The sequence below is a fragment of the Bos indicus x Bos taurus genome, chromosome 17 (assembly GCF_003369695.1).
Source record: "Bos indicus x Bos taurus breed Angus x Brahman F1 hybrid chromosome 17, Bos_hybrid_MaternalHap_v2.0, whole genome shotgun sequence".
Taxonomy (NCBI): Eukaryota; Metazoa; Chordata; class Mammalia; order Artiodactyla; family Bovidae; genus Bos; species Bos indicus x Bos taurus.
Genome location: NC_040092.1, coordinates 61,980,134 through 62,124,312, shown reverse-complemented (window position 1 = coordinate 62,124,312; position 144,179 = coordinate 61,980,134). Strand labels below are relative to the sequence as shown.

Sequence of the window (144,179 nt, the reverse complement as noted above, 5' to 3'; positions counted from 1 at the left end):
AGATGAGTATATCTTTTAATGGACAGCCCTCTGTCTCAAAAACTTATATAATTGCTTTGACCTCTGATGGACAGAGGCTGTTCCCAGGTTATAACCCTCAAACTGGTTCAAATAAAATCTTCCATCTCCTTCTTTGATCACCTGATTAATTTTTGTTGACAAGTGGAATAATGTCTCTTATGATTCTCTGATACCTCTTCTCCAGCTGTCCACTGTTGCTATTTACTCTTATTGAAGTATAGTTGATTTTCAGAGTTGTGTTAGTTACAGGTATACACCAAAAGGATTCAGATATACACAGTACCTTTATTTTTTTTGGCATGTAGCATAGAGTTCCCTGACCAGGGACAGAAGCTGTACCCACTGCATTGGAAGTGTGGAGTCCTAACCAATGGATCACAAGGGAAGTCCCTATAGTATCTTTCCTGACTATTTGGGCCTCTTGATTATTCTTTATTCTGTATCTTTCATTTAGTAGTTAGAATATGCTGTCATAAAGACTTGGTTATATTCTGTGTTTGTATTCTAAACACTCAATCAAATTTTAAAAGGCTAGGACTGTGTTTTATACACTGACTTTTTCTGTTATGCCTGGTACAGTGCCTTATAATAGTATGCTCAATAGATATTAGTTGTTGTTGAAATTCTGGAAGGAAAAGAAACAATAAACTTCCAAACCATTGTTTCACTTTACTTTGACCTTTCTTTCTAGTTGAAGGTTCTTAAGTCTGAAACAGTGTCAATAGCAGTTTGCATGATTTTATCAAGTGTGGGTGTTTGTTTTGATTTGTTGCTGTTGTTTAGTCGCTAAGTCACGTTCAACTCTTTTGGTGACCCAGTGGATGGTAGCCTGTCAGGCTCCTCTGCCCATGGGATTTCCCAGGCAAAAATACTGGAGTGGGTTGCCATTTCCTTCTCCAGTGGATCTTCCCAATCCGGGGATTGAACCCACATCTCCTGCATTGCAGGCAAATTCTTTATCACTTGCTAAACCAAATGTACTTGAGAGTGAACACAGACTCCTGCTACGTGTAAGAAATTAGATGGAGCTTTGATCATATTTACTGCAGTGGATGATCAAGGGCCAGTATTGAACAGGGAGGAGAGCTCTGCACCAGGAGTCAGGATGGGCTCTTCTCCAGATGTGTAGACTTGGTCATCATTTTGTGTATTTTCTAAGGTCTAGTCATTTAGGACATGCCAAGGCATCCCTCTTAAGGTGAAGGGCAAGTTGTTGCATCTACTCTGTATCTGTTTTCTGTTGCTAGGTAACACATTACCAGAAACTTAGTGGCTTACAACAATCCAAACCGATTATCTCATGATTGACGTCAAAGCTCGGCCACTGTGCACCAACACTGAATTGAATCCGGGAGCCAGAGTTTTGGGTGAAGTAGAAAAGCGCGGGTGTACTGCTTTGCCAGACAAAGGGGAGCACAGTGGGCTAACACCCTCAAATAAATACATGTGTCCCACCATGGAGGCAGGTGGGGGGGCTTGGTGAGGAGTTTTATAAATATGGTTGAAGGGGAGGGGAGGTTGCTGATAAGGATAAGGGTGTGTGCAGGGCCAGCACTCCTTCAATCTGGCCTCAGATGGTCTGATGAGCTTCTGTGATTCTCAAGGTTATCAAACTGTGACCTTGTGTCTGGAAGGAAGAATGCATCATCATGTTAATGTTTCCCATTTGTTGAGGGTTTTAGTTCTTAGGCTTCCCTGGTGGCTCAGAGGTTAAAGCGTCTGCCTCTAATGCGGGTGACCTGGGTTCGATTCCTGGGTTAGGAAGATCCCCTGGAGAAGGAAATGGTAACCCACTCCAGTATTCTTGCCTGGACAATCCTGTCAATGGAGGAGCCTGGTGGGCTACAGTCCATGGGGTCGCAAAGAGTCAGACATGACTGAGCGACTTCACTTTCACTTTTCAGAGGGCTTCCCTGGTGGCTCAGAGGTTAAAGCGTCTGCCTGCAATGCAGGAGACCTGGGTTCAATCCCTGGGTCGGGAAGATTCCCTGGAGAAGGAAATGGAAACCCACTCCAGTATTCTTGCCTGTAGAATCCTGTGGATTGAGGAGCCTGGTGGGCTGCAGTCCATGGGGTCGCAAAGAGTCAGACACGACTTCACTTTCACTTAGTTCTCAGAAGAGCTCAAAGATACTGTTCTGTGTATCCCTTGCCAGGGAACCAGGACCCTGCCCCAAGGCTGCTCTTATTGTCTCTTGGCTGCTCCTCCCTTGTCTCTGCATCTCCTCCCTTCCCTGATCAGCAACTGTTTGAACTTGCCCTTTGGAACTCAGGGAAGGTCATGGAGGCTAAAGCCTATTTATTTCCTACACGCAAGCAATGGCCAGGGGTGGGAGAGGGATGGTGGAGACATAGAAAGGCTTCAGTGCACAGGAGCCCCACAGGGTCCTGCTGGGTTTCATGACTTCAGTAGGTCAGGTGGCAGTTTCTGTGCTGAGCATTCACTGGGCTGAAATCAAGGTCTGGCTCAGACTTCACTTGTCATCTGGACCTCTTTATTTGCTGCTCGCCTCTTTTCGGAGGTCCTCCTTTGTTAGTGGCCACATAAGGGAGGGTGTGCTCCTAGGGACAATTTTAGATTTTTTTTTTTTTAAGTAAATCAAATAAACTGGATGTGGGAGGCAGAGAGAGTGGAGGACTGGGTGGCCAAGTGTCAGGAGAGTGTGTAATTTCCTTGGTTCTGTCTCTTGGCAGCAAAGATTTGAAATGGCAGAGCAGTGTTACAGTTCAGTTACAGCCCAGAATTTTATTTGGCAAACAAAGGATAGTACACCCTGGAGGCATGAGGGCGGATTGACCCCAAAGGAGAGGCTTCCATCTGTCTTGGCTTCCTCTTTTCATACATTTTGTCTCCTCCCCACTGATCCTGCAAATTGGGCTAGCCAAGAAGGGGGCATGTTTGTTTCATCTGAGGTTCTCACACTAGTCTGTGGATTTTCTTTTGTTCCACTTTTGCAGGCTTTTCCCTTTCTTTGTCTTTTAACCACCGCCATTTTGGACTCCTTTTTACTATTTCTAACTACGAACACAAGGAAGGTAAAATAATTTTTAACACTGTGTGGGCTGTTGGTGCAGACAGAACGCATTTTAATAAACAGCTAATAAAATTCAGTTCAGTTCAGTTCAGTCAGTCGTGTCCGACTCTTTGCGACCCCGTGGACTGCAGCACGCCAGGCTTCCCTGTCCTTCACCAACTCCCAGAGCTTGCTCAAACTCGTGTCCATCCAACCATCTCATCCTCTGTTGTCCCCTTGTCACATTATAAGGGTTACAGGTATCTCAAAATATCATTCATACTCATTGTTGCTTTAAGAATAGTTATTAAATCTACTGCTACATGTCACTTAATGCATTAATAAATGAGCACATATGTTGCAAATTAGTTTTTTAAAAAATATTTTGAAAACTTTATTTTTAAAAGGTTGACTCCCTTGTAATATATTTTAAAAGATTTTTTTGTAATGGTTTCTAGAAACTTCACCAGACGTCCAAAGGGACCTATCGCATAAAAGTTGTAAAGATGCCCTAAGAGTGCCTCATGGGTGGCACAGCTTCGGCTTGAGGCACAGGTGACTCCTGCCTGATTTTACTTCTTTGTTCTTTTACGGAAACTAAGGGACACTTAGCAGGCTCAGAAGAGTATAATTGCATGCAGGAGCAAGAGAAAGTCAAAGGACGTCTAAACCTTGATGGAAAAATTGCTGGGTGTAGAGTCGAAGGACTTCGGATCCAGTCCAAACTTACCTTTACCATCCCTGCAACAAGCGCATTTTCCACTGTCAACAATGATTTACGGGCTGACCACGCACCAGAGTCAGCATGGGCTTTGGAGAAGGGTCCAGCCCCTCTGTCACTCATCAGCTGAGTGACTTTGAGTAAGTTATTTCATATCCCTACACCTCAGTTTTCTAATCTGTAAAATGGGCACACTGATCCTTAATTTTTAGGGTTGTTGACATGATTAGATAAGAGAATGAGTATAAAGTACCATAAATACAAAAAAGATGACAGATACTGAGTCACCATTTTGTTTATCAGGTCCTGCCTCACTGGTGTTGCCAGATGTGAAAGAGAAGCGAGGAAAAGTGTCTTCTCTTTTAGGGAAAAAATATCAAAAAATACATGTTCTTTTTAAGAATGGAGATGAACTTAATTAACTAAATTTTTGTTAGCTGAAATTTCAAGGCTGGAGAAAAAGTCATGACAAATGCATCTTTTTTTCCTTCTAAACGTGCTTATTGTATCCAAGGCACAAAGGGGAAAAGAATCCTCAAAAGGCTGATAAACTATTTAATTTACTTTCCTTTATCACTCACTGAAGATATTTAGCCTCTTAAATGCTTTTGAAGTGTTGGTCATATAATTTCAAAAATGATGAGGATTATTGAGAACATAAAAGCGTGTTAAATTTTGGGTCACTCATCTACAACCTTATGAACTACTTAAAAGGTATATTATATTAAAAAAATAAAAAGCTCTACTCATAATTATGATATAAAAGAGACATTCCACTGTTCTTTTTCTTGGTAGTTTATTTTCTAAAAGCCTAGATATAAGATATTTTTAAATTTCTGTTCCTAATTTTGGCCATTCACAGGCGTAAACTATGGTAATATCGACAATCACCACCAGGGTGCGCTGTAGTTCCACAATGGAAGCAGTCTGTGGTCTGAGGATTTCTCGAGTTCTTCTTTAAACCGTATTATTTCTGTTTTTTGAAGCAAAGAAGGATAGAGATAAATACTTAAAATGAAAAAGAAAAGATTTTGCTGAATATAAAGAATTCCAAATTCACTCTGATTGAAAACTGTGATATTCAACAACAACAACACCAAAAGAAAGTTCTGAAGACATTGTTATAACCCTTTTTAGAAAAGATTGAATTCAACTCAGTTTTATTAGTTAAAACAATTTTCCTGATGGCAAACAAAGCAAAGCAAAACAAAACAAAACTCTGTCAAAAGTTTTGTTTTCTATTTTCTCTAGTTGGTGATGGATAAGACTATTTTTTAACATACCAAGATAAGGTATACCTAATTTAAAATCATAGTGATATCTTGGATATAAATCAGGCTTTGGAAAATATATGAACATTCCAACTTGAAACAACTTAAAAAAAAAAAAAAGCACCTCCTCCTCCTTTTTTTCTTTTCTGCTCTTGTTTTTCCCAAATGTCAATATTTATGAGTCAGGGGTTATGGGAACGCTACCTAGAGCTGCAAGGGGCCAGGGCTTGCCCTCTCGTTTCCCCGGGGAGTTGAGTATGAGAGCCAGAGGGCAACGTTTGGCTGGAAGGACCCAATCTTTTCTTTCTTTGCGCCCTGTGGTATGTCCTTTGAAGTGACGGAAAATTCTGTACTCAGCTGTGCTTCGTAAGATGTCAACTCAAGCTGAGCAATGCATACAGGTTTCTGTATAGCCTTTTGGTATAAAACAGATGCAGACTTACTGAAAACAAAAAAGCCAGAATTATGCAAGCAATTTTGAGATTTTTGCGAACTCCTCAGATAACATATTTACAAGTCTAAATTTCTGAATATTGCTTGTCAAATTTATTCAGTTAAAAACATTTTTTTTTTCTGGATAAGACTTTTTTTGTTCTGTCACTGTCAAAACATCAGTCACTTTAGGTTTAACTCCTTTTAGGATTTGGGTGGCGTTAGTTTTAGACAGGAGGCAATGACAATGAAATCCTCACAGAAATAATAATCTCAGAAAACATTAGGAAACTGGAACTTATGTTTATTTTAAAGTTGAGTTGCCATCCATCAAGATGATGAAAACAATTCGTTATTTAGTCCAATGCCTACTTTTAGTTTGCTTCCTTTCAAATCGTCAGTCGTTAGGGGCTGAACAAGAAAATAAAGCTGAAAGTGAACAAGCTTTACTAGGCAGGATAAACTGGGGAATAAGCTGGAAAATTGGGGTCATTAACAAATGAAAAAAAAAATCAGAAACATTTTAAAAACAAAAAAGTCACCAGTAAAATATGTCTCTAAGGTCAGTTGAAATGCCCTGACACTGATTCCCAACTTCCTCTTTGTTTTATTTGAAGGGTCATCTCTTTATTTATTTTTTTTCTAATTTAAATCTTTAACCTGTTACTTCCATAGGTGGTTAAGTCTCTTAATATCTTTTAACTAGGGTTCATTTTTTCCCCCCTTTAATCTATTTATTTCAACAGTTCTTTATTTAGCTTGCTTTATTTTTCTATGTCCCACCCAAACACTTAACTGGTTCAAGCACTTAACTGGTATCCAAAGACTCCTGTATAAATAACAAGATAAAAACTCATAGTACGTTTTATTTTCCCAGATTGGGAGATAACTGCACTTTCATTTTGGGGAAAATTATGGCCAAAAGAATATTGAGATTAATGAAAAAAATCATTAGGGGATATGCTAACATCAGTTTTTTTCGGGGAAAAAAATGGCTCTCTGTGGGAAGATAATTGCATTTCATTTTCCAAAAGTCTTTGACTTTTTTCTCAGTGATTAGGTAATTCTGAATGCATTGCCCCCACCTGCCAGTGGTGTGCCAGTTGTTTAAATTTCCCATATCTCAGTTTCTTCATCCATAAATGGGGATGAGCTGTTTAGCTCAGAGATGTTGAGAGAATTAAATCAGTACCGTGTTCAGTTTTTCGTGCACAGTGGGAGCCAAGTGTGTGATGACTTCCCTTTGCCTTTCATCATCAACAGGAACACAAAGAGCAGAACACGTTTATCCACATATTGAACATCTCTAAGGGGGTCAAATACAAAACTTATTTAAACTAATTTGCACGGTACCTGACATTCCAGGATGTACCGTTCTGCAATCTAGTCATAGACATGTTTAAAATTAGCTTTGGAAATAGGACTTTGAAACCAAAAGTATAAATTCTAGTAGGTAGATTTAGTATTTTAACATTTTTGTTAATATTTATATGTACATAAGCCTGGTGGGCTGCCGTCTATGGGGTCGCACAGAGTCAGACACGACTGAAGCGACTTAGCAGCAGCATAGCATATGGTTATCTGTTGGCATAGTATTCATGTTACTGAACTTAGGTTTGGCTGCTCACTGGTCAAAAGCCAGTAGTAGAGGGATAAGTGCTGGTAGGAATGGAAAGTTTGCTTTGTTCAGAAGGCTGGCAACCTTAGTGTGAGGAGAAAGGCAGGTCCTAACTGGAGTCCCAAAGCTACTTCAAGCAATAGCAAAGTCCTTGGAATATTGCTACCTATTTGAGGGGAAAGCATTTATTTGTATGGATAAATTCAGGAGTGTTTGTTAAAATCCAGTGGCCTTGTCTGTAGTCAAGTCTTTTGAATGTAAATATATATGGATTCAAATAGGGATCATTTTGGGTTAATGGACCTTGCATAGACAAATGCTATTATTTAAAAAGGAAGCATCGTGGATTTTTAACCGGAGTCTGTGTTCAGCTGTAGACTTCAGAGGCTTCTGAATAGGGGAGTAATATAAAGGCTTTTGTGCCCAGTCCAGCGTATGGTCTTCCTTTTACCCTCATGTGGATTTGTTTATCGAGTTGCTGAAGCTCTGTGTATATGATTAAATCTAAGCTGGTCACCAGGGAATAAAATGATGAAGATGTGTGGTCCATATTTTGAAACAGAAGCCGAAAAACAACTTGAACTCATTTTAGAATGACTCTAGACTTTAGTCTTAGCAAAAATATTAATAGTAACAGGATAGAAAGACTAAAAAATATTTACAGTGTCTTTGTGTTTGTTTATTAATACAAATGCGAGATTGGTTAAAAAAAAAAGAGCTGAAAAGGAAAAGTGAAGCTTCAGCATAAGTACTTAGGAACGTCAGATCATATAAGCCTGGAGAGCCTACAGCACATAAAATATGTACCTCAGGCTGAAGCACTTGAGGGGGACTGCCAGTGTTTGGAAGTTTTCATATTTTTAAAAATATTTATTTATGATAAAATTTTGCCAGCACCTTGCAGCCCTATCAGGGATTGAACCTGGGCCCCTAGGAGTGGAGGCTCGGAGTTCTAACCACTGGACAGTCGGGGAATTCTCAGGTTTAGACATTTTGAACCGACTTCCCTAGTGGCCTGGTGGTTAGGACCGAGCCTCCACTGCAGGGGGCGTGGGTTCAAGCCTTGGTCGCACGCTGCCCTATATGGCCAAAACAGAGAAAAGCACCAGCGGACACAGATGTTTGGAAGCGGTCCCTTGTGCCCCTCTGGCTGTCATTTTCAGACCCTTTAGACTGAAGCCTGCCGAGTTGCTCCTTTCCCACAAGCAGGCTCACAGCCTGGACTGGCTGTCTGTGCAGGACAGTCACCCACATGGTAGAAACCAGCATCTCGGCAAACCTGGGGCCCTTCCACAGCTCCGTAGTCGTGCTGTGTGCTCTGGGGGTGGAGAAAGCCCATAAACGGTACACCTTGCTGCCAGACACATGCTTGCTTTTATTTTCCTCAAGACCTGCAGTGCCGGGAGACAACATTTTTGTGCCCCTCAGGGATGAATGACCTTCTGAGCCCATGGTCCTGCCAGGTCCCTTTCAGACAAGGAATAGGCTGAGGGGGTGGGCTTGGGGTTGGGGAGTGGGCCCCCTGAAGTGTCTTCGCATTTGCCACCCTGTCCCGATGCCTCCGACCCCCATGGAAAGAAAGAATGAATAACATGAAGCAGAATGTCTAGGACACAGGCATCAAAGACGAGTTTCCTAAATCTTAGTAAAAAAACTAAATAGGGAGTTAACGTGATTTTAAAGATACGTCAAAGTGTTAACCTCACAAAAGATATTCTCCTTTCCCTTTTTTTTTTAACCTTCCCTTAGCGAAGGAGGGAAGCCAGACACAAAAGACCACGTAGTGTATTCGTCCATTTATACGAACTATCAGAAAAGGCAACTCCACAGACAGAAAGCAGTTTGGAGGTTGCCAGGGACTGGGGGAGGGGGCAGGGGGAGGGGGCTGACTGCTCAAGGGGTACGGGGTTTCCTTTCCAGGCGTTGAAAAAGTTCTGGCACTAGATAATGGTAATGGTTGTGCAACATTGTGGAGGCACCGAGTGTGAATCCCACTGAACTCCACGCTTTAAAAATGGTTAAAATGGCAAATTTTGTGCTCTATGTATCTTATCACAATACAATTTTTTTCTTCCTTAATTAAAGGTCAGGTCAAAGGCACTAGTGAGGATGATTGCTAAGTCATTTGCACTCACCAATGTCTTTGTAGTAATTTTTAAAGCAATCAAAGCAGTGTCTTAGATTCTGATTATCGGACAAAATCAGAAAATTCTGATCAACAGCTGAGCTGAGCTGAGGGTTAAACATGTGAGCAAAAAACAGGAAGCGGGTCAAGGGAGATTCCACCTGGTGTAACGGTCAGTTTGATGTGTCAGAGTGACCAGACTGTGAGGTACCCAGATATTTGGTTAAATATTATTTTGGGGCGTGTCTGTGAGGATGTTTCTGAAGCAGATTAACATTTGAATCAGTAGGCTGAGTAAAGCAGATTGCTCTCCCCCGCCCACCCCCCTGTGAATGGCCTCATCAACCCACTGAAGGCCTGAATAGAATAAGAAGGCTGAGTAAAATAGAATTCTCTCTGCCTGACTGTCTTTAGCTGGGACATGGGTCTTCTCCTGCCTTTGAACTTGGACTCCAGTGGCTTTCCTGGGCCTACAGCTTGCTGACTATAGATCTTGAGACTTAGCCTCCATAACTGTGAGTCAATGCCTTATTATATGTATATATACATATATACACATAGTGGGTATGTGTATACCCTATTATATATATCCTATTCTATTTCTCTGGAGAACTCAGACCAAGTGAGATTTTGGTACCAGTACTGAGAAGTGGGGTGCTCTTGTAAGAAAAACCTAAAAATGTGGAACTGGGTGATGGGCAGAGGCTGTAAGGCTGGAGTGCACGCTGGAAATATGGACATTAAGGGCAATTCTCGTGATATCTCAGATGGAAATGAGGAACATATTATTAGAAACTGGAGGGAAGGTGATCTTGGTTATAAAGTGACAAAGAACTTGACCGGTGTTCTGGTGTTTTGTGGAAGGTAGAATTTGTGACTGATGAAACTGGATGTTTAGCTGAGGAGATGTCTAAGCAAAGTGTTGAAGGAGTGTCTTGATTCCTTCTGACTGAGGTAGAGAGAAGAGAGAGAGGAACTGAGGAAGAAATTGTTGAGTAAAAAGGGACCTGAACTTGAAGACCTGGAAAATTCTCATCCTGCCCATATTGAAAAAAGGGAGAAAGCTTGTCCTGAAGAGAACGCCAAGGGTGTGGTTGCCCTACCACTCAATAGAGGAAAGTCTGTGGGATCACAGGAGCAGGGACACTGCCAGTTGAGCTGAAGGGGACAGGGATGGGACAAAATGAGGGAAGGCTGTTGGGCTTCTTGGATTCCACAGGACAGGACCATGGACCTACACGGCTGTGAGCTTGTGCTGTTCCTAAAGGAAAGGGAAAAATGATACCAAATGGGATTCTGAGTTCTTGAGGACTGTGCTCCCACTCCTGGGGGCAAGGCTGTTTCTTCCTCAGTTACCAAGGGTAGGACCATTTCTCCTGTTTCTGCGGGTCAGGAAGGTCTCACCCAGTGCCTTAGGAGTAGAGTTGCCTGGTGGAAGCTTAGGGGCCAAGTTTCCTAGAGCCGTGAGGGGGTAACTCCTGTCTGTCAAAGCATTGGAGCTGGAACCCCAGCAGGTCTCAAAGGCAGAGCATTAAACCACAGAGGATGTTTCTCAAGCTCTAATATCTGGCGGAGTCTGCCTTGCTGGGTTTTGGACTTGCTTAGGACCTGCTGCCTTTTCCTTTTCTCCTGTCTCTCTCTTGCAGAGGGCTTCCCTCATAGCTCAGTCGGTAAAGAGTCTGACTGCCATGCAGGAGACCTGGGTTTGATCCCTGGGTCGGGAAGATCCCCTGGAGAAGGAAATGACAAACCACTCCAGTATTCTTGCCTGGAGTATCCCATAGACAGGAGCATAGCAGGCTATAGTCTGTGGGGTTGCAAGAATCGGATACGACTGAGCAACTAAGCACACACTCCCAGAATGGGATTTCTGTCTTCTGTTTGTCCTACCATCGTATCTTGGTGGCACATGATTTTTCTGTTTTTGTAGGTTCATAGCTGAAGAGGAATTTGCCTCAGGACAAATCATCTCTCAAGCTTCACTTGTATCTGATTTAGATGATGTTTAAATGAGCCTTTGACTTTTAGAGTTAATACTGGAATGAGTTAGGATGGACAGGATTTTTTGGATAGAATGAAGGCATTTTGCATGTGAAAAGGACATGAATTAGTGGGAAGTGGCCAGGGGCAGAATGTTATAGTCTAAATGTTTGTCCCTCCCATTCATATGTTAAAGCCTTAACCTCCAGTGTGATGGTATCTGGAGATGGTTGGGAGGCAGTTAAGATTAGATAAAGTCATGAGGGTGGGGTCTTCATGATGTGATTAGTGCCCTTTTAAAGAGAAAGGGAGAGGACAGGGAGAGAACAACAGACAGTGAATCTCTCTCTGTGCAAGCACAGAGGAAAGGCCATATGAAGATGCAGCAGAGGCAGCTGTCTGCAACCCACAGAGAGAGAACTATCCCCAGACAGTGACCCTGCCGGCACCTTGATCCTGGCTTTCCAGCCTCCAGAACTGTGAGAAAGTTAAGCCATCCAGTCTTATTTGGTTACGGCAGCCTGGCCTGCCTAAGACACTCGGTGAGCCTCAGTGGAAAAGAAAAAGGCCAAAAATAAGGTGGGAACATACTGAAGGCAGACCTGCTCTATTGTGTTTGTTCCAGGCTGGTTGCACCTTGGAGCAGGAGATCTTAGATTCAGGCACCTGGGTGAGCTTTTCAAAACAGCAGTCCTTACCAGCCTTGTTCTCATCATAAGTTCGCCAGGCTTGGGGAGGCATGCCCCAGAAAAGAGCCCAGTGCAGGCTGTTAAACAAGGTATCTGAAGTACTACCTGTCCATATGTCCCTCAGGAGACCAAAATCAAAGTGAACATGTACTTGAAATTCTTTGATGGAGAATGGTCATGTTCTTTGACCCAAATTCCCAAGTCATGAACACTCCATAAAATATTTGGAGTTACTGCAACTATGCATGTTTACTTCGACTGATGATTGCTCAACGACTTCTTGATGCTGGAGGGAGGGTGGGCGTAGGGAGGGAAAGATCATCACCCGCATATGTTTGCATGGAGAAAAACAAAGCTCTCAACTACACATCATTTTTCATAGTTGTACTTTTCAGCAAACATGAGGGTCCAATGACTTCTTGGTATTGTGTATGGGGAAACGTTTTTAGTTTGAATAAGTACCCGAAAGGGGAAGCTTCCAAAGTCACATGTCCATGTTTTGTTGGATTATAAAGAAGCTGATCTGAGGGAGGTCTCCTTTTGTGAGCTCCCTGGCAGTGCAGAGGCAGTTTGGCCCTTGCAGTCTGGTTCTCACTTATCTTTGAAGACTTACCTTCTCATAAGGCTCAGTGGTAAACAATCTGCCTACCAATGCAGGAGACGTGGGTTTGATCCCTGGGTCAGGAAGATTGTCTGGAGAAGGAAATGGCAACCCATTCTAGTATTCTTGCCTGGGAAATCCCATGGTCAGAGGAGCCTGGCGGGCTACAGTCCATGGGGTAGTAAAGAATCAGACATGGTTGAGCGACTAAATGATAACAACAAATCTCCCTTTCTTTCTCCCCTACCCCATACTGCTCCTTGCTGCAGCCACAATGAACTGCTTACTTGCATGTCCAGAGCACTGGGAACCTCAAAGAGTCCATGCTTTGCATATGCATATCCTTGGCCTAGATGTTCCTCTTGCCTTCTTTGTTCAGTGCAAATCCTCCAACCTCCAAAAACCCCATGATATTTTATGAGCTATGAGAAACCTTAGATATCACATCACACTGGCCTGCAATTAAATGTTAGAAACAACTCTTGGGAGAATCCAATCTGGCTTTCCTCTTGTGTCTTTTCTTTTAGATATAAAAGATACCATCTGAATTCTTAACTGAACTCGGTAGAAAAATCTACATGAAAGCATTTTGTAAGAGGAGATTCCCTGAGGGTGGTTGACCTTGAGGACTCTTGGTCTGTTGTGTGAAATGCAGGAGAAGAATCGAGAACTCCTGAGTCTTTGCCATATGGGGCCTGAGTCAGCTACAAAGAGATCCACAGGGTGAGCTTTCTCCTGACCCAGCTGGGAAAGAGAAATGGTGGAGAAGAAAAAAATTAATTACGGGTGCTATTATTCATCTACCTCTGGGTTAAACTGAACAGTGAGATCAAAATGGTTTGTTTGTTCAATTTGTTTTTTAGTGAAGTACTTGTTTGTTTTGTTTTGGGGTAGTTTCTTTGGGGGGATTTAGGGCAAAGCAGAGTGGAAATGACTTGTTTCTTCCATGTAATCCTGTAATAACTACAAGTTTGTTATAGTCTTTTGGTTCCCACAAAGAGGTCTGTATTCTGTGTGTGGGTGTGTGTGTATGTTGGGAGTAGGGAGACAGGAAGTGAAAACAGGGGAACTGAGCCTTGAGAAAGTGCAAAAAGGAAAACAAGGCATGCTGTGGTGGAAATTGAAATAGAGAGAAATAAATATAGCAGAACCTGGGAAAGGGACGAGGAACTCACAAAGGACAATGGGAAGAAAGCATAAAGATATGTAACACAGTCAATCAGAAGGAGTTAGAGCTGAGCTCAATCTTCAAAAATATCGAATCCATCCCCTTTATATCAAAGATGAGGGAACAATTAATAAATTGTTAAGGTCAGAGCTAAAACTAGTACCTTGCTCTCCTGTCCTATGAAGTACATGGCAATGTGCAATGAGTGGAGGTCAGGGGGTGGGGGAGAGTTCTGAGCTAAGACAGGACAGTGATATGATTTTCCTGTTCACTATTGTTAGAGAGTAGTATTTTTAAGTGGCAAAATCATGCCTCTGATACAAATATAAGATGAATATGCATCGCTGATTTTAACTCATTAATTGTTGAGGGAACCAGCATGTTATAGGTTGCAAGAATTCAAAGTAACACACATATACATATGTATAACATACATACACAGACAAGGAATCCTGAAATGAATTAAACAAATGCAACATGACATAGATTTTATTGAACTCATTAATTATTAAGGGAACTTGATAAGAAGTTACAACTGGTTGAAAGGAGAATTCAAAGAACCATACACTTACATAGGGACATAAGGAATGCTGAAATGAATTTTAACATTAAAAACACATGCAATATGAATCTATCCACAGGCAACAATCAATTGCTTCTATCTGACACAACTAATTTGCATTTGTATGGACAAGAATCGTTTGCATTGTTTTCAGCTGTCTACAAATTATAGCATTGTGAAAGAGCTCAGAAACAGTAAAGGGCAGATACGATCAGGAAGGGTATGCTGAAGACGATACACAATAATCTTATTTATTTTCTAGTCCAAAAAGTCTTGCATAATTTCTCCCAATGGAAGTGCATAATTGGAGCTGAAAAAGACACTCCTTCATCTCTTTTGGCTCACGAAAGGGATGAAACGCAGCTGATGAAATGGGAGGAGTTGGTGGCACAGTGAAGGGCCTCCTGCAGGCACCTGTGGCCAGGGTGCTGCTTGCTGCCACCTCCTCTGACAGACACGTGTCCCCAGCATTGCTCTAGGTCCCATATTGGGCTACCCTCTCCCTATTCAAAGTCTAGGGCAGGGGCATCAAGTTGGCCCAAGTCCCATACTCTCAGTCCAGCTGTCTTGGGCTAGGAAAAAGGACTATCTGGTCATTTGGTTTTACTTTGGCAAGCCAAGACTCACACTTTGGGGCTCCAAATAGGAAGGATATGTGGTATGTTGAGTAGTAAAAAAAAAAAAGGCAAATATTTACTGCAGTTACTTTACTAGGGATACACAAAACAATTGAAGAGGCGCTAAGCTTTTTCCGGAGAAAGATAACACAACGAAGTGGTAAGAGTAAGGGCATTATACCCAGACGCACCTTCTCTATGCTGAGCTCCACCATTTACTAGCTAAGTTATTGTGAAAAAGCTACAAACCACTCTGAATTCCAGCTGTTTCATTTACATTACTGTTACTATCTATCTCACACATATTCAAGACTCTGCAGGATCTGGTCCGTTGTTTCCATGACCTTATCTGCTCCTGCTCTTCCCTTGTTTACTCTGCTCCAGCCCTCCTGGCGTCCTTGTTCTTTGAGTACACAAACACTGTCCTGCCTCGGGTCCTTTGCACATGCTGACTTAAGACGTCTTATTAAAGACACTTATTTCCTGTTAAAGACCCTCATCATTTCTTTCCTCACCTCTTCATTCAGCACTATTCTCAAATGTCACCTTGGCTTTGGTCATGTCTTCTCTGATGACACTATTGAAAATTATAATTCCTTCCACCTAGTACTACCTCTCCCTTCTTCCTGCTTCCTTTTTCTCCATAACATTTGTTACTTGTCTGTCTCCCTTCTCTAAACTGTAAGATCTGCAAGAGCAGGAAGACAAGTCTGTGTTTACACAGCCCTATCCCCAGCACCTGGAGCAACGTCTGGCATGTAAAAAAGGGCTCAGTGTACTTCCCTGGAGGTCCAGTGGTTAAGAGTCCACCTGCCAATGCAGGGGACACGGGTTCAATCCCTGCTGGATGATTCCACATGCTGCAGAGCAAGTAAACCTGCCAGCCAAAACTACTGAGCCCATGCACCTAGTGCCTGTGGTCTACCACAAAAGAAGCCACCACAATGAGAAGCCCGAGCACTAAAATGAACGGGAGCTCCCACCTTGCCTCAACTAGAGAAAGCCCATGCAACAAAGAAGACCCAGAGCAGCCAAAAATTAAGAAGTTAAAAAACATTAAAAAGTTATTTTAAAAGTGCTCAGTAATATCTGTTATTTTAAAAGTGCTCAGTAATATCTGTTGTATGTATGAATGATTGCAAAGCATGTGACATACAGTAGGCACCAAATAAATGCTAGTTATCGCTAGTTTTTAGTCAGGCTTTTCTTTTCTCTTTCCCTGGCCAGCTCCCCGCAAGCTGACCTGCTTTTCCAGAGGACTTTTGATCTAATAATAGCATTTTTACCAGTCCAGAAACTTCACCTCCAAATTTCCCAGCTAATAACAGAAGATAGCCAAAATATTATAGTACTCATGTTAGGAGTAACATTTGGAAGTTCATATTTATTCTGCTTCTTTGTCCATTAATGTACCTCGACTATGGTGTGGGGGTACCAGATGGTTTCTATGGAAGCTGGGCAAAAGCTTGCAGAATTACCTAGAAAGCATGTTTTGAGGCACCAGAGAAACATAACATCTGTATATTAGGAAAGCTCCCTTTTTAGGATTTCCCAGAGAAACAGATTATTTATGTGTTTATTATAAGGAGTTGGTTCACATGTTTATTGAGGCTGATAAATCCCCAGATCTGCAGGGTGAGTTGACAATGGGGAGGCCCAGGAGAGCCAATGGTGTAGTTTTCCAGTCTGAGGGCTGGCAGGCTGGAGACCCAGACAGGCTGATGTTTAAGTTGAAGTCTACAGGCAGGAAAAAAGGCAATGTCCCTGCTAAAAGGCTCCAGACAGGGATTCTTTTCTTCCTTGGGGTATGGTCGGCCTTTTTGGTCTATTCAGGACTTCAACTGATTGGGTAAGGCCCACCCACATTAGGGACACCCACACGAGGGAGGACCATGTATTCTATCTGGCCTACTGGTCTAAATGTTCATCTCATCCACAGCCCTTCCACAGAAACCCCCAGAATAATGTTTGACCAAATATCAGGGCACCCTAGAGCCCAATCACGTTGACATAAGATTAGCCATCAAAGTCATTCTTTTATATCCACCATTAATTCTTTTCTGTTGTAAAGAAAATAGTGGGCAACAAAATCTTGAGTAAAAACAGATGTAGGTCAGCTACTTTAGAAAAAAGAAAAATAGTCACTCAGTCATGTCCAACTCTCTGCAGCCCCAAGGACTGTAACCTACCAGGCTCCCCTGTCCATGGAATTCTCCAGGCAAGAATACTGGAGTGGGTAGCCATTCCCTTCTCCAAGGGATCTTTCCAACCTAGGGATCAAACCCAAGTCTCCTGCATTTTAGGCAGATTCTTTACCATCTGAGCCACCAGGGAAGCCCATTTTATATAGGTAAATCCTATTTAGTGTATGTGTGAAGGCTCAGCACTGAAATTAGCAAGAGAGACTATAAGCAAAATAAAATCAAGACTGTGAAACTGCATTCTAGTTACTAATTAGAGATTTGGTCTTTAGCAATTTATCTTTTGAGAATTTTCTGTTTTCTTTTGAAAGCTAGATGATTTTTATTTTTTTACTCCCCATTTTATCAATTTATTTTTTATTTAAAATTATTTTGTTTAAAAATTTTTTTTATTGAAGTATAGTTGATTTACAATATTGTGTAAATTTCAGGTACGATTCAGTTATATATATATATATATATATATGTATATATATTCATTGGAGAAGGCAGTGGCACCCCACTCCAGTACTCTTGCCTGGAAAATCCCATGGACGGAGGAGCCTGGTGGGCTGCAATCCGTGGGGTTGCGAAGAGTCGGACACGACTGAGTGACTTCACTTTCTCTTTTCACTTTCATGCATTGGAGAAGGAAATGGCAACCCACTCCAATGTTCTTGCCTGAAAAATCCCAGGGACAGGGGAGCCTGGTGGGCTGCCATCTATGGGGTCGCACAGAGTCGGACATGACTGAAGTGACTTAGCAGCATATATATTGATATATATTCTTTTTCCTTTAGAGATTATTACATAATATTGAGTAGAGGTCCTTGTGCTATACAGTAGGTCCTTGTTGGCTATCCATGCATAGTAGTGAGTATGTGTTAATCCCATCCTCCTAATTTATCCCTCCCTTCAAGCCCATGGGCTTCCGTGGTGGTACAGTGGTGAAGAATCCACCTGCCAATGCAGGAGATGCAGGAAATGTAGGCTGGATCCCTGGGTTGGGAAGATCCCTTGGAGAAGGAAATGGTGACCTTCTCTAGTCCTCTTGCCTGGGAAATCCCATAGACAGAGAAGCCTGGCGGGCTACAGTCCATGATGTTACAAAAGAGTCGGACACGACTTAGAGACTAAACCACAATAACCCAAGCCCCTCGATAATTTTAAAAAATCACTGGCCGCCCCAGGATCTTGGGTTCTTGATGAATGAACTGCAAGGGAAGTCCTGTGTGCCAGCCGACAATGTCACATACACACCCTCAAAGCTGTGTGTGTGGTATTGCCCATGTTTGCAACCCAATGACAAAAATAGTTCCTCCTGACCTTTATTTGCTCCCAGTGGAAAGTAAACAGAGTTTATTCTAGGAAATATCACGTCTTCGTCATGAATGTCCTCACGCCAACTCTCTTCCTGCCCAGGTTAATCTGCCCGCATCTGAAATGGCTTCACACCTCACCTGGTTAGCTTTGATTAAAGCGAATTATGTCACAGTATTACCTCAGCCAGACTATGGGAATTTAATCTTGTCATTTCCTTTTTTGAAGACTCAGCCCTGGTCTTTAAAAGAAATGTCAGTATTAGCAAACTGGTGAGAAAATGTGGAACACTGGAGTCTCCAGAATTCACATTTTATTGGAATCAGTGGATCAAGAAGACCCGAATACCGGTTTTACGTTGCAGAATGAGAATAAGGAAGGTCAGCAGGAAAGGGGCATAGCTTTCCCCCTGCTTTCCGCAGCCCCACCGTGAGGCTGGGATCGGGTGGGTGAGGAGCCAGGTCCAGTCTGCTGGTGGGAACGCCAGAGCACCACCTGCAGGCCCCGGGGAGCCACGCCCCGTGGAGGGGGGAGCCACGCCCCGGAGAGGGGGAGAGCCAAGCCCTGGGTTGGGGGAGCCAAGCCCCGGGTGGGGGGGAGCCAAGCCCCGGGTTGGGGGGGAGCCAAGCCCCGGGTTGGGGGGAGCCACGCCCCTGGTGGGGGGACCCACGGGGCAAGTGAACCTCCTCTTTTAACCGACTCTATCCTCCCCTACCTCTCCCCAAGGTCCTCAGCTATGCTTTGTGTTTTCTGATAGAACAACATTCCTTTAGTTTGAATTTTAGATGCGAAATTAACTTAAAAAAATAGATCCATGGCTCTCCTATATTATTAAACCACTGCCGCACGGTTGGGTCATTGGAATGAATTCCCTTTATTAGGAAAGATGTTTATGCCCATATATAGAAAGTCAGTGCTGCTAAATCTGCTAAAGGAAGCCTGATTGCCAAAAGGAGTCAGAGTTCAGAAAAGAATATTGAATTTATTGAAAAGTTTAAAAATGGACCAAAAAGTTTACACAGTGTATTAGTAATGGTTGTCTTTGGTATTTTAATTTTCATCTACGTTTATCTGCCCCCCCCTCAATAATGAGTAAGTGTTATTTTTGTAAACAGGAAAAAACAATACTAAAACATTTACAAAACAAGCCATTTTATTTTAAGCAAATGCACATCAGTGAACACCAGCACAGTGAAAGCTTCTGGGAAACAAAATCAAAGCAAGTTTCAGCTGAGAAGATATTGAGTGTCTGTTTTCACAGAACTTCAGCCCAAGAATTGCAGAAAATTCTGCCTCCTTAGGTAAAGCTTACATCTCACTTCATTGTTAAATAAGAGATTTCCTTATCACAGTTAGAATGTTATTAATTTTATTACTTTGTTTTGCTTTCCATAACTTCTTAGAAGCTAAATATTGTATTAAGTGAGACTTGGTTTGCAAATTATTTTCCTTATTAGAAAAGACCCAATTTCCTTGAATAATAAAGTGATTATCAGGAAAAAGCAGCATATATTATTTCCCTCATTACTGTGACATAATCTCCCTTGCCTTGGCCCATCTATTGTAGAATTGTCTAGATGCCCAGGATTTCTGGTGAGCTCAGTTTTACTGTATACCAAATTTATGAAGATGATAATGATAATACTAACAACAGTGACATGTGATTACAACAGCAGTAGCATGTGCTTAGCGTTTTACAGTTTACAGAGCACTTGTGTACATATTCTCAAATGATCCACAAGAGCTTTATGTCCAGATAAGGCAACTGATTCTGAGTGATCAAGAGGTCAGCCCAGAGTCAGCAAAACACGATGGACTCAAAAAAGATCCTACACATTAGAATTAGACAGACTTGGATTCAAAACCAAGGCCAAGTATGTACTAACTGGCAAACAACCATTTCTGCACTTAGAGACCCGTTTTCTTCCCCGTTCCTAAGGATGTCTTGAGATAACGAATGTTAAGTGCCTGCAGTAGATTGCCAGGTACAGAGTGGGTTCTCAATAAACCTTAGTTCTCCTCCTTCTCTCCTTCTACCACCTGTATCCTGGTTTCCAAGCATCGTTTGGGAAATGGAGCTCTTGGTCATGGCCTGTGTGGCCTCTCTGTGCTTTCTTGCTAATCATACTGATGAACTCTTGGGTACCGTCACAGTCTGGTAGATCAGGACCCCAGAAGAACCAGGGTGCTCACTGTTGGCACCTTGCACAGTGCCTAGCCCATGGGTCCTCGATACACATTTGGTATGTGAATTATTGAGCCAATGCACATTTGGTTCCTGGACACAGCACTTGGAACATCCTAGGGTGCCTGACCCATGTAGGAGTTTGCTCTGGTTGGTTAGTTGCACAATGGCCCGTGAAGCACCCCTACTCGCTTTCTGCCTGCTTTCTGCTTTTCTAGTAGAGATCAGATTTCCCTTTCTATTAATTGAATGTCTGATGCTGGTGACAACAGCCCTCTTTCCCATACCCCAGGAGTGGTAGCCCCTTGACATGGTGGCAGAGGTGGGGATAGATACGAACGTCCTCCATCTGAACAGCCATGAGCAGGATCTGAAAGATGAGGGGTTTCTGAGGGTATGTTTCTTCATCCAGGCTTGTTGCCCCTTGTGAGCCCTGAGGAAACTAGAATGCTTTTTTATTTTTTTTTTCCAGTTCATTCATTTAAAAATTTTTTAAAAATTCATTTGCCAGTAGTTGCTTCCCATTTTCCACTCCTGGACCATTTTCATCAGTTTTGAGACCTTTAATTGAATTGAGTCTGCTTTCAGCACAGGGCAAAAAGAATTAGCACAAATACTGATGAAGTATTTGTGCTAATTTGTCAGTATAAATACTGACATCAGTGTATAAGGACAGCCTAAGAGACCGACCACTAAAGAAGACAGGCTTTATATCATTTGTTGCAAGATCCTTCTGTCGATGTCTTGAATCCTGCTTCTCTATTTTAAAAAATTCACTGGCTCTTTAAAAAAAAATATTTATTTTATTGATTTACTTGACTGTTCTGTTCTTAACTGTGGCATGCAGGATCTTTAGTTGCTACAAGCAAACTCTTAGTTGAGGCATGTGGGATCTAGTTCCCTGACCAGGGATGGAACCAGGGCCCCATCAATTGGGAGCTTGGAGCCTTAACCACTGGACCACCAGGGAAGTCCCATTATTGTGACTTTTGGAACCACTTTTCAGGCTTTTGTATTTAAATATCTATCATAATAACAGATTTATAGAACACATTATAATTTATAGTGTACTTTCAGATACAGTGTCTTGCTTATTTTTTCACAGCAACCTTATGTTCAGATAAAGCAAGTGTTACAGAATCTTTACATCATAGGTGAATAATCTGAGTTTCAGAAAAGTTCAGATATTACCCAAGCTCACTCAACTGTTTTGTGGTAGACCTTAAATTTGACTTGAGGTATTTTGCTTCTAGAACCAGGATTGTATATCACGTTTCATGTAGTATTTATGTATTCATGACGTTTTGTCTGTGCTGTTTTGAGATGGTCACCCCTCCTGGTCTTTCTGCCCCAAGTAAAGCTACAGAAAACTGGTAGAACTTTTGAAATCAAAGAGAACCTTGTGCACTTCTGAATCTGGGGGGCTGAATGTGTGAATGGGAAAAAAACTACAATTTTATAGTCACTCACTTCCAACTGGACAATTACAATTCCTTCAATTATGAACATAGGCAACACACCTCAGTAGTTAGCAAAAAAGCAAAATGGCTGTCTGGGAGGCCTTACAAATAGCTGTGAAAGGAAGAAAAGTGAAAAGCAAAGGAGAAAAGGAAAGATATAAACATCTGAATGCAGAGTTCCAAAGAATAGCAAGAAGAGATAAGAAAGCCTTCTTCAGCGATCAGTGCAAAGAAATAGAGGAAAACAACAGAATGGGAAAGACTAGGGATCTCTTCAAGAAAATCAGAGATACCAAAGGAACATTTCATGTGAAGATGGGCTCGATAAAGGACAGAAATGGTATGGACCTAACAGAAGCAGAAGATATTAAGAAGAGATGGCAAGAATACACAGAAGAACTGTACAAAAAAGTTCTTCACGACCCAGATAATCACGATGGTATGATCACTCATGTAGAGCCAGACATCCTGGAATGTAAAGTCAAGTGGGCCTTAGAAAGCATCACTGTGACCAAAGCTAGTGGAGGTGATGGAATTCCAGTTGAGCTATTCCAAATCCTGAAAGATGATGCTGTGAAAGTGCTGCACTCAATATGCCAGCCAATTTGGAAAACTCAGCAGTGGCCACAGGACTGGAAAAGGTCAGTTTTCATTCCAATCCCAAAGAAAGGCAATGCCAAAGAATGCTCAAACTACTGCACAATTGTACTCATCTCACACGCTAGTAAAGTCATGCTCAAAATTCTCCAAGCCAGGCTTAAGCAATATGTGAACCATGAACTTCCTGATGTTCAAGCTGGTTTTAGAAAAGGCCGAGGAACCAGAGATCAAATTGCCAACATCCGCTGGATCATGGAAAAAGCAAGAGAGTTCCAGAAAAGCATCTATTTCTGCTTTATTGACTATGCCAAAGCCTTTGACTGTGTGGATCACAATCAACTGTGGAAAATTCTGAAAGTGATGGGAATACCAGACCACCTGATCTGCCTCTTGAGAAATTTGTATGCAGGTCAGGAAGCAACAGTTAGAACTGGACATGGAACAACAGACTGGTTCCAAATAGGAAAAGGAGTTTGTCAAGGCTATATGTTGTCACCCTGCTTATTTAACTTATATGCAGAGTACATCATGAGAAACGCTGGACTGGAAGAAGCACAAGCTGGAATCAAGATTGCTGGGAGAAATATCAATAACCTCAGATATGCAGATGACACCACCCTTATGGCAGAAAGTGAAGAGGAACTCAAAAGCCTCTTGATGAAAGTGAAAGTGGAGAGTGAAAAAGTTGGCTTAAAGCTCAACATTCAGAAAACGAAGATCATGGCATCCAGTCCCACCACTTCATGAGCAATAGATGGGGAAACAGTGGAAACAGTGTCAGACTTTATTTTTCTGGGCTCCAAAATCACTACAGATGGTGACTGCAGCCATGAAATTAAAAGACGCTTACTCCTTGGAAGGAAAGTTATGACCAACCTAGATAGCATATTCAAAAGCAGAGACATTACTTTGCCAACAAAGGTTCGTCTAGTCAAGGCTATGGTTTTTCCTGTGGTCATGTATGGATGTGAGAGTTGGACTGTGAAGAAGGCTGAGCACCGAAGAATTGATGCTTTGGAACTGTGGTGTTGGAGAAGACTCTTGAGAGTCCCTTGGACTGCAAGGAGATCCAACCAGTCCATTCTCAAGGAGATGAGCCCTGGGATTTCTTTGGAAGGACTGATGCTAAAGCTGAAACTCCAGTACTTTGGCCACCTCATGCGAAGAGTTGACTCATTGGAAAAGACTCTGATGCTGGGAGGGATTGGGGTCAGGAGGAGAAGGGGACGACAGAGGATGAGATGGCTGGATGGCGTCACTGCCTCGATGGATGTGAGTCTCAGTGAACTCCGGGAGTTGGTAATGGACAGGGAGGCCTGGCGTGCTGCGATTCATGGGGTCGCAAAGAGTCAGACACAACTGAGCGACTGATCTGATCTGATCTCATGATTTTGTGATCAGTAGAAATCACGAGTATTTTCATGCCATATTACAGTTATTGGTAGGTCTCTCAAACTATCACCTCTACTCATCACTGCCTTGAAATGACGATAGTTACTTGACCTGCCACTAGATTTTATTATTTAATGTGCTAATACAGAAGACATATATTGCTATATCACAAATTCATTTTTAAAAAATATTCTTTTTTTCTGAGTATCTTTATTTTTAAAAAATTATTAAAATTTTTTAATTGGAGTATAGGAGACTGGGATTGACATATACACATTACTATATATAAAATACATAACTAATACACTACTATATATAAAATAGATAACTACTTATTAGTAGTTATCTACAGCATAGCGTAGGGAACTATACTCAATACCCTGCCTATGTGGGAGAAGAATCTTAAAAAGAGTGGATATATATATATATAAAATATATGTATAACATTCACTTGGCTGTAAACCTGAAATGAACACAACATTGTAAATCAATTAAATATTCTGGGGCTTCCCTGGTGGCTCAGGGGTAAAGAATCCACTTGACAATGCAGGAGACACAGATTCAATCCCTGGTCTCGAAGATCCCACATGCCCTGGAGTAGCTAAGCTCATGCACCACGATTGAGAGTGTGTTCTAGAGCCGAGGACCTGCAACCGCGGAGCCCACACAGCCTAGAGGCTGTGCTCAGCAACAAGAGAAGCCACCACCAAGGAGCCCGCGGCCGCAGGTAGAGAAAGCCCACATGCGGCACAGACAAAAATAAATGAATAAAATTATTTAAAAGTGTCCCGATAAATGTATTTTAGTGTAATTGGTATTCATATATTATACTACGGTATTCTATGTATTATATGTATTGGTATTCTATGTATTGTATGTAATTGGTATTCTATGTATTATACTATTGTTTTTCTTTTTAGAGAATGCAGAGTTGATCCCTAAAGCAGAATTCTACCCCTGAGTAATGTTTACTGTCATATATGTAGGTGAGGATATACATGTGCATACAGATACACAGGCATGTCTATTGGAGTTTTTATATTTTCCCTAGAAATACATTCCATACGTTTTCAAAAATGCATTTAAGAATACTCTTTACTGGCCTTCCAAAAGGGTGCATGACCCCTAAAATATTAAGAGCACCTGCTGAAGTTTGAATGTTTGTGTGGCCCTCCAAATTCCTATGCTGAAGCCCTAAACCCCAGTGTGATGGCCTGCGGAGGTACAGCCTCTGGGAAGTAACTAGGCTTAGAGGAGGCATGGAGAGTCCAGCCCCCGTGATGGAATTAATGCATTTACAAGAAAAGGAGGATGGCTCGCTCTGTCTCCACCAGGTGAGGAAACACCAAGCAGATAGATGGCTGTCAGCAAGCCAGGAAGTGACTCTTACAAGACACCCAGTCTGCAAGTACCTTGATCTTAGCCTTCTCAGCTCTAGAACCATGAGAAATAGTTTTGTTTTTTTTTTTAGCCACTGAGCCTATGGTATCCTGTAGGAACTCAGAGAGAGACAGCCCCTCGTACCAAGAACTAGTCAAGTTGGAGCTGTTGGCACAGTGTCCGTTGGGTGAAATATCCCGTATTCAGTTCTCACAAAAATGTTTGTAATACCACTTAGCAATATTTTGATATTAAAGTTGTTTCCAACTAGCTATTTGCCCTATATCAGACTCAGCAAGTTCTAATATATGAGAATTAATACATTAAACTCTTAAACTATCTAGGACAACAAACTGAAGTGCTTTCTTGGGAGCAGGACTTCAAAAAAACTTAGCTGACCCATTGCCTCATAGGCCTTGGCGTCTCGACAGATAATTCCTCCCTTTGGTAAAGATTCTAAAGACGTATCGAATGGCTTAGTGTCTCACTTTTTTTTTTTTTTTCTTAATGTTCTGTGGGTTTGTGTGGAGGGATGTTTCTTCCTTTAAATGTCATTTTATTTATTTTTTCTCCACATATAAACATTTCTCCTTGGAGAGATCAAAAGATATAAATTGTTATTGATTTATTTATCTTGAATGCTTTTATTTGGCCTTGTATGCATGCTGAGTGCTCACAGAAGGTATTAGATTAATGAGTCTGGAGACTGAAGTCTTTTGTTTATCTACTTATTTGGGAAACTGAAGATCTCTAAGTCATTTAGTATAAACTTGCCTGCACTATGTAGTTAATTGCCTCAAACTTGACCCAGGAAACTCTAGAGCTTCATCTATGAGTCCATGTTAGGGCCATAAAAACACTAGCTACTACTGCAAATCATTGTATGAAAAGGGCCATCCTTCCTTTTCTCTTCAACTTTTTACTCTCTCTCCTGGTATTTCCAGGAGGCCACAGATTGGTTATTTTGTGACCTTCCATCTTTTAAATACTGAAGATGGCCAGAACCATTTCCTCTTCAGCCCTTCAAAAATTCACTTTTTTCTTCCTTTACCTCTTAGCCCTTATGCACCTATTTTCTCTGTGTTCCTGGTACTTACCAATTACTTCCTGAATTAAACAGAAAAGAAAATAAGGAGATTTCTAGTAATATTCTGTGAAGCTCCTATCCTTATAATAGGAAGGGGAGACCTTGGTCCTTCTGGCTCCATTTCTACAAGAGAAGCTTTTATCCATTACATTTTTGTCTGAACACTTCCAGTATAACTTCACTTGAACAAAGGGTTCTGTGGGTAAAGGAATTTAAAAACTGTTGAACTAGAGAAAGTTCTTGCTCTGTCCATTGAAAATAGTGTTATTTCTAGAAATAATTGGATACTGTTATGTCTTGCTTTCCTTGTCAATTTTCATTTATGAATTTGCCAGAAAAAAAACTTGGGAAATCAGTGGTTTGTTTGAAAAGTCACGAAGTAGGAGTGACTTTGAATAATGGTCCTCACGTCATGTTTCATTAGTCAAATCCACTTCTCACTAACTGACACAGTATACCAAGAGAGAACTAAATAATGTTGTCCTTCACAAAAGAAATTTCTCAGAAAAAAATATGTTCATGTACAAGAAAGTCCTAGGACTCTGAACAGCTTCTAATAAATCATTTCAATAAAATTGCTGTGTATGTTAGAGAAACAAATGGAAGTCTCTTCTCCCTTAAGGGCTTTGTTGTTGTTCAGTAGCTTCAGTTATGTTGCAACCCCATGGACTGTAGCCCACCAGGCTCCTCTGTCCATGGGATTTCCTAGACAAGAATACTGGAGTAGGTTGCCATTCCCTTCTCCAGGGGATCTTCCTGACCCAGGGATTGAACCTAAGTCTCCTGCATTGACAGATGGCTTCTTTACCACTTAAGGGCTTTACCAGGTAATAAAGTATCACCTAAACTTTTTGTCTTTTTGATGGGGGTGGAGTTTATGAAGATGTACAGATAGAAAGCAAAAAATAATAAGCTAAATCAGAAAATTACTTTCTCCCCCACTCAGATTTATAGTGTTCATTTATCTTTCACTATATAAACCACATCCTTTGGCTCAAGAAAAATAGACCTTAAAAATAGTTGACTTTCCTGGTGAGTGATGTTCATCTGTGCAATGGGAAACTTCACTAACTCTGAAGACTGAGAACTTAATTGATACCAAAGTTTGTTTTTAAAATAAGTTCACGTAAGAAACATTGTGGAATATTAAAGGCGAAGTTCACAAGCGCACCAGAAATGTATTACTTTAGTGTTTAACTTAAGCTCTGGGGCTAGAAGGTAAACGAATTATAACAGACTGGGTGTTTTGAAGTCAGTATACTACTCACAGGGTCTCCCTGGTGGCTCAGATGATGAAGAATCTGCCTGCAATGCAGGAGACCTGGGTTTGATCCCTGGGTCAAGAACACCCCCTGGAGGAGGAAATGACAACATGCTCCAGTATTCTTACCTGGAAGATCCCATGGAGAGAGGAGCCTGGTTAGCTACAGTCCATGGGGTCACAGAGTCAGAACGGAGCCACTAACACTTTCACTTTCACACAGCTCACATATTTTATTTAAACATTTGTGATGAATATAAACCAGATTTTGGCTGAAATAGACATCTGTTTCCTCTTCTTCTCAAAGTCCCAAAATAATAAAAAAATACATTTTATAAAAGAATAAGACCAAAAGAAAAAAATCACTGGAAGGTGAAGAGAAGGACTATCAGCAGCAAACCAGAAGATCTGGAGAGTTTCAGATTGATAGAAGGCAGAAGGCATAGTATTGATGGAAAAAGCATAGCAGTAGAAAAACATAAGAATGTAACGGCAAGGAATTTAAGAATATTTAATGGCACCCCACTCCAGTACTCTTGCCTGGAAAATCCCATGGATGGAGGAGCCTGGAAGGCTGCAGTCCATGGGGTCGCTGAGGGTTGGACACAACTGAGCAACTTCACTTTCACTTTTCACTTTCATGCATTGGAGAAGGAAATGGCAACCCACTCCAGTGTTCTAGCCTGGAGAATTCCAGGGACGCGGGAGCCTGGTGGGCTGCCATCTATGGGGTCGAACAGAGTCGGACACGACTGAAGCAACTTAGAAGCAGTATTGGTAGAAAAGGGCTTCCTTTATGACTCAGCTGGTAAAGAATCCACCTGCAATGTGGGAGACCTGGGTTCGATCCCTGGGCTGGGAAGATCCTCCAGAGAAGGAAAAGGCTACCCACTCCAGTATTCTGGCCTGGAGAATTCCATGGACTGTATAGTCCATGGGGTTCCAAAGAGTCAGACACGACTGAGCGACTTTCACTTTCACTTTCACTGGGAGAAAAACATGCTGAAATGCCCAATGGGAAGCCAGGGCTGTTTCCATGGGTATGTGATCTGTATAGTGGCAAAGTCCCTGTGCTTAGAAGCAGCCTCAACTTGGTTTAATGCTCTGTTGTTGTCTTGAAATTCTTAATTTTAAAATGAAGAATCTTGCAGTTTTATTTTGCACCAAGACCTGCAAATTATATACTGGGTCCTTACATGGAACAACAGACTGGTTCCAAATAGGAAAAGGAGTTCGTCAAGGCTGTATATTGTCACCCTGTTTATTTAACTTATATGCAGAGTACATCATGAGAAACGCTGGACTGGAAGAAACACAAGCTGAAATCAAGATTGCCGGGAGAAATATCAATAACCTCAGATATGCAGATGACACCACCCTTATGGTAGAAAGTGAAGAGGAACTCAAAAGCCTCTTGATGAAAGTGAAAGAGGAGAGTGAAAAAGTTGGCTTAAAGCTCAACATTCAGAAAACGAAGATCATGGCGTCCGGTCCCATCACTTCATGGGAAATAGATGGGGAAACACAGTGGAAACAGTGTCAGACTTATTTTTCTGGGCTCTAAAATCACTACAGATGGTGACTGCAGCCATGAAATTAAAAGACACTTACTCCTTGGAAGGAAAGTTATGACCAACCTAGATAGCATATTCAAAAGCAGAGCATTACTTTGCCAACAAAGGTTCGTCTAGTCGAGGCTATGGTTTTTCCTGTGGTCATATATGGATGTGAGAGTTGGACTGTGAAGAAGGCTAAGTGCCGAAGAATTGATGCTTTTGAACTGTGGTGTTGGAGAAGACTCTTGCGAGTCCCTTGGACTGCAAGGAGATCCAACCAGTCCATTCTGAAGGAGATCAGCCCTGGGATTTCTTTGGAAGGACTGATGCTAAAGCTGAAACTCCAGTAGTTTGGCCACCTCATGTGAAGAACTGACTCATTGGAAAAGACTCTGATGCTGGGAGGGATTGGGGGCAAGAGGAGAAGGGGACGACAGAGGATGAGATGGCTGGATGGCGTCACTGCCTCGATGGATGTGAGTCTCAGTGAACTCTGGGAGTTGGTGATGGACAGGGAGGCCTGGCGTGCTGCGATTCATGGGGTCGCAAGGATTCAGACACGACTGAGCGACTGATCTGATCTGACCAGTATTCCTCTTCTACCCCTAAATTGGGGTGATGAGGAACAGTCATTTTACTCTTAGGCCCACAGTAACTGTTTTTAGTCAACAACGGGCTTGCATGAGGATCCTGGAGAGATTAGTCTGAACAAAAAAGTAGCACAGGATTTAAGATAATTGTCAACTTCTAAAATGAAACAAAACAAAATGAAGAAGGAGGAGGAGAAGAAGAAGAAAAAGAAGGAGAAGAAGGAGAGGGAGGAGGGGAGGAGGGAGGAGGGAGGAGGAGGAGGAGGAGAGGGAATGGAAGGAAGAGGAAGAAGGAGGAAGCTTTCCAGGGGGTAGAATGCACTAAGAAGTCCTTCATAATTTGATATTTGAAAGAGTTCTTGGCTCTTCACCCATACTGGCTGCTGGGAAACACACTGCTGTCCACTTACCCACTGTCAGATTTCAAGGGAGAGCCCACTGGAGAAAGGAACCCACACAACTAGAGAGAAAAACTGCCTCAGTTATACTGTGTTAACTAGTATTGTCCATCACTGATGGATATGAACAGATAGCAGCTTAGTAGACACAGGAAGAAAGCAGACAGTGAGAAATGGGAGACTAAAGTGGAATCAATAATCGATCCTAGACAAAAGAGGTAGTTCAGAGAACAGAAGAGAATTTCTAAAATTCTGAAGACTATCCTCAGAGATATTTAACAAATTATTATGTCCATCAAAAACCAGGCTGCTATATAAAGGGAGAAAGTGGATTTCAAGAAAGAATACACAGAAATTTAAGAAGGAATGGTAAAATTTTAAAAACTTGTATACATGAGCTGAGTTATAAAATTAATGGGGAAAAAGATCAATTTGAAAATTTAAGAATAAAATGAGATAATCCCTTAGAATTTAGAGCCAAAAAGACAAAAGAGATGAAAAAACATGAGAAATCTTTTTCTTATACCTTGCTTCCGTGAGTAAAATAAAAATATGATAATAATTAATACAGTTCCCTGAATCTTAAGGCCTTTGACTGTGTGGATCACAATAAACTGTGGAAAATTCTGAAAGAGATGGAAATACCAGAACACCTGACCTGCCTCTTGAGAAACCTGTATGCACGTCAGGAAGCAACAGTTAGAACTGGACATGGAACAACAGACTGGTTCCAAATAGGAAAAGGAGTATGTCAAGGCTGTATATTGTCACCCTGCTTATTTAACTTCTGTGCAGAGTACATCATGAGAAACGCTGGTCTGGAAGAAGCACAAGCTGGAATCAAGATTGCCGGGAGAAATATCAATAACCTCAGATATGCAGATGACACCACCCTTATGGCAGAAAGTGAAGAGGAACTCAAAAGCCTCTTGATGAAAGTGAAAGTGGAGAGTGAAAAAGTTGGCTTAAAGCTCAACATTCAGAAAACGAAGATCACGGCATCCAGTCCCATCACTTCATGGGCAATAGATGGGGAAACAGTGGAAACAGTGTCAGACTTTATTTTTTTGGGCTCCAAAATCACTGCAGATGGTGACTGCAGCCATGAAATTAAAAGATGCTTACTCCTTGTTTGGACTGCAAGGAGATCCAACCAGTCCATTCTAGAGATCAGTCCTGGGTGTTCATTGGAAGGACTGATGCTCAAGCTGAAACTCCAATACTTTGGCCACCTCATGCGAAGAGTTGACTCATTGGTAAAGACTCTGATGCTGGGAGGGATTGGGGGCAGGAGGAGAAGGGGACGACAGAGGATGAGATGGCTGGATGGCATCACTGACTCAATGGACGTGAGTCTGAGTGAACTCCGGGAGTTGGTGATGGACAGGGAGGCCTGGCGTGCTGCAGTTCATGGGGTCACAAAGAGTTGGACACGACTGAGCAACTGAACTGAACTGAACTGAATCTTAAAATGGAAAGGGCTCACAGAGGTCTGAGCAAATAACAATAAATACTAAAACAAAACAGAAAGAGCATTAATTTGTTTTGTTCACAGCTCTGCCACTTGCACTTATATCACTTGTTCAGTAAAAACTTGCTGAATGAACAGATAAAAATATTCCCAGGAAGCCTCAAAACCAAGGAAAAAGAGAAAAATCTCAAATGTGACCAGAGAGAACAAAAGAACAGCATACTTCAAAAGAAGAAGCATTTGATTGTTAGTAAATGTCTCTTTCCTGTTGGCTCAGATGGTAAAGATTTGCCCGTAGTGCAGGAGACCTGGGTTCAATCCCTGGGCCGGGAAAATCCCTGGAGAAGGATATGACTGCCCACTTCAGTATTCCTGCCTGGAGAATCCTGTGGACAGAGGATCCTGGCGAGCTACAGTTCTTGGGGGTCGCAAAGAGTCGTACACGACTAAGTGATTATATTGATGGAAATTGAAACGTCTCTTCAACATCTGTGGATCCTGATGACACAAGAAATACCTTCAAAATTTTAAGGGTAAATGATTTTGTACCTTGTTCATTATGCAGCAAAATTATAATTTCCATTTAAAGAAAAAAAAAAAAAGCATTTCCAATACTTTCAAAAGGAAGACATTTTCTCCCGTCTGAAAAAATTACCTGAGGATACTCACCAGGAAAAAAAACAAAAACAAAACAAAAAACCCACAAAAAACCTTAAGAGGATGACACTGAATCCAGAGGCAGTACCAGCCAGAAGTTCAATGCAAAGTGGCTGCAGGATGGCAGTTCTATAGAGGCTCAGAAAGCAATGCCCATAATAGAACAGGAAGACAGCAGCTCTGTAAAGAATGTCTTTAAGAAGCAAAGTATTTCCAACCACAGCTGGTGTGATTAAGAACACAGAGCATCTTCATATCATGAAAGCATATTTCTCTTCAGTTGTCAAAAAAATAAATGGAAGACAGGAAGTTAAATGCTTTGTCCCATCAGTTCAGTTCAGTTCAGTCGCTCAGTCGTGTCTGACTCTTTGCGACCCCATGAATCACAGCACGCCAGGCCTCCCTGTCCATCACCAGCTCCCGGAGTTCACTCAGACTCATGTCCATCGAGTCAGTGATGGCATCCAGCCATCTCATCCTCTGTCATCCCCTTCTCCTCCTGCCCCCAATCCCCCCAACATCAGAGTCTTTTCCAATGAGTCAACTCTTCACACGAGGTGGCCAAAGTACTGGAGTTTCAGCTTTAGCATCAGTCCTTCCAAAGAAATCCCAGGGCTGATCTCCTTCAGAATGGACTGGTTGGATCTCCTTGCAGTCCAAGGGACTCTCAAGAGTCTTCTCCAACACCACAGTTCAAAAGCATCAATTCTTTGGCGCTCAGCCTTCTTCACAGTCCAACTCTCACATCCATACATGACCACAGGAAAAACCATAGCCTTGACTAGACAAACCTTTGTTGGCAAAGTAATGTCTCTGCTTTTGAATATGCTATCTAGGTTGGTCATAACTTTCCTTCCAAGGAGTAAGCATCTTTTAATTTCATGGCTCCCATACATAGTCCAAATACATACCAAAGCAAATTTTACTTCCCTTTTGGTTTGTAGAGCAATTTCTAGGTAGTTCTGCCTGGTCCCATCTTGGCGGGAAGATGAGGCTTTCTCATTATGTTACTGCCATTCCACAAAGTGTTAAAGTCTCTAAAGGTTGATGAGCATTATTGCAACTGGATACTCATCGATGATGAGTGGAGAATCCTCCTTGATTCATGGCCTAAGTGAATTGATTTTGTTACTATTTGTTGAAAAGTTTTGTGTCTATAGTCATCAGGAATATTGACCTGTAGCTTTCTTTTCTTGTAGTGTCCTTGTCTGGCTTTGGTATCAAGGTTTTGCTGGCCTCATAAAGTGAGTTTGGAAGTTTTCCCCACTCTTCAAATTTTTTGAAGGAGTTTGAGAAGAAATAGTGTTGATTCCTTAAATGTTTAGTAGAATTTCACCAGTGAAACCATCTGATCCTGAGTTTTCCTTTGTTAGTAGGTTTTTGATTATTGATTGAAGCTCCTTACACAGTATTGATCTGTTCAAATTTTCTATTTCTTCGTGTTTCACTCATGGTAAGTTGTATGTTTCTAGGAATTTATTCATTTCTTCTAGGTTATCCAGTTTCTTGGTACACAGTTCTTCACATTCATCTGTAATGATCCCTCACAGGACTGTTGTATTAGTTGTGATGTCTCCTCTTCCACTTCTGATTTTATCTATTTGAATCTGCCAAGGCTCACTCTCACAACATGCTCACCATGTTGTGAGCATACAAGGCAGCTGGCCATGGGGTGGAGCATGTGTGGGTGAGGTGTGTGGCATGGGGCATGGTGTCTGAGGGCCGCTTGGGAACATCTGAGGCAAGTTGTCCCCAGGGCCTTGTGAACGGGCTGTTTGAAGGAAATCTGTGACACATACAGTCGGATCTGCTTCCCTTTCATGCCCTCTGAGAGTCTTATCTGCCTCTCTCTCCGTCATTCTCTACTGCCCCCAGTCTTGCCTCTGAGGATTCAGTACTCTGTTGATGTGAGAGGGAAGTGGGCCTCTTTGGTAGCATCCTGCATAGCTGGAGAAGCCAGGTGCTCACTCACATGTTCCCTCCCCCTGCATCATCCATCACCTCCCCCATGGGAGGAGTCACAGCTGAGAAGGGCTCTCCTGGCCCTAGGCTCTGCTGTCTCAGGAGGGGTTGTGTAGGTAAAGTCAGGCTGTTCCACTTACCCTCTCCCATGTGTCCAGACATGGATTTTTTTTTTTTTTCCCCTTCAGGGCTGTGCTAGAACTTCTCTGCTGAAAACTTGGACTTCCATGAGCACTCTGTCATCTGTGGATGGCATGGGGTCATCACTGTCTAAGACAGTGTTCCCTAGGGGCTCCCAGTCCATGGCTGAGAGTAGTTGGAGCTGGTTCATGGGCCACTTCAGGTCCAAGATCTGCAAGCCTATTACCCCATGCACAGAGTGGGAGGCAGGCCAAGACTTTTCCTGGGTCTCTCGGCATGTGATGCGGAACCCCACGGCTCCCACAAAGGCACTTTTGTCTGTGGGTGAATGCCACATTGTCTTTCAGGGAGGCAGTATGAGCGGGGGATGTCTTATTTGGCCATCTTGCTGATGTCACTCCTAGTATGACTCATTTTGGAGAGCTCTGAAACTTAGGGGCTGTTCCAAGTTGTTTGGTACTTGGTTCTTGGGTGATTAGAGCAAGGGATTAGTATCCCTGAGTGTGAGAGTCTGGTAAAGATGGTGTGGCTCTAGGTTAGCTGGTTTACATACGAAAGATGAGCTTTGCAGGTCGGTTGTTTTCTATCTTAGGAATTAGCTAATCCTAAAAGGGGGCAGTTGGGGCTTCATTGGTGGATAAGTGGTAAAGAATCTACCTGCAATTCAGGAGAAGTGAGTTCAATCCCCAGGTCAGAAAGATCTCCTGGAGGGGGAAATGGCTACCCACTCCAGTATTCTTGCCTGGAGGATTCTATGGGCAGAGGAGCCTGGAGGGCTACAGTCCATGGGGTCATGAAAGGGTTGGACATGACTTAGTGATTAAACAACAACAAAAGGGGCAGTAGGAGAAGAATAAAAATGTATTTCTTTTATTTTACCTAACTGGGTTCATCCTGTTTAGTAAACTGATGCATTCATGTGGTGTCACTTGAGTAATGGGCCTGAGTTGCAGAGGAAAGATAGACTTTAATTTTTCCTTTTATACTCTTATAATTATTATCATGTTCATGTATTCCTTTCTAAATTAACAAGTATCATTTCATGGAAAAGATAATCTTGCAAATGAAAAAAAAAAGAGAACAAAGAAAAAGTTTGTAGAATCCATATTTTTGGGTTTCTCAATGCAAAAGACTTCATAAAAATTGCTACTGTCTCTCTTTGAGGAAAACTTTGCATCTGATCTTTTGATGCTATTAAGCATTGATCAAGCTCTCAGAGTGGGAACAAGTCCCTTCCTTCCTTTCTCTCTTTCCTTCTCTCTCTCCTCCCTCCCTCCTTCCTTCCTTCCTTAAATTCTCTGCTGTTTTTCCCTTAAGCAGATTTTCAGTGACCTGAGTACCATTGGAAGTAGATCTAGCATAACTACAGTGATGGCTGAGGGTTGTCATCTTAAGGAGGACACATTTATTTGAATGTGAAAATGAGCACTATTAATTAATAATTATCCTGGGACAGCAGGCATAAACTGGAATAGTTTTGGTTGAACGGGGACATCTGTTCACTCTAAGCAAAGCTCTTCTTCGCTGAATTGCGCGTAGTTGAGGAATAAACGTCAAACTCCTCAGAAAGGCACACAGCCCAGTGTGATAGCCCCTAGGTAGGGCGTCCTCTTGGGTCACTCCATGCTTCCAGTGCCTACTTGGGCATCATGTAACTGCTCGCAGAGCCATCCCTGACCAGGTACCGGCCCACTTGCAAGCTGTACTCAACCCAGTGCTTGCTTTGGGGCTGCCCATGCTCCTCCCTTCCTGGGATGGCCTCTTTCTACCCAACAATGATGCCTTTTCCTACTTTGAGATTGTGTTGAGACTTCTCTGGTGGTCCAGTGTTAAGACTCCATGCTCCCAATGCAGGGATCACAGGTTTGTTTTCTGTTTGGGGAACTAAGATCTCACATGTCATAGGGCTCAGCCTTAAAAAAAAAAAAAAATTGTTAATTTCCTTCATAGAGGCCTTGGGTGCCCTCCTGTGTAACCTCATGCTACACTGTGCTTATTTTTTGTAACTTTTCATTTTGTTTTGGCAGTCACTTAACAGTGTGTGATAGTTTCAGTTTCGGGTGAACAGCCCACATATACGTGTATCTATTCTCCCCCTCTCCCCTCCCATCCAGGCTGCCACACAAGTACACGGTGCTTATTATTCTTATTCTTCTCTGCCACACTGTTTATACTTGTCTATCGAATTCTTTGTCTCTCCACTAGCCTATGAGGTCCTCCAGGGCAATAGGTGACTTTGTCTGCTCCTGACACACTATTAGGCTCTTAAATATTTGTTGAATGAATGAGTGAATAATACACCTCAGATACACTTTCTTAAAAGCACAGAGAGTCTTTAAAAGGCAGCATGAGTTATTCTTGCCCAGAAAGCCATGGGTGTATCCGCCTAGAACATCCTTTCTGCTTTTCTTTAGATCTTAACAATGTCGTTAACATAAAACATGCTAATCAGATTAAATAATTATTTGGGGAGGATGGGTATTGGAAACACTGATATTTGAGACCTAGTTTTCAAGATCAGTTCTTTCCTGGTTTCATTTTTTTCCTGAAACCCCTTCGAATGCAGGGTGACTCAGGGCTCAGGTTTTGAGTTTTAATTATTGTGCTTTTTTCCAGACATCTAGCAGTTTGAGATGCAATCTGCTAGCCAGAAGCTGAGCTAGTTATACATATATATATATATGGACATTCCCTGGATTTAAAAGGATTAATGATTCTATAATTGTGGAAGATATCTAGATAAGAAAGGAATTATTGTACGAAGTATAGAAGTAAGCGCCTTCAGTTTAGAGTAGGGTGAATATTACCGTATTTCCCAGCCTCTGATTTTGTAACTCAAAGGGAACTTAAAATTCTGATCTGTTAGAGTATGTTGTCGCTAGAAAGAGAAATAACTTAAATATCCATCAGTAAATTGCTAGCTAACTAAATTCTAGTAAATCCACACAGTGGAATATTATGCAGTCACTTAAATTAGTAAACTATATCTTTAAGTGCTGGACTGGAAATAGGTATAAAATATATTAAATGGAAAAATGTAGATGATATGTAAAGTATGACATGCTTTTTGTTAAAACTATATAAATGTGACAAGATATAAACATTCAAACTTGTTATTTTTTAAGCTTTTCATTTTTAGATAACTGTAGAGTCTCGTGCAGTTGTAAAAAGTAGTGACCTCCTACATCCTTTCTCTGTCTCCTCCAATGGTAACAGGCTGTATAATTATAGCACAATGTTGAAACCATGACACTGACATCAATACAGTATATTGACCTTATTCAGAGCAAACTAACCTTAAAATTTTATTTATTTCTTTGTTTTTGGCTGTGCTGGGTCTCCGTGGCTGTGCCTGGGCTTCCTCTGGTTTCCGCGAGTGGGGGCTGCTCTTCCTTGCGACGCACACGCTTCTTGTTGCGGTGGCTTCTCTTGTGGGGCTCTCTTACTGTGGGGTTCAGCAGTCGTGGTGCACAGGCTTGGCTGCCCCTCGGCATGTGGAATCTTCCCAGACCAAGGATCGAACTTGTGTCCCCTGCATTGGCAGGTGTATTCTTAACCACTGGACCACCAGGAAAGTCGCCAAAGTATTTCAAATTAATTTATGTTTTAATGAAAATGACTCATGTACATTTAAAAGATCAGTACTAAAACCTTACTACTCTTAAGTATCAATACAAAAAGACTTAGGTTCTAGTTATCTATCGATGTACAACAAAGTACTCCAATGTGTAAATGGTTAAACCAACTGTGATTTTATTATCTCATGATTTGCAGATGAGGAATTCAAGCAGGGCTTGGCTGGGTGATTCTTCAGTTCCACATGGTATTGACTGGTGGTGATCAGCCTGTGTCTGGTCCGGTCTGGCTGTTTGAAGACTGTCTTGTTCAAATGTTTGGTGTCTTGGTGGAGTGACTAGAAGGTTGGGCTTGGCTGGTTATTTCTCTCTCAATGCTGTCTCAGGGCCTCTCTGTGTGGTCTCTTGAGGGAGGTGTTGGTCTTTTTCCATGTTGGTTCAGGGATTAATGAGCCCACACTGGAAACTTCTAATCTTAAAAGCCAGGACCGGAAATGGTAGAGTGTCAGGCCTATTACTGGGAAGCAGTTACAGGCCAGTCCGAATTCATTCATGGGGAGGCAAAATATATCCCAGCCCTCCGTGGGAAGAATTTCAATGACTTTGTGATGATCTTTAATACACCACAGCTAATAAAAAAGACCCTGCCCCTCCTTTTCCTCTCTTGAGACCTACTCCCCAGTTGTTGTTCAGTCGCTGAGTCCTGCCTGGCTCTTTGTGACCCCATGGACTGCAGCACACCAGGCTTCCCTGCCTTTCACTGTCTCCTGGAGTTTGCTCAAACTCATGTCCATTGAGTCAGTGATGCCATCCAGCCATCTCATCCTCTGTTGTCGCCTTTTCCTCCTGCCTTCAGTCTTTCCCGGCATCAGGGTCTTTTCCAACAAGTCAGCTCTTCACCTCAGGTGGCCGAAGTATTGGAGCTTCAGCTTCAGCATCAGTCCTCCCAATGAATATTCAGAGTTGATTTCCTTTAGGATGGACTGGTTTCATCCCCTTGCTGTCAAGGAACTCTCAACAGTCTTCTCCAGCACCACAGTTTGCAACCACTTTCAACTTTTAAACAGTTTTTTACTAGTATTTAACTCCATATTTTTGAACAATGGTTACACGGCATTTCCATGGATTTGTCAAATTTATGCATTACTTTTTAGCTTCTTTTCAGAGCAAATGAGATCTTACCTCAGTCAATCCCACTGCCCCTTCTGTCTTACACACACACACACACACACACATGCAATTTTCCTTATCTAATTACCCCAATGGAGTAAAGTTGTAATTTGGACAATATTAGATCATCTACTAATTTTGTCTTTTTTTCTCTGAAGACAAGACCCCCTTTCCAGAACTTTCTGTCCTCCTGCTCCCATCTGGACTGATTGCTCTAGGCCAGCTGCTGCTCAGCTGTCACCCTGGGATTTCTCTTCACTCTTATTCTGGGAAGTCTCTTTGCCTCTCTCCTGTGTTGGAGCCTCTGTTTTTTCTGAATCTCACATTTTCTCTTATTTTGGTTAACCCTCTTGTTTTACTAGAGTCAGTCTCTTTGTCCACCAAACTCTCTCAGGTCTGTCTTTTTGGTATTAATAGAAGTCATTTTTCTTACTGGGGATGGAGAATGTTTGGGTGACCTTCTGAAGCATGGGAAGCAAAGCTCTCTCTTTCCTTCCAGGAATGGGAGATCAGGAAATAGTGCTTCTGGAGAAAACACTTCCTACTCCTGAACAGAAGAAATGGATGCTATGGCATCCAGGTTTACCAGATGGTCACAGCTCTAGCTGTTAGTCATTAATAGCCACTATGTTAGGAAAAGAGTAAATAGGCAACAGAAGAAGAAGGTTTAATTGGAAGAGGTTAGTTTAATTGGAAGAGGCTGAGGAAGGGAGAAGGTTTAATTGGAAGAGGCTGAGGAAGGGAGAAGTGGTGTATACAGGGGTGTGGAGGTGAACACAGGGCTTGGAGGGAGGCGTCACTGCCTGGGAAGTTCAAGGTTACGCCAGCGATGTTGCCGATCTTTACTGGGAATTTCGTTTTGCCGGCCTCAAGTGTCCTGCCCATAAATGATACATCCGCTGTGGTGTGGAAGCAATACCTACCTGTCTCTGTTCTCCTTGACTCTACAGCACATAGAGGAAGCTACTCTCTTATTGGTACCCTACATCTGCCTCCAGGACAACTAAAGATTAAGGAGATCCTTGGACACCTGATGAGATTTGTGAGTTGAACTCAGCATGCTTGAGCATCTCAGTTTGGAACACTAAAAGCAGACACTTGTGCTGTATGTACAGAGTACAATAAAGCCGAAATCAATCTAAGGTGACTATAAGGTAAGTTTAACTTCTCTGTTTCTATACTTGACTTCTTCCTCTGCACCTACTTAAGTTTCTGGTGATTGTAGAAAGTCATTTTTTAAAGCTCATGATTAACAGGTAATTTAACTTATTCCAGCTTAATAGGTTCATTTGTGTGGGTGTCTATATACTCATATTCAAGAGATTAAAAATTCCAACTTCCTACCACGGTTGTTGGGGCTTCCCAGTTGGCACTAGTGGTAAAGTACCTGCCTGACAATGCAGGAGATGTAAGAGACTCAGGTTCAATCTCTGGGTCTGGAAGATCCCCTGGAGGAGGGCATGGCAAGCCACTCTAGTAGTCTTTTCTGGAGAACTCCCTGGACAGCAGAGCCTGGCAGACTACAGTCCATAGCGTTGGAAAGAGTCAGACATGACTGAAGTGACCTAGCACACATGCACCAGAGTTGTTTCTCTTCTGAAGAGTTTCCTTTCCTCCTCCTTATGCCCAAGTTGGTGTCTGGGTGCAAAAGGGAGCTTATGTAATATCTGTTGCTCACCGGTCAAGATACACCGTCCCCTCTTCAGGGAGTGACCTGTTCTTGCTGTATCCACTGCTGAAATGTCCAGCCTTGTCCTCTCTGGGCTTTCTGACCCCCCCTGTCTCCCCTGTGGACTTCAGTGTCATCACAGCTTTCTCTAATGACCCAAAGGCAAGCTCCCTGGACTTGACTCTTGGTAAGCTTCTGTGACCTTCTCTGGGAGCAATTGGAACTTCTATATCCTTCTACATGGGATCCTTGAGGATAGTTAGCACAATCTTCTCTCTCTAGTCACTCATACTTATTTGTCTTTAGCTGCAGACAACCACGTTGGTTTAGGTCAGCCGAGGTGGTCTGCTCATGTGTTCTAAATAGGAGCTGTAGTGCACAGGGCCTTTTCCTACAAAGGGTGCAATTCACCATCCCGAACCTTCCGTCTTGTCTTTCTTTGCCTGATTTCTGTCTCCACAATCAACCAGCACCTCAACTGGCTAAATCTTAGGAGTGTAGGTAGGAGTCATGAAACCCTAAAGAATCCAGGTGGAATGTGCATGGTGTTTCCCACAAGGCTTTCCCACTGCTCAGCAAAAGAGTGTGTGTTCTTTCCATTCTGGTGGATTCTGGCGGATACTTCTCTCATCATGTCTTCCACTGTGGATTTTTGTTCTAGGTGGTATCTGCCATCCCATTCCCTCAGGTGATTAAGTGATGGATGAACCTTCAGAGAAAAAAAAATTCTGGAATATTGAAAAGGAAAATGTTCTGGGAAGCATTGACAATTATTTTTCTTGTTGTTCAGTCACTAAGTTGTGTCTGACTCTTTGCGACCCCATGAACTGATTTCTCTTATTACCTCTTTTATTTGATTTAAAAATTATTTACTTTTGGCTGTGCCACCAGTATGTGGGATCCTAGTTCCCTGACCAGGGATTGAACCTGTACCCTTTGCAGTGGAAGCATGAAGTACCCTTTGCAGTGGAAGCATGAAGTCTGAACACATTGGACCACCAGGGAAGTCCTTTTCATTACCTCCTTTAAACCCACTTTGTACGTTCAGTCTTATACCTGTTCTGTTGAATTCTTGGGCCAAGTTCATAATTTTTGGGGTCACTCATCAATAGTTATAAAGCTTTTGTTCACAAGAACAGTCTCATATCAAATTAAAAACATGCAGGCTGATGTAATAATCAAAACCCTGTACTCTTATGTAATTGTCATTATATACATTTTAACTAAAAAGTTGTCATCCCAGAATGACCTTCTCTGACCATCCTTTATTAAAAAGTAGCCTCCGAGTCATTTTTATTGTTACCTTGATTTAATTCATTTAACATACACATACTGGGGGTTCCTCTGTGCCATTCAGAATTATTCTAGTGTGCCTGTGTGCTCAGTCAGTACGTCGTGTCTGACTCTTTGAGACCACATGGAATGTAACCTGCCAGGCACCTCTGTCCATGTGATTCTCCAGGCAAGAATACTGGAGTGGGTTGTCATTTCCTCCTCCAGGGAGATCTTCCCAACACAGGGATTGAACCCCTGTCTCCTGCATTGGCAGGCAGATTCTTTACCACTGAGCCACCTGGGAAGCCCAGAATTATTCCCCAGGCACTGGGAATAATATTATAATAAACAAGATAGACCAGATCCTTTATAGAGTGGAAGGGAGCCGACAGTAGACCAACTTAAATAAGCATGAAAAATGTCATGTAACCATGTGTGCTATGCAGAGAATTAAAACAGAGTGAAATGCTAGACTGAATGGGTGACTCATTTACGTTATGTGGTCAGGAGAGGTCCCTCAGAGGAAGTGACCTTTAAGCTGAAATCAGAATGACAACCTTTTACGTGTTGCACACTGTCTGATCCACAGAGTCAAGAGCTTGTAAGATCATGTCATATAGTATAAATTTCAGATGAGAGTATTCAGCTGTGACCACACAGTGTTCCCTGGAGTATTGGGACAACCTGGTGGAATGATGAGTGATCCCCAGCATGGTCAGAAGTTACGCCATTATTTTGCCTGAATTAATTTATGGTTCAGTAGAATACAAAGTTCCCATGACCTTGCTGCTTTTTGATTGAAAGAGACCCTGGGATGTTGGACTGATGGCAAGTGTGTGGTTGCACCAAGTAACCAAGCCCAAAGAATTATGCAATTTACAGCATAATGCAATTGCCGGATACCTGAAAATGATGTGGAATGTGAGACATGGAGGGTCCATGGTGGAGGAAGTACAACTCAGGCTCTTTCTGCCTGATGAATTTTGGAAATGGAGCCCTCAGTGAAGAGGGAGGAGTTAGAAAATGGTCTAGCATGTTATAGATTCTCTACGGATACACAGAGGAAGGGGAAGGAAACATGTTGGACCACTTCAGGGCTTTATCTCCACCAGCCACCCTTGACTAATAGATTTGGAAGACTGAGAAAGACTCTTTAGCATGGAATGGCTATGAGAGTAGGAGATGTTTGTAAAATAAAGGCTTTAAGGCATAGTTATGTGGATAGTATTATTATCCAGCTTTATGAAAATTTATTTTCCCTGATAAATTCTCCAAGGAAGCATATCATGGAATGATTTTGATTTATCTTGAGTATTTGTTACATCACTATGATGATTAACTTTATGTGCTATTTTTATTTTTACTTGATTTGGACTAGGGATGCTCAGATAGTTGGTAAGATGTTATTTCTTGTTTAAAAAAAATGTTTATTTTCTTTATTTGGCTTTGCTTGGTCTTTGTGGCAGCATGCGAGATCTTCAGTTGTAGCATGTGGGATTTAGTTCTCTGACCAGGGATTGAATCTAGTCTGCATTGGGAGCGTGAAGTCTTAGCCACTGAACCACGAGGGACATTCCTAAAATGTTATTTGTGGGTGTGTCTGTAAGAGTGTCTCTGGGAGAGGGGGACTGGCATTTGATAGACTGAATAAAGATTTCTCTCAACAAAGTAGGAGAGCATCATCCAACCATGCAAGCTAATTCCTGTAATAAATCTCTTATGTCTTATGTTTAGTCATGTCTACTAACTCATATCTGACTCATTGTGACCCAGTGGACTATAGCCTACCAGGCTCCTCTGCCCATGAGATTTCCCAGGCAAGAAAATTGCAGTGGGTTGCCTTTTTCTTCTCTAGGAGATCTCCCTGACCCAAGGGGTTGAACCTGTGTCTCTCGTGCTTTACAGGTGGATCCTTTACCACTGAGCCATCTGGGAAGCCCAAATCTCTTATATGTAGCTAAATATGTATATTATGTTGGTTCTCTTTCTCTGAAGAACCTTGACTAACACACTTGGTAAACTGAAGAAACTTTAACACTATCATCGCCAAAAATTAGATAAACTTTCTTTTTCTACGTATGCTGTTTACAGATTAATACACATTTATTATAGGAAAGTCAAACAGTTATATTTCCCTGGCATCTCTGGACAGCCTTGAGTGTGGATGGAAACCTCCAACTCTACCCGTGGGTCTGTCTTCCCTGAGTCCCTCCAGTGAGGAGTTGAAGAGTTCATTCAGATTATACTTGTGTGGGTATCTTTCCAGGAAATTCCTGAGGGTATGATTTTGAAAGGGCACTCTTATACCTATAGTAGAAACAGGCCTGTCCTTATCGTTAATATAGACAGAGGACATTCATGAGTAGAAATAGGAAATCACATGCCTAAAGAAACTGAGGTTCGTGACACTGTACAGAAGGTAGTGATCAAGACCATCCCCAAGAAAAACAAATGCAAAAAGATAAAATGGTTGTCTGAGGAGGCCTTACTAATAGCTGAGAAAAGAAGAGAAGCTAAAGGCAAAGGAGAAAAGGAAAGATGTACCCATCTCAATGCAGAGTTCCAAAGAATAGCAAGGAGAGATAAGGAAGCCTTCCTCAGTGATCAATGCAAAGAAATAGAGGAAAACAATAGAATGGGAAAGACTAGAGATCTTTACAAGAAAACTAAAGATACCAAGGGAACATTTCATGCAAAGATGGGCTCAGTAAAGGGCAGAAATTGTATGGACCTAACAGAAGCAGAAGATATTAAGAAGAGATGGCAAGAATACACAGAAGAACTGTACAAGAAAGATCTTCACGACCCAGATAACCACAAAGGTATGATCACTCACGTAGAGCCAGACATCCTGGAATGTGAAGTCAAGTGGGCCTTCGGAAGCATCACTACAAACAAAGCTAGTGGAGGTGATGGAATTCCAGTTGAGCTATTTCAAATCCTGAAAGATGACGCTGTGAAAGTGCTGCACTCAATGTGCCAGCAAATTTGGAAAACTCATCAGTGGCCACAGGACTGGAAAAGGTCAGTTTTTATTCCAGTCCCAATGAAAGGCAATGCTAAAGAATGTTCAAACTACTGCACAATTGCACTCATTTCACATGCTAGCAAAGTAATGCTCAAAATTGTAAAAGCCAGGCTTCAACAGTATGTGAACTGTGAACTTGAAAATGTTCAAGCTGGATTTAGAAAAGGCAGAGGAACCAGAGATCAAATTGCCAATATCCACTGGATCATTGAGAAAGCAAGAGAGTTTCAGAAAACATTTGCTTCTGCTTTATTGACTACGCCAAAGCCTTTGACCGTGTGGATCGCAATAAACTGTGGAAAATTCTTCACGAGATGGGAATACCAGATCACCTCACCTGCCTCCTGAAAAGTCTGTATTCAGGTCAAAAAGCAACAGTTAAAACCAGACATGGAACAACAGACTGGTTCCAAATCGGGAAAGGAATATGTCAAGGCTGTGTATTGTCATTCTGCTTATTTAACTTATATGGAGAGTACAGCATATGAAATGCCAGTCTGGATGAAGCACAAGCTGGAATCAAGGTAACTGGGAGAAACATCAATAACCTCAGATTTGCAGATGATACCACCCTTATGTCAGAAGTCAAAGAAGAACTAAAGAGCCTCTTGATGAAAGTGAAAGAGGAGAGTAAAAAGTTTGCTTAAAATTCAACATTCAGGAAACTAAGATCATGGCATCTGGTCCCATCACTTCATGGCAAATAGATGGAGAAACAATGGAAACAGTGAGAGATTTTATTTTTTGGGGCTCCAAAATCACTGCAGATGGTGACCTCAGCCATGAAATTAAAAGATGCTTGCTCCTTGGAAGCAAAGCTATGACCAACCTAGACAGCATATTAAAAAGCAGAGACATTACTTTGCCAACAATGGTCCATCTAGTCAAAGCTATAGTTTTTCCAGTAGTTATGTATGGATGTGAGAGTTGGACTAAAGAACTGAGCACTGAAGAATTGATGCTTTTGAACTGTGGTGTTGAAAAAGACTCTTGAGAGTCCCTTGGACTTCAAGGAGATCCAACCAGTCCATCCTAAAGGAGACCAGTCCTGAGTGTTTACTGGGAGGACTGATGTTGAAGCTGAAGCTACAATACTTTGGCCACCTAATGTGAAGAACTAACTCATTTGAAAAGACCTTGATGCTGGGAAAGATTGAAGGTGGGAGGAGAAGGGGACAACAGAGGGTGAGATGGTTTGATGGCATCACCAGTTCGATGGACATGAGTTTGAGTAAGCTCCGGGAGTTGGTGATGGACAGGAAAGCCTGGCGTGCTGCATTCCATGGAGGTGTAAAGAGTTGGACATGACCGAGCAATTGAACTGAACTGAACTGAAAGAAACAGATGCTGTTGATTACTCACCTTGATTTCTCAAAAATCCCATGGACGGCGGAGCCTGGTAGGCTGCAGTCCATGGGGTCACGAAGAGTTGGACACAACTGAGCGACTTCACTTTCACTTTTCACTTTCATGCACTGGAGAAGGAAATGGCAACCCACTCCAGTGTTCTTGCCTGGAGAATCCCAGGGACGGGGGAGCCTCGTGGGCTGCCGTCTCTGGGGTCGCACAGAGTCAGACATGACTGAAGCGACTTAGCAGCAATAGCAGCAGTGAAGAAGAATACTTCTTCTTTTCCAAGGCTTCCATTTGCATTTTCTTTTGTCTTGTATGGGAGCTTGATCCATCAATTATTTTCTTCTTTTTTTCATCCATGCATGATCTGTTCCTATCACTGACCTAATTCTACTGTCTTAAAATCGCTGAGGTTGTTTTTCTCTCTCTTTTTTTAAAAAATATTTATGCCTCTGGCTGCACCGGGTCTTAGTTGTCTTAGTTGAGGCATGCAGGATCTTTAGTTGCAGCGTGTGAACTCTTAGTTAAAGTATGTGGGATCTAGTTCCCTGATCAGGGATTGAGCCCCAATCCCCTGCACTGGGAGTGTGGAGTCTTAGCCACTGGACCGCCAGGCATGTCCCTGGTTGTCTTTCTCTTGAAGAGATAAAAACCTTTCCTTTGACCTTGCCTTCCTCACCTTGTCATCTTGGCTCTTAGTACACTGGTGGGCAAACCCTTTGAAAGAGTGAACTGTGTTTGTGGCCAGCACTTCCCAACCAACAATTGACTAATCTTGCTTGCCTTCTCATTGATTTCTAGCTTCATACATTTCTAGCTTCATACACAAATGACCTACACCTTCATTTGGCAGCCACTTGGGAGAGACATGTCCAGCTAAGAGAAATTGCAGTTGAATTCTTATATGAGGAGTGTTTGGATATACAGAAAAACTTAACTGCTATGCTCCAAGGAGCTTGTGATGGAGGTCCTAGAGTGGTTAAGTGGGTCTTCAAAGCCAATAGCACTGTGGCTGAGGAAGTTTGGATTGCTAGTTAGCAGAGAGCTCTCATGTATACTCCAATGCCTCAGAGAAAAATCAGAAGTGGTTTCAAATACCAGTTATCATTTAGTATGCTAAAGAATCTGACATGTTTAGTTCAGTTCAGTTCAGTCGCTCAGTCGTGTCTGACTCTTTGTGACCCCGTGAATTGCAGCACGCCAGGCCTCCTTGTCCATCACCAACTTCCGGAGTTCAACCAGACTCACGTCCATCAAGTCAGTGATGCCATCCAGCCATCTCATCCTCTGTCGTCCCCTTCTTCTCCTGCCCCCAATCCCTCCCAGCATCAGAGTCTTTTCCAATGAGTCAACTCTTCGCATGAGGTGGCCAAAGTACTGGAGCTTCAGCTTTAGCATCAGTCCTTCCAAAGAAATCCCAGGGCTGATCTCCTTCAGAATGGACTGGTTGGATCTCCTTGCAGTCCAAGGGACTCTCAAGATTCTTCTCCAACACCACAGTTCAAAAGCATCAATTCTTTGGTGCTCAGCCTTCTTCACAGTCCAACTCTCACATCCATACATGACCACAGGAAAAACCATAGCCTTGACTAGACAAACCTTTGTTGGCAAAGTAATGTCTCTGCTTTTGAATATGCTATCTAGGTTGGTCATAACTTTCCTACCAAGGAGTAAGCGTCTTTTAATTTCATGGCTGCAGTCACCATCTGCAGTGATTTTGGAGTCCAAAAAAATAAAGTCTGACACTGTTTCCACTGTTTCCCCATCTATTTCCCATGAAGTGATGGGACCAGATGCCGTGATCTTCGTTTTCTGAATGTTGAACTTTAAGCCAACTTTTTCATTCTCCTCTTTCACTTTCATCAAGAGGCTTTTGAGTTCCTCTTCACTTTCTGCCATAAGGGTGGTGTCATCTGAATATCTGAGGTTATTGATATTTCTCCCGGCAATCTTGATTCCAGCTTGTGTTTTTTCCAGTCCGGCGTTTCTCATGTACTCTGCATATAAGTTAAACAAGCAGGGTGACAATATACAGCCTTGACGTACTCCTTTTCCTATTTGGAACCAGTCTGTTGTTCCATGTTCAGTTCTAACTGTTGCTTCCTGACCTGCATACAAATTTCTCAAGAGGCCAGATCAGGTGGTCTGGTATTCCCATCTCTTTCAGAGTTTTCCAGAGTTTATTGTGATCCACACAGTCAAAGGCTTTGGCATAGTCAATAAAGCAGAAATAGATGTTTTTCTGGAACTCTCTTGCTTTTTCCACGATCCAGCAGATGTTGGCAATTTGATCTCTGTTTCCTCTGCCTTTTCTGAAACCAGCTTGAGCAACTGGAAGTTCACAGTTCACATATTGCTGAAGCCTGGCTTGGAGAATTTTGAGCATGACTTTACTAGCGTGTGAGATGAGTGCAATTGTGTGGTAGTTTGAGCATTCTTTGGCATTGCCTTTCTTTGGGATTGGAATGAAAACTGACCTTTTCCAGTCCTGTGGCCACTGCTGAGTTTTCCAAATTGGCTGGTATGTTGAGTGCAACACTTTCACAGCATCTGATGATGTGTGAAATAGCTCAGGATTTGAAATAGCTCAACCGGAATTCCATAACCTCCACTAGCTTTGTTTGTAGTGATGCTTCCGAAGGCCCACTTGACTTCACATTCCAGGATGTCTGGCTCTATGTGAGTGATCACACCATTCTGATTATCTGGGTTGTGAAGATCTTTTTTGTACAGTTCTTCTGTGTATTCTTGCCATCTCTTCTTAATATCTTCTGCTTCTGTTAGGTCCATACCATTTCTGTCCTTTATCAAGCCCATCTTTGCATGAAATGTTCCTTTGGTATCTCTGATTTTCTTGAAGAGATCTCTAGTCTTTCCCATTCTGTTGTTTCCTCTATTTCTTTGCATTGATTGCTGAAGAAGGCTTTCTTACCTCTTCTTGCTATTCTTTGGAACTCTGCATTCAGATGTTTATATCTTTCCTTTTCTCCTTTACTTTTCGCTTCTCTTCTTTTCACAGCTATTTATAAGGCCTCCCCAGATAGCCATTTTGCTTTTTTGCATTTCTTTTCCATGGGGATGGTCTTGATCCCTGTCTCCTCTACAATGCCATGAACCTCAGTCCATAGTTCATCAGGCACTCTATCTATCAGATCTAGGCCCTTAAATCTATTTCTCACTTCCACTGTATAATCATAAGGGATTTAATTTAGGTCATACCTGAATGGTCTAGTGGTTTTCCCTACTTTCTTCAATTTAAGTCTGAATTTGGCAATAAGGAGTTCATGGTCTGAGCCACAGTCAGCTCCTGGTCTTGTTTTTGCTGACTGTATAGAGCTTCTCCATCTTTGGCTGCAAAGAATATAATCAATCTGATTTTGGTGTTGACCATCTGGTGATGTCCATGTGTAGAGTCTTCTCTTGTGTTGTTGGAAGAGGGTGTTTGTTATGACCAGTGCATTTTCTTGGCAAAACTCTATTAGTCTTTGTCCCGCTTCATTCCATATTCCAAGGCCAAATTTGCCTGTTGTCTTGCAATTTGCCATTTAAGTTCAGCAGTGAGATAGAAATGTGTGCTGTCTTTGGTCAGAGTCTTCTAGAAGACCTCGAGGCAGGTGTCTGGGTGTCCGTGGTTTGTTAAGGCACAGTCCTGCAGCAGAAACCAGTGAGGGAAAGGGAAGATGCTCCCTCATCTTTATTAAGGTGATGTTTCAGGTGAGGCTGCAGACTCAGCCTGTTCTCTGGGGATGCTTGCTGTTTACCACCCACCCAGAACACAAGAGCTGGGCTTTTACACTCCCACACTGGCCAGTCCTTGGCTATAGGTCATGGTGGCGATGGAGCGGGGTGTAAAATACCCAGGCTCCTCCTCTTCTCCTTTCATGCTAGAGGGCTCCAGTGTCCAAGGGCAGGCCGCTGACAGGTGCAGGCGCAGATAGTAGCAAAAACACCGAAACTGGAGATGGGTGAACAGAGCTAGTACAAAGGATCCAAGAGGATCTGGTCAGGTGTCCAGCTGTCTGCTACAGAGACCTAACGGCAGGGTCCCCCAGTGTGATGGCGCCCATGTAAAGAGGAGCAATTGCAAGGCGCTGAGAGCCCTGAAATCTTTAATAATGGATCACCCAGGACTGGTGCGCCATTCTGGAGATAGTTTGGCAGGATGTATGAATCGACTGCAATCCTGCTCCTCTTTAATTTTCCTAGAGAAGTCACACATATCTCCATGGGTGCTGCTGCTGCTAAGTCGCTTCAGTCGTGTCCGACTCTGTGCGACCCCATAGACGGCAGCCCACCAGGCTCCCCCGTCCCTGGGAATCTCCAGGCAAGAACACTGGAGTGGGTTGCCATTTCCTTCTCCAATGCATGAAAGTGAAAAGTGAAAGTGAAGTCGCTCAGTTGTGTCTGACTCTTTGCGACCCCATGGACTGCAGCCAACCAGGCTCCTCCGTCCATGGGATTTTCCAGGCAAGAGTACTGGAGTGGGGTGCCATTGCTTTCTCCAATATCTCCATGGAGACTCGTACAAAGATGTACAGTCAATGCACAGCTTGTTTGTGGTAACAAAGGAACTGGATAAATTAAATGCAAGATATTGAAGAATAAGGCATTATATATATGTTATATTGCATACATATTATATATTATGTATATATAAAATGCCCAGGTAGAGGAATTTCCTCTCTTTGCATACATGGATCATTCATTCATTATTGTTTTGTTTACACTGGCTTTAAATATATTCTATAGCAATTTTATTTTTTATAATTTGAAGAGAAAAATTTACTTTTAAAGAAAATAATAAAAATTGAGGAATTAACTGTGAAAAATGTGAAAAAGCAGCAGAAAATAGGAGGAGTGGGATATATCTTTATAGATGGAGAAATCTCCTTAAAGATGGAGTGGAGAAGTGGCTCAGCTATTCTCTCCCTTTCTAAGGCAATGTGGGTTTTCCTTTGAGACGTTACTCCCCGGACCCCCGGCTCCCCACCTCCAGTTCCAGGAGTTGGCCCATCTTGGCCTAAGCTGGTCCACAGACTTCTACCCCTCCCATCACGGTCTTGATTGAGAGCAAGTGATCCAGGCCGAACCCCACTGGATTGCATAAAATAGACAAAAGCCTGGACCTGGAAGATCAAATTTTCATTATGCATGAATGTTTGCCCTGAAAAGCTAAAAGGTACATGTGTTCCCCTTACTTGATCACGTTTAGCAGATTTTCTCATTTCAGGATATGTTAAAAATACAAGAATTTAACTGTAGTTAGCCAGACTTGTTACACTCTGAGAGAAATAGGTATAGTTCATGAAGAAATGTCTTATTCTGTAAAAACGCGTGTCGATGGAGGGAGATAGGCTAGGCCCGGGGCCTGTGGTTTGGCCGATTGTGTGATCCTGTGTGGTCTGCGCAGCATCTCGCGCCCTCTCCCATCTGGGACAAATCTGCCACATGACACCAAGTACACAATTGCCTCCACCGTCATGGAATCAGATTCAAGTAAAAGATGATCAGTTCCATGTACATAAATTAGGTAAGGGGACTGTGAATGGGGACCAAAAAGGAAAAAATCCGTGGAATTCTCTATGTCCCCTTAGCAAGATTCCATGACTCTTCTGATTCTATCTAGGTTGGCATTGCTGTTCCTAATTTATTACCTCCCAGGAAGAAATAGAAAGTCAACTGAATAATGTCGATGCTAAAGGCTTGGGAAACTGTACGATATTAGGATTTCTGACTTAATCAAATCAAGTGACCTTTGCTAGCTTGCTTCATAGGGAAAGCTGACTTTGTAGTTGCAACTTCCAGTACTTCCTCATTCCCTGATTCTAAGGACCGTGGTTCGTCTCCTTTCAGTTTTAGAAACAAAAAAGCAGGCATATCAGTGCTGACCAAATATAGGTTCTAGTTTGTTTTTGTGACTACTTATAGAAGAGAGTGACAGTAGCTTCTCGAGTGAAGGATTGTTAAAAACCCCTGAGGTTTTTCAGTGTGAAGACTCCATCGGAATTTTAGAAACGTTCAACTGTATATGGTCGACTTGTGCCTTGACTTAACTCTGCTTGTTTGAAGTATGGAGAAAAGTCAGTAAATTCAGCACGGTGCTAGGTTATGTTTCAAACCCAGGAATCAGAATTTCAGGCCTGGAAAGGTTTTGGAAGACTGACAGCGCATTTTCTTCACTCTGCACGTACATAGTGTTTAATACACTCTCGTGGACTGACAATACATTAAAAATAACAATAGAAGTAATAATGAAAGATTCACATTTGTGTTGGCTATGTCCTGGACTTAATCTCCAATTTGTTTTGCTCCCATAATAACTTAAGTTATGCTGGGTAGCTTTATTTTTGGATGGAGAATAACGTACATTTGCAGATATTTATTATTTTTACTTCTTTTTTTGGGGGGGCCTATGCCACTTGCCAGGTCTTAGGTCTCTGACCAGGGGATGGAACCTAGGCCCTTGGGTCCTTGGCAGTGAAAGCAAGGTGCCCTAAGCGCTGGACCACCATGGAATTCCCTTTACAGACCTTTAAAAAGCTTCTAATGTAGAGACAATGCTATATTGCTTCTTGTTATGTAATTCTGTAGCAGTGACATGAAATAAGGATTTCAGGGAATTCCCTGGCAGTACAGCGCTTAGGACTTGTGCTTTCACTGCTGGGGCCCAGGTTTAATCCCTTGTTTTGGGGAGAAAAGATCCTGCAAGGCATGTGGATAGTGAATTGTTTTTAAAGTTGTAAAAAGAGGAATTATAGAAGAGCCCTCACGCTGTATTCACTGATGTCACCAGCTGAAGTTTCAAGAATTTGGACGGCTCTTGCCTTTGCGCCGTTACTGTCCTTGATGCTGACAGCTACCGAGTCTCCATGAAGACTTCAGTGCATGTATTTATTTGTGCATCTGATCTCATGTTCCCGGCAACTAGCACAAGGTAATGTGGTGGGTGTTTACTACATCTGTGTTGAGTGAAAGGCTAAATCGAGAGGGGGAGGAGGAGGGGAGGAAAGGTGGAGCCCAGAGGGGCTTTAGAGCAGTGAAACTATTTTGAAAGATACCACAATGGTAGATACCCGTGACTCTCCACTTGTCAAAACCCACTAAACGTACAACACAAAAGAGCGAACCCTAATGTAAACTATGGGCTTTAGTTAACAATATTTCAGGATTGGTTCATCATATATATTCCACTGACACAAGAAATAGATAATAGCGAGGAGCTGTGTATGAGAAATCTGGGAGAAGCGGGCACAGGGAGCTCTTTGGATTTGCCAATTTTTTTGGGGGGGGTGGGTAAAACTAAAGCTACTCTAAAATACATGGTCTCTTAATTTAAAAACAGTGGTAAGAAAATATAAATCAGCTGAGATATTCTTAGAATATGTGCCTTGTAAGCAAGAGAAAACTAAATGTAAGCAGTGAGGGACAAAGGTAAATATATTAGTTTGCTTGCTCAAGCTATGGGAAAGCATCAGGGAAAAGCAGAGCCAGGACTTAAAATGCTCTTTTTCATCTTTGTTACACTCTAGACTAACCTTCTTCAGAACACCCATACCAGCTGTGGCTAGCACCTTCTTGATTCATAACGTTCCAGGCTTGTGCTAGTGGGCTTTTTCTTACTTTAGCTGTTATTAGAAAACTCCCCATTGCTGGTTCGCCTACCTTGAAAACGTCAGCATCTTTAGACCACTACGGGGGTTGAGAGATAGGCTCCCGTTAGAGTATGATGTTTCCAAGGCTGGAAAAAAGTAGGCATTTGGGATCCAACTGCAGTTATCCTGGCAAGAGATCAGGAGATAGTGGTGGCTCAGAAAAGAGAGGTGGAGAGAGAATCAGATTCTGGAGACAATCTGAGGATGGGGTTGGGTATAAGCGCTGAGAGAAAGAAACGGGACATGACTCTGTCGTGACAACTCAAGGGATGGGGCTCTTTGAGCTGTGATGGTGCATCTTCGGTGTTGTGTGGCTGGGCTAAGGGACAACCAGATAGCTAGGAAGATATGATCTCTGGGTGTATCTATGAGGGCGTTTCTGAAAGAGATCAGCGCTTGAATCAGGAGACTAGAGCAGATCTGTTCTCACCAGTAGGAACAGGCATCAGCAATCAGGAGAGCACCTGGAAAAAATGAAAAGGAGGATGCAGAATGAATTCCCTCTGTCTCTCCTTGGGGTGGGACATCCATCTTCTGCTCATGACACTGGTGCTCCTGGATCTCTGGCTTCTGGACGCTGGGACTTATGCAAGCCATCCATGGTTCTCAGGGTTTTGGCCTCAGACTGGCAGTTCTACCATCAGCTCCTGTGTTTCAGGCCTTAGGATTTGGACTGAATTATGCTTTTGAATTTCCTGTTTCTTCAGCTTGTAGGCAGCACAGCACAGCATACATTATCTTAGAGGCCACAGAATCTTTTCTTTATCTATCTATCATTTATCTATCCTATTGGTTCTATTTCTCTGGAGAATTCTGAGTAATACATGAGCAGAGGACTAATATGGCAGTACAGGTTAGAAAGCTATCAGGAGCTTAGTTTTAGATGTAGTATATCTATGAATTAGCCATGTGTGCATGTGTGCTAAGTCGCTTCAGTCGTGTCCAACTCTTTGCTACCCTATGGACTGTAGCCTGCCACATTCCCCCGCCCATGGGATTCTCCAGGCAAGAATACTAGAGTGGGTTGCCATGCCCTCCTCCAGGGGATCGTCCTGAGCTGGGTATCAAACCTGCATCTCCTGCATCTCTTGCATTGGCAGATGGGTTCTTTACCTCTAGTGCCACCTGGGAAGCCCCTCCCTAGTTGAAAATGGCAAATAACCGGTTATTTGGATACCTGGATACATGAGTCCAGGTATCCACTTGACATATTGTTTATTGATGATAGTTTTTTATTTTCTAGCTTCTTCTAGGATGCAAGCTCCATGAGAACAGGCACTTGGCCTGTTTTGTTTCCTGCTATACCCCTGGTCGCTAGAAGAACTCCTGGTGCATAGTAGATGCTCAGTAAAATTTACAGGCAAGGTGAATGAAGGATTGAATAGGAGCGTTAAGTGTTCAATACAACAAAGTTGGTTGAGAATACAGTACAATTAGGACTTATCTGTTTGAAAACCACTCACCTGGCTATTAACTTGGGAGAGGTTTGCAACCACTGTGTAGCAAACATTTCCTAGATAGAACTGTGTATTAATACAAATGAAGAGACACTCACAAGGCTTCTGTAAACTTTTATTTTGTACTTATGGGCCACTGCCAGTGCAGGGCCGTGGCTTCTGGCTCATTTCTACAGATTTACTTGGAAAGAAGTGATATACGTAGAAACTGGAAATATTCCTACTTATCAACCACAGTCACTTACTGGTCCATAAACAAAATGCACATGGAAGCCCGTGTGGTTGTTCAGAAATCTATGACTTCCTGAACTTGTAAAATGCATTTTGGATATGCAAGAGACAAAGCATCTTAAAGAAAAGGACCACTGTCTAAACACAGTGGTGTGAACCTATGGCTTATATCATGGGCTATATCACTGCCTGTGACGCACCAGGGGACTAATGGAATTTGACTGCTAACACACAAAGGAGGCCTGCAATTGGACGGCTGGCACCTGATATCATTTTATACACGACTGTTCTGAAATACAGCCCAAGGAAGCAGCTGAGCTAATGTATCATCAGACATTTTTCTGGTGAAATCTGATAGAAGCATTTGCCCACTTGTCAGTCTCATCACCATGTTGAGGACTGGGACAATATAATACTTCAGACTTTAATGAATTTTGCTCCAGCACAGGAGCAAAAATACAACCCCCAATACTGCTTTTTTCAACTAACCAACCAACCAAAACACCAAATCCATTGTCAAAAATCCATTGGCTCATCCTTTTTCATGAGGCCTCTCACATTCCATTTGTAATGGTAACATGGTCACAAGATTTATGAACATGGATAGATTAAAACTGACAGGTTGGTTGTTGTGAGGGACAACCACCTAGATTCCATCTGGAGTGTTTGCTTTGGCACAACTGCGAGGCGTTAATATTAGGTTACATGAAATCCATACATACCATCTGACCACATGCATATACCACACACACGAATACATTCCACAGAGACGATCATAGAAAAATTGGCTAAAAGAAATTTACAGTTGTTTATATATACATATATTTATATACACACAGTAAAAGATTTGCTGCTGCAATCACAGTTTGTAAACATCGTGGAAAACGCCCAGCAGAAGTCACTGCGGGCCTTTTGAAATGGTGACCATGTGAGGAGTGTGGGTAGGGAAGGCATTTAGGTTCATACTGAAAACCCAGGGACATGAAGAACCTTAAGTTCATGGCGGCATCTGGGAGTAATTATATTTCATTGACACAATAAACTCAGCTGGCCACTTTGAAATTATGTTTTCCATATTCCTCCGTGGAAAAGGAATGACCAAAAAAGTCTCACTGCCAGTTAACATTTTAAAAGGAAGCAAAGGAATATATACATACATGTATATATGTATATGCATGTATATATGTACACGATACATACGTGTATATCTGCACACACACATATACACGTTACTATTACCAAAAATAAACCTCAATGAGAATTTCCAAATCCTCTGAAAATACGCAATCCTTTCTTTCTTGGTTTGTTCTGGACTTCTATGCATTTCACCAAAAGTCTTGGACATAGTTAAACGATACAAACATTTAAATTTTCGTAAATGGTATTTTGATTTTACATAAAATGCTTCCATTAAAAAACTAGGCTTGTGAAAAACAGAACTGTTTGAGTCAAGCATTATTTTTCAATTTAACAGAATAGGCACAAGATCTCCTAATATGAAACCCCATTAAAAAAGAAAATATAGGTTCTTAAAAAGTTTGCATAGCAGCTATTAAACTGCCATATATGGATATCAGTCTGTGCTTTAAAGTCCTGTAAGCTCCTGAAGCTTGAGAATTTATGTTTTAAAAAATAAGCCAGTGACATGAGAAACACTAACCTAACTTCTCACCTGAATTCCTTTTTATTTGTTTTGGGGGGCAAAAATATGTGTAAATGAGCTCAAATCATCTGTAGGCTACTATGCAGTTAAAAAATACTGGCACTGAATTATATTTCAAATAAAGGAGACTTCAGCCCATACTGTGTTTGGCCAAAAAACCAAAATTACTTAAAAAAAAAAAAAATCTTGTTACAGTCTCTATAACTTTTTCACGGTGACTGGTCTTATTGAACATTCTACAGAACCACCATGAAAGTTTGCCATGTACTCGAAAAAATCTATTTTCATGGAAAGGTGGTAAATATCCTTCTGGTTTAACTGAACAATCTCCTTTCCCCCTGCCAACTCCCACCATTTTTTAGGGCTGAATATAACATGCAGAATAGGTAAATCAGATAAATCAAAGACGTAAGATTCGTTGAATTTGTGGGTATAAACCAGTCAACCCTTCAACGTTTTGGAAAGCATTTTTCCAGGGGGTGAGGCTGAGTCGTGAGAGAAGGATGGAATAGATTCCTGGGGACACAGTGCTGTGTTGATTTTTTCCTCCAGTCGGGCTTGAAGCACACTGATAACTGTTCCTTCAGTTTAGTTGATACTGTCCTTGTGGCTGCTCCTCTCTGTGTTATGGTTGTTTTGTTCATGGTTCTTCCACTGGATGCTGGTGCCATTCATGGGCACCGAAGTCATCAGGCTCTTGGACTGGTAACAGCAGCAGCAGAGGCAAGACTGGGAGGAGGAACAGACTCATATTAAGAGGGGGCCACCAGCCTGTTCCCAGCAGAAACAGAGGCTCACCAACAAGGGGTGAATGTCCAGAGGTGTTTGAGGACAGTGTGGGCCTTGCCAGTAATCTGGAGTAGGGAGTTTTAATCTCTAGGGAGAAGTTAAATGGTTTCAGTTCAGTTCAGTCGCTCAGTCATGTCCGACTCTTTGCGACCCCATGAATCGCAGCACGCCAGGCCTCCCTGTCCATCACCAACTCCCAGAGTTCACCCAGACTCACGTCCATTGAGTCAGTGATGCCATCTAGCCATCTCATCCTCTGTCATCCCCTTCTCCTCCTGCCCCCAATCCCTCCCAGCATCAGGGTCTTTTCCAATGAGTCAACTCTTCGCATGAGGTGGCCAAAATACTGGAGTTTCAGCTTTAGCATCAGTCCTTCCAATGAACACCCAGGACTGATCTCCTTTAGAATGGACTGGTTGGATCTCCTTGCAGTCCAAGGGACTCTCAAGAGTCTTCTCCAAGTTAAATGGTTTATTCTAGTGCAAAATGACAGATCCTGTGTTTCTTGTTTTAGTTGATTCACCAAGTCAAAGAGGAAAGGAAGGCAGTGTTGGTGGGGGGAACTTCTCTATGACTTGGTGGGCGTGGGTGGGAGGGACTGGGAAGCGCCTGGCCTGCCTCCACTGCGCTGCCTGTGCGCCTCTCTTCACTGGGCACCTCACCTGAGGCTCTTAAACAGCCCTAGGGGGAAGGTGCTATTTTCCTCCTGGATGAGAACAGGGAGGCTTAGAGAAGAGGCAGACCTGAACTCAGAACCCAGGACTCTCTCTGTTGGACTCTTTCCCCTGGGTATGCTGCCTTTTTATGAATATCAGTCAAAATTGTGTTTAATTTCTGAGAGTTCATACCTGGATTTTCCCCCCCCCCTTACCCTCTGGGGGTATGTAAACTAATTTTATATGTAATATAAATTTACATGTCACATATAATTTTAATTTATATGTAAAATATGTAAACTAATTAGCAACTGATTTTACTCCAGATTACATAAATGTATTTGTTATGACCTGTATTTTAGTCAATATTTCTTACGGCAGAATCTTTCTTAGGGCATTTCATGACTTGTAAACATGACCCCAAAGACTGCCAAAGTGTGGCAGTAAGAACTTCCATACCAAGTTTTATTGATGCCCGTGATTCTCTGGTTAATATCTGTCTGTCTCCTTTTAGACTGCAGGAGTCATGAAGGTATTCACTTGTGTTTTTCCTCTCTTCTTTCCCTAATACTGATTAACTCATACCGAGCACTTTCTGTTGTCTCAAGCACCGAACCCACTTATTCCACCTTATGAGATAGATATAGTATCTGATACAGATACAGATACAGCATCTGATTTACTGATGGACAAACTGAAGAAGCAGGAGTGGCCCCACTTGGATCTGGTTTTAGATAGCTAGTGCAGAGCTGGGATGTAAATCAAGACTGTTCAGGTCCAGATCTTGCACCCTTGAACTCTATGCTACTCTTCCTAATATGCACCATAAAATGAAGTTAAACATCCTGGCCAAAATCAGCGGATTCCACTTAGGACTAATTCTATGCTAAAATCACTCTAGGAACTGGAAAAATAATACCTCAGTGAGAAGTGCTTGGAACTTCTGGAGAACACGTGTTGGCTTAGCTACAAGGAGGTCTGAAGAACGGAAGGAAACTGATTTTGAATTAAATTACATTAGTTCAGATTTCCAGAGCCATAAACATTTACTTTTCTTGAAAAGACTATTATGAAGTATACTATTAAGTAGCATTTAGCAAGAGCTTTCTTAACAATGAGTTTATGTTTTGTTGAGACTATGGTTAAAAGTCTAAGGCTATGTAAAGCATGAATAAGTTTAATCTATTCTGTTGGCCTTGGAGCTCAACTTGGAATATTTCTTTTCAAAGCATGATACTAAATTGGCATGCTACTAAATTAATTCTTTTTATTTTAACTTTTGAGTATGTTGTTTGAATATATATTGCTTTTCTGTTATGCTGACAATTTGACGCTCTTTCTGGGTAACAAAATGTAATTTTCACTTCTCTTTTGAAAAGTTCAGCCGATGAAAGTACTATTGTGATTTTCATTTCTCTTCTGAAAAGTTCAGCTGATGAAAGTGCTATTTACAACTGGAATGAGCCATGCCTGTTGGGATATCTAATACACACAGTTGGCTGTTCTTAAAAAATACTTGCTTACAAAGCAGAAATAGAGACACAGATGTAGAGAACAACGTTAAGGATGCCAACGGGGACAGGGAGGTGGTAGGATGAACTGGAAGATTGGGATTGGCATATACGCACCACCGATACCATGTATAAAATAGAGAACTAATGAGAATCTACAGGAACTCTCCTCAGCGCTCTGTGGTGGCCTAAATGGGAAGGATATATATATATATATATATATATAAAAGGGGATATATGTATATAAAAGGGGGATATATATATAAAAGGGGATATATATATAAATGGGAAGGATATATATATATAAAGGGGATATATATATGATATATATATAAAAGATATATACATATATAAAATGTATATGTATCACTGATTCACGTTGCTGGACAGTAGAAACTAATAAAGCATTTATACTCTATTAGAAATAAAAATAGAGAAAAGACAGAAGAGAAAAACAGAATTCTAATTAAATGAAAACAATTGAATTTGCTATTATATACTATTGCATATGGGCGGCTCAGCACTAAAGAATCTGCCTGCCAGGTAGGAATTTGCTGTGTGACACAGGGGGCTCAGCCCAGTGCTCTGTGGCAATCTAGAGAGATGGGATGGGGAGGGAGGTGGCAGGCGGTTCAGGAGGGCAGGGACATATGGATACTTGTGGCAGATGTATGGCAGAAACCAACACAATATTGTAAAGCAATGACCATCCGATTAAAAAAAAAAAGAATCCACCTTCCAATTTAGGAGATGCAATTTTGATCCCTAGGTCAGGAAGATCCCCTGGAGTAGGAAACGCTAACCCATTCCAGCATTCTTGCCTGGAAAAATCCCATGGACAGAGGAGCCTGGTAGGCTACAGTTCATGGGGTCACAAAAGAATTGGACACGACCAAGTGACTACACAGAGACATTACTTTGCCAACAAAGGTCTGTCTAGTCAAGGCTATGGTTTTTCCAGTGGTCATGTATGGATGTGAGAGTTGGACTGTGAAGAAAGCTGAGCACCAAAGAATTGATGCTTTTGAACTGTGGTGTTGGAGAAGACTCTTGAGAGTCCCTTAGACTGCAAGGAGATCCAACCAGTCCATTCTGAAGGAGATCAGTCCTGGGCATTCATTGGAAGGACTGATGCTAAAGCTGAAACTCCAGTACTTTGGCCACCTCATGCGAAGAGTTGACTCATTGGAAAAGACCCTGATGCTGGGAGGGATTGGGGGCAGGAGGAGAAGGGGATGACAGAGGATGAGATGGCTGAATGGCATCACTGACTCGATGGACATGAGTTTGAGTAAACTCCGGGAGTTGGTGATGGACAGGAAGGCCTGGCGTGCTGCAGTTCATGGGGTCGCAAAGAGTTGGACACAGCTGAGTGAATGAACTGAACTCAACTGGAGTGACTACAACAACAGCAACAACCATCACATATAATCAATCATTAATGCCAATAATTATTATGAAAAAGATCTTCTTGCTAAAAGAAATACTTACCTGGAAACAATTTTTAAATTTCTTGCTCACAAAATATAGAGCTATTGGGTTGATACATGAATTCATGGTTGCCAAGTTAATACCGATGTAATCCATGAGCAGCAAGAAACTTGAGCAAAAGGAAATAGAAAAGATAAATTAGAACATCATGTTTTAAAACCTAATTAGCATTTATCTCTAGAATAAGCATTTTTCTTGCCCAGGAGACATTTCTCAGAGGTAGCAGTCAAAATTATTTTCAAAGCCCTTGTTTAAATGGCAGTTTCAGTTCTGCAGGACATGTGCAGATATACCCACCACTTGCTTAACCCGGGAGGGGAGCAGCAAAATTATTGATAGGGCTTGCACAAAATTTTAAGGTTGGTTATGGGCTGTGACAGCTAAAGAAAAACAATCAACTTAGAAGATTTAATTTCCAGAGCTCACGTGAGTATAGAACAGGTGGTTTTGTAAAAGTCTTAGAAATGTGAGATCAGAGAAACTTCAATTTCCGTCTGAGCACAAAGGATCATACCTAAGTAATTCACATCGGTTTGTGTCCATTTCATCATACACGGTTTTCTTCAAAATGCGGCTTAAATGAAGAGGGAACCAGCACAGAGCAAAAATTACAACCAAGCAGAAAACTGTTTTTGCCACTTCTCGACGCTAAAGAAAAGTGAGAGGAAAAAATACAGTAAGTTTAGTGTTTTTCTACTAGAGAAGGGAGATACACAAAAGGAAGTAGTATAATGTTGTGTTAGTTTCCACATGACATAGTAAAGCAATTATACTCCAATTAAAAACAAGTAGTAGATTGGGACAGAGTACTCAAAGAAGAGCCAGAGCAGCCCACCTCACCACCCTCTACCTCATCAAGATTTGGAGTCCAGGAAACTCCCTTGGTCCAGTGGTTAGGACTCTGAGCTTCTGCTCCAGGAAGCATAAATTCGATCCCTGGTCGGGGAACTAAGATCCCACATGCAGCATAGTGCGGCCAAATAAAAAAATAGATAAGGTTTGGAGTCCAACTGTCTTAAGCAAGGAGTTGTTAGTGATTCTTTTGGGGCAGCTGCCAGGAAGCATGGTAGCCTCAGGCTGGTTATTAGGGCCAGGTCAAAGGTTCGATGGTGGGCAGAGGGGAGGACGGGCTGAGGTTGAACCAACACTGTGACTGGGTCTGTATGTCTGTGTATTTGTATGTCTGTCAAACATAGGAGGGGAGGGTTAGTTAAAAGTCTCCATAACAGGTAATTCACCTGCATTAATGATAGCATGCTAGTCAAGGTGACTGACCCTACCATAATAACAAAATGGGACAAATCTAGGAAATTCCCTGGTGGTCCAGTGGTTAGGATTCTTGGCTCTCATTGCTGAGGGTCTGGGTTCAATCTAGCCTGAAACCAGTTCCCCTGGTTGGGGAACTAAGATGCTGTAAGCTGTGTGGCATGCTGCTGCTGCTAAGTCATTTCAGTCATGTCCGACTCTGTGCGACCCCATAGACGGCAGCCCACCAGGCCCCACTGTCCCTGGGATCCTCCAGGCAAGAACACTGGAGGGGGTTGCCATTTCCTTCTCCAATGCATGAAAGTGAAAAGTGAAAGTGAAGTCGCTCAGTCGTGCCCGACTCTTAGCGACCCCATGGACTGCAGCCTACCAGGCTCCTCCATCCATGGGATTTTCCAAACAATGAACAAGTCTACAAAGATGTTTGGAAAACAAAATAGGAGTACGAAACAGAAAAGGAAAAGGAATAACAACGTGTTTTCTCCATTTCTTGATCTTGGAGAAAGCTGGCATTCGGATTTTTTTGGCTTTTAAAATTCTTTTAATGACAGGTAGTTTTCAAAGATACATTGTTTGCAAATAATGTATTTTTTTTTATTGTATTTTAGAGTGCGAGCGTGCTAAGTCAGTTTAGTTCTGGCCGACTCTGCAACCTTATGCACCATAGCCCGCCAGGCTCCTCTGTCCATGGAATTCTCCAGGCAAGGATACTGGAGTGGGTTGCCATTTCCTTCTCCAGGGGGTCTTCTTGACCCAGGGATCAAACCTACATCTCTTGTCGCCTACATCTGCAGGTGGGTTCTTGACCACTTAGCGCCACCTGAGGGTAAAGAATTATCAGCACAGACAGTTGGAAAAACGGGGACATGCTGATTCTGGCCTGACTCCAGTGGCAGGTTTACATGCTTTGGGGTCTGCACAGGATCAGTAAAACCATGTTACGAACTATCTGCAGCTAGTCATTTGGGTGCCCTGTATTTGAGTATTACAGGGAATGGCATTAGGAAGCCCAACTGGGAACATAAAATACAACTTGTCTGTAACCGGGATCACTTAATGTCAAAATAAAAGTGATTGAAAACAGGATTTGGAAGGGTAAGGCTGGTTCAATCCAGGGCATACAGCATTAAGTAGGGGGAGCCTGCAATAAACCCACGTGATTGATAGAGCTATTTAAAAAGATCTCAGGGCAGTTGTCACAAACTGTGGCTTTAGCCCCAAGAACTGGGATTTCTTTAATCTTTGAGTTAGCTAGCTAGCTGGCTATGGCTTCAGAGAATGTATAAACTGACTGTATTGAGAACAATAAAGGATTCCTTTATTTATTAATCCACAGGAATGGGGGATCATTTTAAAGGGCCATTTTGTGTACACAGAAAGTGTAGAGAGGAGCGTATTGGGGGAGAGGCTATCTCTTTGGAGCACATCCTCAAAGTGGGTAAACTTATTTATTTGTTTAGGCTATGCCACATGGCATGTGGGATCTTAGTTCCCTCAGCAGGGATTGAACCCGAGCCCCGTGCCACGGAAGTGTGGCGTCTTAACCACTCGACCTCCAGGGAAGTCTGCAAGAGGATAATTTTTTAAAAGACAATATTAATACTTTGCCACATGACAGTCAGCTATTTGGTTAATCAATATCCATCCTTCTGAGTTTTCCTTACTATCAGTCAGATCCTTGATTTTGTCACGGCAGCAGAGGAGCCTGGCTTCCTCATGCACACAGATCTTATTGATTACGCTAGGTAGAACCCATTGTGTGGGGTTTCTGACGAGATCAGGCGTGTTCAGAGTGGTAATGCCATAGACATGTGGGGTTTCTGGAAAAGCTACTTAAACATGGAGGCTACTCCTCCGGTGCACACACGCTAATGTGATCTGTATCCTTCCCCTTCTGGCTGCCTGGAAAGGAGGTCTAAGGGCAGAGCTGTAGCTGCCATCTTCCAATAATAAAGGAAAGGTGAGCACAGCAGCAGAACCCTGGCTTCTTGAGTCCCATGACCACTGAGCTGATGACAGATAAGCTACGGGAGACAGATAAGCTACGGGAGACAGATAAGCCCCTACTTGGCCTACTCCCTGTTATTTTGGGTTTTCTGTTCACATTTGTGCTCAGTCACTCAGTTGTGTCTGACTCTTTGCCACCCCATAAACTGTAGCCTGCCAGGCTCCTCTGTCCATAGGACTCTCCAGGCAAGAATACTGGAGAGTGTTGCCATTTCCTCCTCCAGAGGATCCTCCTGACCCAGGGACTGAACCCACTTCTCCTGCGTTGGCAGGCAGATTCTTTACCGCTGAGCCACCTGGGAAGATTTTCTGCACTCAGCATTCAAACACAACCCCTAACTGATAAAGGTATAGTGAAGAGAATTTCTAGAAAAACATACCAGAAGCAGGATCAAGAGCCATGTTGGACTTGGATGGGGTGGTAGGGTTTTCACTCTAAGCTAGCCCCCCTGCCACCCTCCAACCCCAAAGCCCTCCCAGCTAGGCTTGCTCTCCTGCAGTCAGAACCTGCTCGACCTTTGAGTGGGATGCAAGGGAATGTCTACTGCATGGGGACCAAGTTTTGGATTCTAATGTCCATTTGGTTGAGCTAGTCTCTTAAACACCTGTATAATAAGGGTACATGTCTGTCTAGCTTATCTCACAGCGTGTTTGGAGGAATCAAATACCAAAATGACATGGAAATGCTCTTTGGGAACTTAAAAAATGCTATGAAAATGTGAAGCAGCAGCATCTTATTGCTCCCAATCCCTGTTTAATTATTTTCAGAGCAGGTGTCACTCATAGCTTGAATAGGCTCAATTGTGGTGCTAATGCAAAAATCGACATTCAGAAACACCATTTTCCACAAATCTATTCTAATTAGTTACCTCTATTGCAGGAATGAAAGGTAATAACAGCTTAATATGTTTCACATCTGGAGTACTCCGAACTTTCATGCCTGGATGATGTCATGCTAAAGTTCTTCAAGATAAGTTTCCTGTTAAATTTTAATAAAGGATAATAGCTACCATTTGTATAACAGATTTTTATGAAGTATGTGAATGCATGTTAATTCCTTTGATTCTCAATAATAATACTGATTCATATATTATTGTGTCCAGTTTAAGATAATGAATTGAGACTCAAAAAAATCAGTACTCTGGTCAAAAAGAGTTGCCCATGAAGACTGGTGCTCGTGTATGGCAATCACACAGGGCAGTTATCCAGGCTCCATCAACTGCTCACATTGACTTTTGGTGTGGCTGGTCGTCTTTACATACTTGTTTGTTGAATCTGAAGTTACCCAAAGTCCTGGTTTTACTCTTTGAATTAATATATATCAACAGTATCTGACTACTTAGTATCAGCTGGGTTCTATCAGACACTGTGCATGCATTACATAATCCCTTTGATGTACTATTATATACATTGCATTAAAAAATTTAAGACTCAAAATTGAGTTAGTATTTGTACAGAAAAGTGCAGGTGGGACCTCCCTGGTGACCCAGTGGCTAAGACACTCACAATACAGGGGGCCTGGGTTTGATCCCTGGTCAGGAAACTAGATCTCACAGTCAAATAAATAAATATCTTAAAGGGAAGATATTATTTTATACATTTTTCAAAAAACTAGAAGTTCAGAGAGAGAAAGCAATTGCCCAGTGTCACAGAGTCAGCAAACAGAAGCTTCACAGCTTTATCCGTCCTGTTCGCTGCCTGGGAGAAACAGATAGCCTCCTACTGACAGGTTCAGATTTTTTCTAGGACTTTAGGCTTTCCAAAATGCGACATCTTATGTACCCAATCCCATTTCTTTCCATGAGTCATACCTTAGATGTTGCTCTCATGACGTCTGTCTCCTTTTCCTACTCCTCAAATGCATGGTACTCATGTGTGTTCTAGCTAGACCCCCATCAGGAACAGTTCAATCCTCCTCATGCATGAACAGTTTCTTCATGACTTTATCTCATATCCTCCTTGGCTTTCTATAGCACAAGCTACTTTTTACCACACCTTGTGATTCTGTTTTTCAATTATCTCATGTTTGTGTTTTATTTCCACAACAAGACTGCAAAGCCTACTGGGGAGAAAATCATGTGCTTCTTTTTTTTTTTTTTAATAGTCCTGGCACAATTCCAAGCCCAGTTTAATGTACTACTAATCACAAACACACGTTTGATAGATACTCTTGGCAAAATTAACGAATAGTTCCTCTCTATTTGGGCCCTGCCCCCAGGGCCATGTGTTTCACAGGTCGGATCCTGACTTCACTGGAGAAATGCTCAATACTCTAAAGAAAACAAGGCATACAGACAAGTAAGACAGCATTTTAATTTTTAGGAAATCAGGCTAAATCCGCAAAACACAGTATCCATAGTCCTTTCATTGTCAAGGACAAACCAGTCTTGGCCAGATCGTCATGACCTTATCAGGTTTACCTGTTTCAGATGCTCACTGAGGGCAATTCTCAGGCTGCCGTTCCTTCGGTTTAACATCTCACAAGTCATGAGGGTGTAAAAGATCGCAGTGCACACCAGGGGCATGCAGAAGTAGAACCCGAACAGCCACCAGTCCTTAACATCCTGATAGAACTGGAAAGAGGAGAGGAGGGAGAGAGGAGGAAGAGCATTATAAGGCAAGTTTGCTGCACAAAGCCTCTGGTGGCTTCAACGTCTCCATGCTTACAGCTATGTTTGTATATTCATGCTCTCTGCTGGTGGTAATGGGCTTGGAGGTCGTGCTCAAAACTCAACCAAACTGAGAAGTCCAAACATGTAGTTTCTGGTTTAGCTGTGTGTTGTGTGCTGTGTGTTGCTTTTTAAAACAGCACACAAAGAAATTGAATTAATATTATTCTGACAGTACTATTCACAATAGCCAAGACATAACAGCAACCTAAATGTCTATTGACAGATGAATGTGGTATATACACACACACACACACACACACACACATATATATACACACACCAAATATACAACAGTATACACCATATATATACATACACACCATGTATGTATATTATATACTATATAATATATATATATATACAATGGAATATTACTCAGCCATAAAAAGAATGAAATAATGCCATTTGCAGCAACAAGATGGAGCTAGAGATTATCATACCAAGTGAAGTAATTTAGACAGAGAAAGACAAATAACATACGATATCACTTTATGTGGAATCTAAAATATAGCACAAATGAACTTATCCATGAAACAGAAACAGATGCATAGACAGACAGCAGACTTGTGGTTACCAAGTGGGAGGCCGGGTGGGAGAGGGATGGGTTGGAAGTTCTGGATTAACAGCTGCAAACTATTATATATAGAATGGATAAACAACAAGGTCCTACTCTGTAGCACAGGGAACTATATTCAATATCCTTTCATAAGTCATAATGGAAAAGAATGTGAAAAAGAAAATATATAACAGAATAACTTTACTATATAGCAGAAATTAACACAACATTGTAAATCAGCTACAAGAAGTTTAAAATTACCCAAATTATTAAATAATTTTAATAATTATTAACAATTATTAATATTTTAAATAAACGAAAGTTGGTTTGAATTACACAGTGGAAGAACCCTCATCAATAAAAACAATTCCCTTTCAAAGCTCATAAAACATCCTTTTGAGACATAAGGATCTGTATCTTTATTGGTGATTCTCAGCATTTTGCTAGTGTCTGGTTTACTTCTGACTGTTGTGGTGAAGTGTTCTTAACGTGCCTGTCTTGTTTGGAAAGAGCAAAGGTTGTGAATGGCTTATCTGTAGGGCTCTGCTTGTTGGGAGTTAACCCTTTGTCTGGTATGTCTGCTATGCGACCTCAGCCAGCCAGTGTGAGCCATCAATAACCATGTCCTTCCTCTCTCTCTTAATACTTGCCACCTGGAAACTATTGAGGCAGAGTAGCTTATCTGAAGGCATGTTGAACCTGATCTCCCTGTGGACAGGATTTGTAAATATCAGGATTACTCAGTTTTATGTCTTTTTAAAGGAGAAAATGTAATACCCCATAAAAATGGAAATTCGAAAATTATAGCTAAATTCTTCCTCCCACTAAATTAATCACCAACTTGGGAAGAACGCTTTTCCTTTCCTAATGCTGTTTCTCCAGATAGTTTATTTACTAAGGATAATGCAGCCTCCTGCAATATCTCAGTTCCCACAGTAAAAAATAATCACACTGCTCTGTGAAAAACTGGAGAGTTTCTGAATATAGAAAGAGGCCCAGTAGGCTGCATTTATAACATGTCTATTAAAATATGCTATAAATGGTTCCTGAGGAAAAAAAGTTCTGGGCAGGGGTTCATAACTATTTTTATGTCAGGGACCCCTTTGGATTTCTGGTGAAGACTATAATTCTTTCTGAGACTAATACTTAAAAAAAAAAAACACATTTTATTTTATATTGGAGTATAGCTGATTAACAATTTTGTGATGGTTTCAGGTGAACAGTGAAGGGACTCAGCCTTGCATATACATGTATCCATTCTCCCCCAAACTCCCCTCCCATCCAGGCTGCCACATAACACTGAGCAGAGTTCTATGTGCTATACAGTAGGTCCTTGTTGGTTATCCATTTTAAATATAGCAGTGTGTACACATTAATCCCAAATTCCCTAACTATCTCTTTGCCATATTCTTCCCCCTCTAGCAACCATAAGTTTGTTGAGAATAATGCTTTTAAATGCATGAAATAAAATACAATGGAAACAAATTACATCAAAACGTAGCTAACAAAAATATGAAAAAGAAAATTCTAGTATCACAATATATGGGTTTATTAACAAATTAAATGACAGATCTAATGAGTTCTATCAGAATATGGAACCAATGATGAATGTAAATAACATTTCCAGATTATATGTTAGTGAAAAAAAACAACATCATGTTTCTGTTAAACACTACTGTGATTTGTTGCCTACATCCAAGTTAATTAGAAGGAAATGATAAATTTCAGTTAGAAGTTAGTGAAAATAAACATGTAATTTCCTTTTCCTTCAAGTTCACAGACCACTGAATTGTAGCCTCAGGTTAAGTGCAGAATCTCAAAGGAGTTGGCGTATTCAGATCTGTTTATACAAATATTTTCCTATTCACATCCCACTGTAGAAAGATCTTAGTACTGAACTTAAAACACAAACAAAAAAAATCAGAACTCTTCGTTTAAGCACAATGCACACACTCCTTGAAGAAGCCCCTTCCTCTGTACCCCCTCCTTCTGGGTGCGGGTGGGGGTGTGAAGCCCAGAAGCAGCTGTGGGGGTCCTGGGAGTTGGCCTTTGCTGGAGGAGACTGGATGGAGTCCCCTGCCCCTTCCTTGGCAGAGGCCAGTCCAGAATGGGATCACACATTTCTTTTGAACTGATGACATCAAGGGTACAGCGGGGCCTCCCCCCAGTCTGTTTGAGTCCTCAGCCACTTCAGTCGTGGACGACTCTTTGTGACCCCATATACTGTAGCCTGTCAGGCTCCTCTGTCCAAGGGGATTCTCCAGGCAAGAATCCTGGAGTGGTTGCCATGCCCACTCCAGGGCATCTTTCCCACTCAGGGATTGAACCGGTGTCTCTTGTGTCTCCTGCATTGGCAGATGGGTTCTTTACCACTAACACCACCTGGGAAGCCCCTCCCTCCAGTCTGCTGCTGCTGCTGCTGCTAAGTCGCTTCAGTCGTGTCCGACTCTGTGCGACCCCAAAGACGGCAGCCCACCAGGCTCCCCCGTCCCTGGGATTCTCCAGGCAAGAACACTGGAGTGGGTCCCTCCAGTCTAGGTTAGAGCAAAGCTGAGGAGGAAAGACTGGAAAAAGAAGGGGGATCAAATTAGAAAAAGAGACCAGGGGGAAAGAGAAGCCTAAAACCTTCGACTTGAAAAGAAATCTACAAAATCATCAGTTCATGGGACTTCCCTGGCAGTCCAGTGGTAAGACTTGGTGCTTCCAATGCAGGGGGTGCTGGTGGGATCTGTAATCAGGGAACTAAGATCCTGCAGGCTGAGCCATCAGGGAAGCCAGGTGGCACTGGGGGTAAAGAACCCACCTGCCAATGCAGTACCTGTAAGAGATGTGGGCTTGATCCCTTAGTTGGGTAGATCCCCTGGAGGAGGAAATGGCAACCCACTCCAGTATTCTTGCCTGGAGAATCCCAAGGACAAAGGAACCTGGCAGCTTCAAGTCCATGGGCTCACAAAGAGTTGGAAGTGACTGAAGCAACTTAGTATGCATGCATGTAAGATCCTGCATGCTGAGAGGTGTGACCAAAAAATTATCAGTTCAAACTCAGTACTGTTTATGCAACCCTCCAGGCATCCCCGCCCCTGCCTGAAGGGCAGCCACTCTTAGCTTCACTGCTAAGAAGGACATGCTTTCTTGTGAAGAAACCTATTTCCTTTACCCAGCAAGATCCATCAGTAAGTTCTTTATTACATGGAGCCTCTTTTCTAACGTTTTAGTCAGAGGTATCCAGATCGCTCATTCATACTGCCCAAATTCTGAGAATACACAGAACTACACAAAAAAGATCTTCATGACCCAGATAACCACGATGGTGTGATCACTGGACTAGAGCCAGACATCCTGGAATGCAAAGTCAAGTGGGCCTTAGGAAGCATCACAACACACAAAGCTAGTGGAGATGATAGAATTCCAGTTGAGCTATTTCAAATCCTAAAAGATGGTGCTGTTAAAGTGCTGCACTCTATATACCAGCAAATTTGGAAAACTCAGCAGTGGCCATGAAACTGGAAAAGGTCAGTTTTCATTCCAATCCAAAGAAAGGCAATGCCAAAGAATGTTCAAACTACTGCACAATTGCACTCGTCTCACACTTTAGCAAAGTAATGCTCAAAATTGTAAAAGCCAGGCTTCAACAGTATGTGAACTGTGAACTTCCAGATGTTCAAGCTGGATTTAGAAAAGGCAGCAGAACCAGAGATCAAATTGCCAACATCTGTCGGATCATAGAGAAAGCAAGAGAGTTCCAGAGAAACATCTATTTCTGCTTTATTGACTACACCAAAGCCTTTGACTGTGTGGATCACAACAAACTGTGGAAAATTCTGAAAGAGATGGGAATACCAGACCAGCTGACCTGCCTCCTGAGAAATCTATATGCAGGTCAGGAAGCAACAGTTAGAACTGGACATGGAACAATAGACTGGTTCCAAATCGGGAAAGGAGTACATCAAGGCTGTATATGTGGCTCTGCTTATTTGACTTATATGTAGAGTACATCATGTGAAATGCTGGGCTGGATGAAGCACAAGCTGGAATCAAGATTAACAGGAGAAATATCAATAACCTCAGATAGCAGATGATACCACCCTTATGGCAGAAAGCAAAGAACTAAAGAGCCTTTGTTGAAAGTGAAAGAGAAAAGTGAAAAAGTTGGCTTAAAACTCAACATTCAGAAAACTAAGATCATGGCATCTGATCCCATCCCTTCATGGCAAATAGATGGGGAAACACTGGAAACAGTGAGAGGCTTTGTTTTGGGGGGCTCCAAAATCACTACAGATGGTGACTGCAGCCATGAAATTAAAAGATGTTTGCTCCTTGGAAGAAAAGCTATGACCAACCTAGACAGCATATTAAAAAGCAAAGACATTAATTTGCCAACAAAGGTCTATCTAGTCAAAGCTATGGGTTTTCCAGTGGTCATGTATGGATGTGAGAGTTGGAGTATAAAGAAAGCTGAGCAGAAAAGAATTGATGCTATTGAACTGTGGTGTTGGAGAAGACTCTTGAGAGTCCCTTGGAGTATAAGGAGATCCAACCAGTCCATCCTAAAGGAAATCAGTCCTGAATATTCATTGGAAGGATTGATGCTGAAGCTGAAACTCCAATACTTTGGCCACCTGATGCGAAGAGTTGACTCATTGGAAAAGACCCAGATGCTGGAAGGCATCAGGAGGAGGAGAAGGCAGGAGGAGAAGGGGACAATAGAGGATGAGATGGTTGGATGGCATCACCGAGTCAATGGACATGAGTTTGAGCAAGGTCTGGGAGTTGGTGATGGACAGGGAAGCCTTGTGTGCTGCAGTCCATGGGGTTGCAAAAAGTCGGACATGACTGAGTGACTGAACTGAACTGAATTGAAATTCTGAGCACTTCTCCTAGTTCGTTTTTCACTGTGGATGTTGACTTAGTGAAAAAAGTCAGTAGATCAGTAGAAAACTTTAATTTTAAGGTCGCCAACTTGGCTCTGTTCATGAATACTTTTAATTTGAAAACAAGAATTTCCAAGCAGGGTAACTGATGAACCATAAGACCACTAATTTTTGTGAATTTTCCAAGGTAGAAATACTGTAAGTTGTCTGTAAATGATTAAAGGTGGAACCAGACTTTGTGAAACTTACATCAAAGCACTGAATTATGCTGATTTAAGAGAAATAGAAATAGTTACTCTTAGTTTTTCTCCTTGGTCTTCATGGGACTAGTTTTGCAGAGGAAATATGCATTTGAAACGCTTCCTTACACGGTAGGCTATGTAATTAAGCTGGTCATAAAAATTAATGTGGTCAGGTATAATAAACAGCAACTGAATTTGTTACACTAAAATGCTTTTTTAAAAAGTTCTGAAAATTTATATTATATCATATTAGAATCTGAACTAAGCACACATGAGAATGACTTCTACTTTTAATTAGTATATCTACCTTTAAAAAACTTGTGAGAAACATGCATTTCGCAAAGGAGCATCAAATAAGTGTCAGCGTGTCTGTCAGAGGGAAATTGTGCTGTGTTCCTTATTCTCAAAACAAATAGCACTCCATGTATACACATCAATCTCTCTCAGCTTCAGAATTCTGAGTTGTTTGGCACAGAGCAGCAATGGTGTCTACAGTTACAAAAGAGAAAACAGAGTAGTTGTTCTAGTCCAGAAGCTAAGCCCTGGCTTAACATCTACTTTTCGTGCAATTGAATAATATAGTAAGTCTCCTATAGATGAGTGAATTATGTTCCGCAAGAGCGTTCATAAATCCAATTTGTTCATAAGCCCAACAAAGTCAGCCTAGGTACCGAACTAACATGCTAAGTTATATAGTACTGGACTGTAACAGGTTTATTGTACTTTTCACAGAAATAAGATATAAAAACAACAAATGATATATAAAAAACAAAATATAAAGAAAATATTTTTAATCCTACAGTGTAGTATCTTGAAAAAGCACCATAGTACAGTATGACAGCTGGCTACAGGCACATGTGCACATCTCTGAAAGTTCACAACTTGAGGGCTCATTTGTAGGGGACTTACGGTATTTCACTCAACTAACAGAGTAAACCAGGCTTCCCTGGTGGCTCAGACAGTAAAGATTCCACCTGCAATGCATGAGACCTGGGTTCGATCCCTGGGTTGGGAAGATTCCATGGAGAAGGGAACGGCTACCCACTCCAGTATTCTTGCTTGGAAAATCCCACAGACAGAGGAGCCTGGCAGGCTACAGTCCATGGGGTTGCAAAGAGTCGGCTATGACTGAACGACTGAGCACACACACAGCCTACAGCATCGTAAATCACACTGGGCAGTGTAGTGATATCAAGTCTCTCTGGTGGTAAATGAAGACCTCTCCCACTCCCTAATTAATTTCCTTTAGACTATTCATACCTCCATGAATTTCGACGTGGCATTGAGCATACAGGTTCTGTGCTGTGCACCCTTGTATTCAAAAGGTACCATGACAAAGCCGATGGCTTCAGGGATGGCCAGGATAAAAGAAAGGATCCAGATGGAGACAATCTCAATGGCTGTGACCAAGGGAATCCCAATTCCCTGAACACGACTCCAGGAGGCAACTGCTCTGTACCTGGGGGGAAAAAAAAAAAAGAGGAGAGTGATAGAACCAACTTGTTAGGAAATTTTGTTATTTCAACTCAATAAAATTTCTATTAATAAATGCTGGAAAATCCTTCCATTGGCCACTGACCAACCATGGCTTTTTAGGAATTTTATGTGTGTGAAAAACAGTTGGGGCCATTAAAAGTTCCACCTGCTTGGGGTTCAACTGGCTGGCAGGCCTGAGTCTGAGATCTTCACTTGGGGTTTAGTAAAATTTCGTGAGAGTTTAGGATGTGGCCACTAAGACAGGTGTGCTATGTTTTTTAAGCTGTGGGAAAAATTGGGTAGTGAAAACTGCTGGTATTTATTATGGTAATATCTTATTTCTGTTTCTATATTAAAAAAAAACTTGGAATATTATATATGAAGTGGATCTAGATATCTTTAAGTGAATCATGACCATAGATATTCTATTGTTTTCTCCCTTCTTCGATCCTCAAATTATGGTTACAGTGGGTGGCCATTTTAGTAAATAAATATTTTTAATCATTACACTTTAGTGTAGTCAATGAAACAGAAGTAGATGTTTTTCTGGAATTCTCTTGCTTTTTCGATGAGACAACAGATGTTGGCAATTTGATCTCTGGTTCCTCTGCCTTTTCTAAATCCAGTTTGAACACCTGGAAGTTCTTAGTTCAGGTACTGTTGAAGCCTAGCTTGGAGAATTTTGAGCATTACTTTGCTAGCATGTGAAATGAGTGCAATTGTGTGGTAGTTTGAACATTCTTTGCCTTTCTTTGGGATTGGAATGAAAACTGACCTTTTCCAGTCCTGTGGCCACTGCTGAGTTTTCCAAATTTGCTGGCATATTGAGTGCAGCACTTTAACAGCATCATCTTTTAGGATTTGAAATATCTCAGCTGGAATTCCATCACCTCCACTAGCTTTGTTCGTAGTGATGCTTCCTAAGGCCTATACTTGACTTTGCACTCCAAGATGTCTGGCTCCAGGTGGGTGATCACACTGTCGTGGCTATCTAGGTTATTAAGATCTTTTTTGTACAGCTCTTCTGTGTATTCTTGTTAATTCTTCTTAACATTTTCTGCTTCTGTTAGGTCCATACCATTTCTTTTATTGTGCCCATCTTTGCATGAAATATTCCCTTGATATCTCTAATTTTCTTGAAGAGCTCTCTAGTCTTCCCCATTCTATTGTTTTCCTCTATTTCTTGCATTGCCCACTTAGGAAGACTTTCTTATCTCTCCTTGCTATTTTTGGAACTTTTGGAACTGGCTCAAAATTGGGAAAGGAGTACATCAAGGCTCCATATTGTCACCCTGCTTATTTAACTTCTGTGCAGAGTACATCATACGACATACTGGGCTGAATGAAACACAAGCTGGAATCAAGATTCCCGGAAGAAATATCAATAACCTCAGCTATGCAGATGACACCTCCATTATGGCAGAAAGCAAAGAGAACTAAAGAGCCTCTTCATGAAGGTTTAAGAGGAGCATGAAAAAGCTGGCTTAAAACTCAACATTCAAAAAACTAAGATCATAGCATTTGATCCCATCACTTCATGGCAAATAGATGGGAAAACAATGGAAACAGTGACAGACTTTATTTTCTTGGGCTCCAAAATCACTGCAGATGGTGACTGCAGCCACAAAATTAAAAGATGCTTGCTCCTAGGAAGAAAAGCTATGACAAACCCAGACAGCGTATTAAAAATCAGAGACATTATTTTGCTGACAAAGGTCCATATAGTGAAAGCTATGTTTTTCCAGTAGTCATGTATGGATGTGAGCGTTGAACCATAAAGTGGACTGAGCACCGAAGAATTGATGTTTTTGAACGGTGGTGCTGGAGAAGACTCTGGAGAGTCCCTTGGACTGCAGGGAGATCCAAGCAGTCAATCCTAAAGGAAATCAATCCTGATTTTCATTAGAAGGACTGATGCTGAAACTGAAGCTCAATACTTTGGCCACCTGATGCGAAGAACTGACTCATTAGAAAAGACCTTGATGCTGGGAAAGATTGAAGGCAGGAGGAGAAGGGGACGACAGAGGACAAGATGGTTGGATGGCTGACTCAATGGACATGAGTTTGAGCAAACTCTGGGAGATGGTGAAGGACAGGTAAGCCTGGCGTCCATGGAGTTGCAAAGAGTTGGACATGGTTGAGCAACTGAACAATAACAAAATCATAATACTTAAAAATGTAAAAGAAGAACTCTAGCTCTCCCATGTGGCCTGGTGCCAGACTATGTAAAACTGAACTAAATATACCTTGGTTCCCAATCTTTAGGGTTTATAGTTTAATATAAAAAAGATGGTTCCTCCAGAAGCGCAGGATATAAATGTAACTGAACAATTTTGCCAATCAAAACACCAACTGGCATTAAGAAATTGTGTTCACCTTACTTCTTACCTTAATATTTTATCATAATAATCACATTTAAATGTTAAGTCTAAAGAACGTTTGGTTTCAGAAACTGTGCTCTTTGACCTGATGTGATGGTCTGGTGCTAACTGCTCTCAGATTTACAGTTAAGGAAGGACCTGGGATGTGGTGCAGTACTTTTGTGGCTTCATTCTTGAAATTTTTGCTGCTGTTGTAATGGAAACGAAACATTTTCTTTTTATAGCTTTCATTAGAGAGTGCCAGAAGAAGGCCGTAAAACAGACCAAGGCTTTGGAGACAGGTGCACGTGGGTTTGCAGGCCAGGCAACTGGACGGGAACGAGAGTCAGCAATACCAAGGCAAGATACAAGATACCCATCGCCACTGAAATGAGCCCTTGATCACTTACAGTTAGTGTTCTGTCCCACTGCATCTAAAAAGTACATGTGTGAAAACACAACTCCTAGGAATTACACTACCTCGTTCTTCACTGTAGGTTAGAACCTATAGTTTGGTACACACAATGATGCCACTTGGCATATATACAGCTCAATTTGATGGAGAAATGTTTTGCAAAAGATTTTTAGGGTAAATAAGATTGGTGTACAATGAGAATCTCTGGAAAAGTCTAGACTAGTCCAGAATGGGATAAAATACAGCTATGCAAACAGACCAAGAAAATCCTTTTACGATATAGCCAACATTGCATTTTAAAATTTATGGTTATTACCAGTGGAATAAAGACTGCAATATATTTTGCTTTCTACTTCTGTTGACTTTGCTGCCTTATTAGACTGGCAGGCTGATGTCCAGTAAAAGCTCAAAGGAATGGAGACGGGATGTCTATATCTTGAGGCTGCTGATAAATTTTATCTATTTCTTCTCCCTTTTTCTTATCAGGAAAGGTGATGTAAATAAAACACTTTATCTTTTAAGAGAGCCAGAAAGCCAGATTTCTTAGGCAGGATTGGAGACAGAAGGTGGTTTAGTAAGAAAATGTGGTCTATATGTTCTAATGATGAATATATTCACAGAGCAGCTTCATTCTGTAACGTGCCAATGAGTTGCCAGAATATTACATATCTATAATCCAATGTAAATTCAACATTTAAAAATAAGTAGAAGTAATTTTTCATATCTAGTTGAGCAAATGATTCATAATCAGTCTGCTCCTTCCTTAACCCTCAGGACAAAGAATTAGAATGTTTTCCATTTTTAATCACACTGATCTTGTTTCTTGAGAAAACAAAAGCAATTACAAATAATCATTTGTGATGACAGAGGCGGAGAAAGATGTGGAGAATAAGAAATACTGAATGTTCCAAAAATGATTTCTCTCTGGAGAGAAAAACATAACACATAACACATAATATGTTCTTATTAGGTGTGACTATAAATGGCCTTCAATCTAGTTGGTGTGTATATATATGATATATGACACTGTCATTGAAAATCTACAAGTGTGGAGCCAACTGCAAACAAATGATATTCTGGAAATAATTCCTCCTCTTTGAAATGCTTTCTTCACTTGGTTTAGACCATCTTCTGCTGGTTTTCCTCTTGCTGATGGGATTGGTCACTTCATCTCATCTCCTTGGCTGGACCATGCCCATGCCTCAAATTCTTAGTACTGGATTTCTCTGTAGCCCTTGGACCCCCTTTCTATCTAACTTCTCTCTCCTAGTAATCTCATCTATTCTTATGGCTTTAGTATCATTTAAACTACTTAGATAACATATTAAAAAGCAGAGACATTACTTTGCCAACAAAGGTCTGTCTAGTCAAGGCTATGGTTTTTCCTGTGCTCATGTATGGATGTGAGAGTTGGACTGTGAAGAAAGCTGAGCGCCGAAGAATTGATGCTTTTAAACTGTGGTGTTGGAGAAGACTCTTGAGAGTCCCTTGGACTGCAAGGAGATCCAACCTGTCCATTCCTTTAGGAGATCAGTCCTGGGTGTTCTTTGGAAGGAATGATGCTAAAGCTGAAACTCCAGTACTTTGGCCACCTCATGCAAAGAGTTGACTCATTGGAAAAGACTCTGATGCTGGGAGGGATTGGGGGCAGGAGGAGAAGGGGACGACAGAGGATGAGATGGCTGGATGGCATCACCGACTCGGTGGAGGTGAGTCTGAGTGAACTCTGGGAGTTGGTGATGGACAGGGAGGCCTGGCGTGCTGTGGTTCATGGGGTTGCAAAGAGTCGGACATGACTGAATGACTGAACTGAACTGAACTGAACTGAATGAATACATGTGGAATCTAGCTGCAGATATTTGGACACTTCTTTGGTTGGGTGTGTCATCTGGGCTGGCCTGTGGCTGCTTTGCTGGAATCATGCTTTTTCAGTTTCACACCTGTCCTCTCCTCTGAGCAGCAGGTTCTACCCTGGAGCTCCGAGCTGGCTGGAGCAGTGTTGAGCAGCCCTGGGCTCGTGGAGAGGGAGACGTGCTCCACTAATCTCACGTGTCTAGTTGTTCCTATCAAAGGGCCAGTCATGTGAGTCTTGGAACCATGAAACAAGCTCAGGAGCCACCTGAAAGCCACCAGGAGACCCCAGTCAGAGTAACAAGGAGTGGAAGAACCGCCCCAAGTTCTGCCCCACAACATGGTCAGACTGTAAGAAAATAATGATTGTTCTAAACTACTCAATTTGGGGGTAGTTTCTTACTAAAGAAAAATGAGGCAGCAAGATTAACCAGTCACCTGATCTTGACAAGAGAATTAAAAGAGTGAAAAACTTTGCAGTGGGGAACAGACTCCAAAATGAGATCCTGAGTTGCACGACACACACTTTTTACGCTTTAGTCATTTAGTCCCTAAGTTGCGTTCAACTCTTTGCAACCCTATGAACTGTAGCCGGCCAGGCTCCTCTGTCCATGGGATTTCCCAGGCGAGAATACTAGAGCGGGTTGCCATTTCCTTCTCCAGGAGACATTCTTGACCCAAGAATCAAACCTACATCTCCTGCATTGGTAGGTGGATTCTTTACCACTTCCTAGGAGCCACAAGGAAAACCCATTACATGCAGGGTGAAAGAAAAATCAAAACACAGGAGAAAAAAAGAGAAACCAAGACCAAGCCTAAGTAAAAATGAAGTGTTTTAGAAAATCACTTCCATGCTTCTTGAGTTATGGTCAATCTTTGAGACTATCACAGAAACCACCGAGTAACTACTTGAAATGAGGGATGAGGAACTGACGCAAATCAAAGTTTCCTTATTAATGGATCCTTGCAACTTTCCCAGGTATCTAATTACACATCATCTGGAGTAGCTGTTAAAGGAGTTTTATCTTTTTATAGCTTCCTTTCCCAGGCAGCTTTTAACTACAGTTTGGAGCTGTAACCAGACCTCTTTACTGGTCTGACCCCCATCATTTCCCACTTTAAACATGACGGTTAACCTTACAAAGAATAGCATTTAATTCCTCTTTCCAATCCCAGCCCCTCCTTTTTTTCCTAAAACAAAGAGTTTTTTTCCCTAAAACATAGAGTGCTTGCCACTTAAAGCATGTGAGAATACTTATTCAAATTATTCGTGATAAACTTTTTCTGTTTTGTTTACCTTATTTAGATTAAAAAAACCTCTAGGGAGGGGGCTTCCCTGGTGGTCCAGTAGCTGAGGCTCTGCGCTCCAAATGCAAGGGGCCCGGTTTTGATCCCCCATCCACCCCACATGCAGCAACCAAGACCTGGGCAGCCAAATAAGTAAATAAATATTAAAAAAAAAAAACCAAAACCAAACACCTAGACTGAGAAAGGTAACCAAACACCTAGACTGAGAAAAGTAGGCCTTTTTTTTTTTGACCCTACGGTATTAGTATTCACTAAGTAATCAATGAAGTAATAAATCGTATAGAGCTTGGATGAATTGTTGTTTAGTTGATAAATTGTGTCCAACTCTGTTGGGGGCCAGAGTGAGGTACTCCGCCCATGGCAAAGGTCATGAGGAAGGAGGCTCGACATACGCAAAGGCGGGATTGAGCCTCAGGAGTCCCCCTGGAAATCCTCGAGCGTCTACCCCCATAACCAGAGCCTGCCTACTTTACTACTTTGTGCTCTCACCTACATCTCTGACTTTACGGGGGGCTGTCCCCCACCACCTCTTTCGGAGAAGGAGTTAACCTAGAGCTCCAGTTAATAATAATTCTTGGGCGTGATAAGAGTGTTTTAACCTACAAACTCCTCTGAAGGTTCTCTAGCCTGCCTGACAGGCTCGTCCAGCCACATGTGATTGCTCACAGCCTCCCAACCGTGAGAGGAACAAGATGCTTTAAACCCTCTAAAAACAGGTTCTTTAGAGAAGTTAGAAAACTATTAGTATAAGTATAATGGGCTAATTAGAAATTGTGTTGGTGAAGGGTTTTTCATTTGTTGAGCCAATGTTTGTTGCTAAGTCTCCATATCCCCTGCCCTTATACACATTAATGAATATATAGAATTAACCTTTGATATTAATCACGTTAGACCTTAGGCTAAGTAAATTCTTTCCTTAACTAAAACCCACTACACCCTCACCCTGTAGGAATGTAACTTTATTTGGGTGGCGTCTGTTTTGAGAATAATCAGCCCTGGAGAAATAAGTGTCCTGATTGACTGACCGCTGTCACAAGGAGAGGGTCGTAAATTGTCAGCAGGCCCCCCTGGCCAGAAGATGATGTAACACCCCTAAGACCTCTGTATACCTTTGTATGAAGCACCTGACTTTGATAAAAGTCAGGACTGCTGTCCCCACGTGACTTTTGCATAACATCTCAGTGTATAAAAGTAGACCATGGAAAATAAAGAATTGGGATCAGTTTCTCGAAATACTGGTCTCCCCATGTCGCTCTCTCTCTCACTCTGGCTGAGTCTCCATCTGGAGCGCGGAACCCACCATGCTTACTAATTATGCCTGGGCTTCTAAGGTCCGACCGGGGAGGCCTCAGTGTCTCCTCTCCTTCGGGAGAACGGAAGGACGCCTGCGGCCTACGTAAGTGGTGCAAACTTCTTGTCTTGAAGTTTTATTGGTCTCCCGCGTAAACCAAGCTACTCAGCCTCTTTTCTCCACTGAATTTTCCTACTGAGCTATCCTTATTCTATTACTCTTTATATCTTTAATTAATATCTAATTGAAGCTATTGTATCCTGACCCTCGCCGACGCCGTCTCTCCTTCGAGTACCCTGGATCAGCCGGGGCTGGTCCCCGGCACAACTCCTTGCAACTCTGTGGACTGTAGCTCTCCAGGCTCCTCTGTTCGTGGGATTATCCCGGCAAGTACCTTGGAGTGGATTGCTGTTTCCTTCTCCAGGGGATCTTCCTGACTCAGGGATCAACCCACATCTGCTTTGTTAGGTGGATTCTTTACTACTGAGCCCAGTTACTCCCGTTATTTTCCCTCAAAAGCAACATATTAAAAAAAAAAAAAAATCACAGACTCTTCCTGGGCCATAATTTGATTCAGCTCATAAAAGGAAAGCAGAGATTCCTAAATTGCAAATTGTTTCATAACAGAATCCAATTTCCCTCTTTTTACTCCTTGCTTTTTTTTTTTTTTTAAAGGAAGAAGTTTTCTTATTTTTAGTAGAATATAATGCAACCAAATCAAGATGCAAAGCAAATGGTATCTAATTTTCAGGAATGAACTGTGAATGATTCATTTTACAGTGTGAAAGCTTTTGACATAGAAATGTCAAAAAAGATTCCTTCCATACAGATCTCAAAGATGAGTCAGTACCAAGGGAAATGCAACAATTTATAAAGAAAGGACTGAGGGAACACAGGATGGTGAATTGATTACCAGGGAAAAACCTGGATTAAGGCAGATTTTTGAGAAAGTGGAATTTTAAAATGGTTCATCTCTTTGATCTAAAACTGAGACTAGGGACTTCCCTGGTGATCCGGTGGCTAAGACACCATGCCTCCAGTGCAGGGGGTCCCGGTTGGACCCTGGTCGGGGAGTTGAATCCCACATGCCACAGTCAAGTGTTCCCATGCTGAAACTAAAGATCCCCCATGTTGCAAATAAGATCTGATGAAGCCAAACAAATAAAAAACAAACAACTGAGAGCAAGTCTTAATGAAAGAGATGCTTGGTATTCTTTTTTCTTTCTTTTTTTTCAAACCAAGGATATTTTATTTGATACATAACTGATAACTTGTGATTGAACCATTGAGTTAATTTTTCTCCCTGCATGAGATAGGAGAGGAAAGGGTGTGGCTGAGGTGAACCTCCACCAGAACTAGGAGTCTATGACCCAGTCCTTCCATTTCCTCCCCCCATCATCTCTTCCCAGCTCCCTTCTTCCCCCTATCTACAGGTAGGGTATTTTTCTTTTTTACAGGTAGGGTTTATACTGGGGATGCTGAAGCAATATTGTCCCCTGAGAGAGGGCAGAACAAGATGAAATAAGGAAGGAACTGGAAGTTTTTGATGACTTGGGACTTTTGGGGATCCCATTGCACGAATATCTCCCTTGTGCATTTCATTCTTCCTGGTTCCCTTGTCCACATGTTCACACCCATTGATACTCTAAAGAACAGCAGCCAGGCCTGATTCTTCACGTCTGTACCTCATACTCTTCTCTCCAGTTGTTCTGTTGAACTAAATGATGACTTACGCTTCTCAATGTAGGGATAATTCATGATATAGTATATCACTGAGGAATAAGTGCCCTAAAATATTTTTCAATCAAGAAAAAAATTAATTTTTTATACTTTTCTTTTTTTTGGCTGTGACTCATGGCATGTGGGATCTTAGTTCCCTGAGCAGGAATTGAACCCAACTTCCAAGGAAGTCCCAAGAAAAAAAATGTATATTTTCTATATTAAGATTCATATGAACCATAAAAGGGACCACTAAACTATAGCACATAACACTATTTAGAGCACATATTGTAAATTTTGTAACACGAAAATATACTGTAGAGATGAAAAGTTGCCTCTATTTCTTATCAAACCAAGCAAATTATTTTCCTTTCCTTGGTCTCTCTTTTCATCAATGCCTCTCTTCTCAGAGGACTATGCCCAGCTGCCTTAAAAAGGTTTTACTATTTATAGAAGCCAAGCATCTTCCTTGCCTTCTTTCTCCTGTTTCTCATTCTTGGGTCATAGGCTGCTCTTTTCTGGATTTGGTTAGATGTTTCCTCAGAGGTGCAGTTTTCTTAGAACACTGAGTGGCTCTTTCCCAGAACTTGTTATCATGCTAGTTTTTAACATAAAGTTTGGGAAATTTTCTAAATAAAGAGTAAGTTTTAAAATAAAATGCTATTTTCCCAAATTTGATGGTGCTTTTGTAAAGGCAAGTGTAGGTGTGGAAATACCTTTGAGCTGAGTATGTACATGTATTTCTCCACACAAGGCCTATATACATTTGTGTTTTAGAGCTAGAGTCATAGGAAATTAGTGTTAATATAAAATAAAAGTCATAGGAATGAACTGGGCAAATGAGAAAAACTAAATGTAAAGAATAGCATGAAATAAATAAGGAAAACTGGTCACAGACAATAAAACTCAATAAACTTTCAGAACTTTTTTCTGCTTGTATTAATAGAACAACTACTAATAATATGATGAAAACCCACTATTCTATCCCCTGACATAACTACTAATAATACTGATCATATTACTTTCAAGGAATTTTATATTCATAAACCTACACATTTAAATTGCATTTAACATCCCTATCCTTTTCCCTAAAATGTTGCTTTCAACATTTTCTGTAAATTGGCTCATTTATGTACCTAATTTCTTTGTTCAAATTTTGGATCATTTCCATAGGGTTTATTCTAAAAATTGTAATTATTGGGTCAGAAGGCAAAAGCAGGATTTCCCTAATGGCTCAGTGGATGAGAATCCATTAGCAGCAACTAAGCCTGTGAGCCACAACTATTGAGCCTGTGCTCTAGAGCCTGGGAATTGCAACTACGGAAGTCGGAGTGCCCTAGGGCCTGTCCTCAGCAGTAAGAGAAGCCTGCACACAGCAACAAAGACCTAGCAGAGTCAATAAATAAATAAATTAAAAAAAAGAACACAAAAGCACTTGTAGGACTTTACTTTCTGGAGGGGCTGTTCAAGTTTCCATCATTACCAGAGAAGTATGCTTTTTAACGAGAATTTCTCTTAAATTTGATTTTTTCTTTGGTGATTTTTATACTCATACCTTTTAATATGAAAGTATTACGATTTTAACTACCAATTGTATGGATTCTTTAAATACCAAGAATATTAACATGCAGTTTTGCTGCAAGTATATTCCCCAGATTATTGCTTTATTTGGTTTTTAATTTTATGAATGTGTGATCTTCTTTTAAAATTTTATGTCCTAAAATGCATTTATAGTTTTACTCAGATTTTCTACCATCCTTTTTAGGTTTAAAAAGTCTTCCTTTTCTAGAGACCAAAAAGATGCTGGTTTATTTTCTTCTACTGCCTGATGGTTTGAGTTTCTGCATGCTTAAACACACACTACTTTTATTTGATGACTGGCTCCAAAACTTAGTAGATGAGTGACCTTGATTAAGCTCTTGCAACTTCAGCTTCCTCACCTGTAAAATGGGGATAACTATAGCACCATCACAGGTGTTCAGTTCAGTTCAGTTCAGTCGCTCAGTCGTGTCTCTTTGCGACCCCACGAACCCCAGCACGCCAGGCCTTTCTGTCCATCATCAACTCCCGGAGTTCACTCCGACTCACGTCCATCAAGTCAGTGATGTCATCCAGCCATCTCATCCTCTGTCGTCCCCTTCTCCTCCTGCCCCCAATCCCTCCCAGCATCAGAGTCTTTTTCCAATGAGTCAACTCTTCGCATGAGGTGGCTAAAGTACTGGAGTTTCAGCTTTAGCATCATTCCTTCCAAAGAAATCCGTGATAAGCATTAAATAAAATAATTTCTGGGAAGTATTTTTAACAGGGCCTGGTACACACTAATACTTAACAAATGGTAATAATTGTAACAACAGACTGGTTCCAAATAGGAAAAGGAGTACATCAAGGCTGTATATTGTCACCCTGCTTATTTAACTTATATGCAGAATACATCACGAGAAATGCTGGGCTGGAAGAAGCACAAGCTGGAATCAAGATTGTTGGGAGAAATATCACTAACCTCAGATATGCAGATGACACTACTCTATGGCAGAAAGTGAAGAAGAACTAAAGAGCCTCTTGATGAAAGAGAAAGAGGAGAGTGAAAAAGCTGGCTTAAAGCTCAACATTCAGAAAACTAAGATCATGGCATCCAGTCTCATCACTTCATGGCAAATAGATGGAGAAACAGTGGAATTAGTGGCAGACTTTATTTTTTTGGGCTCCAAAATCACTGCAGATGGTGATTGCAGCCATGAAATAAAAAGACACTTACTCCTTAGAAGGAAAGTTATGACCAACCTAGACAGCCTATTAAAAAGCAGAGACATTACTTTGCCGACAAAGGTATGTCTAGTCAAGGCTATAGTTTTTCCAGTGGTCATGTATGGATGTGAGAGTTGGACTGTGAAGAAAGCTGAGCACCGAAGAATTGATGCTTTTGAACTGTGGTGTTGGAGAAGACTCTTGAGAGTCCCTTGGACTGCAAGGAGATTCAACCAGTCCATCCTAAAGGAGATCAGTCCTGAGTGTTCATTGAAAGGACTGATGTTGAAGCTGAAACTCCAATATTTTGGCCACCTGATGCAAACAGCTGACTCATTTGAAAAGACCATGATGCTGGGAAAGATTGAGGGCAGGAGGAGAAGGGGATGACAGATGATGAGATGGTTGGATGGCATCACCGACTCAATGAACATGAGTTTGAGTAAACTCCGGGAGCTGGTGATGGACAGGGAGGCCTTGTGCACTGCAGTCCATGGGGTTGCAAAGCGTTGGACACGACTGAGCGACTGAACTGAGCTGAGTCATTGCAACTAATATTATTGATATGTAGCACAAGATAAGCTTTTAACATGTTTTTCCCCCAGATGGTACATAGCACTATTTGTTGATGAATCTTCCCTTTTCTTGTTACAATCCAAGTGACTTCAGCCTATATTATATTCTTGTACACTTTGAAACCTGTTTCTGTTTCCCCCATTGATTTGTCAATGTATTTATGGGTGTATACCACATTGTTTCACAATTGTAGTTTTATAACACTTAAGAATATCATGTAGGAAGAATTTGCATATAGGAAACACAATTTTTAAAAAAATTGTCATGATTATTTTACATCTCATAAGTACTGTATTATCTAAAAACGATGTTATTGGGGTGCTAGGAGTGGGAACAGCAGAGTGAGAATTCACTAGTGAATAAAATCCAGATTATTTGCTCATATTTTGAGACATCGTCACAAGTAACAGTTATTCGTTAAGTTGAAGTGATACAGTGGCTACTTATGGTATGTAAATATTTGTATGCAACAGCCTTTAACATTTGATGTGATGCAGAAGAAACCTATGTAGACCTCAGGTTTTCCTGAGAATCACTGTGAATCCTAATTATTCATGATTTTATTTATGATCTTTGTTTTTACCATTGCTCTGTTTATCATTTTTGTCAATACCTTACTGCAACTTAAATGCTAATGAAATGTTCTTTGTTTTGATTTCAGCAATAAATTTATTTTTAATAATACCACTAAACATTTTGTTTAGTGTTTCACAATTACTATAACCATACATTTATAATAAGGATATCATTATAGTTTTCTACTACCAATGGAATGAATATCTTTATGGTTTAACAATAAAAGTTTTGGTCCTGAAAATTAATTGTAAATGATAAATAACAGAATATCCGTAAACACTTACACTGTTCTTTAAGAAAGTGGGCCTTTTATTTCTATGTTGATGGGACTTGGGTGGTCTGATAAAGTGATTGTTAAAGTGTGAAAGGAAAAATGAAGACCTCTTCTAAATTGTAGGTAAACCACTTAAGTAGGCCATTAAACAGCGTTTGCTAAGGATTATGCGTGCATGCTAAGTTGCTTCAGTCATGTCCAACTCTTTGTGACTCTCTGGACCATAGCTCGCCAGGCGCCTCTGTCTGTGGGATTCTCCAGGCAAGAATATCGGAGTGGGTTGCCATGTCCTCCTCCAAGGGATCTTCCTGCTCCAGGGATTGAACCTATATTTCTTATGTCTCCTGCATTGGCAGGCAGGTTGCTACCTGGGAAGCCCTCAAAGGGCTGTATTCAATATAAAAGAGCACCAGAGTTCCTAATTTCATTTTTTTATAAAATTCCCACTATGAAAATTAGAAGATATATAAAATACCTTCTAGAAATTCATGGAATTTAGAAAGACCTCTTTAAAGAAGTCTTGACATCCATGTTTGAGAAGAATTCTGGAAAGACTTTGAGACACTTGATGGGTTTTTCAGAGCTGGATGAAAAGGCACTTCTATTGTTTTCTTTTTAGGAAGACTTTCAAGCATAGATTAGAATATAATTCTGAGTACTCATTATTCAGTTCAAGGAATCAAGCTTTAGAAATATAATTGAGCCATATCTTCTTTTTGTTTCCAATGAGAAATCTACCACTGAAAATATAGAGTTTGGATGTCCTAGAATTTCCTTTTCCAAAGTTCATTCCATCTAACATATTCCTTGGGCTTCCTTGATAGCTCATCGCCATAAGGATGTCAAATGGATATAGTTGGCAAAATGGTCTAGATGCTAGTTTGCCTAAACCAAAGATGGCTAGTAATCAGCAACTGTGGAAAATAATTCTGAACAGTACAGCAAGATTGATAATAGTTTAATTCCTGGGAACCAATGAACCACTGTCCTGGGCATCCGCTCTCAAAACTCCTTGAGTTCTCTTCTTTCTGAGAAAAATACTGTTCTAAACCCAACAAAAGACTGAGGAGAAAGAGCCACATTACCTGTCAACGCTTAGGGCGCAGAGATTAAGGACGGTGATCCCCACTGAGGACTTCTGCAAAAAGGGGAACAACTTGCAGAGGAAAACGCCAAAGTCATTCTGTTCAAAAGGCCAGCGCCCAGCCAGCAGCTGAAAAAGGGAAAAAGCGTGTAAGACAAATGGCAGAGCCAGCACGGAACACTTGGACACACATTTCTAATCACACTTCTGAACTTCTAAATTTTATCATTGGTGATGCTTTTCAGTTGGAGTGATAGCAGGAGATTATCATCGTCATTATCTTTTCATATTTTAATGCTGCAGCAAGTTTTTCTAACCCTGAAAGATGCGGAGAATGATAAATATAATAACAAGAGATAAATCTTTGATCTTATAGGAAGTGGTCACATGGCCCACTTTTCAGAGGAGCAACAGGTGGGGGTTTGGATGACAGTTTAACCAAGAAGCAGGAAGTCATCTTTGATCAGTTCTTACAAAGTCATGAGTTAAATGAGTCATTTTCAACCAGTGGCATTGGGAGATTATATTCACTCCTGACAAGCAGCCAAATTTCTGAACAAGATGTTATGGAGAATACTGGGAAAATGAAGTGGTTTAGGATATACTGGCTTTGTCAACTGGCTAACACCTAAAATCACTTGGAACTCACGCTTTCCTCCATGCTTAACAGGCTGCCTTGCTTTAGCAGGGATGACACCAGTGATGTTTGTTTAGGCTCAGATTTCTCTTTATCACATGGGAAAATGTGGTTACTGTGACCTGTTTGTAGCGCTTGCAGGAATGTCTATTCTTCCATGTTGACAATTTGAAATCTTTGAAATTCTAAGGAGAAAGTGATGACACTCTAGTGGCTGTGATAAGTAGCAAGAACACAAGTCCTCTGTGAGCTGCTGGTATTCATCTACTTAGGTATTGTACTAGAAGCATGGACTTAAATAACAGCGTAGCTATGTAAATAGAGGGAGGAAGTCCCCACTGAATATATGATGTCTTTTCAAGAGTAAAAATGGCATTGATTTCCTTTCTAATGTTTGCTTAGTGACTCAGAACTTAAATTTACTCTACTCAATAGGAAATAATACCATGCTAATTTGACAAAATTTTCTTTTTTTTCAAAGCACCCATTGCCATACTAACTCTAAGTTGACCTTCCAATGTTGTTCTACCATGTCTAAAATATTGAGGATTAATTTCACGGCTGGTGTCATCATTGATATGAGTCCATGGAAAGAGGCTGGGAAACTGTCACTCCAGAAATACAAAATCAGAACGTATGCATTTTGAAAATTTAATAACATAGGGCTCTCTCTGTAATTATATTCTTTATGGCTAAGACCCTGTATGACTTTTAAACATATTTCCCCCCTTTTTCTGTATTGTTTTCTGAAAGCCCTTTTCCTTCAGTCCTGTCTCAGGGATTTTTTCCCTCTCATTCTTACTGGTTTTGCTTGGTGTCTTCTTAGAATTTCCATATAAACTCTTGTCCAAGGACAACCAGTGAACTCTTCACAGAAACACTTCCCTAAACACTTTCAGTTCTCATGAAGCTAAAAAATAATTATACCATTGCTGATTGCTAGTTATTAGGGCCTGATGCAAGTAAAGACACAAAACCTTATTTCTGGGATGAATCACCCCCTAAAAAGAAGACCTGAAAATTAATTTTTATAGGATGAGAATTTAGTATTTTGTTCCACAACAGTAATTCTCCAGTAAAGACTAGAGAGATATAATTTAAACATGTAGGGTTATTGTTACCATCTTTCTAAATTCCATATATATGCATTAGTATACTGTATTGGTGTATTTCTTTCTGGCTTATTTCAGTTAAAATAAATAAATTTAAATTAAACATGTAGGAATTGTTATAGGATAAGGTTTGAAACAGTTGAACTGTTATGGTTGGATGGTTGGTTCATTCCTGGAGACAGAGGATCCTGAAATCCATGTGAACAAATTTTCCAACTCATACATCCAACAACAAGAGAAAAGGATGTTTCTGGCTTTAACAAGGGAGACTCTGAAATCCTGTGAAAGTCTAAGGAACAAGGGCTAAGGAACATGATCTGGAAAACCCCACAGCGCATGGTTTCAGGCTCTTCCAGTCTCAACCGAAAAAGATTTTGGGCTTCCCAGGTGGGGCTGATGGTAAAGAATCTGCCTGCCAATGCAAGAGACATAGGAGAGTTGGGTTTGATCCCTGGGTTGGGAAGATTCCCCAGGAGAAGGGAATGGCTACCCACTCCAGTACTCTTGCCTGGAAAATTCTATGCGCTGAAGAGCCTGGAGGGCTACAGTCCATAGGGTTGCGAACAGTCAGACACACTGAGCACAACAACAACACGAGACAACAGCAATGCTTACTTAAACTCTTAATTAGGGTTAGGAGGAAAGGAAGAGCTCAAGAGGAAGATATCAGTTCAGTTCAGTCGCTCAGTTGTGTCCGACCCTTTGCGACCCCATAAACCACAGCACGCCAGGCCTCCCTGTCCATCACCAACTCCCAGAGTTCACCCAAACCCATGTCCATTGAGTCGGTGATGCCATCCAACCATCTCATCCTCTGTCGTCCCCTTCTCCTCCTGCCCTCAATCTTTCCCAGCATCAGGGTCTTTTCTAATGAGTCAGCTCTTCACATCAGGTGGCCAAAGTTTTGGAGTTTCAGCTTCAGCATCAGTCCTTCCGATGAACACCCAGGACTGATCTCCTTTAGGATGGACTGGTTGGATCTCCTTGCAGCCCAAGGGACTCTCAAGAGTCTTCTCTAACACCTTAGAACTGTTACTGTTTAGTTGCTAAGTTGTGTCTGACTCTTCTGTGACCCCATGGACTGTAGCCCTCCAGGCTCCTCTGTCCATGGGATTCTTCAGGCAAGAATACAGGAGTGGGTTGCCATTTCCTTCTTCAGGGGACCTTCCTGACCCAGGGATTGAACCTGCATCTCCCACATTGCAAGTAAAGCAGTAAAGTGGATTCTTTACTGCTGAGCCACCATTGATGGGCACTAAACAGATCACAGAACTGTTTTTTGTTGACACAAATGAGTGTTTGGTTATTTTTGTTCTTTTTTTTTTTTCTTTGCCAGCATTGATTCTTCTTGGGAATTATAGACAGAGGTGAATGAAAGAAATCATTGGAAAAAAATTTTAGGTCCAATCACAGTGTAGACACCCCTGATGTACATCCACACTTTATTCTCAAGGGATGTATGGACAGTGACTATTGTAATGATGCCAACAGGAAATTAGGTCCCTGCCTGCCGGCAACTTCTCTTTCTGGTTAAAGCAGCTTTCTTAAGCAGGCCTTGATTAACTGTACTGTGCTATGCTGAGTTGCTTCAGTCGTGTCTGACCCTACGGATTGTAGCCCACCAGGCTCCTCTGTCCATGGGAGTCTCCAGGCAAGAATACTGAAGTGGGTTGTCATGACCTTACCTATTCAACCTCAAGTAGGATCTGCCTGTTAACCTCTTTCACGGAACCAATGTTGGAGTATTTTATACTCAAAGACTCCTTTCAGACCGCTCTGCCTTAGCAAGAAAACGTGTACAAAAGGAAGGCAAAGAGACATAGAGTGTAGCTCACCTATTTTTCTCTTATTTAGAGGAGTTATTTTGGAGCTTAAGAAAGGTTACTGGAAATGCACACTTTCTGTTATTTACTAGCATATAAAATGGGAAATACAGTATTTAAAATTGCAAAAGTTAAGCTGTATAAAAACTTATATAATGAAAAGGAAGTCACCCTTCTATTCAAGAACTCTAAATTCTCTGCCCAAAGGCAATCATAGTTAATTATAAAGTGTGTTTTCTTCCAGAAAACTCCCTCTGTACATAAAAGATGTGCCATTTAAAAAAAAATGAGAGCATATGGAAATAATACCTTTCAGCAGTCTATTATGATCTTTTTTTCCTACAGCAGATTTCTGAGAACTGGTTCTATTACTTAATTAAAAGGTTTTGATTTTTAAAAGCACGTTGAGGAAAACAATTTAGACTAGACTAGGAAAAGATAAAGAACTGCTTAGGATAAACAGACCATGGTAAAAGAACTAGTTGATTTCATTACCATTAACAAGTTATGAACAATTTAATGAAAGAAAAACCAAACCAGTCTGACAAATTAACAAGTCTGATTGGTTCAAGGGTTAATCTGGCACCTTGGAGCAGTCATAGCTTATTTTTGCATAAAAGGGTCTGTGCTTTTATGTAACCCTCATATTTATAACTTCCAGGAGCATCACACGGTACCTAGTACCCTGTAGGTGTTGAAGCAATGAATGATTTCAATTCACTAATTCAGGGAAATAACTTTCACATTTTGAAATCTGACAGTACCACTTTGCCTCAGAAAACGCAATCATCTTAAAGTTTACTATTTAAACGTTGTTTAACAGTATCCGGAAGTCGTATTTCCACTCTTTATGTGGAAACAAACAAGGCGCTGTTTCAACTAGTTGTTGGAGGAGGCGGGAGATCAGAGCTCTGCTGAAAAGTCCGCAGCGGCGAGGAGCTGCCAGATTCTGCGTGGGGAGCCCTCCCCTTGCTCTCGCTGAGACTGTGCAGCTGGATGAGAGGCACAGCGCAGCGCCTGAGAGGACGCCCGGCCTGTGGTCCAACCGAGCACTCAGGTGGGCGCAGAGGAATAGTCCAGGGCCACTGAGGCAGCAGAGGGCAATCTGCCGAGTATGGATTTCGTTTTAGGAACCCTGGTGTGGTTCTAGTACAGGGTAATTTTCTTCAGTCAAAAAGTAGTTAAAGTCCTGATCTCAACCTGAAAATTAAAGCACTACTAACGCTAAGAGTCAGACACGACTGAGCGACTTCCCTTTCACTTTTCACTTTCATGCATTGGAGAAGGAAATGGCAACCCCCTCCAGTGTTCTTGCCTGGAGGATCCCAGGGACGGGGGAGCCTGGTGGGCTGCCGTCTATGGGGTTGCAGAGTCGGACACTACTGAAGCGACTTAGCAGCAGCAGCAGCAGCAAACAGCACAATTAGTGTAGAAGTTCTGTATTTGTGTGGCTGATTTGGATGGTGTCAAAATCAACATTATGAAATTGACAGGCTGCACGACATGGACGGAACTAGAGGTTGTCGTACGGAGTGAAAAAAGTGAGATGGAGAAGAACTATCATATGAAATCCCTTATGTGCCAAATCTAAAAAGAAATGATGCAAACGAATTTATTTACAAAACAGAAAGAGACTCACAGACTTAGAAAATGACCACAGAGGAAGGACAGCGGAAGGGATAGTTAGGGAGTTTGGGATCGACATGTACACACTACGATATTTAAAATGGATAACCAGCAAGAACCTACTTATATAGCGCAGGGAACTCTGCTCAATGTTATGTGATGGGATGGGGAGGAGGAGTGTGGAGGAGAATGGGAGGGGAGTCTGGAGGAGAATGGATACATGTATATCCATGTAAAGGATCCAAAGGCGGAGTCCCTTTGCTGTCCACCTAAAACTATCATGACATTGCTAACTGGCTATACTCCAATATAAAATAAAAAGTTTTAAAAATAAATGCAATAGATTTTTTTCTGCTGCTGCTAAATCGCTTCAGTTGTGTCCGACTCTGAGCGACCCCATAGACGGCAGCCCACCAGGCTCCGCTGTCCCTGGGATTCTCCAGGCAAGAACACTGGAGTGGGTTGCCATTTCCTTCTCCAATGCATGAAAGTGAAAAGTGAAAGTGAAGTCGCTCAGTCGTGTAGGACTCTTAGCGACCCCATGGATTGCAGCCTACCAGGCTCCTCCGCCCATGGGAATTTCCAGGCAAGAGTACTAGAGAAGGTTGCCATTGCCTTCTCTGGGATTTTTTTCTATTTTCCTCTGTTTCCAGAGAAGTAATTTTTTCCCTTTATAAGTGTCCTATAAATACTCAATATCTTCTATAAGGTACACCCACTTGAAATACAATGTCTGCATTAGAAATACATCAAAAAAGCAATTGACAGGCTGCATTTTTTTTAACCCATTGACACAGATTTACCTAACTACACGTACCACATGATCCACTGATAAGCACCCTGTTTTTAGAATGAGTAGGTCCCAAAGCAGGCTGTCCAGCCACTACTATACTTAGCACAAAGCAATTTCTATGTGATTGTGACCTTTTAGATAAATGCAGGGTACCTGTTTATGTCAGTTTTCTGGAACATACCTGACAACCAGAAGGTAAGCAAAAATGTAAGGCGCCAAAAGCTTGCTGTGAAATCTGTGCCCTAAAGCCCTTGTCCTTTACTTATGGGCAGACTGCCTGAGTCTTCCACACACGTTGATTTTTTTTTTACTTTACACACAATTTTATTGTTCTATTATTCATCATTGCACACACAAAGCCACTTATTAATACAAACCCTCCTGATGAGTGGTTCTTAGTCTTGGCTGTACATCAGAATGACTGAAGAAGCTTTTAAAAATCCCAGTGTCTAGGCTATGCCTTTAGACAACTGCTCTTCATCCTGGGGTGATCTTGTCCTTCAGGGGACATTTGACAACATCTTGTGATATTTTTGGTTTTTACAGCTTGTTGGGAGGCTATTAACATCTGGGGGCAGAGGCCAAGGATACCGCCAAACATCCAATGCACAGGCCAGGTGCTCCAGTGAACAATTATCTAGCCCAGAATGTCAATGGTGCTTAGACTGAAAATCCTGTCCTAGGCCAATGAAATCAGAATCTCTGGCGTGTTTAGTCACTTCAGTCTTGGCGACCCCATGGGCCATAACCCATCAGGCTCCTCTGTCCATGAGATTCTCCAGGCAAGGGTACTGGAGTGGGTTGTTGAGCCCTTTCTTCAGGGGATCTTCCCCACCCAGGGATTGAACTCACTTCTCCTGCATTGCAGGTGAATTCTTTACCGCTGAGCCACTGGGGAAGCCCCCTAGTCTCTTGAGTTGGGACACAAGGTCAGCAGTTTTGCTTTTTTTTTCCCAAATGGAACTTGGTTTTACATGATGAAGACATGCACTTGAGCATGGGTGGTCGGGAGTTCTCATTTGTGTTTTGACATCCCCAAATAATGAATTAATGAACACGATAAACTATTATTGCTGGCAGTGGCTTTACCCCAAGTGGCCGAGCGGCACTGTCTGACTTATGACTCTGAGCCCTTGGTGGGTCACCCCAACCCTCGCCCCAATCCTCAGTGACCTCCTCCTCTTCCATCTTACTTGCCGCTTTCTCTCCTCCATGTCCAGGAATTTTTAAAGCTTCCAGGTGGTGCCAACGTAGAGCCAAGGTTGAGACTCACTACTTCAGTGTACTTGTTCTCAAGCTTTGGCTGCCATCAGAATCATCTGGAGGGCCGGAACTTCACACACTGAATGTACACTGCACAGATGTTAGTTATTCTGAACTGCTATAGTTTGTAATTATAAACCGAAACATACTGATTATTCATGACCATGAAGAAAAGGATAATAAAAATTAATTTATCCCCCCTTTTAAAATCCATTGCAGATGTTAATGCCACTATTTGGACATTATCTTTGTTATTGTCATGACATCTTATTAATGGGATAAGTAAAGCCAGGGATGCCTTTTTCTCTGTGCTAATTTCCCTTCCAGCCCGTCCAGTGAGGCTGGCGGCTTCTCCTGCTTCCATTCGTCCCACTCCACCCATCCTAGGGAGGAATGAGAGATTTATGAGTACAGTTTGTAATAGCTGGGAACCTCAAAGTAAATAAAATGTTTTCTTTCCCTCAACATGGATTACTCAGGTCATTTGAAGTTGGACATGGTGAACCAGGTATAGTCTTTAAAAAGTAGGGTTCTGAGGTTTTTCCTTTCTGGGAGTGGGGCTGGGAGGTATTCTAGAAGTTGGTACATCATCGAACCAGCAGTAAAGATGTTCTACATCTTCTGACACTACAGACTGGCATGGTAATAAAGCCTGTGATGCCGAGGCCTTTCATGAGAACATGTTTTTGGGCTGTTGCAAATCTCAAATTGGTTGTAATGAAATAAATCACTGTGCGTGACTGAGAATGAATTTTGTTCTTCCCTGAGGCTTTAATTGCTTCAGGATTGAGGCAGAATTTTCACAGAAGTCAAATGAAATTAAATCAAATCAATAGAGCAAAACCAATGGCTTCTGCCCTACTCTTACGATTTTTCCTTTGTCAGGGTTCTCATACCTCCTGGCCAGCCCTAGAATTTGGAGAGCACGACAGACACAGAGCAGAAACTCCATAAATGTTCCCGACTCTGGTGCTGGGTGCTCTCTGTGATGAGGGCTGGGGGTGGAGGGTAAGGGGGAACGGAGAAGCACTCCTTTGAATGAGAGAAGGCGGCTTAGCATTATAAAGAGTGTGGGCCCTGAGGTTCAACTTCCTGGGTTGGACCAAATCCCAGCTCCTCTATATTCCAGATCACATGACCTTGGCACATGACCTTGGTTAACCTCACGCATCTCAGTTTCCTCCTCTAGAAAACGGAAACGGTGATGGCAGCTACCTTGCCAGTTTACTGTGGGAGACAGAAGAGATGATCCAGAGAAAGTGCTTAGCAGAAGTAAGTATCTGGCAATGGGAGCTATTTGCACAGCCTATCCTTATCAGTCTCTGCTTTGTGTCTGCTTTTTCCAGTGAGACTGTGAAGGAGGGTCATCCCGGCTACCAGGTGCAGGGTGGTGGCAGACCCCACGGGCACAAAGGGCCCCACTGACCAGGAGTTGTCTACCCAGAAGAGGAACAGATGCGATGGTCCCTAAGGGAGCTGCAAGCGGCATGCTGCAGCAGCTCAGCAGATGAGGGCCTTGGACCCACATGACTCATGCGATAGAAGTGTTTCTCAGTGAAAACCAGAGATGAAAGAGAGCCTGCGCCATATATGGTTGATGTGGGTAGGAAATCAGAGCCCCTTAGAACAGGGCCTGACTCATCGAAGATCGTAACTGGGAGTGCCTGTAAACATGGATTTTGAGGGACTGCTCCAGCTACTCTGCACATAGATCAGAAACTTGAAGTTGTTGCTACTACCTGCTATCCATCTATTTAACTGTTCAATATTCAGTGTTTTGGTTTTGGCTGAGGGGTCTTCACTTTTTAGAATCTGAAATACATAGATGTTAATAACCAGGTGAAGGAGAGAATAAAAAAGAGGAAAAAACATTTTTAAAACAAAATTCCAAACCCAGGAAGGTTATTTCATTAGAGGAAAGATGGTTCACCCAAGATATGGGCTTAGTATCTCCAAGAATCTCAGTCACCCAAGGGTTTCATTCTCAGAGGCTGGGGATGAAAAGAAATATCTCTCTTTGATAACTCTGCTGTAAGGATGCCAATCTAGAATCTATTGATTTAGAATCTAGAATCTAGAACCTATCAGACTTCCACTTTTTCAGTATATCTAAAACCAAAGGATCATTGGATGGAGAAGAATTAAACTTCTCTAAAAAAGAAAAGTGAGAAGTACTCAATATCAAGGTTGTACAGTTTACTGTCAGTACTTTATGATTTAATTCATAATGGAGAGAAGCTTTACGTTGGAAAGAATGAAGTCGATTTTTCCTGAATGGAGAAAATATAGAAATTATAGAATTATAGTTAATTATAGAAAATAAGTGCTCTGACCTGGACACACAATAAGACTCAAAACTTATTGAAAAAATGTTATTGTTTATCTTAAGCACTCTCTATGGTAGCACATGCTGCTGCTGCTGCTGCTAAGTCACTTCAGTCGTGTCTAACTCTGTGCGACCCCACAGACGGCAGCCCACCAGGCTCCCCTGTTCCTGGGATTCTCCAGGCAAGAACACTGGAGTAGGTTGCCATTTCCTTCTCCAATGCATGAATGTGAAAAGTGAAAGTGAAGTCGCTCAGTCATGTCCGACTCTTCACGACCCCATGGACTGCAGTCTACCAGGCTCCTCTGTCCATGGGATTTTCCAGGCAAGAGTACTGGAGTGGGGTGCCATTCTAGTACTTACTAGAACATGAAGGTGAAAATGAAGCAGAACAAAACAAAATGAAATAACCGGCAGAGATTACTACATGTAGATTTAGGTAGTAGTCCCAAAAAACTTACCAGGAAGGTGGTAATAAGTAGGAAAAAGCAAAAACCAGTGGCATATTTTAGAGCATGCAGCATATTGAATGATGTAATGTGTAAAATCTTAAGAACTGGGGTTAGTTCTTCATTGTAAAGTATGTCACATGTTCACAATTATCCTGTGTCGATGGAAACAATGACCCAACTAAGATATGGTATGTGGTGTGAAGAAAATGATATCATAAGTGTCTTGTGGAGAACAAAGAAAATGGTTGATGCTAAAGGTGATGTATCACAGTAAACAAGGTTGAGGTGATTTTGAATACTTAATAACAGAAATTCGTTGGCAAATAAGACTTCATAATTTGCAATAGCTGAGGCATAAAGTGAATTAGGAAGACATGTTCAAGATGTCTGAGTCATGTAACTGTCATGCTTCCCTCAAGAATGGCATGCATCTTCACCCACTAAAGTATTAGAAGAGGGAAAGATGGCATACTGCAGGGAAGGAGAAATTCTGGCTTCTAGCTCTAGCCCTGTCGAAAATCTCTGGGCTGTGGCTTCCTCCTCTGCTGTATAATCTTGTTCTGGCCCAATATTTCTTATCTCTAAATTCTCTGCCAGCTCTTGGATCGCATGATTTTAAAAAAAAAAAATCACAACTCCAATCCGTAACTGGTTTCTCTGAAACTATTATCAGCTCCATTTATCCCTGACCTAGTCTAACCTCAACCCCTCCCTTCACTTTATTATATATATATATATATATATATATTCATTTATTTATGGCTGCACCATGCAGCAAGTGGGATCTAGTCCCCCGACCAGGGGTCAGGCCTGCGCTCCTTGCAGAGGAAACATGGATTCTCAACTTCTGGACCGCTAGGAAAGTCTCTCCCTTAATTTATATGGTTAATTTTGTTTTCCCAATTTCTCTTTTATTCTTCCCAACCATGAATATTTTAGTCCCTTTTGCATTTTTCTTTTTAGTCCTTTTTGCCTTTTTCTTTAGTTCTTTTTGCCTTTTTGGTCCTTTTTCCGCCCCAAAAGATGAAGGATGTCAGATATTATGTTATCCCATAGATGAAGCCCGGAGACTGTTTATTTACCTTGACGATATAAATAGTATTTTATTCCTCTCCAGGGAGAAGTTAAAATACATGGAAAATTTGCCCAGAGAATATAATAGGCACCATACTGTAAAATGCAGGAAAAAATAGTAGGTAAATGGCTATTTTAAGCTTCTAGTTAAGGGCTTGTTATAAATCATAGTGTAAAATTAAGGATTTAAAAAACCTTGAAAATTAGCTTGATCCTACTTTGTCTTTTTTCCAGACATTTGGAAATGAGACAATACTAAACTGTATGCGTCAAGAATAACAGAGTTTGACCTAGTTTTACCTCTCAGTCTTGATATTTGACACATGCTATATTTCCACTATAAGCATTTTGTTTATTTTCAGTGCTGCCTAGAACAGAAAACATACAAATTTGGGGTCTAATGTCATTAGCCTACAGTGACGCTGGGTTTCCTTTCATAGACACTTGAGTGCTGAGAGAGGCTTTTTCTTTGACATTCAGGGCCAAAGTTCTATTTCCTTTTAATCTCTCTCAAAAGACTGGGCACATTTTTCTACATGCAGCAATTGTGTAAGGATATTGACTCATGAAAATCAGTCACTTAAGCAAATGTTATTGCAAGTTTGGTAAATTATATTTATCTTAGATCTGAAAAAAGATAGCATTTTAGACTGGGACAGGTGCTTACAGATCATCTAGGTCAGTGGTTCTCTAAGCGCTGTCCTTGGAGCCCTGGACATTCCCTTTCAAGGTTCAGGCGAACCTTCCATAGCATTTGCAAGATCAGGAAAACAGAGATGACTGCCTTTTCCACCGGTTGACTTGTGCACTGTTGGTGCAAAAGTGACAGTGGGTAAAACTGTTGGTGCTTTAGCGTGCATCAAGCAATGGCACCAACTGTTCTCACACTGGCTGTATTCTTACCCATCGCACACTAGCAGGGAAAAAAGCTTCTGCTGCAAAAGTAATGGTGAAGACTCCAGCCAGGTCCTAGGCCACAATGGCAATAGACAAATATTTGTTGCATTTTCATATATACAACCAATTTATTTTTCTAGAAATGAAAAATACAAATATGAAATTGAGACAATTCCATTCAAAACTGCATCAAAAAAGAAGAAAATACTTAAAATATAAGGAATAAATTTAACTAAAGCAGTATAAGACACGTATGCTGAAAGCTGCCAAATACTAGATAAATAAAAGGTCTAAATAAATGTTTATTATTATATGGATTGGAAGGATCAGCATTGTTAAGATGGCAATATTCTCTAAATTCATCCAAAGAGTCAATACAATCCCTATGTAAATTCAAAGAAATTAGCAAGTTGATCTTAAAATTTGTATAGAAATGTAAAGGACCTAGAATAGCCAAAATTTTCTTTTGGAGGAGAAAAAAGAACAAAGTAGGACTTATAGTGGAGAAGGCAATGGCACCCCACTCCAGTACTGTTGCCCAGAAAATCCCATGGATGGAGGAGCCTGGTAGGCTGCAGTCCTTGGGGTCGCAGAGTCGGACACGACTGAGCGACTTAGCAGCAGCAGCAGCAGGACTTACAGTACCTGTTTAAAAACTTCCTATAAACTACAGTAATCAAGACAGGATGGCACAACAGTAGACACACAGGTCACTGGACTAAGAAAGAAAAGACAAATAAACCCTTATATTTATTATCAATTGAATTTTAACAAAGGTGCCAAGGTAATTCAGTAAGGAAAGGACAGTCTTGTTAGCAAATGGCATTGGAACAACTGGATATGCCTATGCAAAAAAATGAACTTAGATGCTTACCTTATATACTGCAAAAACATTAATTGTGATTACAGATCTAAATTAAGGGCTAAAATTGTAATATTGTCAGAAAAAAATTAAAAGATTTTTTTGTGATCTGGGCTGAGGCAAAGATTTCATAGATATGACACCAGACATGTGATCCACAAAGGAAACATTTGATAAATCGGATTTAATAAAAATTTAAAAACTTTGCTCTTGAAAAGCTACATTTATAAAATGAAAAGAAAAGCCACAGAGTGGGAAAATATTTGCAAATCATATATCTGATGAAGGACTTCTGTCCAGGATAAATATTATCTATTAAAATATAAATACTATGTATTTTTAATCTATGATGTTTCATATAAACAACATTTTGTCCATAGTCAGACATGTGTGTGATAAATCAACTTCACTCTATTAAAAAATAAGTAAAACAACAATAACATGAAAACTCCTACAGTTAAAAAAGATAAAGAACTCCTACAATTAAAAAATATAATAGTTAAAATGAGTAAAAGGCCTAAATAGACATTTCACCAGTGTAGAAATACAAATAGCTAGGTACATGAAAATAAAAAGTGCTCAACATAATTCATCATTAAAGGAAATGTACATTAAAGCCACAGTGAGATACGACTACACATCACTAAAATGGCTATAATAAGAAAGACTAACAATAATAAATGTTAGAGAGGACGTGGAGAAATTGGAACCCTCATATAATGCTGGTGGGAATGTAAACTGGTACAACCATTTTTTGATATTGATGTGATCCAGTGATATTCAGATGTCTCCACTGTACTCATTTGTTGGTATTTATACAATTTTTGTGTATTGACCTCCAGTCAAGATATGAACAAATTCATGACCACAAGGATCCTTGATAATGACCTCATAAGTGTGATTATAAAAAGCACACTCCTTTGCCCTCTCTCTTGAACTCCCTCATCCCTGGCAACCATTAATCTGCACTCCATCTCAATAATTCTGTCAGTTCAAGATGAATGGAATTAAACGGAATCATAGTATGTAATATTTTGAAGCTGGGTTTTTCCCCCTCACTCAGCATGGTTCCCTTGAGATTTATCCAAGTTGCTGTGTGTATCAATAGCCTGTTCTTTTTGTAATCCCTGAGTCGTACTCTATGGAATGGATGTACCATAGTTTGCTTAATCACTTACCCATTGAAAAACATTTGGGTTGTTTTGGGGTTCAGGCTATTATAAATAAAGCTACCATGAACATGCCTGAAAAAGTTTTTGCATGAACATAATTTTCATTTCTTTGGGATAAATGCCCAAGAGAGCAATTGCTGAGTCTTATGGTAATTGCATGTTCAGTCTTATAACGAACTTTCAAACTCTTTTCTAGAGTGCTTCTACAATTTCTCATTCTTACCAACAAGGTATGAATGACCCAATTTTTCCTCATCTTTGCTACTATTAAGAGTTTTCATTTTATGCATTCTCTTAGGTATGTAGTGATATCTCACTGTGGTTTCAATTTTGCGTTTCCCTAACCCTTATGGCAGAAAGTGAAGAAGGGCTAAAAAGCCTCTTGATGAAAGTGAAAGAGGAGAGTGAAAAAGCTGGCTTAAAGCTCAACAGTCAGAAAACTAAGATCATGGCATCCAGTCTCATCACTTCATGGCAAATAGATGGGGAAACAGTGAAAACAGTGGCAGACTTTGTTTTTTTGGGCTCCAAAATCACTGCAGATGGTGACTGCAGCCATGAAATTAAAAGACGCTTACTCCTTGGAAGGAAAATTATGACCAACCTAGACAGCATATTAAAAAGCAGAGACATTACTTTGCCAACAAAAGTCCGTCTAGTCCAGGCTATAGTTTTTCCAGTGGTCATGTATGGATGTGAGAGTTGGACTGTGAAGAAAGCTGAGTGCCGAAGAATTGATGCTTTTGAACTGTGGTGTTGGAGAAGACTCTTGAGAGTCCCTTGGACTGCAAGGAGATCCAACCAGTCCATCCTGAAGGAGATCAGTCCTGGGTGTTCATTGGAAGGACTGATGCTAAAGCTGAAACTCCAATATTTTGGCCACCTCATGCAAAGAGTTGACTCATTGGAAAAGACTCTGATGCTGGGAGGGATTGGGGGCAGGAGGAGAAGGGGACAACAGAGGATGCGATGGCTGGATGGCATCACTGACTCGATGGACATGAGTCTGAGTAAACTCTGGGAGCTGCTGATGGACAGGGAGGCCTGGTGTGCTGGATTCACGGGGTTACAAAGAGTTGGACACAACTGAGTGACTGAACTGAACTGAATTGAATGGCTAATAATGTTGAACATCTTTTCATGTCTTTATTGACCATCTTCATATCTTCTTCAGTAAAATTTCTATTCATTTTTTTTTGCTCATTTTCTGCCTGGATTTTAAAAAATATTAATCTTTAAAAAGTTATTTATTTATTTTGCTATGTTGGGTCTTAGTTGTGATACATGGGTTTTCTCTACTTGTGGTACACAGGTTCAGTAATTGTGGCTCATGGGCTTAGTTTATCTGCTGCCTGTGGGATCTTAGTTCCCTGACCAGGGATTCAAACCTTGTCCCCTGCATTGGAAGGTAGATTCTTAACCACTGGATCACAAGGGAAGTCCCTGTTTGAAGGTTTTTTGCTGTTGTTGTTGAATTTAGACAGTTGTTAATAAATTCTAGAAACTACTCCTTTAATTAGACATGCTGATTGAAAATCTGTATGTTTGTTTTTCCATCGTGTTGATGATTTTTCCATCCTCTTAAGAAGGTCTTTTGCTGAGTGAATGTTTTAAATTTTGATGGGGTCTTGTTTATCTGTTTTCTAGATTGTGCTTTTGGTGTCAAGCGTAAGAACTCTTTGCTATGAGTGCTTAGTCGCTCAGTTGTGTCCAACTCTTTGTGACCTTGTGGACCGTAGCCCACCAGGCTCCTCTGTCCATGGGATTTTTTTCAGGTGAGAATACTGGAGTGGGTTGCAGGGGATCTTCCCTGCAAACTGCTCCCCCGTTTGGTTCTCATTTCTCCTGAGTCTCCTGCATTGCAGGCAGATTCTTTACCCACTCAGCCACCCGGGAAGCCCCAAATGACGGATGTTAAGTCCTAAATCACCTGCTTCTCTCCAGTCTCTAGCTAAGAAATAACACTTTATTAGACATGTTCAATTCTAGTACCAGCTTTTTCTTCTGGGCCATTTCCACAAACTAAATATTTATCACTTCATCAGAGTTCATCACCGTTACTGCAAACAAGTAAAAAATTTCAAAACCACAGTAGAGGTAGAATTGGGCCCATCAGCTGAGAGACTGCCTGTATTCCATCGCCTGCTGGATTGGTGTCTGTAAAATTATACATAGCTCCAAGTTCTGGTTCACATAATTGGAACTACAAACGTTGATACCTCACATTCTGAGAGTCTAGGCTCCCTCCCTCTCTTCTTTGTTCCTTCCTTCACGTCCCTCCTTTCTTACACATATCCGAAAGTCTTAGTGTGACTGCTGAATTACACAGTGGCTAACAGTGGGGTCTCAAGGATGAATCTCCATCACCCAACTCTGTCTTCTTCCTCCCATCCCCTGTAGCTCCCCCTTCCTTCCCCAATAATTTTTAAAGGTTGTTGTATACAGATAATACCTGTGCCACAAAATCACATAGATACATACACAGTTTTAAAAAAGAAGGAACATGGATAGGTCTTGTATGTTTCCCCAGCTTCCCCTTTGTCTGTGACAGGCCTTTCTGTCCATTGCTGTCGTTCAGTCACCCAGCTGTGTCCGACTCTCTGTGACATGGACTGCAGCACGCCAGGCCTCCCTGCCCCTCACCATCTCCTGGAGTTTGCCCAAGTTCATGTTCATTGCATGAGCGATGCCATCCAGCCATCTCATCCTCTGATGCCCTCTTCTGCTTCTCCCCTCAAATCTTTCCCAGCATCAGGGACTTTTACAATTAATGAGTCAGCTATTCGCATCAGATGACCAAAAAAACTGGAGTTTCAGCTCCCGCATCAGTCCTTCCGATAAGTATTCAAGGTTGATTTCCCTTAAGATTGACTGGTTTGATTTCCTTGCAGTCCAAGAAACTCTCAGGGGTCTTCTCTAGCACCACACTTTGAAAGCATCAATTCTTTGGCACTCTGCCTTCTTTTCGGTCCAGTTGTCAAAACTGTATGTGACCACTGGGAAGACCATAGCCTTGACTATACGAACTTTTGTTGGAGGAGTAATGTCTCTGCTTTTCAAAACATTGTCTAGGTTTGTCATAGCTTTCCTGCCAAGAAGCAAACGTCTTCTGATTTCATGGCTGCAGTCACCATCCGTGGCACTTTTAGAACCCAAGAAGAGGCAATCTGTCACTTCTTTCACCTTTTCCCTCTATTTGCCAAGAGGTAGTGGGGCCAGATGCCATAATCTTAGTTTTTTTAATATTTGGTTTTAAGCCAGCTCTTTCACTCTCCTCCTTCACCCTCATCAAGAGGTTCTTTAGTTCCTCTTTGATTTCTGCCACAAATTGGTATCATCCGCGTATCTGAGGTTGTTGATGTTTCTCCTGCCTATCTTGATTCCAGCTTGTAACTCATCCAGCCTGGCATTTCTCATGATGTGCTCAGTGTATACATTAAACAAACAGAGTGACAGCAGACAGCCCTGTCGTACTCCTTTCTCAATCTTGAACCAATCAATTGTTCCTAACAGGGTTCTAACTGTTGCTTCTTGACCTGCACACAGGTTTCTCAGGAGACAGGTAAGATGGTCTGGTATTCCCATCTCTTTAAGAGCTTCCCCAGTTTATTATGATCCACACAGTCAAAGGCTTTGGCATAGTTGATGAAACAGAGGTCAAGATATTTTTCTGGCATTCCCTTGCTTTCTCCATGATCCAGTGACTATTGGCAATTTGATCTCCGGTTTCTCTTTGTTTCTAAACCCAGCTTGGACATCTGGAAGTTCTTGGTTCTCACAATGCTGAAGCCTAGCATGCAAGACTTTAAGCATGACCTTACTAGCATGGGAGTGCAATTGTCTGATGGTTAGCACATTTGTTAGTACTATGCTTCTTGGAAATTCGGATGTTGACCTTTTCCAGTCCTGTAGCCACTGCTGGGTCTTCCGGATTTGCTGACATATTGAATGCAACACCTTGATGGCATCATCTTTTAGGGTTTGGAATAGTTCTACTGGAATAGTTCTGCCCATTATCAAATAAATATTCCTTGAATTTTATAGCCCAGAGATAGAAATTCATCTATGTTTAATTATGACCATAAAGTTTAACTGGTCTATCAAAGAAATATAAAATGCAGTGATTTTTCAGATCAAATAATTTTAAGTATGTAAAGCTTTTATCTTTAAGATCTCTGGAGAGTACCTCTCTTTTTTTCTTCTGTGTGAAATTTCCCTGAAATGAATGGAAACTACGTCTTTGTTTTGTTCTTTTTCTTTTTTAACTGCAACATGAATTGCTGCTTGAAGATTAAGTCCCTTGGTTCAGAGCTGCAACCTATTGCTTGAAAGACAATGGAATGAATGTCTCTAAGTGTGTGACAAAGAATTGAAAACTTCTTCAATTTTGATCAGAAAACATACAGTTTTGTCCAAAAGGTTTGATGGATACCCAGTTGCTAAGACCTTCCAGGAAACTAAGTTTGGAAGTTTGCTAACATAAATGGGGAAGACAGAGGGAAGGTAATAGCCCTGGGTTGTTCGACTCATTTATGTCAGCAGTCACCTCAGGAACAGGCTGACTATGTGTCACTGTCCTTAATGGGATTCCATGAGATGGCCCATCTTTATTTCTTCATACAAAGATGATGACTTGAAGGAATTTCCCTGGTTGTCCAGTGGTTAAGATTTTGCCTTCTAATGCAAGGGGTGTGGGTTCAGTCCCTGGCTGGGGAGCTAAAATCCCATGTGCTTCGTGGTCAAAAAACGAAAACAGAAGCAATACTGTAACAAAATTCAGTAACGACTTTAAAAGTGGTCCATATTAAGGAAAAAAAATCTTGAAAAAAGATAGTGATTTGAAAGATCAGTGATTTATTTCAGATCAGTCACAAAACTATTTTAAAAAAGAAATGTACTTTGATCTCTTGGGATCATGCCATCTACTATTTTGGTGGTTGTGGGCATCAGTCACTTAAGAATAGCAAAGGTTATGAAGGCTTACTCATATTCTGAGGTTCAGTTCTTGAGCTCTGACCTGCTATGGGACAAAATGGGGGAGGATGAGAGACAGAGATGAAAGGCAGGGCCAGGGCAGTTGGTGAGATGCTGCAGGGGTTGATAAACTTTTCTATAAATGGTTAAGTTCAGTTCAGTCACTCAGTTGTGTCCAACTCTTTGTGACCCCATGAATCGCAGCACGCCAGGCCTCCCTGTCCATCACCAACTCCCGGAGTTCACTCAGACTCACGTCCATCGAGTCAGTGATGCCATCCAGCCATCTCATCCTCTGTCGTCCCCTTCTCCTTCTGCCTCCAATCCCTCCCAGCATCAGAGTCTTTTCCAATGAGTCAACTCTTCACATGAGGTGGCCAAAGTACTGGAGTTTTAGCTTCAGCATTCCTTCCAAAGAAATCCCAGAGCTGATCTCCTTCAGAATGGACTGGTTGGATCTCCTTGCAGTCCAAGGGACTCTCAAGAGTCTTCTCCAACACCACAGTTCAAAAGCATTTTGTTAGATAGTAAATATTTTAGGCTTTGCAGATCCTCTGGTATCTGTTGAAACCATTTATGTAAGCAATGGGTATGGCTGTGTTCCAATAAAATTTCATTTACAAAAATAGGCTTTGGGCCAGATTTGGTTCATGGTGTAGTTAACCCATGCCTGGGTCAGAGAATCAGACAGGATTAAGCTGAAGTGGTGACCACTCACTGTTTGCAAGTTAGGCCCTGGAATATCACCTTCATGCTTCCAGACTCCCTGTGGATTTACTTCCCTTCTTTATGGTAATCCAGGAGCTGGAAGCAATTTTAAGGTTACACCATAAAACCAATAAAAATATTACTGTGAGGCTAACTATTTGCTCAGACCAAAAAGCAGGAAAAGTCTCAACCAATCATCTACCTTTAAAGTTAAAAGCATGATCATAAGACTGTAAAACCCAGTGTTCACGCAGTTCTGAATACCTTCTTGGGAGGATGTATTAAGTGCCTTGTAAGACCACTGCTGTGTTCCATTTAAAATCTAGTCAGTGGTTTTGATAAATAAAATTTTTCTCTAGGGATGTTGCAATGCAAATTTGGGTGTTGATATTAGGAAGATTTTCTTTTATTAATAGATCTGTCTTTATATGCTACAATTTGGTAAATTTCTGTAACAACCCTCTCTTACCAATCTTGTCTTAGAATAATGTGGCAACCCGATTACAACTAAACCTCCAAGTTTTACCAAGCAACTGGCATACCCCAAATATGTCATTTAACAAAAATAACCTCAGAGAGATTGTCTGGAAAATTTCATCAATCTAACTTAAACTCTCATAACATTTACTGTCTGAAATCAGTGCTTTTTAATCTGTGTTTCATGGGGCGTTGTAAAGTTTTAAAATAAATGACCATTAGCTGTAGCATTAATGGAAAAGGCTTGAAACCTAATTTTATCTTTGTGTCTCTGGGGAGTAATTTGATTAATTTTGGTATAGATGTATATATTACTTTAGGAGAAGGAGAAATGACAGTTTCTCTGTTTTTAAAGAAAATAGGTGTTTTACATTCAAAATGTAATTTTTTTCCCCAGTAAAATTGTGTTCAGTGATCCTCCAAATTTTAACAAAACAGTGGAATATAAAATTCCCCTGGCAGTCAGGCTAACTTGATGGAATATATGTTTGTATCCTCAACATGGAATGCCAGCCACTCAGAGGCATGTCTGTCCCAGATTTCTTTGTGCTTTTTGTAGACACTTAGTAAATGTGTGAATTGATTTGGGGATTATCCAATATGAAGGCAGATAGTGGATTTGCCTGAAATGCCAAGAAGAATTATAATGAACAAAGTTCGGACATAAGCCACACAAGTCTTTAAAGTGTTTAGAAAAGAATTCTGCCTAGGAAATTCTGCCTAGTTCCCTGTACATGCCCTGGTGGCTCTCTAAAATTCTGATCAAAATATAAAAGGATTATGCTCAAGAGTTATATTTAAAGCATATCTAGTATACAGATATATATGTTGATGTTTAAGTATATACAAATGTATAAGATGTTGTCTTTATATCTATATATATATATTTCAGCAATATATATGTTCACACTATTTGTATGAGCTCAAAATTGGAAGCTATTTAAATGCCTATTTAAGTAGAATGAATAAATAAATTGTGATATATTCAGACAGTGACGTGCTATACAATAACGAGAACGAATGAGCTACAGCTAAACCCAACAGCATGGGTTACTCTCACAAACATCATGTTGATCAAAGGAAGTCAGACAGAAAAGAATATTTACCATATGGTTCCATTTATATAAAACACAAAAGTAGGAAAACAAATTCATGCTGTTAGAAGTCAGGAAAGTGGTTGCCTTGGGAGTTTGGAAAGTTAGTGACTGAGGGACTTCTGGGTGCAGGTAATGTTCTAATTCTTGATCCTGGGTCCACAGGATCAAGTTCATTTGGTGAAAATTCACAGAGCTGACACTTATGTGCATTTTTATTCCTGCATGTATGTTATACTTCAGTAAAATGTTAAAAAGTTTATAAAGTATTATGGCTCTTAAATGATATAACACTACCTTAATTTTCATAGGTTTAGCTTTTATAAGAGCATCAAATTTGTGGAAACGAAGGAAATAGGCAGAGACACACAGCATTTGTGATATACATGACACAAAATTAGAGATTCTGGAGTATTCTAGACATTTTTGTTTTTGAAACTAAGTTAAAAGTTCACATATTCTTTTTAAGGCAGATATTCTATAGAATTGCTTTATGTGACATAAAACTCATGCGGGATTGGGGCATAGTACGTTATTCAATATTTGGCAAAGACATATGCGCCCTTACTTTTTATATCTTGAAATGAATGATTCTGGATATGTTGGACATGCTCAATATTGTTAGCTTTACTTGTTGCTTTTAAAGTTAGGGATATTAGAGATGATCATACTAAGTCAAGTAAGCCAGACAAAGACAAATACCATATGATACATGTGGAATCCAAAAAAATGGTTCAAGTCAACTTATTCACAAAACAGAAATAGACTCACAGACATAGACAACGAATTTATGGTTACCATAGGGAAGCAGGGGGAGGGGTAAATTAGGAGTTTGGGATTAAAATATATATGCTGCTGCTAAGTCGCTTCAGTCGTGTCCGACTCTGTGAGACCCCACAGACGGCAGCCCACCAGGCTCCCCCATCCCTGGGATTCTCCAGGCAAGAACACTGGAGTGGGTTGCCATTTTCTTCTCCAATGCGTGAAAGTGAAAAGTGAAAGTGAAGTCGCTCAGTCGTGTCCGACTCTTAGCGACCCCATGGACTGTAGCCCACCAGGCTCCTCCATCCATTGGATTTTCCAGGCAAGAGTACTGGAGTGGGATGCCATTGCCTTCTCCGTAAAATATATATACCACTATATAAAACAGATAACCAACCAACAAAGACCTACTGTATAGCACAGGATAATCTATAATGGAAGAGAATGTAAAAAAGACCTGAATCACTTTGCTGTACACCTGAATATTGTAAGTCAACTATATTTCAATAAAAATAAAAAAAAAAAAACAAATTTAGGGATATTAATAAAGTTCCTATTCAAATAGCTTCAGACTTAACGAAATCACTTCATTAAATTTCATATGTAAATTTTTAAAAATTGAGAATTTCTAGCTTATTTTTATTTTATATTGAACTATAGCTTCCCTGGTGGCTCAGAGGTTAAAGCGTCTGCCTGGAATGCAGGAGACCTGGGTTCGATCCCTGGGTCGGGAAGATCCCCTGGAGAAGGAAATGGCACCCCACTTCAGTACTCTTGCCTGGAGAATCCCATGGAGGGAGGAGCCTGGTAGGCTACAGTCCATGGGGTCGCAAAGAGTTGGACACGACTGAGCGACTTTACTTACTTATAGTTGCTTTACAATATCATATTAGTTTCAGGTGTACAGCATAGTGATTCAGTGTTTTTATAGATTATACTCCACTAAAGTCACTGCAAGATAGTGGCTGTAATTCCATGTGCTGTACAATATATACTTCTTTACTTTATATGCAGTAGCGTGTATCTCTTAATCTCCTACACTAACTCCCCTAAACCAATGGTAACCAGTAGTTTGTTGTCTATATCTGTGAGCCTTTTTCTGTTTTGCAATACATGTCCATTTGCTTTATTTTTTAGATTCCTCAAATAAATTGTATCATATAGGATTTGCCTTTCTCTGTCTGACTTACTTCATAAAGCATAATATTCTTTAGGTCCACCATGTTGCTGCAAATGGCAGAATTTCATTCTTTATTTATAGCTGAGTAATATTCCATTGTAGGAATATACCACATCTTTGTACATTCATCTACTTCCACATATTGGCTATTGTAAATAATGCTGCTATGAACAATGGGGTTGCATGTATCTTTTCAAATTAGTATTTTCATTTTTTCCTAGATATGTACCCAAGAATGCATCATTTGATATTTCTATTTTTAGTTTTTTGAGGAACTTTCACACTGCTTTCCATGGTGGCCACACCAATTCACATTCCCACCAACAGTGTACAAGGGTTCCCTTTCTTCCATATCCTCGCTATGTTATTTGTCAACTTTTCGATGATAGCTCTTCTGACAGGTGTGGGGTGATATCTCATTATTATTTTGATTTGCAGTTCTCTAATAATTAGTCAAGTTATTGTTTTATGTGCCTGTTAGCCATATGTATGTTGTCTTCGGAAAAATGTATATTCAGGTCTTTGGCCATTTTTTGATTGGGTTGTTTAATTTTCTTTGATATTGATTCTACAAACTGTTTATTTTGAATATTAAGCCCTGTTAGTCATATCATTTACAATAATTTTGTCCTATTTTTTTAGGTTGTCTTTTTGGTTTGTTGATGGTTTCCTCTGCTATGCAAAAGCTTTTAAATTTATTTAGGTCTCATTTATTCATCTTTGTTTTTATTTCTTTTGCCTTATGAGACAGATCCAAAGACATATTGTTATGATTTTTGTTCAAGAGTGTTCTATGTTCTCTTCTGGTAATTTTATGGTTTCTGGTCTTCAGTTCAGTTCAGTTCAGTCACTCAGTCATGTCCACTCTTTGCAACCCCATGAATCACAGCACGTCAGGCCTCCCTGTCCATCACCAACTCCCGGAATTCACTGAGACTCATGTCTATCGAGTCAGTGATGCCATCCAGCCATCTCATCCTCTGTCGTCCCCTTCTCCTCCTGCCCCCAATCCCTCCCAGCATCAGAGTCTTTTCCAATGAGTCAACTCTTCTCATGAGGTGGCCAAAGTATTGGAGTTTCAGCTTTAGCATCATTCCTTCCAAAGAAATCCCAGGGCTGATCTCCTTCAGAATGGACTGGTTGGATCTCCTTGCAGTCCAAGGGACTCTCAAGAGTCTTCTCCAACACCACAGTTCAAAAGCATCAATTCTTCAGCGCTCAGCCTTCTTCACAGTCCAACTCTCACATCCATACATGACCACTGGAAAAACCATAGCCTTACATTTAGGTCTTTAATTCATTTGGAGTGATTTTTCTTTCTTGTATATGGTATAAGGAAATGTAGCCATCCAGTTCTCAGCACTACTTAATGAAGAGAGTGTGCATGGGTTTATTTCTCGTATCCCCATTCTGTTCCATTGATCAATGATGTGGCTGCTTTTGCGCCAGGACTGTGTATTTTGTTTACTGTAGGTTTATATATAGTCGGTGTGGTAGTTTGAGCATTCTTTGGCATTGCCTTTCTTTGGGATTGGAAAGAAAACTGACCTTTTCCAGTCCTGTGGCCACTGCCGAGTTTTCCAAATTTGCTGGCATATTGAGTGCAGCACTTTCACAGCATGATCTTTTAAGAATTTGAAATAGCTCAACTGGAATTCTATCACCACCACTAGATTTGTTTGTAGTGATGCTTCCTAAGGCCCACTTGACTTCACATTCCAGGATGTCTGGCTCTAGGTGAGTGATCACACCATCGTGATTATCTGAGTCATGAAGATCTTTTCTGTATAGTTCTTCTGTGTATTCTTGCCATCTCTTCTTAATATCTTCTGCTTCTGTTAGGTCCATACCATTTCTACCCTTTATTGTGCCCATTTTGGCATGATATGTTCCCTTGGTATCTCTAATTTTCTTGAAAAGATCTCTAGTTTTTCCCATTTTATTGTTTTCCTCTATTTCTTTGCATTGATCACTGAGGAAGGCTTCCTTATCTCTCCTTGCTATTCTTTGGAACTCTGCATTCAAATGCTTAAAATTCTCCAAGTAATGCTCAAAATTCTCCAACATGAACTTCCAGATGTTCAAGCTGGATTTAGAAAAGGCAGAGGAACCAGAGATCAAATTGCCAACATCCGCTGGATCATTGAAAAAGCAAGAGAGTTCCAGAAAAACATCTATGTCTGCTTTATTGACTATGCCAAAGCCTTTGACTGTGTGGATCACAATAAACTGTGGAAAATTCTTCAAGAGATGGGAATACCAGACCACCTGACCTACCTCTTAAGAAATCTATATGCAGGTCAGGAAGCAACAGTTAGAACTGGACATGGAACAACAGACTGGTTCCAAATAGGGAAAGGTGTACGTCAAGACTATATATTGTCACCCTGCTTATTTAACTTATATGCAGAGTACATCATGAGAAACTCTGGGCTGGAAGAAGCACAAGCTGGAATCAAGATTGCTGGGAGAAATATCAAAAACTTCAGATATGCAGATGACACCACCCTTATGGCAGAAAGCAAAGAAGAACTAAAGAGCCTCTTGATGAAAGTGAAAGAGGAGAGTGAAAAAGTTGGCCTAAAACTCAACATTCAGAAAACTAAGATCATGGCATCTGGTACCATCGCTTCATGGCAAATAGATGGGAAACAGTGGAAACAGTGACAGACTTTATTTTTTGGGGCTCCAAAATCATTGCAGATGGTGACACAGCCGTGAAATTAAAAGACACTTGCTCCTTGGAAGAAAAGCTATGACCAATCTAGACAGCATATTAAAAAGCAGAGATATTACTTTGCCAACAAAGGTCCATCTAGTCAAAGCTATGGTTTTTCTAGTAGTCATGTATGGATATGTATGGATATGACAGTTGGACTATAAAGAAAGCTGAGTGCTGAAGAATTGATGCTTTTGAACTGTGGTGTTGGAGAAGACTCTTGAGAGTCCCTTGGACTGCAAGGAGATCCAGTCCATCTTAAAGGAAATCAGTCCTGAATATTCATTGGAAGGACTGATGCTGAAGCTGAAACTCCAATACTTTGGGCACCTGATGAGAACTGACTCATTGGAAAAGACCCTGATGCTGGGAAAGATGTAAGGCAGGAGGAGAAGGGGATGACAGAGGATGAGATGGTTGGATGACATCACTGACTCGATGGACATGAGTTTGAGTAAACTCTGGGAGTTGGTGATGGACAGGGAGGCCTGGTGTGCTGCAGTCCATGGGGTGGCAAAGAGTCAGACACGAATGAGCGACTGAACTGAACTGTCTGTAGTCAGGAAGGGTGATACTTCCAGTTTTGCTCTTTTTTCTAAGATGGCTTTGGAAATTTGGATCTTTTGTGGTTCCATACAAATTTTAGAATTATTTGTTTAGTTCTGTGAAAAATGTCATGGTATTTCGATAAGAATTACACTAAATTTGGAGATTGTTTTCTGTAGTATGGCCATTTTAACAATATTAATTCTTCCAATTGAAGAGCATGAAGTATCTTTATATTTCTTTGTATCATGTTCAATTTCCTTCATCAGTGTTTTACAGTTTTCAGAGTATAGGTCTTTTACCCCCTTGGTTAAGTTTATTCCCAGGCATTTTATTTCTAGCTTCTTTTTAAATATAATTTGAGACATATCCCCAAATGTCATTCATTATTCTTTCATATTCTCTTTTAATTCTTATGCATTTGGTAAACTTCTGGGGAGGAAGGTCTAGAAATACAACATTTAGTTTTATCAATAAAACCAGGTGTTCATATCCCACCTGGAACTGTGGGATAGCCATAGACACTCATGTTTCTGTCTCTTGCCTACAAATTGCCTAGCCTTTCCTGTAATAACTGGATGAGACATCAGTTTGGCAAAAAATGTTCCTCTGAGCAGATATATATGTCTAAGCAATCAGATCATCAAAGGACTTAACCTTTTTTTTTTTTTTTTTTTTACAGTTTATTTATTTTTATTTTCTGGCTTCCTTCTGTCAGTTGATCTCACCAACATGACAATGAGTATAGAATACAAAAATCTGTTTACCAGATGTTCCAATGCAATCTGCAAGACTTAGAACACAAATGCTATTCTGGAGAGCAATCTCTGTTTCGTATACATCCTTCCTTTGTAGTGTGCGACTTCTGTCCTAAATAAACAACTTAAGAAATATTGGATTTAATGCAGGAAAGAAAGGGGAATGGCTATTTTTGAACACAGTCTTTGAAAATTTATTTCTGTGCTAGGGCTGACATCTGGATGACTATCAACTTTGCCTTATGAGGCATATGGAAGAGAAACAGTGTGGCGGCTTAGCTGAGAGCATGGCCTCTGTGATCAGACTGGATCCTGATCCTGGCTCTGCAACTTGCTGGCTGTGTGATCTTGAGAACTTTCTTTAAACACTGTGCCTCAGTCTCTTCATTTTCAGGCCATAGCAGTGCAATAAGTTTGCTGTGAGGATCCAATGAGTTAGCTTGGTACAGAGTAAACACTAATTAAGCTTTAGTATTCTCCCGTTATAAATTGGTATGGTGGTGCTGGTTTAGTTGCTCAGTCGTGTCCAACTCTGTGAACCGTGGACTGTGACCCACCAGACTCCTCTGTCCATGGGATTTTCCAGACAAGAATACTGGAGCAGGTTGCCATTTTCTTCCCCAGGGGATCTTCCCCGACCCAGGGGTCAAACCCACCTCTCTGGCATCGCAGGCAGCTTCTTTGCTGACTGGACCATCAGGGAAGCCCTATAAACTGGTTCACATAATGTATTTTCAGTGTATATTTTTCTTTCATTGATTTAGGAAATGCTTCTCAACCCAGTAGCCAGCAAGTTCTTGTTAAAATGTAAAATAGATCATGTCACTCATCTGTTCATAACCTTCTAAAAGTTTCCTATCTCATTCACAGAAAGAAGCTAAAGGTTTTATAAAGGTGTATAGGTAGGGTGACTAGGCTTCCTACTTTTCTCAGGACAGGCTTGGTTTATGCCTATTGTCCAGATGCAATTATTGATAGTGTCTCCTTTTACCCTCAAAGCATCTTGGTTTGGACAATAAATTAAAAGGTCATCTATTGCTAGCCCCTATGTTATCTGCTTCCCTGCATCGCTTACCCCACCCCAGTATTTCTGTGACATCGCGTGTTACTATACTCTCCCTTCCAATCAGCCACCACGGCTTCCTTGCTGCTCTGTTGACCCTCTGGGCACATGCCCGCCCCAGGGCCTTTGCACTTGCCATTCCCACTGGCTGGATGCTCTTTCTTTATAGACAGTGGCATGGTTTGCTCCTGTAAGTTTTAGCTTTTATTCAGCATCGCCTTCTACTGAGTTCTTCTTTACCCACTCCTCCCCCTCCTTTTACTCCTCTTCTCTGTTTTGCTTTTCTCCTTAGCTGCTATTTCACATACTTCACTTGATCGCTGTCTTGTTCTTCTACTAGATTGTAAATTCCTTGAGGACAAGGATTGTTTTTGTTCACTGCTATTTCCCCAATAACTGACATACAGGAGGAGCTCAATAAATATGTATGAATGAATAGATAAAGGATATTTAGAGAAGACAGATCTGATGTAACTGAGTAACCAAATGGCCAACAGTTGCCCACCTCCATTACTTTCTAGTATAAAACTCGATCTAAAATTATAGGACTCCCATGTTTAAGTGTTATGAGAAGCATGATTTGAGTAGCTTCTGTTGTCTATCCTATTTGCCAAGCAAGTCATGATGGCAAATGATGCTGATGAAACTTTTGGAGAAGTTTTAAATTCTAAATTCTCGAGAAATTTAAATTTGCACATTCACAAAAATAATACTAAATTTGAGGGCACACTTGATTTTTGCTTCTTGAGTTCAGGAACATGAAGACGTCAAACCTCCCAAATTTAAATAAACATTTTAGAGCATGTGGTTTTGTAAAATTTGATGTTCAAATTTGAAAATAAGGCTATCAAATAGTAACACTGAATAAGACTTACGTTCAGTTCTATTACAGTTTAATATCAACTATTACCTTTATAATGTAGGAAAGTTTTTCCAAGAAAAACTAGACCTAGCTAAAAATAAAATGGTAGCTATAGAAAGCAATAATTCCAGCTCCCAAGAGATTATGGTAGATCCAGAAAGCAGTTGTAGAATTTCTGGCTGTGTATCAAATTTATTTTGACAGAGTTTCTTAAGAACATTCCTTATTTAACCACTCTAGCCTTCAAATCAGCTTCAGAGACAGAAACTTCATACCCCAATCCTCTTTCATTTTAGTTTATACACTCTATATACAAACTGTGTAAAATTTGTATGATAATAAAGAAATGACACTCCCCATGCTAGCAACTCATGGGAGAAAGACACTCTAGAAATATTTCAGAATATAATAGCCAGGACATCTGCTTTTACTGCACAGAATGATGGAATTACCGCAACATACACACACACAGTGTGTATGAGAAAATTCTTTTCTCAAAAGTAAAGCATTTATGCATCACTCTTTCAGTTTAGAACACAGCAGCCTCTTCCATGATCTGTCCTGTTTGATGGAGAAGTATCAGTCACAATGTTCTGAACGTCCCAACACCTTCCCAGTGAGAAGGAGACTGAAAGCATCTCTCAGCCCTGGGAACAATCCTGCCGTGATGCGTGGTTTCCATCCCCCATCACCGAAACGGGAATAACTGCTGTGAGCCAAATGCTGAGGGTTAGCTGAGTAACCTCACATGAGAATAATTACTTAACAGGACCATGAGAGAAAGCAATGAGATTCCCAGACACAGGAAACGAAAAGTCAGAAGGGGAGGTAGAGTTGGAGAGGGTTCTGAAGCCTTTTCAGACAGCAACTTCCTTATAATAAACAGCAAATTGGGTAATAAATTTATCACTCTGTCATTTAATATGTACATATATCCTTAGGTCAGCTAGTTAGCATAATGAACTTTTACAATCTTCCTGTGTCTCAGCCATGCCAGAAAATCAATCTGTTTCCTGTTCTCTAAAGAGCAAATAAAATGTTTGATGATATGAGTGTTCATTTTGATACTCCAAATCACTTGTAGGTTGAATATTTCAGTCGAAACCACAATTACAACTATGCTGAAGGACTGTGTATTGCACAGAAATCTTGAAACGAGATTCTTTAATTGGTTACACCACTCAAGAGAGACGAAATTAAACAATATAATGCCAGAACCATAGAAAAAGAACTCTTGACCTCTATAGACAAAGGGAAAACGATCCTGTGATAGTGCATGTATTTCTCTCCTAGATTTATGGACTTTGAGCTATCCTGGTTTGCAGGGGAATAGTAGAGATTCAATAAATTCAAAAAGCAAGCCTGTCTTTAGATCTGGAATTGCATGGGAGAAAAACATTCTTATAGAGACAAAATACAGTACATTTTTCTTATTTTGCTCATTCATCAAGTAGTTTTGAAACTGGGCACACTGTTGGATGTGGTGTGAGAAACCGTGATAAATGAGAATGATGGCAGCATGCCTCAGGGGACCTGCAGTCTAGGAGGGGCAGACAGGCAAGGGAATTGACAGAGACAATAGAGTGTGTGTTCTGTGCTCTTACAGGGTTAACAGAGAGTGTCCTAGGAGCCCAGGAGAGAGGCCCTGACCCAGTCTAGGTCAGGCATGCTTGCCACACAAAGAGATGCTGCAGCTGGGATCTGAGGAATACAGTGGAATAAACCAGAGGAGGCATGAGGGAGAATACTTCAGGTAGAAGGATCATCTTGCTTAGCTTGGTTAGCTGGATAAAGAGGAGTAGATGAGAAAGAAGCATGGAGAGATGAGGCCGAGTCAGAGACACCTAACATGACATGATGAGCTGGGGTATGGGGTACCAAACAAGGAGACAGAAAGCTCAGTGAAGGGACACGTTCTCTTTCTGAAAATTTAAGGAATACCTAATTTTATGATTATAGTGCTATTACTGGAATATATGAGAAAGGCCTGTTTTTATCTGCTTGATGATGAGTAAAAGGCAAACATCATGATTATATATGCAGTGGTGGGTAATTTGATCAGCTTGGGGGAGTAGTATGTGTAGACCATAGAGAATATACTGTGCCTTGTTTGTAAATGAAGACTCCCTCTGACAGATTAACATCATCGTCCTTATCATCATCAATATTTTAATTTGAAGGTCTCAGAAAAATCAGATTAGAAGTGTGTTTTGGTGCTCATTTCAGCAGCACATATACTAAAACTGGAACAATACAGTTATTAGCATGGCCCCTGGGCGAGGATGACATGCAAGTCTGTGAAGTGTTCCTATATTTTTTACTTATCTATGAAAGAGAAAGAGACCCACAGACATAGAGGACAGACTTGCGATTGCCAAGGGGGAGGCAGGGTGGGAGAGGAAGGGTTGGGAGTTTGGGATTAGGAGATGCAAACTCTTATCGATAGGATGGATAAACAACAAGGCCCTACTATACAGCACAGGGAACTAGATTCAATATCCGGTGAAAAACCATAATGGGGAAGAAGATGAAAAAGGATATATCTGTATGACTGAATCACTTTGCTGTACAGCAGAAATTAACACAACCTTGTCAATCAACTCTACTTCAGTGGGAAAAAAAGAAGTTAATTTTAATCACATCATTTTGACATGGTTTTGTTAAATCGCATTGAAAAGCACTTATTGCACAGGTTCTATGTTTGAGGCATATGCTTTATATGCTGCGGCAATTTGTGTCCAACACAGATATTGCCCTGGTGATGTGAGGTGTCCGGAAACAACTCTTGTATGGCTGCCCAAACAAGATGGATTCCAGTTGCACAAGATGTCAAAGTCTGTGTGAAGATGGAGATAAACTGGCTTTGTGCGAACGTCTCTGGTTTCCACATTGCTCAGATCCTCTGCCAGAGCAACATATTGGGAACCTTGGCTTTTCATTGCAAAATATCCTTGATAATTTCATACAGAAATTGTATTTGTTTATTTTTCATTGTTGTCCTCAGGAAGAGGTGGTTGCTTGGAGTGGACGCAATTAGTCAACAACTAATTACTGGGTAGGTCCCTGGCTGCCTAGCTTGTTCTCAGAGATCTGCCTTACCCTGCCTGCTACGTGGAGCCGTTACTCACCCACAGTATTGTCTATGACGCCACTGGTTCCATCTCCCCCTGTGATGACATTTCCATGCCAAGTCCCTGGGCTCAGCTGCTTCCCTCTTCCTGTGGCTGCCATTCTCATTCATCCTCTCCATTCTGCTTCCTTCCGACATATATTTCCCCACACTCCTGTTTCTACTTAAGAGGCTGAGGTGCAATGGCTTATGGGCATATCTGTGTGCACCTCTGAGTTAACTGTTATCCTGAAAGCACATGGCATCACCGACTCGATGGAATGGGTTTGCGTAAGCTCTGGGAGTTGGTGATGGACAGGGAAGACTGGCGTGCTGCAGTCCATGGGGTCACAAAGAGTCGGACACGACTGAGCGACTGAACTGAGAGCACATGATACCAAGCTTTGGCCCACCCATGCACCAACATCACTTTTAGGGTTTCCACTCTATTCAAGTTTAAAACCTCTCTCCCTAAAGTTGGCATAAATGACTCATTAAAAAAATATATATAATTATTAGATTCTATACTTCTAATCTACATTGTCATTGAGTCTTTAGGGGGTATTTTTGGATTCGAAACACAGATACAATGCTTTGTTTTGTCATTGTAATGAATGTAAATATTTTATATACAGATTGATCTATTTTGCTACGTTTTTGCCTTCCTTGAAAAATCAGGATATCAGATAGTGTAATTCTTGACAGATTGAATCCATCATCAGTTTGGTTATAAGTGTGACTATTTGAAAGGGTCTACTAACTCCTTTTCTCTCCTCTCTCCTATTTTTGTCAGTCTCCTCATGAAGCTAATGATACATTTTTTTTTTTTGTACAATTCAAAATTAGGGTAATCCCTTGATAAATAATAGCATTTCTTCAACACTGCCATTTGAAAGGCAACAAGGTAATTGGCATTTATTTGCATCCTTTGGTTCCTTCTACTTTATAGTTTATTGTCTCAGTCTGATTTTTACTATCAGGTAATGTGTGTGTGTGTGTGTGTGTACTCACACGAGTGTAAACAAGGCCAGAGGAATTTCTCTTCACTTTTTGGGTTATTTCTTCTCCATGCAATGTATATAACTTAAGACCTAATTCATTTTTAAGTTCAGGATTTGTACATGCTTCAGCAGAGGCAATTCGGTGACTATATCCAGCCTCAGGGCGGAGAACGTTACTTAGGGGGAGTGAGGCATTCGGACAAGAGCTGCACATGCGTGTTAGGAGGAAGAAGCAGGAACTCTTGGGGGTGTCCGAGCAGAGAAGCACGTGATAAGCGTAAGCAACATCCATTACAGCCTGGAGGAAGAAATCCTGACACAACAGACATCAACAAGGAAACCTGGAAATTCAGATGTGTAGTGAACGCCTGTTCCATGCCCACAGAGCATCCCAAGCCACCCAACACCAGCTGCATGGGATGATGACTGAACAGAAACAGCCTAGTTGTCTGAGGCTGGCTGCACTGCACTTCCAGTACATCAATACATGGAACAGTTTCAGTGCAAGGTCTTTCAAAGTGAAAGAAAGATAACAAAATGCGAATAGAAAGAACACTTTGTCATGCACTCTCCTTTTTATTGTAATAGTCTAATCAGCAGGTCCAGCTTGCCGCCTGTTCACTGCTTTCACTTATTCTGATTCTAACCCAACTCAATGCAATGTTTGCCCTCTGGAGACACCTTAGAACTGAGTCTGAAAAGCAACTGGTGGAACTCTTAAACACAATGACCTGTGAGATTTGAAAACTTATCTTTCTTTGAAGAACAGGCACGTCCTTTCAACCATTCTTCTTTCAACCTAATTCTAATAGCAGGGGAGATAAAGAAGCTTCATGCATCCCTTTAACAGAATGTTCTTCAAGTCTGTGCACTTTTCACTGGTTTGTAAACATAATGGTACAGTGAGATTGGATGGCTACTATTTTGCCCTGAAATACAGAGACAGCTCGCATGGTCAGAGGAATCCATAGGTCTGATGTGTGAGGCTTCAAGGCATCAGACTCTTACAGCAAGAGGCAGCTTGCTTAGAAGGAATTCTCTTGACTCTCTCAGGCAGAAGTCAGAGAAACAGTAACATCTTATGGTTTCCTAGCCTAGACAAGAGGACTGCCAGGAGGAAGTATAACTCTTGAATATTGTGAGACTTTTATGCTCACTCCAGGGCTTTTCTCTTTTCCCCTGAAAGAAGACTGAAATGACTAAAGAGTAATTTTTTTTTTTTTTAACCCCAAAGATTTACTTGGTAAAATAACTGTTGGTTAAATGACTCATTACATGAGTTTTAGAAAAGCAGGAATTATACAAAAGTACTCCCACAACAAAGAAACACATCAAACTGTCCACACTGTTGAAAACAGCAGTATAAAGTACTGGATTCCCAAGATGGAAGACTTATAAGGTCAAATAAGGAAGTGCTAGTTTTCACGCATTGCTGTATGAATGTAAAACAAAGCTTTATTTGAATTTTCACCAAATTTGGAGATATTCCATGTGATCTGACTTAAAATGTTATTATGGACTAGAAATGAAGTTTAGTCTGGTGAATGGCAGGGAGCACCTCCAAGAGATAAGTCTCCTTCTCAGCAGATACTGATGTGCCTATTAATTCAGAGACAGTTCTGTTGTTTTCCTGAGCCATATGGGTTGGTTAACTAGCTGTATAAATGTGAATAATCAACATTTATTTAATAATCCACACCATGATTGTGAATAAGTCATGTCAACATTTTTTAATCTCTTACTAAAGAGATGTCTTGAGGAAGCTAGGTTGAGTACATGTACTATTTCACAAAGAGAAAATAAAAAACTTTTGAAAAGAAAAAAAATTAAGTTCTGTAGCATATGCTAAATAGTTTAAATTATTTACACGTTTGCCTCCTATTTACAATTTTGCCTCCTAATCTGGTTCTGAAATTCTGCTTTAAGTTCAAATAGAAAACACATGTGTTCATGGCCTTCTGTGGAAAGAGATGGTACGTGATTTTTAACTTTTTGTTGTCTAATTCCCCCAATTCGGCAAACAGTGTAACGGAATAATTGTGAGATGATTTATTTCCTTGTAATGTTCAAAGTTTTCATGAGTGTTTTCATCTTTGTTGTCAGACCACTGCTTTTTCTAGTAGATAGTGTCATTTCACCACGGTTGGAGTCTATCTACTTAAAACCGAGAGGCTATTATTTCTCATAGAACTAATCATGTCTGTAACTGACAAAACTTTCCACTTTGTCATATTTCAGAGTATTCTTGCTCAGAATAGTTTTGTTTCTTCAGATAATACATAGAAGAAAAAAAAAAAAAAGAAGGCTGAGGAACGTGCTTTCCCTGGGCTAGGAATAAAGACATTCCAAAACATCTGGCAAAGATCACGAAATTTCATTTGAATTTTAGCTCATTTGAATTCTTGCAGCAGTTTTCCCCTCACAACCACTAAACCAAATATGGAATGACTAATTCCTTTTGGCTGTAGTTGTTTTGGTACTAACTAGTCCCGAGAGCGAGGTGATCACACCAAAAATGGGTGAGTTATCATTTTCTCCTACCCAGGCACTAACTTGGGTCCTGCTGCCTAGCTCTGGACAGTGGGAGCACGCAGGCACACAGTGGGTGCTCGATAAATGTAAGCCGAAACCAGGAAGGAGGCAGCAGTAAACCGATGCCTGTTTTAAATGGTTTTAGCAACACTGCTCAGCGTGGTCGCCACTGGCTTACCATCACGTGCACCCTGTTATCTCTAAGTCACCCAGATAACTGCAGAAGCCAGCATGACCTTTGACTTTAATCAGCCAGTCAAAATAAAACAAGCCCTCTCATTTCAAGTCACACTGTGGCTATCTGGCTCCCAGACAGCATCACGCTGAAAAGGTAAGTAAAACTGAAGATATATTTATATTAAATACTTGTTGGGCTCAGTAGGTCTCACCCCAGAAATGGAATCTCAAAAACATCCACTGTTCTTTTCCCATATTGCCCATCCACTCAGCCAGCTTAGGACTGGTATGAGAACCCCATTCATGGAAGACCATAACTTTGAAGAGTCATCCCTGAGATACTCTGTAAGTCAGGAAATCAGTGTCACATTGAAGAAATAATAAGAATTATAAATGTCACCCAGTTTCAAGACAGCAGAAATGGCTCTCAGTAAAAGCACAGACTGAAATTCCAAAGGACAGAAAGGTCTGTAGCACCTCTCTCAACTGCGGAACCAGAGCATGCATTCCAACCTGCAAACGCACGTGTGGTGATTTCCTACCTTAAATACATTGATAGGGAGATCAATGACCACATAGATAAGGTCTCCCAGGGCAAGGCTGGCTATCAGCGCGTTGGGGCCATTCCTCATGCACTTGTTCTGGTAAATGATCCTGAGCAGGGTTGCATTCCCCACCATTCCCACGATGAAAATAGTACATGATATCACAGTGTTAATGTATTTGAAAGCTGAAGTAATCTTAGTCTGTTGTGGGCAATAGTTGTGCATTGAGCCATTGCTGGGGAGGGCCAAATTCGTGGGTTGATGTGTGGTGACCACGAAGCTGAGTTCTGTCCCATGGAAAGTGGCGACACTGTCCACATGGATGCTTAGGTTTGTGCTGTAGCTTTCAGGGTTATCACTGATGACACCTCCAACCAGAGCCACCCAGAAGGACAACCTGAGCCAAAAGGTTTCCATCTCGATGCAAATTTCAGGAAATGTCACTTAATCTGTTGATTTGACACCCTCTTTTTTTTTTTTTTCTCCACCTGGAAAAAGAAAAGAGAAAAAATGATTTTGGTTACAAATCCAGCTGCCAGTAAGATTGCAGTCGATAATTTACTGCTTCAATTAAAAAGCAGGATTTATTTGGTAAGTAGATAACAACTGTGTCAGGTTACCCCATGGCGGAACAAAAGCAGACAAGCTCAGAGCTATTAGGGCAAGTTATATCTCTGTATCTTTGCCTCTGCCTCTGTCTCTCTCACCTTTCTCCATGGCTATACCTACATCTGGGGCTTCCTGGGTGGCTCAGTGGTAAAGAGTCCGCCTGCAATATAGAAGATGCAGGAGATGCCTCAGGTTCAATCCCTGGGTTGGGAAGATCCCCTGGAGGAGGCATGGCAAATCACTCCAGTATTCTTGCCCGGGAAGTCCCATGGATAGAGGAGCCTGGAGGGCTACAGTCCATAGGGTCGCACAGAGTCGGACTGAAGCAACTGAACACGCGTGCACACATCTACATCTAGATTATAATATGAATGAGGACTTGACAGTTTTTCCTTTAAGTAGTGCAGAAGTTACTTTCTTTTCTCCCTTACACTTAGGCTGATAGCCTGAAGTACAGAAAATCTTCAAGAGTTGAGATAACAATATTTTATTTACTAATGGAAAAGATATTACATACTGAGTGAAAGTCATGTAGTAGTAAGGCATAAAATCACCAAATTTTATAATTAACAATCTAGTATTTCAACATGTGTGCTGTTAACATGTGTGTTTATTTCTATGATGAAGATAGAAATAAAATGCACGTGTGTGTTTAATAAAATAGAGATAAAATGCAGCTCAGATGCTCTTAAGTATTATGTTCACTGAAAATCAGAACTGTGATTAAACCATCAATACATTTAACAATCTTAGTCAATTAAAAATAAGATAGTTGATAAAGACAGAATATTTATTTTACTAAAAACCTGGATGAATAACGTGTACAATCTACATCTTTTTGGAGGGGTGGGCATTGCACAGCATGTGGGATCTTAGTTCCCTGACCAGGGATTGAATACATGCCCCCTGCTTTGGAAGCCTGGAGTCTTAACCACAGGAAGTCTTAACCTTCAGGGAAGTCCAATCTACATCCTCTGACAGGAGTTTTTTGCTCTTCCATTTGTCAGAAATTACTATAAGAATATTTGTCAATGAGTAGCACTAGGAGGAATGGACTTTCCCAGACCAGGTGTACTATTTGATTTTCCAAATATCCTTTATACATTCTTTAAACATCTTTTATAGCTACATTGATTCTGACCAGCCATTCACCACATTGAGCACTTCACACGTGTGATGTCATCTCATCCATACAATGACCATGAGAACTATGTATCTGTTTCCATTATAAACACAGGGAAACAGGCTCAGGAAGGTCAAGTAGCTTGTCAAGACCGTAGTTGATGTGGCCCTTCCATGACACCAAGGCAGGTGAGTCTGCCTTTGAGTATGAGCTCCTAACTGCTAGACTGTACACTCACTTAGCACTTAAAATGTTCAACAATGTTTCAAGCATTCTGAAGAAGCAACAGGCATTGCAGGGTGCTTAGATATGATTTCAAAAGACCATTTCATTGTTTTGTTTTAGTCACTGGCAGAGAGCAAGTGGTCCTTCTTGTTCAGGAAGTCTAGATTTCTACTTCAACGCTTAAAGAAAAGATGCTGGGAAAATGAGGGAGGTTGGTGATTACACAACAAACATATATAAAAATGGCTCTTCCCATTTTTATCTTTTGGATATTTTCTGTGAGTTTTTGTGAATCTTTCATTTACGATATAGTGTGTACATATGATGAATACACCCAGGTCACAATTTAAGTTTTAAGAATTGTGTCCTTTTGAGTCTATCCATCATTGATATCAACCATTTTTAGGAGTTTGACAGTTATCTTGGTTATTAATAAAGCTTAGGGCTTAGTCAATACATGAAGAAATAAGATTTATTCAAAATGTACATAAGGTCTAAAGTAAATGTAAGGTGCAATACTGTATACTTTTGCCTTCCCCAGAGATTTTTTCCTTAGGAACCTGAATTAATAATAACATTTGGGACTTCCCTGGTGGTCCAGTGGTTAAGACACTGTGATTTCACTGCAGGGAGCACGGGTTCCATCCCTGGTCAGGAAACTATGCCACGAGGCCAAAAAAAAGTTTACGTACTATGGTAATCTATTATACACCTATTTGTTATCTGAATTGAGCTTTACAACTCTAGGTAGGCAGGGAGAATATCGTGAGGAAACAGCCTTGAAGAAGTTACATTTTTGTGACCAAGAAGTGGTAGGACAGGTATAACCCTTCACTCTAATTAATCATAGGACTTGACTCAGTCTGATTAAATGATTCAGATATCAATTTTTCTAAGCTACGAGCATACTGGGCATACGGTTCTGCCTAGACAATTTTAATTATTGGATTGGCCAAAAAGTTTATTTGGGTTTTTTGTATCAGCTTATGGAAAAGCCCAAATGAACTTTTTGACCAAGTCAAATAGTATGCAGCTTTTTTTTTTCCCCCTTGTGTATTACAGTTTGGAGTATCTGACAAAATATTGATAGACCTATGAAACGCCGCTATTTCAGTTACACAGTGGTGATCAGGACTCCACTCCACACCGCTCCAAGAATAAAGCACATCGTCACCCTCCTCTTCAGATCAGAGATGGAAGAAAGGAAATTCTTCAATATCTTATGCTATTTAATGACTAATGCCTTCCAGTTTCCCAATGGGAATGAACCTTAATGAGTTTTCTTCGAAGTAAGAGACAAGAAGGCCTTTCTCAGAAATGGAATGGCTCTTTGCCCATCATAGTCTGCTAGGAGGATATTTTGTGAACGGACCTGGCTAGGTGGTTCACAAAAGTAGCACTACTGTTTGAATATCAGCACTTTGGTTCACTTGGTGAGCTGATTACGGCAAGAGTTGAGTCTTATCAAAGCTGTGGGTTCTTATCAAAGTGTGAGCCGGCTACCATGAAAACCACTTGCCGCCCTCCTCCAACACTGACACCACCATTTCTGAAGTCATCTCTCTCAGCCCTGTCTGTACACACACGGAGCTGCAGAACTAAGGCATACTTGGCAAAGGCATGAAGCTGCCATATGATCATTGGGTTAAAGACACAAAACCAAAGGGAAAAAGCCCTCTGAACTGCGTGTTCCTCCAAGGATGAGTCTTAGCTCATCTCCATGGACCTAGTCACCCTGGCTTCAGATCATCACTCATCATCAGTCATAGCTCTGGTGAAGCCTCTCAGGTTCAGACCTGAGGAACCTGGTTTACAGATTCAGCATTCTTCATATTTGGGGTCTAAGGATCTGCTGGAGTTCCAAAGCTATTATGAAGCAAGAGGACTCTATCCTGATGCTTAAACCTTTTCACATCTGGGGACTCTCCGGATCAAAGTTCACCAAATTCGTGATTTGGAAATTCCAACCTTACCCACATGGCATGAGTTTAGAGCAGGTAATTTACATGAAATGATTGCCAAGGTATTTCTCAATTAGTTAACACAAAACGGAGGGTGGGGGCGAGGGAGCCATAAATAATCTACAAGAGAAAAAACAAAAACAAAAACCACACAGATAATCTAGGAACTTTTAAATAAGTTTCCCCCCCAACTTTGGTGGGTTTTGCTCACTGAGTAAGAAATTAGTAACTCTCTTGACTGACAACGCCTGTCTTTAATATGCCTCCCAGCCCACCCCCTCTGCCGCCAAGTACCCGGAACGCCATTAGGACGGCGTAAACAGAGGCTGATTATGTGGGAACGGCCCTTGTTTTCCGCACGTGAAGGGCGACAAGTGTCCTTTAAAGGAGGACACAGAACAAAACGCCCAGACCTCCACAGGCAGGTTTCCAAAGTAGCTGCCCTGGGGGTTCTCCAAAAACATCTTTCCCAAACACATCCGCCCCTCACACCCGGTGCCCTTGGCTACCCTCGGCACGTCCCGGGCGTGCGGGAGCAGCGGGCTGCGGGGCAAACTTCACAAGCGGGCTTTGAAGCCAGCGACACGGGCGTGATGGTCCACAAAGTTCTCGCACGCCTGGAAAAGGGAGACCCAGGTTTTCTTTTGACGAAAACTCCGCCGCCCGCCCGGGAAGGCTGAGGGGTTTGGATCAGTTTCCCAAACCCCAAACTTTCCCGGGCGTGCACCCGCCCAGGAAGGCGCCCGCGCAGCCACGCGCCCCCGCGGGCAGGTGATGCCAGCCCCGGTGCAAGAGGTGCCGGCGCCGGGCGACAACGCTCGGAGGTCCCCTCTCCTCCCTACGCAGGGACCCATCAGTGTCTCCCCCACCCGACTCTGGACCCGGAGAGGAAAGAGTTGCACCGACCGTGGAGCTCCGCGGGCTCAGACGGCTGCCCGGTCTGTGTGCGGCGCCCGGGCAAGTTGAAGCCGAGCCGGCGAAGGTGAATGGCGAATGTCCCGGGATCCGGCGCGGCGGCGGCCCGGGTGGCACCGTTGCCTCCGCTTCGGAAAACTTCCTGGGCACGGCTTCTCTGGGGAGGTCCTCCCCGAGCCGCCAGGCTTCAGCCACCGAGGGGGGATGGAGCTTCTCCACCTCTGGTCCGCAATCTCCAGACCAAAGGGCTGGCTGTGCGCGCGCGCGAGGGTTCTCAAGAAAAAGAAAACTCCGAAGGAACGCGCCTCGCGTCTGTGCTCCCCTTCTCCTCCCAAAGCTCCCAGATCTACTCCACTCTGGGGCGGCGAGAATGTCCCAGCCTTCCAGCCCTCCAGGGATGCAGCCACTATAAGGCACTAGGCGGCCGCCCCCTCCCAGGCCCTGAAGGGCAGGAGTCTTTTTAACTATTTCCTTCCTGAAATGAAAGTGGTGGTGGTGCGGGGGCGGTCGTTGAGGAGGAGGGTAGTTTAACAAACGAGACCCAGAACTAAGGAAGGGCTTGCTGAGAAACCTTTCCCTCCCCAGTGGCAGGCAGATTTGATCTGCATGGAGCAGCTGCAGAGAGTCAGGGTCCGGAACCAGCGGTTTATGCTCTGCGTTCCCTGCCCCTTTGCTTGGCTTCTAAGCTCCCTCTTAAGTTGATAGCAAGTTCAAGTGCTGGGAAAGATTGAAGGCAAAAGGAGAAGGGGGCGGCAGAGGATGAGATGGTTAGGTTGCATCACCCATTCAGTGGACATGAATTTGAGCAAACTCCAAGAGATAGTGAAGGACAGGGAACCGTGGTGTGCTGCAGTCCACGGGTGGCAAAGAGTTCAGCAGAACTTTGCAACTGAACAGCAACAAGGAGCCCGTGTGCGCAGCAGCTGTTTCAAGGACGTTTTGCGTCTATGTTGTCCCTTGAAGGCTATATACTACTGGCTCAGGGTAAAATAGGAGCTCCTGAAGAGACTGTGGAAGGGTCCAGTGGGCGGCTCTGAGAAACCTATGATTCCTCAAGAAATCCAATCAGGGAGGGTGCAGATGCTGCCGAAGGTGGGTTTCAACGGTTTTATCTTAAATGGGAATATGGGAGAGGAGATGAGGCAGATGAGGAAAAGAAATCAAAACTCCTTAAAAAGGAAACCTTATACTCTCTTGATGGGCATGTAAATTGGTGCAGCCACTATGGAACACAGTAGGGAGATTTCTTGAAAAACTAAAAATAGAGCTGCCATATGAGCCAGCAATTCCACTCCTAGGTATATCTCTGAAGAAAACTGAAAACACTAATTCAAAAAGATACATGTACCCCAGTGCATTATTTATAATCACCAAAATTTGGAAGCACCCCAAGTATGCATCAATAGATGAATGGATAAAGAAGTTGTTGTTGTTCAGTCACTCAGTCATGTTTGACTCTTTGTGAGCCCATGGACTGCAGCACACCAGGATCCCCTGTCCTTTACCATCTCCCAGAGCTTGCTCAAACTCATGTCTATCGAGTCGGTGATGCCATCCAACCATCTTGTCCTCTGTCATCCCCTTCTCCTCCTGACTTCAATCTTTCCTGGCATCAGGCTCTTTTCTAATGAGTCAGCTCTTCGCATCAGGTGGCCAAAGTACTGGAGCTTCAGCTTCAGCATCAGTCCTTCTAATGAATATTCAGGACTGGTTTCCTTTAGGATTGACTGGTTGGATCTCATTGCAGACCAAGGGACTCTCAAGAGTCTTCTCCAACACCACAGTTCAAACGCATCAGTTCTTCGGCTCTCAGTCTTCTTTATGTTCCAACTCTCACATTCATACATGACTACTGGAAAAACCATACCTTTGACTAGATGGACCTTTGGTGGCAAAGTAATGTCTCTGCTTTTTAATAAAGTACATATATATATATATATACTATGGAATACTACTAAGCCATAAAAAACCCCAAATTTTGCCATTTGCAACATGGATGGATTCAAAGGATATTATGTTTAGTGAAATAAGGCAGAGAAAGACAAGTACTGTATGTGATCACTTACATGTGGGATCTAAAGAATAAAACAAACTAATAAATATAAGAAGGAAATGACAAGCCACTCCAGTAATCTTGCCTGGAAAATTCCATGGACAGAGGAGCCTGGTAGGCTATAATCCATGGTATCACAAAGAGCCAGACATGACTGAGTGACTAAACAACAATAAATATAACAAAAAGAAACCACACAGATATAGAAAATGAATTAGTGGTTACCAGTGGGGAGAGAGAAGGGAGAGATAAAACAGGAGTTGGGGATTAAGAAGGATAAGTTGCTATGTATAAAATAATCTACAAAGATATGTAGCACAGGGAATATAGGTAATATAATAACTTTAAATGGAGTATAATCTGTAAAAATTGTGAATCACTGCGTTATATACTTGTAACTTACGTAATATTGTAAGTCAACTACACCTTGCTAAAAATCATGAGAGAATATTTAATAATCTGATTGTTTAATATCAAGTAAATTATCAAAATAAAACATTCTATGGAAAAAAATGAATCAAGGGCTCCTTAGGGAAGACCTCACCTGGGAATCCTTCAGTGCACTGTTGGTGAAAGGCATGTTGTGGAAATGTGAGTTTGGAGCACAGGTCACATTATATTCCAGACTGTTCTGATTATCAGCTGCAGCTAAAGAAAAATCACCCTAAAATGGTAGTGGTTTAAAACAACATACCTTACTCATCAATCTGCAATTTGGGCAGGGTTTGGCTGGGACAGATCATCCTCTTTATTGGGGCTGGAGGCTCCACTTCCAAGATAGTTTGCTTTCTTGGTAATGAGTGTTGGGTTTTCTCCATGTGTGTCTCCCTACAAAGTGGTTTATGTTTCCTCACAGAGTGGTGGCTGGGTTCCAAGAAGGCGTGTCCCAAGAGACAGGAAATGGTAGCTGCCAGTTTCTTAAAATCTGGGCTTAGAAACTGATACAGCGTTACTCCTGCAGAATTCCTTTTCCTATTCCAGTTATTCCTATTAGTGAAGCAGTCATGGATCCCAGATTCAAGGTAAGGGGTTATCGACTTCACCTTTCAAGGCAAGACGTGTCAAAGGATTCAAGGTTCCTTTTGTAATACTATCGAAGAGATCCACAGAATACCACCATTGGAAAGGACCTTAATAGTCATCTAGTTCGATAGACTGGGTATTAGCCTGTGCATTAATCTGTTCTATCTACAGCTTCCTCATGATGAAGAGTCAGTCAGTCTGAATACTTAATAGCTTTTGTAAGTGCCTTTATTTGCATTATAAAAGGTGCCACTTCAGGCACATGGCTTAGCAAGCTGACAATATTTTCAGGGAAGAAAATGTCCTATACCAGGGTTCAAACCTTGGCGTGTGAAACATGTGTTGATTTTCAGCCTTTGTTTACCTTGTGACCAGATGCGCTTGGATGTCTGCACAACCTGCACGACTGAACATGTCAGTCTGTTCAGTCTCTGGTAGAGCACATCCGTCAGTCCCTCCCTGCTGGGACAGCTCATCCTGCTGTGGTACAGGTCTAATCATTCAAAGGTTTTTCTTTACACTCATTAGGATCAGTTCAGTTCAGTTCAGTCGCTCAGTCATGTCCGACTCTTTGCGACCCCATGAATCGCAGCACTCCAGGCCTCCCTGTCCATCACCAACTCCCGGAGTTCACCCAGACTCACGTCCATCGAGTCAGTGATGCCATCCAGCCATCTCATCCTCTGTCTTCCCCTTCTCCTCCTGCCCCCAATCCCTCCCAGCATCAGAGTCTTTTCCAATGAGTCAACTCTTCACATGAGGTGGCCAAAGGACTGGAGTTTCAGCTTTAGCATCATTCCTTCCAAAGAAATCCCAGAGCTGATCTCCTTCAGAATGGACTGGTTGGATCTCCATGCAGTCCAAGGGACTCTCAAGAGTCTTCTCCAACACCACAGTTCAAAAGCATCAATTTTTGGATAGGTATTATCAAGAAGTAGAAAACAACAAGTGTTGGTAATAATGTGGAGAAATTGGAACCCGTGTGTGTTGCTGGTGGGAATGTAAATAGTGTAGTAGTTGTGGAAAACAGTTTAGCAGTTCCTCAAAAAATTAAACATAAAATCACTGTAAGTCCATTTTGGGGTATATACCCAAAATAATTGAAAGCAGGAATTTGAACAGATATTCATACACTTATATTCATAGCAGCATAATTTACAATAGCCAAAAGATGGAAACGATTCACAGGTCCGTCTATGGATGAACGGACAAATAAAATGTAGTATGTACATGTAAATGAAATATTATTCAGGCTTATAAAGGAATACAATTCTGATACATGCTACAACATAGATGAAACTTGAAGACATTATGCTAAGTGAAATAAGCCAAATGCAAAAGGAGAGGTATTGCACCTCATTTAGGTGGTAGTTCTACGAGGTAGTTGATATCATAGAGACAGAAAGTAGAATGGTGGTTACGAGGGGCTCTGGGAAGGAGGATTTGTTGTTTAATGGGCTTCAGAGTTTCAGTATAGAATGATGAAAATGTTCTGGAGGTGGATGGTGGTAATGGTTGTACTTAATGCCACAACCAGACACTTAAAAATGGTTAAAATGATAAATTGATTTTACATATATTTTACCACAACAAAAAATTTCTTCCTCACATTAAGATGGAATCTTCCCACCTATAATATTATCTTTTGACCTGCTCTATAAGTTCATTAAAGAGCTTTCTGTCTCTCCGAGAAAGATCTTTAGATACAAACAAATATGTTTATGTGGATTGCTGGCATAGATCTGCCTTTGTAAGACATTGGAGTTGCCTCATTCTAGCTGAGAACAATCCAAACCTTCCTTAGCTTTTGGAGATTTACTTTCTCATCCTCTCTGCTTTACTTTGGGGAAAATGACTTCAGCGGATTTTAAACCAGCTATTTAAATTACCTATCCTCTCCCCATAGCCAAGACTTTAAATACTTGCCCCACTTCTGTATTCTCTGCTTTATACTTTTAACAAACATATAATTTATATTTTCAACCAAGTTTTTCAACTCAGCTCCCATAGGTTGTTTATTTTTCCTGGAAGGTGGATTGGATGCAATATGCAGATCTTCTAGGTTGCAGGAAGTCTTTTCAGGTGCACTAGACTTCTGGTTCAAGCTGCTCATTAAGTGGAGAATTACTGTAATGGCAGTTACAATGGTTTTTCTCAGTGTCATATTATCATTGATCTCCTGAAGAATAATTGCAGAAGATTAAGACATACTCAAGATAGCACTTAAAAAGCAACTTTTCTTGTGTCCTTGGGATAAATGTTCCTATGAATTTAAGTTCCTTGATTCAAATGTGCAGACCCATTTCACAATTGCTAATTCCTTAGCTCCTGAAATCTGAACTGCAATAAAGGGTCTGAATCTCGCAGTGTGAACCACAGAGATAAAGGCTGGACAGCTGGTTGTGAGAAGAGAGACTGAGAGATTGGGGAAGCGCACACCAGATCCTGAACCTGTTAGAGCAGCACTAGGCATTATCAGAGCTGAGATTTGCTGTTGGCAGTGAGTATCACTGGTCTGGAGGCGAGAAAGCAAGCCCTGGGAGTTGAAGGTCCATTTTTAATCTAAATTCACAAAAGGAAGTATTCTAAACTGTTGCTTTTCAAATAAATAAATGATTGATTATTTAATTTGGCTGCACTGGGTCTGAGTTGCAGCTCGTGGGCTCTCTAGTTGTAGCACGTGGGGGCTCAGGAGTTGCAACGCTCAGGCTTAGTTGCCCTGCAGTATGTGGGATCTTAGTTCCCAACTAGGGATTGTCCCCTGCTTTGGAGGACGGATTCGTGACCATTAAATTGCCAGGAAAGTCCCTCTAAAGTGTTTTCTGACTGCAACAGTGTTTTGCACCTGGTGGTCAAGACTGCAGGATATCTCATCAAAATATACTGAAGGTAGAATGTAGCCCTGGAGAAGGCAATGGCACCCCACTCCAGTACTGTTGCCTGGAAAATCCCATGGACGGAGGAACCTGGTAGGTTACAGTCCAAGGGGTCGTGAAGAGTTGGACATGACTGAGGGACTTCACTTTCACTTTTCACTTTCATGCACTGGAGAAGGAAATGGCAACCCACTCCAGTGTTCTTGCCTGGAGAATCTCAGGGATGGGGGAGCCTGGTGGGCTGCCGTCTATGGGGTCACACAGAGTCCGACACGACTGAAGCGACTTAGCAGCAGCAGCAGCAGAATGTAGCCCAGGTGTTTTGTAAACTGCTGGTCGCCTCACTGGAGGACTGAAAAATCAAGCATCACTCATGATTGGCTGAGCAGATATTAGGTGTCCTCTTATGACATATTCCATCTGGCCCAAAATGTTCAACCTGAATCAAAACTTTAGCTATTCTTGTTTCCAGGAAAGATGGAAGATGAACACACAAGTTATATACCATGGAGAAGCAGATAGATAAATCCAGAAACTATGACATTTTACAGGACAACTAACCCTGTCTCTTCAATGAATTAATCAATTAAAAAAGGGATTTTTTTTTTTCTAGATTAGAAACATAAAGGAGTTACATTGTCCTGGATTGGATCCTGGTTTTCATAAACCAGTTATAGAGGACATTTTTTTGAGAACTAGGAAAATTTAGATTTGGACTAGGCATTAGATTCTTTACTATCTGAGCTAACAGGGAAGAGCTGAAGCTCCAATACTTTGGCCATCTGATGTGAAGAGCCTACTCATGGGAAAAGACCCTGCTGCTGGGAAAGATTGAGGGTAGGAGGAGAAGAGGGTGTCACAGGATGAGATGGTTGGATGGCATCACTGACTCAATGGGGATGAACTTGGGCAAACTCTGGGAGATGGTGAAGGACAGGGAGGCCTGGCATGCTGCAATCCATGGGATCTGCAAAGAGTCGGATACGACTTAGTGAATGAACAATAATAACCACAAGGTATTAGATGTTATTAAGAAATTATTAATTTATTCAGTGATATTATTTGAGAGGCATATAGAAGAATTGTCTCATCTTTTCAAGATTCTCTTAGGAGAGATAGAATTTACTTTTAACTACCAAAGAAGAAATGAAAAAGATAAGAGTTAAAAAAAAAAGAAGAAAGTATTAATACCTGAAGTCTTGGCACGTAATGGGAGTAATGGCAATAAATGGTAGCTTTTTTCACTTTCATTGGTTCCTTCCTGGTTTGTCTGTGTGCTGTTTGTCTGGTAGAGCAGAATAAGCAGCATCATGTGATGACCTGGGTGACTTCAGAATGTGTTACAGTAGAGGGACTAAGGTCAGGGAGACCAGTGGCATCTGAGGAGCCGCAAGGTAAAAGCTGGCAGGGGCTCTGCTGCCTTGAGTTAATCAGGAGAAGAATAGTTATCCACAGCAGAGATGATGTCAACACTGCAGCAGGAATCCTTAACAAGATGCAAGTGGCCTGGGACTTCCCTGGTGGTCCAGTGGTTAGGCCTCTGTGCTTCCACGGCAGAGAGTAAGGGTTCAGTCCCTGGATGGGGGACTTAGATCCCACATGCTGTGTGGTGTGGCCAAAAGAAATTAAAAATAAAAAAGATGGAGGGGGCCTAAGTGTTCCAGAGTTTGTTAGTGGGGACAGGCCAAGATGGGTCCTCCCATGACATCACTGTGTCTCTGGCTCTTGAATGATCCTTAGGCTGAAATGGGCTTGAGAATTGTGAGTTGCACTTGTAATCAAAGAAGACAAACAAAAAGCCTGACTGTGAATTAAGGAGACTTAGTGAAAGGAGGTGGGTTGGGCTGCACCCCACAGACCTGCAGGCCCTGTATTGCCCAGCCTTAAGACTGAAGAAAGAGCCTAGAGTCAGTGACAGACACATAGGGGCTTTATTAGATGGGAGATCTTACACGTCTGAAGCCAAAGTGTCCTGAAGTGACAGCCCACTGTGGAGAGCAGACAGCCGGCAGGACACAGCAGCAGTCTTCACTCCTGAGGCAAATAGGAAGACTAATAAGGGGAATTGACTCATCAGTTACCAAGGAAACCAGCAGAGGTTTACAGCCCTCTTAGCCCCTTGATCTAAGTACCTTTAAGGGGCAGAGGTCTTCCATTTGATAAATTATTGTAGGGGAACCATTCTGATCTAAAGATTAGAAAAATCACCAACTAAGGCAGGGGGCAAATATGTAGGTATCTGCTGATTGGGCTCTCTGATTAAGTGAGAAGGTCACTTATGTGAGTAGGTTGTGGACAAGCAGGGAATGTGCAGGGAGCAAGAGAACAACCATCTTGAATGGTCTGGCCATACAAGGCAATAGCAGGTCTCATATGTTGTAACTTCATATCAGGAGAGGGAAAGACAATTAGGTTTTAATTGTTATTTAGATATATCAGGCGGAGAAGGCAATGGCACCCCACTCCAGTACTCTTGCCTGGAAAATCCCATGGATGGAGAGGCTGGTGGGCTACAGTCCATGGGGTCGCACGATAAGTCAGACACAACTGAGTGACTTCACTTTCACTTTTCACCTTCATGCATTGGAGAAGGAAATGGCAACCCACTTCAGTGTTCTTGCCTGGAGAATCCCAGGGATGGCAAAGCCTGGTGGGCTGCCGTCTATGGTGTCACACAGAGTCGGACATGACTGAAGCGACTTAGCAGCAGCAGCAGCATATATAACAGGGAAACAAGGTAGACTTTGACATTGACAGAAAAGATTGGTCAGTGTCCTGACTAGTTAGTGCCTTGTGGATGCTGATATTGTCAGCTGGGGCTGCCACAATGAAATACACAAACCAGATGGCTAAAACAACAGAAATTTTGTTGTTTTGGAGGCCTGAAATTCCAAAATCAGGGACTATTATGGTCAGGGTGTGGTAAGAGTCCTCTCTTCCTGGTTTACAGATTACTACCTTCTTGCTCTGTCCTCACATGGCAGAGAGAAAGAATGAGATGATAGATGATGGATAAATAGAGTACTCTGGTATCTTCTTATGAGGGCACTAATCCCATAGAAAACTATGACCATCCTAGACAGCATATTAAAAAGCATCAACAAAGGTTCGTCTAGTCAAGGCTATGGTTTTTCCAGTAGTCATGTTTGGATGTGAGAGTTGGACTATAAAGAAAGCTGAACACCGAAAAGTTGATGCTTTTGAACTGTGGTGTTGGAGAAGACTCTCGAGAGTCCCTTGGACAGCAAGGAGATCCAACCAGTCCATCCTAAAGGAAATCAGTCCTGAATATTCACTGGAAGGATTGATGCTGAAGCTGAAACTCCAATACTTTGGTCACCTGATGTGAAGAACTGACTCATTGGAAAAGACCCTGATGCTGGGAAAGATTGAAGGCAGGAGGAGAAGGGGACGACAGAGGATGAGATGGTTGGATGGCATCACCGACTCGACGGACATGAGTTTGAGTAAGCTCCGGGAATTGGTGATGGACAGGGAGGCCTGGTGTGCTGCAGTTCATGGGGTCGCAAAGAGTTGGACACAACTGAGTGACTGAATTGAACTGAATCCCGTCCTCAGGGCTCAACTCTTAAGACCTCATCTAATCTGAATTACCTCCCAAAGCCCCATCTCCAAACACTGTCACACTGGAGGCTAAGTCTTTAACATATGAATGGAGGGGAGGATACAGACATTCAGTTCATGTCACTCCACACCAAAATTCATGTCCTTCTCACATGCAAAATACATCCATTGGTCTTCCCTGGTGGTCCAGTGGTTAGGACTCTGCGTGCTCACTTCCAAGGGCCCAGGTTCAGTCCCTGGTTGGGAAATTAAGATCCCACAAGCCACACTGTATGGCCAATGAATAAATAGACAAATTAATAAAAACTCCCAAAATACATTCATTCTAGTCCAACAGCTCCCAAATCTTAACTCATTCCGGCATCAATTCTTAAGTCTAAGGTCCAAAAGTTTCACTTAAACATTATCTAAATAAGATACAAGTAGACTCAAGGTATGATTCACCCTGAGACAAAATTTCTCTCCTGCTGTGAACCTGTGAAACCAGTCAAGCTATATGCTTACAAAAACAATGGTGGGATAGTTGTAGGATAGACAGTCTCCTCATATGTAACAAGAAGTTGTAAAATCATATTAACTTTAGGCTTTTTGATGCTTTATAATTCTACAATTCCTTTTGCAAGGAGCTTATTGTATAAGCTCCTTGGCTTTAGGATCAAAACGGATATTTTGAATATAAAAATAGATATTCAGGAGATAAAATGGACCTTGTGTTTAGGAAAAAGATGTCCTTATTTATCATTGATCAGGAGATGTGAAATAAAAGTTTTAGGAAGATTAATTTGGCAAATGTGTTTTACATGTCTTAATAGTAACTAGGGGCAAGAAGGCAATGACACTCCACTCCGGTACTCTTGCCTGGAAAATCCCATGGACAGAGGAGCCTGATAGGCTGCAATCCATGGGGTTGCACAGAGTCGGACATGACTGAAGTGACTTAGCATAGCATAGCATAGCACAGGGGCAAGAAGACAGGTTAGGTTGGTGTATTTTAGTGTGAAGCATGGAGGTAGAGAATAAAGTGGTAATGGACACTGCTTTGGTGGTTTGGAGGTAATGTTTAAGGCAAAAGTCCTGGAGACATTTAAAATGAAGAAGACTGGTGTAGCAGCTAGCTTATGCTGCTTATACTGTATAAACAAATCCTTCCCCCTCCCCCCACCAAAAACATATTGGCTGAAAGCAACAGTGGTTTCCTAGCTCAAGATTTTGTACATCAGAAATGTGGGCTCAGTCATCTGGGTGGTTCTTTTGTTGGTCTTGCCTAGGCTCCTTCATGCAGTGGAGTGTGCTCACATATCTGCCGTCAGCTAGCATTAGATGGCCTTGCTCACATATTTGGCTCTTGGCTGGAGTAAGGGGTTAGTTACTAGGGTCATGTGTCTTTCATCATCCAGCAGGCTTTCCTGGCCCATTCATCTAGTGGTATCAGGGTTCCCAGGGCAGCGAGGAAGGGTAAGCCCCAATGAACAAGTACTTTTCAAGAACTTCATGTTTGTTATTAATCTATTGGCCAAAGCAAGTGACACAAGCCCCAGAGTCAGTATTGAAGAAGACTAGACAATGACATGGAAAAAGAGAAAGGAAATTACACTAGTCATTTGTGCAAACCAGCTAATGCAAACCAGAATTTTTTTTTTTTTTTTTTGATGAAGGAGTGCAGATAGGATCTATAGGATGAAGTGAGAAGAGTCTAAAAAATGACCCTAAAATTTCCTGGAGGGACTTCAGAACTGTTCATCAATATTTATTGAGCAAAAACTGTATTAGGTTCAGCTAGGAACAGAGATTTGAAAAAGTAACAACAAATAAGATAGGACCCTATCCTAAAGAAGTCTTGAGTCTACTGGGGAAAAGTTATGCAATCAGCTTAAAAACAATCCAGTAAGTGTTAGGATTAGACCTATCTGGGTCTTAGATATCCTTAGATAAGGGGCTGGGAAACATTCTCTGTAAAGTGATGTCTAGTAAATAGTTTTGTCTCTGTGAACCCAACAGCCTCTATCACAACCACTGAACCCGCTGTGATCACTTGAAAGGAGCCCTAGAATACATGTAAGCAAAGTGACCAGGTGAAAAAGACGGACAGTGAATCCATTAGGGTGCCTGGAAAGGGAAACCAGGTTTGATGGGGCAAGTGGAGTTTATGTGGGAAGAATAGAAATTCAGTTTTTAAACAGCTTGAATCTAAGGGCATATGGGAGCTTCAGGCTTGAAATAAAACTATAGTAATCAGTAACTGAAGCCAAAAGTTGGATGCATTTCACTTGGACAATGTGTAAAAGAAAAGGGCAAAGAAACAAGGACGAGCTTCGTACCAAACATTCAGTAAGAAGCTTGTCAAACGGAGAGAATACCCGAGAAAGAACCAGAGAAGGGCAGTGTTGGTGGCACAGAGAAAGAAGAGAGTTTCAGGAATGAATGAGTAGTCAAGAGAGGTCAAAGGGAATGAAGAGTGGAGACGGGTCACGGAGATGGGAAATAAGGGGGATATTGTTCTAAGGCTGCCATGTCGAGCCTTTAGGGAAATTTTTCTGCTTTACACACATTCAAAATAGTTTAGTAATTAGAAACAGTGCAGAAAGACATGAGAAAACATTGCTAAGCAGCGAGTATAACTCTTTTTGTTAAGTTTATTTTTGTAATAGGTGGAGGAAAAATCAACACCATCTACAATTAGCGTGTGCTACATTAAGCTTTTTTTCAAGACTGGTAACTTTTGGAAAATAATTTTCTTGGGAAATAGTTCCATTTCTACTTTTATATGGAGGGGAACAAGTGACAAGGAAGTCTGCATGTAAAGCAAAGCTTGAAGCAAAGCCTTTTCATAATTTCTAATTTACATTTTTAAAAAGTGAAGATGTTTTCCGTGGCTTTATCTGAATGCTGAGTTAAAGCAACCTAAATGTCCATCGACAGATGAATGGATGAAGAAGATGTGGTGTGTATTTATATGTATTATATATGTATGATACACACACACACAAAATGGAATATTAGCCATTAAAACAAATGAAATAGTGCCGTTTGCAGCAACACGGATGAACCTAAAGATTATTATAGCAAGTGAAGTATGGCAGAGAAAGACAGCATGTTTGTGGAATCTAGAAAAAAAAAAAAAGGATACACATGAACTTATCTACACAACAGAACACAGACTAAGAAAACAAATTCATGGTTACCAAAGGGGAGAGGTTGTGGGGAGGGATAAATCAGGAGTTTGGCATGAACATGTACACACTATTATATATAAAATAGATCATCACAAGGCCCTCTTGTGTAGCACAGGGAATCCTACTGAATATTCTATAATAACCTAAGTGGGAAAAGAATTTAAAAAAGAATAGATATATGTATTTGTTTAACAATCACTTTACTGTACACCTGAAACTAACACAACATAGTAAATCAATTATGTTGTTGGATAGTTGCTAAGTAGTGTCTGATTCTTTTGTGACCCCATGGACTGTAGCCTGTCAGGCTCCTCTGTCCATGGGATTTCCCAGGCAAGAATACTGGAGTGGGTTGCCATTTCCTCCTCCAGGGGATCTTCCTGATCCAGGGATCAAATTCACGTCTTCTGCATCTCAGGTAGATTCTTTACCCCTGAGCTACCAGGGAAGCCCATAAATCAATGATGCCCCAATATAAAATTTAAAAACTTAAAAAAAGGAAAGAAGCAATCATGGAGAGAGGTAGGAGGCAAGTGGTCTTCCCAAGTGGCGCTGGTGGTAAAGAACCCGCCTGCCAATGCAGGAGATGTCAAAGACCCAGGTTTGATCCCTGGGTCGGGAAGGTCTCCTGGGAAAGGAAATGGCTACTCACTCCAGTATTTTGCCTGGGGAACCTCATGGAAAGGCGAGCCTGGCGGGCTACAGTCCATAAGGTTACAAAGAGTTGGACACGACTGAAGCGACTTAACACGCATGAACAGGAAGTGAGCAGGTTAGGGCAGGAGAAGCAAGCGATCAGTGAAGTATGGGAGTACTGGGGCACA

At 41.4% G+C, this 144,179-nt stretch overlaps 1 protein-coding gene and 1 non-coding gene across 2 annotated transcripts; one reads left to right on the top strand and one right to left on the bottom strand.

The window, feature by feature from the left end:
• Positions 1-55,736: 55,736 nt before the first annotated feature.
• Positions 55,737-131,106, bottom strand: EDNRA (endothelin receptor type A). The gene is made up of 8 exons (XM_027513397.1): positions 130,637-131,106; positions 125,810-126,300; positions 89,270-89,397; positions 74,854-75,052; positions 67,673-67,825; positions 62,494-62,627; positions 61,980-62,088; positions 55,737-58,261 (listed from the first exon to the last, which is right to left on the bottom strand). The coding sequence occupies exons 2-8, from the start codon at positions 126,227-126,229 to the stop codon at positions 58,121-58,123; spliced, it is 1,284 nt and encodes a 427-aa protein (XP_027369198.1). The 5' UTR covers positions 126,230-126,300; positions 130,637-131,106; the 3' UTR covers positions 55,737-58,120.
• On the top strand, positions 120,662-120,765 carry LOC113875205. Its single transcript, XR_003506203.1, has one exon. It is a non-coding gene; the product is annotated as a U6 spliceosomal RNA (small nuclear RNA).
• Positions 131,107-144,179: the final 13,073 nt, after the last annotated feature.

Excerpts from the sequence above, each read along its gene's own strand:
- EDNRA (XM_027513397.1), bottom strand. The coding sequence starts at position 126,229 with ATGGAAACCTTTTGGCTCAGGTTGTCCTTCTGGGTGGCTCTGGTTGGA. Across the intron at positions 67,826-74,853 it reads CCACGTCGAAATTCATGGAG|TTCTATCAGGATGTTAAGGA; the intron begins GTATGAATAGTC and ends TCCTCTTTCCAG. Across the intron at positions 62,089-62,493 it reads AACCGATGTGAATTACTTAG|TTTCTTGCTGCTCATGGATT; the intron begins GTATGATCCTTT and ends CTTTTGCTCAAG.